Here is a 140444-nt window from a genome sequence, read left to right on the forward strand (position 1 = left end):
TGTAAGTAAAGAAAGAGAATTTTATTATCATTTTATAAATAAAAGATTAAAAAATTTTATGTAGTTCTGTATTATGTTATAATTTGAATGACAGAAGTTATTTAATTTAATATACAATTCTTATTTTTCCGAAATCAAAGAAATTATTAAATATTATGTACAAATATATGTACAAATTTATATGTACAAACCACCCTTGATGAAACAAAAATATCGGGAGGTATATAAAATTATTTGATCTTGAGTCTTATTAAATACTGTCCAAAAAACATAAAATCGAAAATGAAATGAAATGCTGCTCCAAGTCACAAACAATTGTATTTTATAAAACTTACCATTTTTTTTTAATGTTTGCATTGCCTAACTAGATTTGAGGCACGTATTTTTAGCAATTGTTGTTTCCAAATTAATTGAAGTCGACTTTCGACTCTGCAATCGATTCCGTAATATTCGATAAGGTTTACATCTTGGATTAGCTTGGTTCCTTTTATAAGTGTCATCACCAACAATCACATTTTTACAAAGTTTTGAATACCTGAAAATTAATGTAATTATATTAATTCAATTAGTATGAATCCTTTTCTTGTATGAATCACTTAAGCAGAAACAAGCAATCCTTACTTTATACTGTCAATCTGAGTACCAACACATAAAGGCCATCTTTCCACTGATTATGACTACTTGAAATACGCTTAATGAATTAATTTTTTCAATGATTGTTAAAAAAAAATAGATGTATCTGCTCGGACATTCATTGATACATACAGTAATAGATGTATCCTTGTTTAAGCGTAACCGAATTTTGATCTGCTGAGTTGTTGGATCCATTCGCATAAATACAAATCCATTGGGCTCGGGTATATACAACCAAAACGGTGGCAATTTTGGAGCTTCGATTTCTTGTAGATTCTTTGAATCCTTACAGGCGTGTTGACTGAAAGGTGGTTCTATCAAGTCTTGCTCCCTTTGAACACCATCATCTATTAGATTATCAGGAACATCATTTACTAATATTGTCTGGGGCTCGATGTTATTTTCTTGCACTAGAAATAGCTCTTCGTCTCCATTGTTATTCGAATGTAAGCTTGGTATTTTCAGTTCATCTACAGTACTTGTTAAAAACTCATGTTCAAATACCGGAATAAACTGATGCTGGATCGTTGGTAAAGCTTCTTCTTTTAGTATTTTTTTTCCTATAGGCATAATTACGAGCTCTTCTTTTATGTACAGTTTCTCGTACATTTTTATTTGCTCCTCTTTAAAATGGAGATGACAGATGTTATCAGTAGCTTTTAATTCAATACCCAGCGAAATTTTCCAATTTTGTAATCTTGCCCGTGTCTGTGAAATTAGATAAATAAATAATTAATATGCGTTCGTTTACCATAATGTAAGTTTTTCACGACACTAAAATTAGCAGACATTTGACAATTTTGATTTACATACTGTTGGTTGGAAATACGAAAGAGGCTGAGGTGAACTATTTTTTTTTGTTTTGGGGTTTACGTCCACTTGGACAACTTTTCACAACACAAATTTTACCCATAACTGTTCTGTTATTCACTCACTTTTTCATAAAATTAAATGTTTATATATCAATAACCGTACTATTTACTGTTTACGAAATAAAATCACTCTAAACGCACGTTTGGTTATAATAAATCTGTAAGGTTATATTTACCACAATATTTTGTACAACGTAAGTTGTTGAAATTCTCAATAATTAACTACTTTATCTACTTTAGTCGATAATGACATTAAATTTTTTAACTCGGCATACTTCAATTCATCTACAATTGCTATAATTGCTACACTCATACCATACCTTATGCATCCACCAGCGCCATTGTGGAGGATTTTTGAACTGTTATTTAGCGCAACAACTGGACACTTTTTCAACTTTTCTCCCATATAAGATGACTCTCCTTACCTCTACACTCCATACCTTAAACTCAACCAAAGAAGTCTAAACCATAGATCTATAAATACATAGCTCTACTGCACTCTACTCTATGGTGCTCAATCTTAATGGTGTAAACATGATACAAACTTACTTGACCAATCGGTGCTCAGAATATAATCGTCAAAGTGACCAATCAAATTAAAACGGAAATGAACGATTCCCGGCGTTGTTTTGAATTTCTGGCGAAAAAGAGAAAGGGAAAAGGAGGTAGTTTTAAATTAATATTTAAGTTAGGTATAGTAGTAACTATTTCAATAACAGGCAAGTAATTAAGTCCTACTAATCAGTTTACTAATACGGTAATAAAAACTAAAATATTTACCTGGATAATTTGGAAAGAATGCTACTCCTAGAAACTCGTCTGTCCTCAGTTTCTTAGCAAAGATTTTAACTAAGGTATATTAAAAAGTTTGTTTTGTTAACATAATTATATTAAATTGAATGAAACACGAATATTTGCTTTCAATATTATAATATTAATTAACACTTTTTAACAGAAGAAACAAAAAATTTACAAGAATTCCTAAATCATGTCTGCAGCCCTTGTAGAGTGCTTATTAAAACAACAATAAAAAATAAACCAAATAGCTTATATATTTAAAGGTAAGTTCCAAGTCCTATGTTTTGCTGAATAATGATAACCATGCCGCGAGCAATTTAATATTTTTTATGCAGGTTAATGTTCAATGCAGTGCAATGTAGATTAAAAATCGTTTAAGTAGTTCGAATTAAAGTTGCGTCATGGTTATTATCATTTTATAAAAATTATATTACTTAGATATGGTTCAATTCTTGATGTAGTTTATGCCTTTATACCCCGTTCCTGTTATCGGATGTCGAGCCCGGCAAAATTTCGAGTGGTCTAGGAACGAAACGTTTGTTAAATCGGTATAAGTGGTTACTATAAGACTAGGTTCTAGTTTTCTCGGCAATATCAGCTTTGATCTGAGGCTGCAGCAGACAAAGACAGGGCCCAAACTTCGAATGTGGGAACGTGCTCATAAAGTTAATAGCATAGGTTCAATAATATGAGTGGGATATACTAATTAGGTTACTATGTAGTATGTATATACATAGCAACAGCCACATGGTCTTTGATATGTAGGCTCAACCATAGTGCACTTACTCCCTTTAAAATACAATAATACATATTTATTATATTATATTATACGAATAAATAATAAATATTTAAAAGCTACGACCGTACCTATTAGAGCCTATTCTGTTGTACATTTCGCCTGTTTGCGACAATGATGACACATCTCACAGATGTAAAATTTTACAGGGGAGCATTTTATCACTTTTTTTTTTTTAAATAAAGCAAGAGAACAAACACTACGCTACAACGTCAATTTTTATCTTACATCTCCGAGAGATCTTCTCATCTTTTTTCTGTACGTAGTACAACAGCAGGTTTATAATTAACTAAAAATGGATTTTCCTTTTTCAGGATAGACAGGTATCACTACTTTTAGTCGTGTTAAACAAAAGAAATAATTACAAAAGAATTGGCGCCATTATCTTTAACGTCAATTCAAATTAGACTTTAAATAGTCGTCGGTGCTAAATTTGATGTACCTTTGAATTTGAATACCTAAATGTCTAACTTAAACTAAATTGCCAGGTCTTAACGTCGGTTCCTTTTGATCTGTTTTATGTAGCACTACGTTACCTACGTTAAAACCTATATATTTAGTGTAATCTTGACATTTATGTACAACAGAGTTTGCACCGATTTCCAGGAAGCTTGCGTCAGAAATTTTAGGTGTAGTTTAACTTGTGTGACAGTATTGACACCAAACGCTAATATTAGATAGGTACATCAAAAGTGCCTTTTAAGCTTCTATATAAATAGGGGAGACTTAGTTTTTATTGACGGAGCTCCTTTTGCTTGGATACCCGAGGCTAATTTGAACATGCGCTTAATTAAGTAAGTATAAATAAATACTTAACTAGTTTTTAATTCAACAATTTAAGTTAATATATGAATATTAAATGTAAGGCGCTTTTATAATTAATGGTAGGTACTTAGATATGTACCTACCCCTACTGGATGAAGTAAAATAATTAATAACTTTTATTAGCTAGGTATGTACTTTTGCAAACTGACTTTCATATACGCATTAACTGATGTAGTACTTATGTAGAAAAGCAATGTAGGCGATATTTATGTATTTAACTTACGTAGGTAAATATTGCACGCATTGCCTTTCTTCCGATTACTGAAAAGTAACTTTTTTTATTATGGAATAATAATAAATTACAAGTATAACTTAGTTTACATAATTTAAAAAGGTACATATAATCATAGAATTAAAAACATACAGAGCCCTTATTCAACCATTATTGCATGCAGTGCACTGTGGAGAACGCCCCACGCACTCTTGTATTTACACCCGCGGAATGTTGCTAGCTCATAAATTTTCCTTATTTTCACATTTTATGGTAAAAGTTTCGCATTTTAGGGGTAAAATGATTACTGTCGATTGCTAAATGGAATGAAGTGACTAACCACCTGTCCGAGAAACACTAACAAAGTAGACTAGTTTTTGATGCTTCAATATTAGTCGTTTACACGGTTTCTGTATGTTCTTAATTCTGTGCATATAATAATAATTTATTACTGAAAATATCTAAGTTCCTACTAGGCCTTTATATTCAACCCTTAACGCACTCATAAACATAGTCGGTCTTAGGATGAAACCTGAAGAAGAATTCACCTATGTTGTAAACTAACATTTTTGACGTCATTTCGACCGACATTAGCAGAGGTCTATTAAATCGAAAATGTTAGCGATATAGATAACCATTGCCAGAGTAGGCACGCCATTTAAAAAAAATGGTCCGTCCTCCCAATCAGCCTAAGTTCTATAGAGTTTATATTGACATTTCTCAGACTTTACTTTTTAAAAAGACTGTATTATGGCAGACGCATAACTTTTTCCCGTTTTAACTTTTCATAAGTAAGCAAAGTCAAAGTACATTCCGTAGATTTCAGCTTCAGGTTCTTGTTTGTGCATGAAGACAAGTTGGATTTTTTTCAAAAATAATGCGTAAACGCCTGTAACTGTTATGCTTATTTTAAAGCTATAGTTAAGTGAGGCCTTTTTTACATAAACGTTGTTTAATTTATTTAAGTAACGAACTAATAATCAATGAATTCAGTACAACACAATTAATAAAACACAAAATATATATATATTGGTTTAAGTTACTTAATAATAGCATTTAAATTATATTATTATTAAGTTAAACACCGATATTCCTAAATCTACGTACATTTAGATTTTAAAACACTGATTTAAGTACTACTTAAATTTGCAAGAGGATAATTTAAATTCTATAACTATTTAAGTAGATAGGTAAGTGAAAGGTAAGTTGGTAACAATACTTATTACTAGATAATACATTTGGGGATTATGTAAGGATACATTTTAGTTCCTATATTAATTAATGTTTTATATTACCCATAAATTAATAAGTATGATTCGATTTTTATTCCACTATTTATTTTGATCCGCTGGGTATTAAAGGAACAATTTTTAAGATAGAATATAAAAATAACCGTTCAATATAATTTCTCAGTAAATATTGTAAATTAGCAATAGGAAACGATTAAAATAGCTCTGTAATTCTGTTTTTTTAACTAAGTAGTTAGATTATTCTCATAATTTCCTCAAATCGTTGCAAAAAGGGTTTTGGTTTGTGCTTAAAAATAGGTAGATAGATATTTAATTTACAAATTAATATATTGATATGCTTTATTATTGAAACGAAAATATTATACTTAAGGTTGGTTTTTTTTTCTTAGTACAAGAAAGTGTCCAAAGTTTACCTACTCATAATTTGCTTCAAAGATAAGACTTTACTTTGCAAATTTGCGCTTATTATATATCTTAACAGATAAGCAAATAACCTAGCTATAACATAAACATGTACTAAGTAGATAGCAAGAGTAAGAACATCTCGAATCAGGGTATTTAGTATTATACCTAAACCTACATGGTGACTTTATTCCTAATTACAACGTCGACCCAATGTTTCCTATAATAAGAAAATTTCAATGAGATATATGATACAAAATAATTACAGCTTCGGTGTCTAAGAGACACCCTATTGGTAGTTGCGGTAGCGGCATCATCACAGTTTCGTCTAAAATAAGAAAAAAGTGCTCAAATATTTTTTTTTGAAATGCAGTCACTAGGGCCGGGGGACTATGATGAAAGACTCAAAGGGCTGGCGATGTAACTATAAAAAAGTCACCTAATAATAAGTGAATAGCATTGTCTTCGAATACATTTATTTATTTAAGTACGTATTTATATTTTTTTTAATATACGTTAAACTCGTATTCTGAGTTATTTGTATATACCTATGTAAACCACGCACGGCCAATTCCTTCTTCATTTTCAAATCATTTCTATTCTAAAAACACCTAGTGTTCTTTGGCACCTACGCTTTGGCATAATAGTAAATCTTAACTTTAATTACCTGATTTTTCTATTTCAACCCCAGAATAGTAAGAAATCTTAATTGTTCAGAATTTTCACATAACTAATGCCAAAAAATGGCCTTTAACAATTAAGAGAGCCTGTTAGGCTTCGATTAGATTTTTCAGCATTCTAGCTATTTCGTGCGCGCTAACGGAGTTAGGCGGTGGCCATTACAATTCGTTGGTGGCCGCAACAATTCGTACAGTTACAATAAACTTCGAGATCTTTTCTTATCTGTGAGTGGCCTTTCTCCGTGAAGTGTCGCGGACACTGACTTGATACTAGACACTGACGCATTGGCCATGGGACGGGTGGAAACCGCAAAGTGAATGGCCGTCATTCATACCACACGCCACACGTCTGTGGCAAGTATGAACATAATATTTTCACTTAATCAGCCGAAGGTGATTGTGGTCAGTAGTTTATTTGCGCATAGCCTTAAGAGCTTACAAAATTACTGGCCAATAAATTAATTGCCTCCAAAACTTTTATATAACAACTACTTCATAATCAAATGGAATGGTACCTAACGCACCACTATATAAAGATAGCTTTTATATTTTAACTGTTTTCAATTACTAACTAACTGTTGTATGTATTACTTACTTTTGCAAATTTTATCAATTTTAGGAAGCAAAGATCTTTTTCAAATATACTTGAATCAAAGAAAATATCTGTAGAACAGTTATGAATAGTTTGGCAATACCCGTTATTGTACCTTCCTGAATACGATAGATATTATTTTGCAAAACTAAGACTAAATAATGATTGAAGTATAAGTAATTAATTACCCACTTAAGTAACTATCAACTATAAGTACGTGAATTTTAGCCTTAAATATTACCTAGGATTAAAACTCGTCCCAAAGGAACCGTGTTAATTTTTACCGTATATTAATTAAAAATTAATAAACGGTCTTTAAAATTAGAATTTATTATTTTAACATAATATTATAAAAATATTAGAAGCTATTAATATTCAACACGTGTTAATAAATAATGTATGTTTTAATACGTAAATACAAATAAAATATTTTTTTTATCAATAAATTAGGTTAATCAATTGAAAACCTTCTGGACTCGTTAAATATTTGATAATTATTTTACCTACTAATAAATGTATACTTAAGACGGGGACGAATTTAATTTCGACGAAATGGCTTCCGCTATGTAGGTTCCGCTATGTGTACCTCTGTACCTACTTAAAAATATATCTGTTTCTGATAGATAGGTACATACGTACTCGTAAAGTGAGATCTATCAGAAGATAGGTAAAAGTTACTGAATATTAATATTAACTTTAAATTATGTAGACAATAGAGATTAATTAAAATATAATCTTTTTAACGTAGGTACATTATTGCGACGTATATTTTTATTTTTGTTCAAAAATAAGTACTTATTAAATTTTCAAAAAGACAGGATGTGATAGACATTAAGTAGGTATATTAAAATAATACTTTTTGTAAAGAAAAAGTCGTCCGTTGTAACTCCGGCCTTCTTATATTATTTAATGCTAATAAATAATTATATTGTTTTTATCACATTCCCACTGATATTGTCACAGCTCTTGTCATTCTTGACATCACATACTTATTTATCTACAATCTACATGGATACGGATCATAAAAACCTGTTAATTTAAGTTGAAAATCATAAAGTTATCAACTTTACCTACTTACTTATAATTTAATTGATTATACAAATTAAGGTATAAGTTATTATGTGGAATCAAATTTTATTAAATAATACAAACATTTAGCTGAATTTATCGTTATTTTTTTAGCAGGTAACCTCAGACGGAATACATCGTAGGTGCCTATACATAAATGTTACAGTAATAACCAGTTTTTTAAGTAAACCCGTTTTCTCTCGGTAAGACTATTTTTATCGAAGCCTTTGTTAAGAATATAATTATCCGCTACTTCAAAATAAATATTAGATAGGTAGGTTATGTTTAAATACTTAGTTTATGTTAGGTTACAGTTCCTGCTTTGAACCTTAGGTTGGGTTCGGACCTATATAACCTATACTAAGGTTCAAAGTTAGGGCTAGTTTTATCTAAAATTTAAACTATACATAGCAATAAATTCTAATTACAAACTAATTTTAACTAGGAAAAACGCATTTTAACTACAGTCGGCTGTTAACTGTAACATTATGCCTTTATTTCGCATATTATATTTGTTTGCTCTTTCGTCGGCTACTTTAAAGAATCAGCACGTACCTACTGTACACCTTCAAATGCCTTATTATTATAATCAATTTAAACAAATGTGATTATAGAAAATATTAGATTGCGTTACTTTCACATCGTTACCAAAATGGCCTGTTACTATTTAAGCAGACGAACTTCAAGTTTTTAGTGTCGATATGGTATAGGTAGTATTGCTCAGATAAAAATGCTACCTAGGTGCATAGTTTACAAATTGAGTGCATCAAAGAATATTCAAACAAACCACATCAATAAACAACTTTTGTTCTGCAATATTTTGAATTCTTTTTTAGTTTTAGCAAAGGGGATGACGGTCCAAAATAAATTGTGGCATCTCATATACCCATTGCGTCACGGTTTTTATTACAGTTTCTGTCTAAATAGAAAAAAAGTTATTAAAAAGCTAACGTACATTACTGCCGGATTTTATGTCGTATTCCATGTTCCTTATAAATTTTAATAATAATAAGGTATTTAATATTAATCGAATAATGCGAAGGCCATTTCGGTCAATGGAAGCCGTTACCTCCGAACATCGGTTCTAGGTAAAGTAGAATACATCTAAGATAAATAAACCTATTTTGCTTATAAATTATTCATTAATACTACTGGTATATTTTATAGAATAGTCAATTAAGAATTACAAAAAGTCAGTTATAGCACTTTAATAATGAAGGAGCTTCGCACGGGTTTTCATAAATTGTATTTGTGTATAAAGTATCGGTGAAAACTTGAATCAAATCAGTTAATTAATTATATATAAATAGAGGTGCGAGACCTTTTTTTTCAGTTTAAATAGACCAAAAAGCATATTGTAAGTATTGCATAAGTATACTTATCTATATTACTTTCGACTTCAACATCGTTTTCTCTTAATACTATAGTTCAATAATACTATAATCCATTAAGAAATATTGGTGCTAATTTGCGTGTGGAAAAATCTCCATACCGAATCGACAGCTCTAAAGTAGGTCCTTGGGAACATCCTTTTTATAATAATAAAATAAATATACTACGACAATACACACACCGCCATCTAGCCCCAAAGTAAGCGTAGCTTGTGTTATGGGTACTAAGACGACTGATGAATATTTTTATGAATAATATACATAAATACATATAAACACGCAGACACTGACAAACATTCATGCTCATCACACAAACATTTTCCAGTTGTGGGAATCGAACCCACGGCCCTGGGCTCAGAAAGCAGAGTTGCTGCAATCTGCGCCAATCGGCCGCACTACCGCTTAATACACCGCTTCATATAACTTGCGAAACGGACCACTTTTTTTACCCGTCAATTTAGTTTTGATCATCATACAAGCAATTTAACACCATAGTACATAACGCAACATATTACAGATTCCTAAAGTATTATATGCCACAGTATGTTAAATGTACAATGAGTACCTATAGTATTTAGTTTTTATTCTTTTTAATATAACTGCAAGAAATATTTTCAAATCCTCCAATTCATTATCCAAGAAATATACGAAACACGTCTACCAGCCGTTTGAAAAACCATTTAGGCAACAGTTTCAGTTAGTTACATGGCACTTTCATTAATTCACCGTTTAAACGTACAGTTCTGTAAGAAGTAGGAGATTTAAATCGTATAAACTCTCGAGGGATACACAGGGAGTTCATAGCGATTAGGTTGATCCTATCAGGGTAGCGGCGCTTCTTCATAGAAATCTGGTTCGTCATCTTTGTCAATGTCTTTTTGGGCACCGTCCAACTGACAAAAAGAAAATATTATAAGCAACTATTGTACACCAAAGTGTGTTCGATTTATTTATAGCACACATTTTATTTTACAACGTTCAGCCGTTGCATAATCAGTCTTCATTATACGCTTCCGTCAATTTGCTAATGTTCTTAGCGAAATACTTATAAATAAATATTACATAAGATAGATCTTCATTCGCTATGTTTAAAATTTGTATTTGAAAATAATGCAAATGTAGCAGATTACATGGTACCTACCCACATTGAAATAGACTTAATTCATTAAATATAAAGGAAGTTTGAAAACTAACTGGGCCCTCTGATTATTTGCGGACCTTCTCAATTTATACTACCTATTGTAAGATATAATATTTATGTATACATACCGCTCGCAATTGCAATGGTGTGAAAACGTACACCAAAACCATTCGTAGGGGCACCATGAGCACCAAAAAGAATGGAAGAGCCAGCGAAAATCGTGAAGATTTGACACCGTAGAGTAGGCAGATTCCAGCAAATTGGATCAATGTGAAGAGATGCATCTTCATAGTTGGAACCTAAAAAGAAAAAATGTACAAAAAAATAAAAAGAATGTAGCAAGAAGAAGAGAAAATGCATTGCCTCAATGAACAGAGTCCAGACACTTTATTTCATTCAAACTAATAATAAGTATTAAAATTTGGTGAAGTTATTAATGAAGCAAGCCGGATGCTTCCAAGCAACCTGCTTGGAAGCAACCGGCTCCACTTTCATCTCTCGCAAGAGAAAAATTTGTGTTAAAAAGTAAATTGTTTATGTTGGAACAAAGCGACTACTGAGTTTCTTGTCGGCTACTTCTTGGTAGAATCTGAATTGCGTTGGAGGCACTAGTAACAGACATTTAATGTTTTAAAAGTGATTATCAATTAAGCCTACTTGAAATAAATGCATTTTAAATCAAATTAATACATAAAATAAGTGATTAACTTACCCTTCGGACATATGGCACCTGCGGGTGATGCTTAACAGGTTTCAGTAGTAATATGAATCGGTCCCAGAATTGTATACCGCCGAGAGCGGAGATACCCATGTAAAGGAAAACACCAAACAGCACGGCCATCGGCACCAACCTCAACCAACCTGATGCCAATACAGAAATTCCCACAAGAAGAGCGACAAGGAGACCAGTCAAGCGTTGTTCTGTAAGATAAAAAAAAATCATTAAAGAATATTATATTGTGTTAATAATATTTCCATAAAACTGGGTGACTTTATTTTGATTTGCAAGACAAAACGTACGTTAATATTTAGCCTCAATCGCGATGTCAGTACGGTTGAAATAGCCGGAATTTTCGTTTAATAACCTTATCAGAAGAGATTTAAATCATCATTTGCCTCATTTATCTCCCACTACCGAACACAGGCCTATTCACATATATGTCAAAAATGTCCCATCAAGTGTCACAGCTCTGCCCATAAGGCTTTGAGGGTTTATTATCGGCTATAATATGAAATATATGCTTGTCCTAATAGAATGGGAGATGTAAAAGACAAATTCGAAACGTACCAACGCAATCGTTTAGTTAACTATAACTTAAATCGACTAGGCCGTCAATGCCTTTTTCTTGTTCTGCCTTACAAAGCATTTAAAATAAGATGACAATAAGATCACCTTTAACTTCGACGATGTGAGGTTTGTCACCAGGCGCGTGATTAGTGGACATGACGGTTAATGCAGAGACATGGCTGACCGATCGTACCGTAGCCACGCATTGCCATGGCGCACCGAACATTCCACACACCGAATTCACTAGCGACATCACCACGATATCCATGTGGAATCCGCTGCCTTTCTTCAACCGTCGTTCAGGCTTGTCAATGATGAGCCTATAAATAAACACATTAGCCTCTATTTTTAAATTTTAGAACTCTTTTTTTATATGTATAACACGAGAACAAATCGCCACCTAGCCCTAAAGTAAGCGTAGCTTGTTCGTAACTTCGCATTATATTTCGCAAAGCAAAAATAAATTCGCTAACCTCGCAACGCTTCTAAGTAAAAACTATTAGAATACCTATTGAAAATGAAACATCATGTTCCAATTATCTATTTTTAAGAATTTAATCTTATTCGAAGAAAGGTTAAAAATAACTGATGGACTTTTAAAATCTCCAAGCTATATTTGTTTTGATTTTTGTCCTAATATATTATTTAACCTTTCGGGAGCACAATTCTGTAAAAAGTCTTACTCTGCGATATGAGTCTCCATAAAGACGATGATGTAAACCATGAATGCTGGCAATGCCATGGCAAAGGCCGCCCACATTGGTATCGTCTCTAAGCCGGGATTCAAGGGCACCAGCCAAGAACGTTCTGATGTCGGGTTTAGACCGTCTGGAACTTGCAAGTTCTCCGTCCAAACTGGCACCAGACTAGACACCCCTACCATGAGGACAATTGCAATGGGTACACCGAAATCACCGAGTGCTCGTCGAGCCTGAAAAAATATTAAGTAAACAATTAAATAGATTATAGGTATACTTTAGAAATTATTTAAAGAGGCTATCTTGCATGATACATAAAAAATTGGATGCGAGATATACAAGGAAATATCGGGAAATAATTAACTTTACCAATAATCGCATTGTGTTTGCATTATGAATATTGCTATTAAAACCACTATACAAGAGCTAATGACGCTCTTTTTTTTATAAATTTGTCGGACTATCCTTTTCGTTATTTATATGGTCCAGGCAGTATAAAATTCCCTATTAATCATCACTTCGCTTTCAACGGATAAACTGGTGCCAATTCTGTTGTTCATAAATTTCAAAACTAAAATAAATTGATAAGTCTAATCAAATTGAAATATATTGTTATCCATTTCAAAGGGTTACAATGTGAAAAGAACAGCACTACATTTAGGTCTGCTAGTTTAGGTACATCTCCATCACATTCATTTTACATCAACACACCAATTTAATTTAGAATAAAATTATAAAATACGTCAATATAAAAGAAGAAACTTACACTTCGCCCAAGAAACTTTCCGTTTCGGAATATACGTAAGTAGTAGGCAAGGATGAAGGTGGATAGCGTCAGCATTGTGGAAAAAAGTGCTGTGTTCGGTTGTGGCATAATGTGAGGTGGTGCGATCGGTGGGACAGGCATTGTAGCGTTACCTAATAATATTATCATATTCAATTATACATACAACTGGTATATAACGATCGATGTCGACGTTACAGTTAAAATTTTAAATTGAGCAAATCTTAAAGAGAAACACTGCTTTGAAATTTAAAAAGAAGTCGTTACCTGTGATTGTCATATTCGATACATCCGTATCATTAATTGTGTTGATACCAGTAGTAATATTCTGGCAATAATCATAGCCCAGTGGATGGGTACGGTAGACGTTGATAATGTTAGTGATAGGTTCCGATATGAAGATCAAAGATATCAGAAATGCGAAGATATCCTCCGTGAATCTAATAAGGAAATAAACATTAAAAATATTTATGGTTTTTAAACTCCAATCATAAATTTACAAAAGTTGATTTTTTAAACTACTAACCTTGTTATTTTCTTAACGGCAACACTGCCTTCAATAGAAGCAACGCATAGAGCAATAACAATCATCCATATTCCGCAATACATCCTGGCAGCCAAAAAGTCGAACCCGTATGATCGACAGAAAACAAATAACGATTCATCAAGAAGAAGTAAAGGTCCGGTGGCACCCGTAATCATCATAGGTTGGCCGGCAACTAGAGCGAAAAATACGTGACCCACGCAAGAGAAGACCTAAAATTAAAATTACGCTTTACTTTTCGGAGCCTATTCGATGATTGTGGAGACTAACATTATACAAACAAATTTAATACTTACCAATGTCTCGGATATTCCAATTTGTTTGTTCGTTTTTTCAGCCAATAAGCCACCAAAGGTAATAGCAGATGAGAGAGCCGCAAAATACATGAAAATGGTTGCTGCTGCGCACTGTCCATTTAAGGCATCTCGGAAATCGGACAAGTAGTAGGGATAACGTCGTTTCATATCCCGGATAACCCCTAAAACAGTAAAGCAACATTTAATTATACACTTAAGTATACACTCAAACTGTGAGTTTTTGAAATAAGTCAAAATAAAGTCCGGACTTGCCTCCAAAAAGACGACCAGTTTTTGATAGAGGATCATCAGGCTCCTTTTCTGGAAATCCTCCAGTCTCTGCGGCCAAAAGAGCCTTTTTTTCATCTGAAGGAGGAGTTATAGTATCGGCTTCTCGCTTACGTTGAAGAGCATCTCGTTTCCGTTTTCTAATCATTTCACTTTTAGCTCTTAATTCTTCGAATGGCAATAAAGCCTGGCGTTCCCAGTCACCAGGAGGCAATACAATAGAGTCATCTAAGAACTCATTGATTGCAGATAATAAATCACGTCGGCCATCCGTTTTGTACGCGATGGAATGGAATGCAGGATTTGACATAAGTGTAGAGATAGAGCGACCAACCTCATGGTAATCGAGGTCTGCCTTCGGGGGTCCGAGAAGAATGAACATGAAACGAACGGGAATGGGAATTTCCGTAATTGAAGGCATTAAAATGCCCTGTGCAAGACGCACGAATGCAATTGTCGGTTGTTCCAGAAAGCCAACAGCTCCAACAAGTACTGTAGTTGCTTCTGCATCTCCGGGAATACGTTTCATAATGGAATCATTGTGACCACGTTTAAGTTCTTCTTGTGATCCTATTGCTGCACTGGTTGCCAAATATTCTACTTCTCGCATATCCAATGCCGCGCCCGATGACTTCTTGCGGGCATCGAGTTTATCAAGTGGTAGCGCATAGGAGCTGCGTCGTCTCTTCTGATCCGAAAGATTCTATACAAGAAAAATAAGTCAATTCTACTCTACAAGATGTATATGTAACTTTAATGTAAACCTCTTTTTTGTGCATACTAATGTGCACTGTGGAACTTTAAATGGGGTCCAAGATTGCATACTGCGGTGGTTTAAATAGATTTTTAAATTTCGAATGGCAATACTAATCTGTGATCAAATATAAAGTTAATAGTTTTCCTAATAATTATAATTCCAATCTCATTAGTATTTAAGGCTTGTGTATGCCAGCACCAACTTAATTTTTTTTAACCAAACATTAATTAAGATTAAGCAACAACATTCGAGGTAAAGCATGTTATTGACATCATGCTTTATTTATTAAAATAACAATGAACTGCTGTGGATATTAATTTAAATTCCAGTACGTGGTTAATGATCGATCATTTATTTTAAAAGGTAGAACCAATTGTGCCGATCTAAGGCACCGAGAAAAATCTTTTCAAACACACTAATGAACGGCAATTCAAATAAATGTCCAAGGAAATTATATTATATAAGTATCTACGCACTAGAACAATGAAAGTGAATAAAAAACTTCTTTAACACCGCAAAAGATGAATGATCGGTGAAATAAATCAGTTGAGTATGTCTTTTGACTAATTGAACGTACCTACAATCTACAAACTCGTAAAAAACCATTGACAATTGGTGACTCTAGATGTGATGTGACCAAATTGCATATAAATAACAAATGACAAAATTAACGCGTATAAAACAAGTTAAACAAAAAGTAACCAATCCACAAATCAATATCGGTTTAACCTTCGGTTAGCAAACCGATCCGACAGATATGACTCATTCCCGGCCCACTTAAGGGCAAGAGTCTACCCTCAGAATGAGAAGGGCTTAGGCCACCACACGCTGTCCAAGTGCGAATTGGAGGAATTCACACGCCTTTGAGAACTTAGTGGTGAACTTGCAAGTTTCCTCACGATCTTTTCCGTCACCGTTACAGTACTTTTGAATTCCTTAGACCGCACATAATTACGAAAAGATAATGATATGTGCCGGGTATCGAACCTCCAATATCGAACCAGTCCCTCCAATAGTGAGGAAGATGTCCTAACCACAAGGCTATGGCCGGTTAAAATATTGAATACGTATAATTAAATAATTCCTTACTAATATTATAAATGCGAAAGTGTTTGTTTGTTTGTTTGTCTTTTCTTTACATCCTATCTAAGCATGCAATCAGCTTTAGTTTTAGCATAGGGATGAAAGGACGGAGAGAGACATAAGCTGCTTTTGATTCCGAAAAAAACATCAAAATCCCAAGGGTGGTTTACAGGAACAATCGTATTTTTACACCAATTAACGTCAGCGTCCTTTGCGTTCTTACAAAGCAACCCAACGACTTATTCACCGCGGATTACACCGTGGGGCACTGCTAGTACTAATATCACCAGTTCCTTTTTTGGATTGAATTAGGCTTGACACGCTGGCGCGTGACTTGAAAAATATCTCGAACTATCTAAGTGTGGATTGGTACTTTTTGCATAACAACGTCCAATAAATGGACGAATATTTTTATTGGATGATGAATGATGTCGATACGTAGGCTACTGCGTGCAAGGATTGATTTTGGTTAGCACGCGCACATGAGTATTCCGTACAAGTATGTGGGCGCTGTGACGGCGGCAGGTGCCGGCGCCGGTGGAGCACACTGAGCAGCGTTGCCGCGAGCTGGGACCCCCCGCCGGTCCTTCGTCCAACCACAGCGACTGCGCAACACAGTATGTCAACCAACCTATACTTGACACTTGTAATACAGCACAAAATAGCAATTCTTAAAGCATATCTCATACATAGGGACGTGACGGGTGGAGACGGCAGATCAGTATACAGTTGTCACCATCCATCCTCTTCCCGCGGGTGACGTACGAGGCGATTAAGGAATCGCAACTTGCGCGGACAGCAGTTTCCTCTACGTTATTACTACCGTCTACTGCGATCGCCAACCCGTCTTACCAGCATGTTGATTATAAAACCTTTCCATTGTGGGAAGAGTTCCGTGTATGCGATGTGCGATACGCAACAAAACGTTCGCCTCTGACAGGGTGTCGTAACTTGGAATCTGATGGGAATTCCATACTTTTAACTATAGACATGACAAGAGTTAAAATGAAGAATAAATAGAGGTTCGTGTTTTTTTTCCGGCTTGCTTGAAATATGTAATGCAGGCCCCTAAGAACTGCCGCATCTACCCATGGCCACCCGCAGTCCGCAATCTTCGCCTCTGATCCTCAAATCAAGTCATACGATTTTAGAACTTATTTTTTACTTCCTTATCATTTTACATTTTCACGCTAGTTAGGTACTCACGTCAATAGGAAAGTTAAAGCATTACAAACTACATCATTCATTCATTCATTCAAAAAGTCATAACGTAATCTCTTAAATTAGCGATTCATTTAAAGGGAAATGGCATCCTTGATTGGCATTCAACTTCTAAAAGAGCTTTACTGAGATATTTTAGCTAGTATCTAGAGACTATTTGAAGAAGTACCTCGGGGCCCTAAAGCTCAAAGTTCGATAGAGTGAAAGTCCTCGTTAAAAAAAATTGCTTTAATTTTATAGAATTGACCATAAAGCTTCAAGCAGCTCGATCTGAAATCACTTGATATAGATTTGCACCTTTAAATTATTTCAACTGCTGCAGCCTAACTAGCATTGCTGGGTATAGATAGGCATTAAGCGTGCTCTCCGGGACACGGGAGTACCTATTTAACCAACCCACATTCCTAACGCGGACAGGTAATAATTTTTTTTTTAATAAAATTCCCTGTCAAATATTTTAGAGTATTTACTCTTAAGTTTACATAGGCCCTTGATTATATAGTTTGGTACGCCACTGGATCTAGCAAATCTAAGTAGGAACTAAATAACAAGGTCGGCGTTGTTTTAACAATTACAGGAAACCATTGTTTTAGATACGAGTATGTTCGATGTACATTTGACAGTTAAGGAAAAGTACCTACCCACCATATTGTGATAAAGTGGCGTCAAAAATTAATCTCTCGATTGATATAATGATAAGTGAAATAAATCTTATTTTTTATTTATTTGGCTAGCCTTGAATATTTTTACACAAATCGTTACGGACATGCCAAACCTTTTATCGTAATCTCTGATAAACGTGACTCTGTCATTGGTTACGATTACGTTGCAAAGTAATATTTCTACAGTTTTAGCAACATTTAAATCTACCTTACATACCTATTCGATCTACCTAATTTTTCCTATACTTTTTATGATAATATAGAATATTTTGTTTTCTAGTAATTCCATGTACCAAGGTATGAGTCTACATAGATTGTAATTTAATCATAATAATAACTATTCGCATAATCCAGATCGATTTGTCTCATTAGTTAATAAGATACAAGCAGAACCCAGCCACGTGTAGCTTATTTTGATATTAGAAGCTAAACAGAAACGCAACGTAGTGTAAATATTACAAGTCAATCCATCGACTAATTAGCTAGTTTTGCGATCACTAAGTTATAGAGCGCGATTTTAATTTCATTTGTACTAAAGTTTTTATTATACAGTGTTATGTTTATTGTATAATCGAGCGTCACATTTTTATAATCAGAGACGATGATAGATGTAAAAAAAATATTTGATTTAAGCATTAAGTTCGTGTGTGAATTTTAATAAAATTGTAGATACTGCACTGTTTCTAAGTGCGTACCTACTTGCGTCCTTAACGTAACAATTATTATCAACGGAAGTAGTTCGATGATCATGTTATTTTTAATTTGGATAGTTAGCTTTACTTACGGGCGTATACCATCCGACATTGCCAAATTAAATAGGAACATAATATTTTAGATAAAAGATAATCGTCAAATATGTTTGTTTAAAAAAAGTCATCAAACAGAAGTCATTTCAGGTGTCTGCTTCATTACATAGTATCTAACATTCAATAATGAGATAGCATGCTGAAAGAATGTTTTCCAAATAAATATTACTTTGTTTATTATTTGAAACAATTTTGAATTGTTGGTCAATCGATTTGTTTAGGCTAATCTTAAGATATGTTAAACCGATTTGTCGGTATTTTTATAGGCAGGTGGAGGACTTACTTTATAGGGAAACGAGCAAACAGAATTTTAGTGCGGACGTAGGCGCGGGTAACTGCTATTAGTAATTAATACATCGTATGCTGAGATAACAGTAATCTTTGCTTTTTGCGCGTTGTATATTATACCTATCTTAGTTTGTTACATGACATTATCAATATCACGTAATATATAAATATTCAACAAACGTCGAAGTCTAAAAAAACTGTCATTTAGAGAACACTTATGATGAGTACATACTTATAATTATTTTTTACCTTTATAATGAGATTTTCTTAATTAAAAACTACAGGTACGAGGATTAGAAAGCATACGAGTCAAATACTTTGTTCTTATGCAAAAATTTACTTATCTCACAAATACACACCGAGGTTGTGAATTAATACATCCGAAGACCTTTATTTAAAAATTTATAAAAAAAAAAATTAAATGCGCGCTTATAAATTACTTTTATCACAACCCAACTCTAACAAGCTACAAAACTTTGTAAAAATCTACAGGGAAAATACATAAGAAAGTATTACTCGCTACCTATGAAAAAAATGTTTAATAATTATAGGTCATATACCCAAGTATATGACCTATAAATTATGTTGACTGCGTAAAAAATATTATTGTTGTTGCTGTGTGTAAAATATGCGTGTTCCTATGTAAAGGATCAAAAGAGAACATTTTAGGATGGGAATTGTGGAATACCTACTTGTAAACTGGTATATGAGGAATGTTTGCGTCCACTGATGGAAAATCGGAATCGTTCGTCGTGGACATGTCGGTGACGCAGCAGAAGTGAACGCATCACCACTGGTTTATCATCTTCCTCGATTAACCCTTCTGTCACCATACTCTCCACTACCCTAATAAAGAAAAAAAAATGAAATAGCCCGGAATGTTGCTCGCGTGTTTTATTTATCTAACACTTTATTTCTTTTAACAAAATCCTCAAGCAGATAAAAATTAAGCCAATTCTGGTGTTTGAACAGAGGATTTCATTTCAAAGAACCTTAATAGCTTTAAAAGTTTTATTTATTTATTAAAACAACTTAATAAAAAAAAATATATATTATAAAGTTACCATAACATAAACGCTAGAAGTATGTAAAAGTAGATATATTTAAAAGAAAAAATACACGGCCTTTTTGAAATGTACCATGAATACCCTCATCGTGTTTAATTTCACCCTAAGGCCAGATAATACTACGCCATGGCCTAAGCTAACTGCGATTTGCGGTCGCAACAACGTGTAATTGACACCACTAAATAAAAGAACTGTCAAGATTGACCTCGCTTTATGTTATGAGTTTGCTAATATTTGAATGTTGCAGAGAATAATCGATAAATAACAGCTAGGTACACTGTTTTGCATGCATGTCATAAGCGTAAACGCTTTACCACTATATATAATTAAAAGAGAAATGCAAGGCCGTCATGAGTAATTTTATTTAATACCTGTATGCCACTCCAGGTAGGTCTTTCTCGTCGAGGTCGAGCAACACCACGCCGTTTTCTAGACATCGACGCAAGTTAAGCAAGGAGTGGAAGGACAGCGAGGCCACGTGTGGGCGGCCCCATCTAGCTGAGCCTTCCTCCACATCCTCCTCATACTTGATCCAACGGGCCGTTTCCTTCCACTCAGCGTCACCATCCTCGGTCGCGAGCAGCTCGTCCAATTGGACGAACACCTGCGTAGTTGACATACTGAGTGAAAATGGTGTATTTTTATAAATTTCTAGTTTATAAGCCTACGCTATATCTTACCGCTGAGATTACTAACAATCATCGCCGATATATGTATCAAAACGAATTCCATTCATATCAGTTATAAAGTAGGAAACCTAGGTACCTAATTAGACAGATAACAATTTAGTTTTACGCAAAATTTGGCTTAAGCAGACTTACTGAATGCGGACTATGGTCGTACATTTTCTTCAAAGTGGCGTCAGAGAAAATTGTTTGGACTTTATCACCGCCATCCTTTCGACTGACATGCACCGTGGAACCCTGTAAGTAATAATTGAAGTAAAAAAACAATAATTTGACATCAAACTAATTTACAATAATTAAAATGAGACATGCATATGTTATATTTTGCAAAATAAAAAAGCCAAAGATAAAATAGTAAACTTTACTCTTCTCTTTAAAAATATTACCGCAGACGAACGGTTAATATTTTAAGAAATTCGGTAGGTACTTTCAGAACCTACAGAAATTGGAACCGTTTTTGTGAATTTTTGTTGTCAAATAGCCCCACGTGCTGAGAGTTAGCCAACGACACAACATTAATTGTTTTTGTCCACAAAACATAAACGTTTAGCATAATACATGTTCTACATATACTGCTGTAATTGGCGTACAAAATTATCATAATTACCGAAATCTAATTGGTACTTTCCGAGTTCTAAAAGAACGCACAAAGATATAAAAAATATATGTAAAAGATTACCTTAGTGGTAATAAGTCGGTTCAGTTTTCAGTATTAGTTCTATAATTTTTGAATGTGAATGAATGAGGCTTTCTATAAATTGATTCTTATTCGATATTATTAATAAATGTATATTGAATACAATTTTATTTTGTTATCAAAATAGAAGTTGAGCACTTGTAAATGAATGTACTTTAAATTATTTCTTACGCCGCGCGAAACGTGTCAGTTTTTGTTGATAATCTTTGTAGTTGCCTAAAGGAGTAAAAAAAATATAAACTACACCTTATAGATCTAAGAGCGTATTTTGGATGATTTTTAGAGACACAGATAAATTAAAAAATACTAGATATAACCGTAGATTACTTATAGCAAACTAAGATTTTGATTTATTGTACAGGCAACAATTTTATCTCGATAGCTAGAAAAGTTGAATTGCATCAAAACACAAAGAAACTATACAATAAAACACGTCTCGCACAACACGCGGTTTAGGGTGCAATCCTAACTCTGTTGATCTATTGAACTAGACAGTTTTTCCTAATCTTGATTCTTCCATTAAGCGTTGTATGGAGTAGATCGCTTAACGTAACAAGATCGCTTATACATCTGCCATTTTTTAATAAAGTTAATTTTTTTACTTTCTTATTTTGTTTATTAGATAAGGAATATATGGGAAAACGGACAACAGCGTCCTCTTAGCTAGTTCTACTACTAAGTAGAACTAGTAGTCTTCTAAGCTAGTACTAGTAGTATAAGTACTGCGAACACCAACCTGTTCAGGGCGGCGATTATAGGCAAACCCTCCCGTTGAGGGAGAACTTTAGTCCAGCAATCTATTAATGATGATTACTGATGTTCATTATTAATTTCTCGGTTGCTGAGTAATGAACAATGTAATATTGATATAGCTGGTGCTGTAACTTGCCCGTGGTTGAACCCTGTGCCGGCGCGGAGTCCTCGGGTCATCGCTTCGGTGGCTGCGTAGCTCATCCTGGTCGACCTCGGGAAGCGGTTCATCTGTAGGTGCCGTTGAAATCCGCCGCTCTATATCCAACCCGCCACCTCTCGCACCCTCTTGCAACGAATACTTTCTGGCCTTGTGAGCATGCAAATGCCGCCTATATAAAATAAAAAATTAGGTATAATACATTGACAACGTATTTCTGTCCGACTCATCCGAGTTGTCGTATAATACGAATAAACATCGCAAAATCCTGGTTTTGATTTTTATGGGCCAAAAAAAAATGGTCTCACTTTCATACTTGAGTAAGGCTATTTCCGCGGTCCACATCGCGCCTTGAAAAGCACGCTATGCCATTGTCGGTCCCTGCTACATTAACTGATAAGTTATAATGGGTATTTACATGTATATTATTCATAAAAATATTCATCAGTTATCTTAGTAGCCATACCACAAGCTACGCTTACTCTGGGACTGCATGGCGGTGTGTGTTTTGTCGTAGTATATTTATTCTTATTATTTATTTATAATAGCCCTTCTCTTTGTGGGAGGAGATCCGTGCCCTGTAGTGGGCCGTTAATGGGTTGATAGGATGAAGGGATAATATCCTGCCAATCTGCATCGGAGCAGCGTGGAGAATTTACAACTAAATGCTCTATCTTCTTTCCTATGAGAGATGACCTTTTTGACAAGCAGTGGTGCGTTAAAGGCTGAGGATGATGTAAGGAATGTTAGGATATCACGAAAACACGGGTCTGCAGGATAAATTAATTTGAGAACTTTTCATCAAATTATTGTATCCTTTAAGCAGACCTCCGCAGATAAAAAAGTCGTATGTAAATAGTTGTAGGAAGTCGCGTTAAGTGGATGTAAGGGATGATATTTTAAAAAAGTAATAAAATATTAAGAAATAATTAATGGCCGCATGGCCATTGACCGGCAATAACCAAAGGTTATTTTGCCATTTGTGTTTAGATTTGATTGCAGGAATACTGGTACCAAATGGAAAGCAAACGGAAGTCCAATTATTATTGTTTACTACTATACCGGACTGAAGATCGGCAATTATTCTATTATTGATTGATTTCCAAGTGTAAGACCACTTTTTTGTTCCTCATTTAAATGGTATTTGGTCAACAAGATGGTGCAACTGGTAAATCTATTATTTTAATAGCCGCGTCCCGCGGTGTTACCCGTTGTGAAAAGGTGTGTTCTCGTATTTTTATTGCCATTAAGTTTACAGACTTGTTTATCGCGGTAAACATCGCGGGGTGCAGCTAGTATATATCTAATTACAACTTTGTTATGGCAAACTAACATCACATCTATAGTTTATTTAGGCCGATTGGCAAATTGGCCAATGTTTTGGGTTTGATTCCCACAACTAGAACGTTCTTGTGATTAGCATGAATATTTTTCATAATATGGGTGTTTGCCTGTATATTATAAGTATTTATGTTAAAAAATCTTAAATTTTAATGTTTAGTGAAACTTGGCTGTCCGATAATGACATAACTACATAATGCGTTATACCTATAATATATAATAACTTTCAATGTATTATTATTCCCTTTTTTCTATTGTTAGTGTCGTTTTTTCTACAAAGGCGAACGCATAGGCGTTTTAGAATAAGGCGAAAGATAAAATTTTGGAAAAGATTGTTGTCATGTTACGCCAAAGAACTGTAACGCGTGTACATAAGTACAAACACTTATTTTTTTTATTCCGTACAAATAAAAGGTTGGTTGCAGCAGATGGCTCACCATGGTTAGTGAAAAGCCATCGCCTATAAATAAAGCAACACTTCGCAGGAAATGCCAGGAACAGTTCCTACAGAGTGCCGATCTGTGACCATCTACCTGAGTCGTGCCAAGCCTCATGTGCCTGCAGTTGACTGCCGATTGGCGCAGCGGTTAGCGACCCTGCTTTCTGAGTCCAAGGCCGTGGGTTCGATTCCCACTACTGGAAAATGTTTGTGTGATGAGCATGAATGTTTTTCAGTATCTGGGTGTTTATATGTATATTATAAGTATTTATGTTTATTATTTCATAAAAAATATTCATCAGTAATCTTAGCTACGCTTACTTTGGGGCTAGATGGCAATGTGTGTATTGTCGTAATATATTTATAAAAAAATAAAAAGTTATTACACCACCAACTACGGCCTTCAGACAGGAACATAGCAATGCTGCTTAGCGGCGGTAATAAGCATGGCAACACCTTCCCAGACGAGCTGTCACAAAAAGCTATACTGTTACTAAAGCCAGTTCTATACGGCCATGGTTTATGGATAAAAATGGTAGAAAATTTAATTTAATATAATTTATTCGAGCTTGCCATGTGACGCCATACAAATTATTTTTCACACAAATGGCATTAAATGAACCTAAAAACATCGCTATTTACTTTGCTCTCATGTATTTTGTTTAATTTTAAAGTTGTATGCCTCTTTAAAACAAGCGCATAATATCATAATGGATGTAGAATAAAAATAAGTTTCTATTACGCTAAAAAACGATCACTCTGTAATTTAAATTCAATATCAAATATACCTAATGCCAAACTGCAATGGATTAAAGGAATAAATGATGAATCCTTTGGAAATAATGATACTGTTGTAAATGATAGGATTATGCATGCATAATGAAATAAATCCGATACCTTTACGCAGCTGCTACCTCCAGGTAGGTAGTATAAATAAAAAAACAACCGAATGAATGTTCATAAAAGTATTAAGTTTCTATCGTGGAGTGCAGTATCTACGTATTAATTTCCTACATCATTAATACAAAGTGCGCTTTTGCACCCGACGATCGATTGATATCCCAGGCCAACGCTGGATATATGGAGTAGACTGAGACGAAATGCCATCGGTACACGTTTTGCAGACCACGTGTAAACTATGTCGTCGGTGGTGCTGCCTTTTCGAGGATTTATGATGCCACCGCATAAATTCGAACTATATATTTTTTGTTACTGGTTCTTAGTGTTTAGCAGTGGCGTGCATAGAGGGTATGCACAGGGTATGCAGATGATATAAAATAAAGAAAATCTCCAGTACAAGTTATAGATACTTAAGGATGGATTTTTATAGCTATGTTTTTTATATACTGGAGATTTTTATTTCATATCATCTGCATACCCTCTATGCACGCTACTGGTGTTTAGTATAATCATTTATCATCTTAGTGGTTGATAATGGTTTTTTTTTAAAGCTACACGACGCTCTGCAACCATAGGGACTATTTACACTTAAAACCGACTAGGCTGAATGAAAACACTAAATTGTGTATTTATGTTATTCGTTTCAACATTTTTGTACCACTTGACTGGACAATGAGTGGACTCATCACACAACATATTTTATATTATATGGCATAAAGCTCACATTTCAATCATTTACTTTGAGTCGAGTGGAACTGGGTCGACTTGATGTGCGAAGGCCATTATTCTGCTTTGTGTACAATACTAGTGTTTTCTATAGAGACGCATTCCATGAACATTTCCGTAGCTTTTCAGCTATACACAACAAAATAAACAATCATAGAATAGGTACATGTGTTTTACCATCGTTATTCGAAGTGTGATGACGACTGAACAACTACAACTTCAACTAATCAGCGCTAAAGCTTATTGCTCAAGCAACCATTGAAACAGCCTTGACTGATTAAGTGCCAGGTGAAAATAGAGCATTAAGTACTTCAAAATCACTTAATCAGCGCTTTAAGCAGCTAATAGAAGAGGACCTAAAGCAAAAGCTAATGGAGCTGAGTAGGTGTTAGTCCCGTCCTATTGGATAGAAGCAGGCGTTACTTTGCGGAAATCCATAATATATTATGAAAATTAAGCTTAATTTGCTATACTCCGCGAACAGCAGCAGAATCTGTATGGTGTAATTTATAATTACTTCAATCCGTATACTCCACACCAAACAGATCCTCGATCCGTCCTATTGGCTACATAATCGGCAAGCGTGAAAAACGTAAGAACGACAAATCGCGTTGTGTGCAGCGTGTCGTTACCGCAAATCGTGTATTGTATGAACACCCTTAGAGCCCAGGTAGTGAAATTAAAAACCGACTGTTACAGTTATTAAATTGAAAACTGGACTCAAATGAATCAAAAACTTTTCTGAACAAACAAATACGTAGAATGGAAAAAGCCGAAATAGTTACCAACAGAATACTCTGCTCGTAACTTTCCAACGTTACACTAAAGTCATATTATAAATACCAAGTTTAATGCTTTACTTATATTTTTCCACTTTTGCTTATAGCAGAACCTATTTTTAAATAAACATCTATTGTGTGAGCTTAGGTTACTACTTTAAAACGATCTCTGTTCATTTTATATTAAAGTCAAGCAATTCTGTGTCTTTAGTCTGTTATTCCCTTACTACGTTCTAGGTTCGAGTTGTTTTTGAAAAGGTATCGAAACGCTAGAATGTAAATTTTTAAACTTGTTTTCATTGTTTTCAAGTTCAAATTTAAACCAAAATCCTAGAGCTACTGGTTTTGGCAGAACATTTGTAAAATGAAAATCTGTAGTACAAAATTTGTAATACAGGTACGAACTAAGCTCTAAACCCCGCTCGCCGTGCCTAGCATTGGAAGATTAATTAGGATAATGATAAATTAGGTGAGTTAATTAATTATACAAACGAGGCACTCGTCTAGTGGTAAGCATGATCAGCTACAATACCTTTAGTACGAGATTAGTATGGACGCTATGGTAAACTCGTTTTAGAATACCGAAACACTGGAACCTGGAGTAAAACATAACTAATCGTTGATGTATTATAGCTCACAATTCTACAGCTAGTAATTTTTGCAGAACGAATGAAATTAGGCTTATTTTGCAGAGAAATTTTAATGTTTCGATGAACTTTCACCCACCCGACAAATAAATGTCGCCAAGCAGTTCTTGTACGATGCCATCTAGAAACCGACAAGGGGTTAATAACTGCTGTACCGCCAACACGTCAGCCTGCAGTATTTTAGACTGCATCGACGTCTACCACCAGATTATATTGCAGTCAAGTGTTAACTTGTAGAAGAATACTCGAGACTCGGAATGCACCCATGTACCCAGTGCCGTGGAGGGTGAATGCTTTAAAGCCATGGCCCAAAAATAGAACTATGGAACGTGGAATGGATGAATGGCAGTGGAACATGTTTAGTCTCCACATTTCCGGATATCCTCGGCAACATGGGCTACCTGCTAGGCTTCTGGAACAAGCTTGACGTGAAGCTAAACGGGAGAAGTTCGAAGTATTACAAACGAAAAGCTTACGTGCCGAAAACGGCACAGTGAAGAAAAAGAAGGCTGAATATGGAGTTGATATTAAATCAAAATATAAAACTAATATGATTATTTTAGCGAAGGCACCAAATTACATATTTAAAAACGACTCTACTACCTCGCACTTTCAAATCACTTACTAAGGGTACTGATATGTAATAATGTATTTGGACTACTTTACAAATTAAATACTAAGCTGTAAAAGGTGATGACAGGAAATACAGTTTTGCACGCCTCATAAGCGAAGCGTTGAGGTGGGTATCACTGTCAGTTTACGCACACCAAGTGATTCTCCAACTTAAAATGTTACTTTTTTTATCCTTTATTGCTTTTACGAGTGAATATAAATAGAAGATAAATACAATTTTAAACACTCATTATATTTTTAAATCTCTTTTTATTATTTAAACTAATTAAAAAATTGTTTAAAAAAGTTCTGTCGAGGACGTCCGGTTGTCTGTATGTGCGGATCCCTTATCTTGTGGTCACGATAAGGAGCGAAAAATTTCACTTAACGAGTTGGTTTTTTTTATAGGCTTAAGTATTTTGAGGAATAGAAGCCTATTAATTTTCACGGTATAATTCAATTTAGTTTAATTATTATTTACAAATAATCTCAATTTTATTGTAATGAATGAGATTATGAGGCGTGCACTTTTGGATTTTCCAACTATTTAAGGATACTTCCTGAGCCTGGCTATTGATCGTGACAATCTATACCGGATTATTTGTAACTTTCGCCAGGTAATTTGATATTGTGCCCTTTGGATATAACTTTGAGTGCACGGTTGGCTTAGCAACGCTAGTCCATCGTATTGACAATTTCCCTCCGCTTCTAAAGTATGGCCTTTCCATTGCCAAACTGCCATAAACTGAGAGCTATATAACTACATAAAGTATAGAACCTCAATAACAAATTAATAAATGTCAAGTATTTATACATATTTCTCGTTATCAACTTTAATGAGTTTTATGGGTTCAAACTCATCAATGGTAAACAAATGCGGGCTCACGAATGAAATAAAACATCCAATGCCAAAACCATTTATTGGTATTTCTTATAGTGCAGTGGTAACGCAAGGACGTGGGGTGCAGATAGCGCGAAGTGTGTCTGTGTGAGGTGGCCGGAACGTTTGGGCCGGTCGGAATACTAATGGAGCGAGACGCTCAATCTGTCTATGCCATTGGATTAAAATACAACGCTGGAGTAATTAAGTTTAGCTAGTCTAGGTTGATTGCGATTCGCACCATTTCTTTGGGTAAATTGTAACAACAAAACCCGACGACATTGACCTTAGTTTTGCCACCGGCGGCTTTATAGGAATATGTAGAAGACTTGCACCCGCGCGTGTTCTCTGTAACTTTTGGCAACACACCGATGGCATGTCCTTGACTTTCGTATTCGCTCAGTCGCGATATCGGCTGAGTTTAAGTTTCTGACTTAGTGCGGCCGTCAAAGTTTTTCAACATGTACCGAGATGCGAAGTCACCGACAATAAAGCCACCGCGCCGGGATGATTTTGACGCAGTGGTGAGCACAGTGAATTTATTAGTGGGAGGTCCCGGGTTTGGTTCTCCGGTGGAGAAAGATTGGGGATATGATTTCTGTATTTTCACTGATCTTTACTGGTGGGAAGCTGGGCCAGGCTACACTACCGTCAAAATGCCGCGTAGAAAACGATTAGCAATGGGTGTAATATAACTGCCATACCCCTAAGAGGTTAGCCCGCTACTATCTTAGGTTGTATCAACACGTACCACCTTGAAATTGGAGTCAACTTATAGAAGAATAAAAAAATAAAAAAAGTGGCGGCGGTCTTAGTGTTCAGACTTATATATACTGTGACATGAATATTTAGCGTAACTATAAATATTAATGTCACAGTCTATATGTTAATAATCTTAATATTTATTATTAACATATTTGTATAGAGAGGAAAAAACTATTCAATGGACAAAATCAAACCACTTGCGCTCCGTCCAACGCTGTAGTAGACAGTAGGACTAGGTATACGTTTAATCATGAATCATTTACTGTCTTTTGTACATTAAACATAATCGACTTACGTTGATTTTGTCTCTTTTAAAATAAAACGCTCATTTAATAAGAACCGGACGGTAAAATAAATGTGATATTGTCATAGGGTGAATTATTCTACGATTTTAAATAAGCTTTCAATACACTTAAGTAAGTAGCTTTCTCAATTAATTAATTCAAGTTTTAATTTCTTTTTATTCCAATACAAGCTAGTCCTTGACTGCAATACCTCCTGGTGGTAAGTGACGATGCTGTCAAAACTTGTATGGCCAACGTGCTACACCAAATCCTTCCCACTACCTCTTCGTTTTGGTTTTTAATGATTATTTTAGTGATGGTGATATTGAGCAACTAGTGAGCAGACGACTCTCTGACTATCATGACAAGAGCTACTCGTATATGAACAGTTTTCAGTAGTCTAGTCCAACCAGTGGATTTCGATAGTCGATTTTAGCATCAAATGGCAAGAGGACTTTGCTTAAATTGATCAAAGCATACCAACAGCGCGGATACCTCTAGTTCTGTAACTTCGATATTAAATATCTATGAAGATGTCTCCAACTGTAACTAAAACGCTTTAATAAATTAAAAATAGTCGTAAAATAGAGCGTGCAATTTCATTCAGTCCCAATGGAGAGCACTTCACTGCACTTACTATTCTACCTCCGGTACGGTACCACTTAATTATTATTCCGTTTTATAATATTTATTGGTAAAAGTGAACTCAGATAGAAAAACGGTCGCATATTTTCCTTAGAAAATGTTTTCACTGGGAACGTTTGTGGGTGATATTGAATTCCTTTATGGAGCATTCTGATAAGGAGGGTATTGAACGAGGTGGGCATTAAAGTAGGCAAATGATTTATAATGTAAAATCTTCTCTAATAGAAACCTTAAGGTAGGCAGTGCTCATTAAAAAATTAAACCGAAAATTATGGTATTCAGAAATGAAGATTTTAATCGAATCGATCTTGGTGAATATGATTTGGCGCAGATCAAATTGCTTAATAGAGAAAAAGTACAGCAAGCTATTTATATATCTACTCAAATAGTCAAATTTAAACAGCTACGCGTGTACAACCATATTAATTAAATAATTATTTCCATGAAAGACATTTGACTGCAGTTGTTGTCTGGAAGTCATCACCTTGTTTATAGCCACTTCTTTCGGTACTAAGTACCTACTTTATTATGTGAAGATTTTAAATTTTATATGATATGCCTGATTAACGCCTACCTTGCGCACGCCACTGTGCTAATATGATGTGACGTGAACGTGTGGTGCATGGCACTCACCGTGTTTCCTGCACATCGGAAGATCGCGCATACGTTACAGGCATTATACCGTGCGGGAAACAAACACAAGGTCAGCGGAATCAAAACAGAACAAAACACGGCCAGTTCACCCAGAGGTTTAACTCGACGCCGCCTACATACGATTGTGAAGTAAGCTCGAGCTTGACTTACTTCAGAATTAGGTACAATGCCAAAGTCACGCGACTACTATTTTTGTCCCATCCAGGTGACACTTCCGCGCTTGTACGTCGAACGTCGCTTTTGCCGGAGCCAGCCAACGTTCGCGTTTAGCTAATCTTTTTCAGATCTCAAACATTATAATAAAATACTCTTTTGTATACTCTTTTACAGGTTAATAGTAGGTAGGTAACTCTGACTTTAAGTAATTTTTATCTGAATGTATTTATAGGTAACTACTTTAAGTATTGACCCTCGTGTTTGTTCGCTTAGATTTGTTTTTAAAGTTTATATCAGAAAGTGGAGTATTATAGGGCAATATGTGTTTTTATGTATCGGTATATCAATGTATTTGTGTGTATGTATGTGGCATCGTAGTTCTCAAATGAATGGAACTATTTTTCAAATTCCCTTTTTTTTCGATTGAAAGCTGGCATTATGTAGATGCATAGTAATAGCTTATTTAGATCTGTTTAAATATCATTCTCTCATTTACTACTTGACAACACGGCCTAGTTTTAAGGCCCAAAATCCGTATGCCCGATTTATTTGGAATTTTGTGGTAGGTATTATAAAAACATGGTAACCTTGAGTTATAAATTTATTATAGACATACAACCCCTCTGAAACTTATTTTATTTATTTATTAAAGGAATACCAACAGCTTGTTCACTATACATATTAAAGGAAATGTTATCTATATTTTTGTTCGTAATCAGTTTGACAAGCCACTTCAGATTTTAACACAACGCACTATAGTAAAGGAAACAAAAAAAAGTTAAACAAAAGTACTAATACTACAATATAAAAAAAAAAAAGTGTCGGAGTGTAACCTTTACGCGATTGAAGTAAAACTTTTATCATTATTTATTGATGTTCCTGGGACTCCGCCATTTTATTTAATATTCACTATTTTATTTTATATTTTATTTAAAATTCATTAATATCACTTCCACTACTTTATAAATATTTTCATTTGTTAAATAGAATAATTGGGAGTAGAAAACCGAAGGTAACATCAGCACATTTCAATATAACCTTGTCATTGAATATTACAGAATGTCGCAACCGTCAGAAATTGTATAAATAATTTAATTAATTAATTTATTAAAACAAGTATATTTCGAGATTTTCAAAAAACTTTGCAATTTAATTTTTTTTTAACATTGAATTTTTATTCACTTTGCTATTCACAATTGATCCGTTTGAAAATATTGGAAATAAATAATCCTAAGTGATTGTGATATATGCCACTTAACTGGCGTATAAGTCAAGTAGCGTGGAGTATATGACATATAGGTACTTACGACCAATCCAATAATTATTTTTAAACAGCGGAAACTACACGGACGTCTGACGTAAGCGTTACTTCCAAGTGAAAAAAATCTGAGTTACTCCCTAGTCGCGCCTAAAGAAGTTTTACTTTAAATAAACTAAAAATTATGATCCAAAAGTGCAGTTGGGATTGCTTGACAAAGCTAAGTAATAGCACGTTGGAAATCATTCGGCTTTTGATAAAATAAATCAATATTCTTATTGCGCGAGCAAGATATAAACTCAATTTAGGTGATTTAGAGCGGCATCCCTACCCATGTTCGTTCTACCGCCGCGCTGTTTTCATAAAATGTTTTACGAGTAACAAATCTAGGTTTTTCTTAGCAGACTAAGATAGGGTATGCAAAAGTTCAGGAGCTTCCAAGTTACCATTTACAAGCTTGTGCAACAAGTCATATCAGCAATGCACCGTGGGTCACCGAGGGAAAGCATGTGGAAGTGTCTCAGTTTTAAAAGCAAGGACGCGATTACAAAAAAAAGATTTTACTTCTTAGACCAGGGTGCGTTTGGAACCCTCGGGCCTCGTAGCTTTAGTTGGTTATTGCCAACATCTCACTAACGTGTTACACATTTCTCATGTAATGTGAACATCATAAGTGCCATCTATGGGCCCATAGATGGCACTTGAATAAGGATATTTTTGACTTTGACTTTTGACTATAGGCTAAGAATTATTTGAAAAACGTGCGCTGGACTCTTATTGCAGACATAGCTCGTTCCGGATAAATAGAAGGGCTCATATCGGGGTGCATTTAATTTTCCTCCTTCAGTGTTTAATTTCTTTAACAAACCTCCTTTTTAATATTAAAAATTCGAAATCGTGTTTGTTTGTTTGCCCTTCCTTCATGTCTTAACTTAGCAACCAATTCGATTCGATTTTTCGCACAGAGCTACTTAATAATATGTAAATTGTACACTAAATTACACTATTCTACAAGTCAACCAACCCATTTCATTTGATACCCCATAATGAGGGTAAGAAGGGTGAAAAATTTATATCGCTATTCTGTGAATCAATCTAGGATTTGGCTTGTCATAGTGTATTCTACTAGTGGCTTTCATTTGATGCCCATATTGAGACAGTTGGGAAATAATATATGTATAATCCTCCATTTTATGGCGGCCATTTGGACCGATTTTCATCAAACATGGCTAAAAACATTCCCGACTAATTATCCTTTCAAGCAAAAGAATAAGATTAAAATCGGTTCATCCGTTCGCGAAATACGATGCCACAGACGAACACACACACCCACATGTGCGTGCGCGCGTATAACTTCTAACTCCCCGTCTTAACTTCTCCTTCTAACTTATGCGACGGGGTTTAAAATGTCAGTTGGCTACTTTTTATCCCAGGAACACAAACGGTTCCTACGGGATTTATAAAAAACCTAATAAAGGCGGACGCAGAATGCGGCCGACAGCTAGTAGGTACAAAATAAATACTCACGCGTGCCTCTGGTTTCGACGCTCGTCACTCGCATCGTCCATGGGATCTATCGGTGCTGCAGCTCTGTCACCGTCGAATTGCACGTGGCGGTCATCTTCACGAAGGCTGCCCGGTGACCCTGATCCAGACCATTGCCCCGACATCTGATGGAAGAAGGAGCTATGTATCGCATTATTCTTCCAAAGAAATTCTTAATCCGAGCCCGGAGTTAAAAATTTAGCGATATTCAACCCGATGTGAAGTCGTCTGTTGAGCTTTTTATCACTAACTCGTGATCGGTATAAAAGATTCATAAAGCACGTCAATCCGCATGAGAACAAATGGTGTGTGTTAAGACTAATGGTAAATATAAACTAAAAATTAAGTAACATTTTAAGTTACATATATCACTACACTACTTACATACAGTAATTGGTTACGTCTTCAACTCTCATAAACATAGTAGACCTAACTTTCCCAAGATAACATGTAAGTTTATAGCGATTTATTTCTAAAGAGAAAATAGCGCTAATGGCCCGTGATTAGCCCGTAATGGCGTATGAATTTTTATAAAAGCTTATGATTTTATTTTATAACTTTTCCAGAGTATGTATGTATTTATAAAAGAACTACCTGACAAACCTTTAGCTTTTATTGAGCAACCATTTTTAGTTTTGTGAGTAATCCTAGAACAATAAACGTTTTACGTTTCATTAATTAAAAGTTCATCTCATTTCCGTAATGAAAGGTACAGATATTTCATTTGGCAGAATCGATTGACATCCCATTTGCAAAACATACATAGTCTGTTAAATGTAGCATTGCGGTGAGTTTATTTCCGTATAGACCTAAGTATTGCAGCGTTTATGTTACTGACAGAATGAAGCCTTTCAATACTTCACAAACAGATATTTGCAAACAAGCAACTATTAGCTTACGGACGCAACAATTAAGTCTACAATTATGAATTTTAGGTAGTATTGAAATAGTTCATGCATTAGCTGTACCTACATAAAATTATTAAATTATTTTCTTTTTCAAAAATATATATTTATACAACGAGATCATAATTATTATTTATCTACTCACTAATACGTACACTATTTACCTACCTAAAAGCGCCCAGTGGGTAGGACTTCTACATCACTTTCGGGGAGCAGAGTTCGAATCCTAGTAAGCACCTTTATTTTTTCTTAGTTATCTGCGTTTTAAACAATTAATATCGCTTGCTTCAACGGTGAAGGAAAACTTCGCGAGGAAACCTGCATGCCTGAGAATTCTCAAAGTGGTTTGGCGACACCTATACGCACTGGGCGAGCGTAGTGGTCTACATCTTCAACCCCTTCTCGTTTTGGGAGGAGACCCGTGCCTTGTAGTGTGCCGGTAATAGGTTGATATGATGATGCATTCGGGGCATAAATGTAGATTTAAGGAGTTCCTATCTAAACGATAGAATTCAAAAGTTGTCGTTAATGGAAAGCGGACTAACGGCTCATTTGTGGGAAAAGGTGTCCCTAAGGGGTCTATATTAGGACCTTTTCTGTTCCGCATTTACATTAATGACCTTCCTTAAGTATGTCAATCACGGGATAGTATCGTTTATTGATGATACATCACTGATGTTTAAAATTAAACGATGCGAAACAAATCTTGACGATGTAAACAAATGTCTCGCTAAAGTAGTAGAATGGTTTGAGGCCAAAACTTGTGTTTTTAGTTACTTTCATAGCATTATGTCCTACGGCATATTATTTAGGGGTAATGCTGGTGATATTGATTCTATTTTGTACTGCAGAAGAGGGCTGTTTGTGCAATATATAAAATTGGCCCAAGTGATTCTATAAGAGGGTCTTTAAGAGATAAATTTAAAGAAGCCAAAATTATGTCAGTGCATAATTAATACATATTTAAATTTAAATTTATGTAAATAAAAATATTTCAAAATTTAAAGGGAAAGTGGACTGTCGCCACATTAATAATAAAATAAAATTTTACTTCAGTTCACTAGGCTGCATAAAATTAGTAATTTAAGTGTAATTGTATATCATTTTATAACAAATTACCAGATGAAGTCCTGGAGATGTCTCTTAATAAGTTCAAAGTTATATAAAACGTAAGCTTATAGAAAAATGCTATTATTATATTAAGGATTACATGAATGTTTAAAAGCTTGGGTATTAATTGCTCTAACTTCATAACTAAATATTAATTCGACTGTGAGATGGTAATAACAAAAAAAAAACTCCTCCTAGATTTAGTTTTAAGTTAACAAATGTAGTTATCACCATCACTTACCATTAGTGGTAGCATGTTATATGTATAAACGCTTCATAAGTGACTGTGAAAAGGTGTACCTACATGAATACATTTATCAGAAATACATATTTGAATTTGATGTTCATGATGATACCAACTTCATGTAACATAAGTATATTTTTAGCAATAGATAAACTATCAAAATTTAAAGAAAAATATCCTATAACATACAAGCAACAGGTCACATTTCTTACGGGAGAAAACCCAAGCAACAGATGGTCCGGGCTCCACAGCGACGAACCTCCTCACTATTTGTAGCGTCTCAAGTAGTTCTTAAACCGATTCTTAATCCAACGGGCGAACGATGTTCTCGAAACTTTATCTATGCTTATATTTTATACAGGAAAAATTTGATATATTGTATATATTTGCGTTTATATTCGCAGCGAGTAACATAGGATTTATTTTAGTTAAGTTTTAATAAGATATCAGCCGGAAAAAATGGTATTTTTGAAAGAAATATACGAGTAGCTACTTATACTAAAAAGCTGCTTTATCTTCGAGCGCTGGCTAATTTAATGAAATATTGAACTTTTAAATACAAATTATAAAACAAAATTAGATTTTATTTTTAGGATTATAAAATATATACAACTGCATTGTATAATTTAAATCATAGCCTGCTTTACAAGAAAATATATAATTATTATTAAAAAAAAATTAAGAATTGAATTATCAAACAGAAACAAAAATAATATCTACCATAAAACGTGAAATAATTTTCCTTACATTGAAAGGTAAACGAACGTAAGTAGGTGAGATTTTAAACAAACCACTGGTAGTTTTCAATTTACACGAGACCTCTCTGTGAAAATCGAATAGCTTGGTAGCCAGCTAGAAGTCGACTAGGGCAAGTATCGTTGTTGTATGGTATTGACCTTGAAACGCAGATTGTTTCCATATTGATCCGAGAAAAATGACGTGTTAGAACACAAAGCACGCAAAGCATTGTCGTGCTTTGTCGACGATATCACCGATGACACCGCCAACCTTCCCCATGCACACAATAACCAAATGAAATATTCAAAGAAATACTAGGTAGTTACATTATTATCTTTTCAATGCGTCTTAGGTTTTTGTACTCTCAGGCATTCAGTCTTGTTTTGTAATATTTGGCTCTTTCTACCGCAACGGAAAGGTTTTTTTTTTCTGTTTTTATTACCCTTACGTCGGTGCAGTAATGTAAGGGTATTACTGCACCGACTTACAGGGGAAAGTGAAACCTCCAAAGTCGTACAATTGTTCATGTCGGTACCAACTAGGAGTACCTAGTGTATCTGATTAATAACAGTATCATATATTTTTTTCATTTCATTATAAGATGAAGTCGGCGCCACACACAACTTGGCAAAACTTCATCAGCGTTGTTTCAGTTTTGTTGACTTTCCCGAGCGAACTGTCGGTTTTCCCGGGATAAAAAGTATTCTTTATCATCTCCAAGATGAGTTACTTCAAATTCATATTTCACCTAGATCACCTTAACTGTGAATCCGCGCCTAGGAATCCAGCACTATCTTTTTAAATCTCTCGAAACCGTTACCTTGTTGATTCTCCACGATAAAAAGTGCCGTCTGTTCGTCTCCAGGATACAAGATATCTCTGCATTTATTCATCAAGAACGGAGCAATGGTACATAAAACCTACGCCCACACTCTCACATTTGTTAGTATGGATGATGAGTACCAAAGGGTTGGAATTGAAATTACGGCAATTAACTAATTGGTAAAATCTACAGTGTGGTTTAGGATGCACTTTAGATAATGGAAATTGTTCTTTTATCCACATAAATCATAACTACAATTTTAAATCAAAACATTTACCTATAAATATGCTTTTAAGGGATTATACTTTTTCACAAAGTATTTAACGTAAATTTATGGAATCGTAATACTATTATGAAAGATTAAAAAAAAATGGGCGCATACATATTCTTTTATTTTAAATATATGTGTTATACTTAAATATATATACAATATGTATTTACACATATTCAGAAGGTAAACTTCTTTATCGGCATCACATTTTTCGGTCATGCGTCACATTTTTCCGTTACGCGCCATCTTTGTCACTTTTTTTAACAACACGATCTAGATTTGATAACATGTATAATTAGGCAAATTAGTAGCTTCAGCATTATGTTTGTAAATTTGAAAACATAAATTAGGGGCACTGAAAAGCTTTTATATATATTTTATGATATATATAAAAGCTTTTATGATATTTGGACAAGAGCTTGGTTGTGATCACATTCTCATGCAGGCAGAGGTGTGCATGTGGTATTTGTCCAAGCCCAATATCCGACTTTATTTACAGTAATACGTTACGGACCAAGCAGATGGCCCACCTGATGGTAAGTGGAAAACCGTCGCCTATATACAGAGGGAACACTTAGCAGAGAATGCAAGGAGCACGCCCGAAATAAGCATGGCGATAGTTGGTTCTTCGCCGGACAAGCTCTGTCACAATAAGATCTACTACCTTCGACGACCGAGTGGCGCAGTGGGCAGCGACCCTGCTTTCTGAGTCCAAGGTTGTGGGTTCGATTCCCACAACTGGAAAATGTTTGTGTGATGAGCATGAATGTTTTTCAGTGTCTGGGTGTTTATCTGTATATTATAAGTATTTATGTGTATTATATTCATAAAAAAATATTCATCAGCTATCTTAGTACCCATAACAGCTACGCTTACTTTGGGGCTAGATGGCGATGTGTGTATTGTCGTAGTATATTTTAATTTTATTTACCACTACTAATACTAGAACTCATAAAGTGCACGACATTGAATACGTGGTATAAACAAAAGCTCGAAAGGTATTTAAATAAGGGAGAAACTACGCATGGAAGCGGATCCTTAAGATGTCTTGCAGTTTAATGTGCGATCAAAGAAATAATTTCATATCAAACTCCATTAGATCAAGTCTAGTCATGAACATGCGCAATACATACAGACAACTCAAAAGCAATATCAGTCAAAATCAAAATCAAAAAATATTTATTTCGTTTCGTTCATTAGTCGAATTTTATACAAGAGAATTGATAAGTAAAATTTAATGAGCAGTAATTATTATGTTTCAGATTTTTGACCAGCGCCAATTACATTGATTGCTTTCAGCGGTTTAGTACAACTCATGTAACAGAATTTTCACCTGCATTTCTTTTTGCCCGACTGATATAGGATATTGATTTTTGCGTATATAATATGTACCACATAGGCCACCGCTTCAAGGTGAATGTTAATGGATTTTAATAAATTAAGTAACGTTCGATTGGTCTTGGCTGCAATCACAAATCGTAGTGTTACGTGATTTTTAACGTCCGACAAAACAAAAAATGAACTAGCAACCAAACATCTACTTAAAACTTCTGACCAGGAACCGTAATGGCAAGCGCACACCGGGGATCGCATTTTTATTTAAAAATATGAATCTCTACCACGTATCAATTTGCGTTGGGAAATTATAAAAATGCCCTTGCCCTGTCGTCCACTCTGGACGCTAGAAGCTGGGCATCATCATCCTCAAACCATTACCGGTCCACTATAGGGCACAGATTTCCTCTTAGAATTAGAAAGGTTTAGGCCATAATCCAACACGCTGGCCCTGTGCTGATTGATATGCTTCACACGCCCCTGAGAACATTATGGGGAACTCTCAGGCATGCAGATTTCCTTACGATGATTACCACCGCTAAAGCAAGTTGTATTTGATCGCTTAAATTGAAAATGCATATAACGCTGACAGGTAAGAGTGTCGGGGACCCATCTCGTTCGCCCCCAATCGCGAAGCTGCTGGTCATACCGCGACTTATTATAGCGACTATGCATGCCAGAATAACATTTATTAAAAAATCTTGCAAAAATATTATACTTCAGGCACTACTATCATCCTCATTAACAAACCTTAGAAGTAAATCTTGCTACTGTATTTCTAATGTCAGTAATAATTTACAAGACAATGTAACAAATAACATAATCGCATCCATTAAATAAGTAGGTTATTTAATGGATGCGATCACGTTATTTGTTATGTTCGCAAATTAATATAATGACAAAATGCCAGGTCCGAGCGAATAATCAGGCATCAACATTGACAAGGTTCAATACTCCATTACCTATAACTTCCAACGACGACCTAATCATATTATGCAGAAATTGCCACCAGCTAGCTATTAGTTTTTCTGTGGCCTAGATATCGCAGGTCATGTAATCTGTTTATTTGAAACTTACCTGTGCATCGGAACTGGATGTGAGATTTGGTGCGCTTATCGGCGAAATCTCTGAACTGCTTGGATGACTTACAGCATCTGTGTAAAAAAAACATAGATTATATAAATATTTCATGGTCTACTGGTGCTTTATTAAGTTTCTTATTCCTTACTATGGTAGGTTTGTCCTTCGATCACGCAGCGAAAGAGCGACGGATTCAAGCAATTTGTATGGATATAGTTTACGGGGCTGAGATTGGCCATGGCCTTTTTGGCGATACTTTTTGACTGATAAAATCAACAGTTCCTGACAACAGCTAGCAGAGCAAATATAATTAAATATATTATTCATCTGGTCATACTGATTTGGCTCAATTCAAGTCTAGGAATACCTAAAGCGCACATTAAATTTAAACATCATAAATGCTCAAAGTGTGACAAAAATGGTACGCCTTCATTCAAATAACAACTTCCTTACAAAATATCTCACGTTCTACCACAGCACAAAGTTGGCAAAGCGTCTAACGACAACAACTAATGTATGGAAATAACGAGCGATTACCGCCGGCACTCTTTTTTTTTTTATTTCACTACAGGTTAGCCCTTCTACAATCTCACCCGGTGGTAAGTGATGATGCAGTCTAAGATGGTAGCGGACTGACCAGGTAGGGAGTATGGTAGTCATACCCTCAATCAGTTTCTACGCGACATCACAACGGAACACTTAATCGCTTTGGGCACGTCTTTGTCGGTAGTGTGGTAACTAGCTACGGCCAAAGCCACCCTAGACCAGACCAGAGAAAATTCAGAAATTATAAATTCTCAAATTGCCCCTGTCCGGAATCGAACCCAGGTTGCGCGAGGGAGACAGGGACACGATGTTTTTTATCAGTCAAATAGTACATAGTAAAATATATTGTGTGTTTTTTCACAGCACGTTGTTATTAGTAATATTTCCGGCGTAGTAGTATTAAAGTGCAGGCTTATCCATTGTTATAAGTATCATATCGGTTGCCCGTGATTTTGTTTGCGTACAATTTTTTGATTTTGTTTGATGACTTACGGATCAGAGACATGGTCGCTAACTATGGGCCTCATAAGAAGGCTCAGAGTCACTCAGCGGGCGATGGAGAGAGCTATGTTAGGAGTATCTCTACGTGATCAAATCAGAAATGAGGAGATCCGTAGAAGAACTAGAGTTACCGACATAGCTCAGCGAGTTGCGAAGCTGAAGTGGCAATGGGCGGGGCACATAGCTCGGAGAACCGATGGACGTTGGGGTCTTAAGGTGCTGGAATGGCGACCCCGCACCGGTAAACGCAGCGTAGGTCGGCCCCAAACGAGGTGGACAGATGACATCAGGCGAGTAGCTGGGAGCCGTTGGAGGCAAGCGGCCCAGGACCGTGCATTGTGGAACTCCCTACAAAAGACCTATGTCCAGCAGTGGACGTCAATTGGTTTAGATGATGATGATGATGACAATTTCACGGAAAAGTTGAGCCCCAAAAATAATTTTTAGATTATAGGTGGCTATCTTTAAAACATTTAAATGACCATATTATGATGCATTTCATTTAAAAATACCGATATGTAAATACTTACTTTAATTTTATTTATTTGTTTCTTATAGGTATAATCCTAATCATCCATAATATAAATATGCGAATTATTATTTAAAATGCGAAAGTGTGTTTGTTTTTTATTTAGTTAAGCTCAACCAATAATTGATGAAATTTTGCACAGATAAATAAAATAAATAAACTACGACAATACACACATCGCCACCTAGTCCCAAAGTAAGCGTAGCTTGTGTTATGGGTACTTAGATGACTGAATACTATACACTAATACATAGAATATACATATAAACACCCAGACACTCAAAAACATTCATGCTTATCACACAAACATTTTCCAGTAGTGGGAATCGAATCCACGGCTTAGAAAGCAGAGTCGCTGCAAACTGCGCCAACCGGCCGTCAAGATAGTAGTAGTAGACCAGCTATAAAATATATGCATCCCGAAGATGTACATCAAATACTCCCCCCCCACCCTTGAAGATGACGGATAGAAACAAAATAACCCTTGCAGGGTTTGTCTACTTATGCTTAGTGCATAGGTAGAATTCCAATTATCCGATTCCCACCATAACCGACGTTGGACAGACAGGTAAAGGGTAGTTTTTAAACGAGAAAAATAAAATACTTGCGAGTTGTAAAAAAAACAATAAAATAGCGGATTTAGTTGGATTACATCTTTTAATATTAACAATGTAAAAGTGTGTTTGTTTCTTCGTTCCTTTGTTTGTTTGTAACGTATGTTCGGCTCAAGCGCATTAGCGGCTAAGTCTTAGCGGCTTCATATTTCTGGTCACATTTTGCGTATAGATTTTTGGTTATTAAAATAAAACGGATTTATATTGTTTTCATCTGTCAAGAGTCTGTTTACGAGTTCTTTAAAGATTTGCTCAGCCGAATAGGTGTCGTAACTTTAGATGGCGCTCAGTGGCGTGCATTTTATACAAGCACAAAAGCACTGCATACCCAAATTATTTTATATCACTCGTATTGGAGAAGAATTTTTCAATTTTATGCCATGTACCTGCTTTATGCATACCCTGTTCAAAATCCATATGCACGCCACTGATGGCGCTCGTTAGTCATCATCTATCTATCTTGAAATGAGGCCCGCTTCAGCGGGTGCACTTCGACCCTCCAGGATCTTTTGTGCTCGCTTCGGCAGTACATATACTAAAATTGGAACGATACAGAGAAGATAGTCATCATCTAAGAGTTGGTGAAACATTTTTTCCTCTACGCATCACCCAAAGGTTTCCTAGTTTTAGTGATAACGGGCTTTAGTACCTAATAAAAAAGTAAATAAATAAATAAATATACTACGACAATACACACATCGCCATCTAGCCCCAAAGTAAGCGTAGCTTGTGTTATGGGTACTGTGAGAGCTGATGAATACTTTTTTATGAAAATAATACACATAGATACTTATTATATACAGATAAACAACCAAACACTGAAAAACATTCATTTTCATCACACAAACATTTTCCAGTTGTGGGAATCGAACCCACGACCTTGGACTTAGAAAGCAGGGTCGCTGCCCACTGCGCCACTCGGCCGTCAAGTGTTCCCAAAGCGTCCTTTTTTTCAAAGTAACTTTGGCAAGGTATCATAAATCATTAAAAAGAAAATGAATTCCACTATAAGTCTTCATATATTCTAGATAATAGTACCACTTTTGCAAAAATAAAATAACTAACAGAACCGTACCTTTACCCGTTTAGAGGATTATGTTTCCATATACTGCCTAACAACCGGTACCTATCAGTCGAAATCCTCTCAAACAACATGTAGGAGTACTGCAACGTAATACATAAGTACGCACACAATAGTTCAGAAACGGTTTTCAATCAAATAGTAGATATCGATTTTATTAATATTATTTGGTTCGCTTAGCAAACATTCGTTTTCTTGCATTGAGTTTTCAATGGTCGTTGGTACCTATCAATGGTAAAAGGTATACCTAATTACTTTTGTGTTCATAGTATTGACTACTAGATGGATCGGCGTACTTCGTAGCTCCTAAAATTTATTTCATTTGAGACCTGTATTCAATAACTTTTCCGAAAGGTTGCCAACCGGTTGTCTACAAAACGCACAATTCGTAAACGCATACTTATCTGGGGATAACAAGTCGTCCCCGGTTCTATCAGTATCGAGTTAGCGATTGCATTGTTTATGCTCTATAATATAACTATTACTGACTGCTTCGACGACAGTAAATAGTAATTATATTATCCTTGTAATAGGATATTACATGCTAACTTACAAAGATGCAAATAAATCAATGCCATTTTAAATTTTTGTAAAGTTTACATTTCTCGTATAAACGTGCTTTAGATAAATTTCAAGCTATATATCTAAAGCACGTTTAACACGAGTTAGCTTTTGCCGCCGGGCTAAATCGCACAGTCTAAAATGGACTAAGCTGCAGAGACTGGCTCTCGACTTCTGCGAGCAGGAAATATCAGCCCGGGGAAACAAGGCTTTACGCCTAATATCGCGTGTCCACTTTTTGTACCTATTACATTCTGTCCAGACAATAATTTTATTTGTAATCATCATTTCCATTTTCCAGTGTATTATAATAGTTTTTGACCGATGACCAACCTCGTTATATAGCCGATATGAAATAGATCGATTCAATTACACCAGTCCTTTAAAGCACCGTTTTTACACCTGAATTGTAACTGCGTTTAAAAATGTCTAGCCAACTTGCCAAGCATGATATTTTTTTGGAGTTAGCCATTGCAATTTGGGAAACTCTCAATAACAATTTCGTTCTTCTTTATTATTTATAGGTACGCTCTCGTCGTCTCAACTATCCCTTCGATATAGGGAACACCCACTGTTCGATATAGGGAACGGATACTGAAGAGCTGTCTTATATCATTGTGGCCTGCATGCGATCACTTGGTGGGAGCTTTACCAATGCTGCTACTTACATGGTTGCCATTCCAGCCCCATGGGAACCCTGTGCCCATTGATCTTCAGAAATCTATACCCTGCTAATTATTCATATAGCCTTTCAGTATTGTAAATCAATCATCCGAGCATCTTAAAGAAATAGCTGTTTGCATTTCCCATATATTATATATTTTACAACTAGCAATGAGTTACCGGTTTCAGGAATTGAAGGAACAGCGTGACAAAAAATAGTACGGATAGAAGACCATTTGGATGTTGAGTATTCTAGACATCCAAATGGTGTGGAAAAATTTTGTTCCAGCGGCGTAAGATCACAGTATAGTGGTGTTAATGCAAGCCACTTATCAGAACTCTCTTTTTTATAAAATCGATGGATCACACAAAGGAGCTGGCAATCCTTCGCTGCTCCAAAACCTCCAAGACGTTGATCAATTTAGGATTGTTGAACTAGCTGATAGGCCCGCTTTTGTTTTTGTTCCAATAAAAGGATTTGGCATAGAAATGCTTCAGCCAAGAGATTGAGCAGTACGTACTCCATACAAGACCAAATCTGATCTGATATGTTTTCTTGTTAAGCGATCGTCGACGCTATGCCATTACTGGTATATTATTCGAAGACTTTACTGCAGTATGAATAGAATCTAAGCGAAACCTTTTTTCCACCTTATCCTTCAAAAATTATAACGATGAAATACTCAACTCAGTTTATTGTTAATACTTCTTGCTTGAAAACATTAAAGTGTTTGAAATAATTGCTATTTCCTGCGCAATACCTAAAGCTGCTTGCAGTCTTACATTACGATCTCAAATAACCTTTCGTGAAACTAATTAGTTTCTGAATTGTATACGCTGAACAATTGTGATCGGATGTCTGATTAAAGATTGTGCTACCTTTGCGCCTCTTGAGCTACGATCTTTTCTTTGATATCACTTTGAAGATACAGTTCATGCAGACCGTTTAAATTACAAATTCAAGATAGCACTCGACTACTATCTTACTTTAAATTAAGTGACGATGCAGTCTAAGGGCAAAAGCGAACTACCTAGTGGCAGGTATTTCATATATTGCATTTCCAAAGTAACTCGAGCGGGGAATCTAGTCCTGGGCATGCTTTCATAGTTGAGAGGACTTTAGAACACAGATCCGTCATGCTACTTCAATAACTGCCTGTGTAAATTACTTTCAGAGGAACGAATTTGGATCATGCGACCTCCTGTCAGTTTTTGCTAACATAAACCAATTTTTGGTGGATGCAACGCATGTTTACGGACAGGCAAAAGGCAAAAGGTGTTTGGTTAAATAAAAACGACAGCATGCAGTTTACATAGCTGCATTCAAGGAAACTTGGGTCTGCACCTTGGTCGTTGGAATCAAGAACAGATTTTGCTTCGGGTAATTAAGACGATTCGAATCCAACAAATATTTTTTACTGTACAGTGCAAAGTGAAAAGTGTGTTGTGTTTAAGTCAATGTCAAAGTCAAAAATATCTTTATTCAAGTGGGACCATAGGTGGCACTTTTAATGCACAAGTACACAGTGGTGAGATGATGGCGATATCCATATTTGGTACTTAAAACTAAAGCTACGAGGGTTTCAAACGCAACCTGGTCTAAGAAGAAGCCCACAACAAACCGGGTTTAGCCGAGTTTGCTCCGCAGTTCAACCAAGTAGACGCTTTCTTGTGCTTCTTGTCTTTAAGCTTCTTGTGTAAACATTATCTACAGAGCAATATATTTAGATAGGTATTAGCAAAAGCTTTGCAGGATCCTACTGATACGATTCTCTATGCAGGAATTGGTATGATTAAAGCGAGCCATAAACCAGTTTCCCTTTGAGAGTATACTGAATAGGATCGTATAATTCTCCATAGTGACAATCCCAGCCAACGCAAGTCGATAATCAAAGTGAATATATATACATGTACTTGACCATCCGTGAATATAAGCTTAAAACATTATTTTAGTATTCGCCAAAAATTAAGGATTAATTGCGTAATAAAGTGAAAATGCGGTCGATCCCTTTTAAATAAAGCCTCTTTTCAACCCTTAACTTTAAAGAGGAAAAAATGTTTACAAAACCAAATTTTAACGTGATGAAAGTTTATTATAAATGAAAACTACTTAAAAACAAATAAAAGTACTTTTATCTCATTTTGACGAAGCAAAAAATCCATTTTCTTCTAAGCATATCGAAAATATACATTACATTGTATATTTTCAATACAACTGGTTAAAATTTCACTACTTATACAAAAGGGCGTTCATATGTGTAACCAGAGAGCTTTAGTAACATATTAAATGAATGTGTGTAACACAATAGTAAACTGTTTGCCTACGCAACATATTTATAGTCCACAACAAGCAAATTACATTTTATATATGTTACACCTAGGTGGAGTGAGTTTACTTCATAAGTAGTTCGTCGACGCCGCACTAAAATATAAAATAAACTGCTATGAAATATATTGCTCTGAAAGGAAACGCCTACATTGGGCATACATATTCTTTTATTAGATATCAATATAACACTTAAAGTGTTATATATTTTACATAACTACAATCTCAGTAGATATGTTTTCAGAGGTGTGTATTTTTATAGTAATAATTATTGACGGAACTTGCAACGATTAACGAGGGCATGCAAGGAACACGTCCTGCAAGTTGCCGACCTATGTCCATCAACCTGACGCGTAGGTGTAAAGCCTAAAAACCAAGCCCTTTTAGACCAGGACTCGGAAATCAGATAAAATTTTCAAACCGGTTTCGAAAAAAAAAAAAAACCCCGGGTTTGGAATAATTTTGGCTAAGGTTTGGTTTTTAACTGGTTAAACTGAGCAACCGGTCATTATTTAATTTCACCCCATCGATTGAAATTAACCGGTTTTACAAACTTTAATTACAGTTCTTTTGTGATTTGCTGCCCGCGCTACTATGTGTCTATGAGTACGAGTGATCTGAAGCGGCAAGACGTTTAAATGGTCATAAGCTATTCCATGCACGACATTTTTTTTAAATTGCTTAGGTTTAATTTGAAAGTAGCGAAATTGTCGTCAGACTATGGGTACCTAAGTAATTTTTATTCTCAAAATTAAGATTTTCGACACAAATCTATTTAAAAAGATGTATAATTTATACTATCATCATCATCATCATCATATCAACCCATTGTCGGCCCACTACAGGGCGCGGGTCTCCTCCCACAATGAGAAGGGGTTAAGGCCGTAGTCCACCACGCTGGCCCAGCGCGGATTGGCGGACTATTTATACTATACATCTGGACTATGTATAAATACATGCGAACATTTAAAAAATGAGTACAAACTCATCTAATACAGCGAGGTTACTATACATTTGATGAATTTCTTAATGACAAGGTAGACTGGAAGCAGCCAGCTTCGCTCTCATGTCATCAATATCAACATTTACAATCATTTGTCAAAATAGAAAAATGATTGTAAATGTTGATGTTGGAAAATAGCAACTACTGAGTTTCTTGCCGGCTCTTCTCGATAGAATCTGCTTTCCGAACCGGTGGTAGAGTAACTACAAACAGACATACCTACTTGACGTTTTAAAAGTGCTTATAAAGTAGGCCTACTTAAAAAAATGAATTTTGAATATTTTTATTCTTTGCAGCCTAGGCATTTGTTTAAAAGACTAGTGCGTCTTGCATAGACCGGTTTATTTAAGTTAAAAAAACGTTATTAAATCGTTCGCTACCAATCAATTCGGTTCGTTCAATTATTTAACCGGTAAAACGCAGAATATTAAAATAAACCGGTTACACACCAAAATTTTCCGGTAAATTGAAACCCCTGCTTCAGACCGAAACACAATGCTTCTTGGCGGCAGAAATGAACTCGGTGGTAGTACTTCAAGGGACAAGCTCTACTTCTAGAATGTGCTGTAGACTCATAGATGACAGCCCCTATCAATTTTAAACTTTATAGCATACTAGCTGACGCCTTTAACTGCGACTAGATTGATCTAACGATTCAACCGGGTGTTGGTACGGTTAGATTTGACTCAACACGCATGGCGTTTTCGGTTCGACTGGCGTGTTATAATTGACAAGTAAAGTTAAAGTTGTAAACAAGTTTTAGTATGGTTGAGATAGATTCCAACGGTTAGCATTTATTTTAACATATAGTCTCTAGGTAAAAAGATACTTGATACCTTGTGCATATGGTGGCGGCGCGGCGACGTCTCTAAGTGGTTCATTAGTGGATTGCAGCCTCGCTGGCAGCGGTACTGTGTCGCTCCACACCACCCGGTCCATCTCCTCATCTAACCTTAACTCGTCCTGCCCTTCGCCCTGGCGGAGAAACCAAAAATTAAATCCTCTTGAATATATTTCGAGCTCTACGAAAAGTTTGTACGGTTAATAAAAAGACTCCGACAGTACTCATTGGTAGCCCCATTGGGCGTTGATCTAGGGGTTAGCATGTTAGACCAAGGATCACTATACCAAGGTTCAATCCTCAAGACGGGTCGCTATTACCAGGTAATGATAATTGGGTTATACCTACTATTGGGAAATATAACTGACAATAGTAAGTAAATAATTTAAAAACATTTGGTGATATTTTTTTTTATTATTTTCCATATTTACGCAATTATTCAGGCGTGAGTGTGATTTATTGGTACTCGATGTGGTTAATTATGTGACACTTAAATATTAGTCTCATTTAAATGACTTGTAAAAACTGTATAATATACTAGCCGATACTATGTAGTTCAAAAAAAATTTAAAGTTTCGCTAAGCCTTAAATGAGGGGTTTTTGTCCGTTGAGAAGTTCTGTCCTCTATCTCCAGCCACATTCATCAGATCTACACAAAGTTTGGGCAAAATTAAACACATTTTATAACCTCTATGATGATGATGATTTTAATAGTTGTAGGGATTTTAATGAAGTTTTGTTTATATGTACTTTTTTTGATATACATATATCACTCGTATAACGGAAACGGCTCATACGATTGGGATGAAAATGTATCTTCAGTAAAAAATTTACTTTTTCCGTAAAAAATGATTTTACAAAAAAAAAGTGCAGATTAAATCTCGGTTGCCTAGATACTATTCAGTTATGAAAGGAGTACTTTATGTTGGGAATTAAAGCCGAGACTGCGTTTTCTGAGTCTTACAACCTAATTATCTTAAAAACAGGAGTGAATAGGCATCTCCTAGGCAAGCGTGTCTCTATAACATTTTCCATTAGAGTTTGTCTGTGTATAATCGAACCAAACGAGTTCGCAAAAGTAAAGCCGTAGACGAGGTTTTAGAGAACCCTTATTTCGAATTTTGTCGTGAACACTAAGTTTCTAAAGTCAATAAATAATATAACTTACAGCCTCACTGACAGCATAGACCGATTAATAAGAAAACCGGTATTTTTACGTTGACCGCGGTAAAATGTTGCACTTTTAGCAAGGTTTTCATTCCAACCTTCTTTTTTTAATTCGAACCTAACCACACTGAAAATCTTGTCCTTGGTTCTATGTCTATTACTACTACTATCTACCTACTTCTTGCAATGTTTTTTATCTGTCAGTGAAAGTCTCTTCAAAACTGATTCAACTGTGCCTGGGCGAACGGAAAAAAATAAAACGTATATATTATGAGGGCAACAAGTTTCGAAATTACTCAAATTTTGTCTATTTGTACCATAGGTACAAATATAAAGTTGGTAACATATTATGACACCCCTCAGTTACAAATTTGACACTAGAACAAAGTGGTTAAATCAGTTTATTTAGTCTAGTTTTTTAACTGATAGCCCGGCAAATCGACGGTGCCCGCGGGATAAAAAAAACCCGATACGAACGCAGACGAAGTCGCACAAAAAAACTAATAATTATATTACAATACCAATCTTAAAAAAATATTGAAAGCATTGGAGATCGATTTCTTAACAGATTTTTACTAACAAAGAATTTTAAAGAAAACGGTTTTTTAGTAAAATACAGAATGACATACCAAATATAAACTAAAGCATCCGCTTCTGCTACGACTCTCCTCCAGGTCTAAATCAGGAGCTCAAATGCTCTACATTTCGCGACACTCGCAAGGAAACTTCGTGCCCAAGTTGGCTTTAAACCGCCCGCTTATTTTGATACTGTATCTACTGCCGGTGCATTCCGTGATTGATGGGAACTAACTGCTAGTTCTCTCAGCGAGATTATGGTGAACAAAATAACGCATGCGCCGTATATTTTCACTCCTTTTTGTTTTATTTAAACGCGACTGTTTGTATTTTTTATTTGACTTTTGCTGGATGGCAACAGGTTGCCTTTGTGATAAAATTATCCGATGGTAAGTGAAACAGATTTTTTCTAAAATGCGAGACGTTTTGCATTATAACAAATGCGAGGAGTTTTGCATTATACCTAACCTTAATTGGTCCGGAAATAGCGAAAAATTGCGAATATGACTGTTTGTTTATTTAATACCCAGAGATTGTTTGTTTATTTTATAGTAGCTAAGCCCGTGGTTAATCCCGCAATAACTGTTCCGGCGCAAACTCAACATACGTTCAATATGAAATTCAAAATATTCAGAATATTTTTTTCATTTAGACCTATTAGTACTCTTGAAGCGTTCATAAATATTAAATGTTACGATTATTGTTAGTCGATGGTGATAACTACATAAACTTAAAACTAAAGCTAGGAGGGTTCCAAACACGCCGTGGTCGAAGATATAATGTATTCCTACTTCTAAAATATCTAATATTATAAATGCGCTTGAATGAAGTAGTATATTATACGAACAAACTGACTCTCGCGTTGGTATTTTTATCTATGCGTATTTGCCTTTAAGAAATAGAGCCGCGAAGAGAATAAGGCTAGTTTCCGCGTAAATATTCTACCAAATCTATTACACTGTCTATTGACTTATATGTTTGTTTTAAACTCAATTTTAACTTCCTAAAACATCCTAAAACATTGTTTGTGTCATGCTATTTTGCACTCTATCAAACTGTAACGACATTATAACCCGGAAAATATATCGCTCCTTTGTCAGGAAACTGAAAATGCACAACAATTTGCACATCGACGTGAGCTGCTAGGTTGATAGTGAAGGCAACGTAGCCCTTCACGAAAATCAATTTCGTGAGTTTTTGAATTGCTGAGTGAGTTTGTTGACACCTCCGGCGAGCGCGAGCGATGTGGTCTTATAAGTAGGAGGTTCTAGACTCGATTCCCGGCAGGCACAATTTAAAATTTCCTAATTTTCTCTGGGCTGGTTAGAGACTCGCCGTAGTTACCAATCTACCGACAAAGACGTGCGGCTGATAGATTTTGCGTTTCAGTACGATGCCGCGTATAAACCGATTAAGCGTAACGGTTTACTGAAATCTACTTACGAGCACGTAACCTTACTGGTTAGCTTGCATGAGCAAAAAAAAAGGGGGTTACACCGACTTCCCAGCTTGCTCCCAGGTTAACTTTAAGTGCCATATTCCGGTCGATCAGATAATGACTCACAATGCATCCTTTGAAAACATAAGGACCTACAATCTCTGCAAACGAATAATAAGCCAATAGTACCAAACAAAAACAGTCAATGAAGAAAAAAAGGAAAGAAGACAAAAAAAGTCTTCGTCGCAACGTTCCCTAGAAGTTATCTGGCCGTGATTGCATAAACTAATCACCTTTATCAAGGTTTCTCATCTCAAAATCGCACAACCCTACAAGCAAAGCTTCTAAAGATTGACTGCATCTTCGGTTATTCTAAAGAGCCTATACAGTTAAACAGAATTTAAAAAAATATATTATTTATTTTTCTAACTACCTATTCAAGCCTTTAAACTAACTTAAAAAAAGATTTAGTTGTTTTTAGTTTATTTGTTTGAACTACTGGTAGTTCAATTTGAAAAATATTTTTTGATAGTTCAATTATTAAGGCATGGTAGGAGGCATCGAACGACCCTACCGACAACATCAAACGTGTCCATCTGTAGGACTTTAATAGACTTTTTATAAATTTAAAATGCATATAAAAAAATTCAGAACCGACAGGATTTGAACCTGCGACTCTCTGGCAAACGCGGAATGAGCGCTTTCTCCAATTAAGCTACGGCTCTCCTACCGTCGCCAAAATTAGTATATGCCTTTCACATCAGTCTTATAGCGACTTTTTAATAGACTTGTGATGATGATTATGGGCGCAGCACTAGTCTCTTGTAGAAGACAGGTATTAGAGCAAAGACGTGGACTTGGAGGCATGGAACTTATTACAGAGTAAGAAATAAGGCAATTTCTAGTAAGAAAAAACCAAACACTATTTTGCCCGACCTTGTGTTCCATAATCTATCCATACTAAATATTATACTTCTAGATAGTTGAGGTGGCTAGTTTGCAGCTTATACATCAGCAGTGGGTAAATACTTAGTTAGAAAGCCTGTCCATAAGGATTTATCACTATCTACTTTTACTGAAATAAAACTTTTGATTCCTGCATCAAGCAATCAATCAACTTCATAATGATTAAGGTTAGAGGTAGTATTACCCGAAGTAGGTATTAACCGTAAAATCAATACTAACTGTAGTTATGACTGTGTAAAAGTTTATGTCACTCAAAACTCTACACGAAGCGGACGAACTTATTTTCAAGTTAGTGGTGATATCTAGCAACTTAACTTAACTTAGTACTTACCTAGTTTCCAAGTTCAGAAGAAACTAATGTCGGTAACTATATATAACTCATTGAAATATCAATACAAACTAAAGGATCTTTAATACGATACCATTCTTTTAATACCAAACAGGTCACAATTAATTTGTGTGTCTGTTTTCATATTCGTTTTAATTAGATTTGTCATGACGTCTAAAACACGCTAAAGCTAACGACACATAGTTTTTCAAAGGCTAAAGAGAACTTCAATAAAAAGAAAAAGGTGAATCAACTCAGTAATGAAAAAAATCAAATGCAAGCGTAAACTGCTAATATGACAACCCTTCTGGCCAGGTATGAATATAATTTAAACTCACTGACTGATAAAAGTTAAAACTTTATCAAAAGGGCTGCATTTTCGTCGCTTTAGTTTAGAAAGCGTCGAAATCCAATAAGATACAAAATAAACAAATAAGGGGAGAACGGTTTTAATTAGCGTTCGTATAGTTCATACGTCGGAGCACTTCCGGTTACTGAAAACACTGTAGACCTTAGAACGAGATTGTACTTTTCGCAAGTGTTGATAGTTTTCGCAGTATAGGTAGTACTTTTCTTAATTATTATCGTACATTCCCTACCATTGATTTTTATTTGCGTAAATGGTTGTCACTTATCCAACTTAGCACAGTAGTGAGCACTCTGGCATTATAAGTTATACCGAGTTCGGTTCCAGGCAAGGGCACTTTTTAAATATACAACGAGTAACGGAATCACGAAATACTGTTGAAGGGTGCATAAGGAATCATCCTGTAAAAATATTCACTCAAAAGAAGCATATTTATTTTTACATACAAACTAATTCAAAAAATTCTAAGTGTTTACTTATGACAACCCTATTAAAGATAAAACACCGACACGCACATAGTACCTATGCTACGCGAGGCGTACCTAATAAAGTGACAGGAGTCCCTTGATTTTACTTTTGCATGTGTGTGGCTGTACCTATCTGATTTCTTTCAGTAAAAGCTGTGGCAATGGTTTACTCAAAACTATTAGCGTTTCGGTTTTACAGATAAGTCTCGGAGACAGTCATAACGTACCTCTAAAGCCTCTGAAGTATTATTTAGGTTTTCATTTACACGTTAAATAAATTTTATATTTACTCGTTCGGCCGAGGCTAGGCTACGACGCGTAAAATAGCGTTCAAGTAAGATGCCGTGTCAAAACCGATTAGGGCATGTAGTGGAGTTAAATAAAACTAAATTTTCTCCTAGCTATCTATCTTCATGAATTTACAAAACATACAAAATAATTTTCGTACTAGCTAAAAATGCATACAGCTCCAATTTTTATTTACCTCTTTGGGTAATAGCCGATAAAACTATTAAATCAAAATTGGTAATTCTTTATAGCAATTTCGGATTATGACATTGAGATTGATAGAATCATTTATGTGTAGTTAGAATCAGATTATTTTCTGTGGTACGAGTTCATCGAGTAGGTAGGTACTGCATAAATTTGGCATCTATATATATTATTCTTCGCAAAACTAGTAAAGTTACTTAAGGGTGGATTTAAAATTTGAAACCTACGTTGCATTTCTTAAAAGAGTTTCATATATTTCTTTTTGAATAACAGACTGACCTGCACCGAAGAGTATCTGGATCCATCCGGGTACAGCTAGTAGAAGTAGGTATAGATAAGTTGGACCTACTGAAGGTTACTTTACTTTGAGTGAAGTTTTATTTTATGCTTTTACGCTACGTCCTCATGAAACTTGTTATAAGTTTTTTTCGCGTACAAACATTCATCAGATATTCTACGTAAACATACGCTGTCCAATCGCGTCACAACCACTATTATTTCGTGTTCTCGGTGCCTAAGGTAGATGTTCAAGCTCTCTCTAGAATTGGACTATCGGAATGTAAAAATGGAACTGAAAATTCGCGCAATAGATCTGTTCAAACAAAGGTAAGAAACACTTCAGCTCAATGTGTAGTTAGAGATGCAGCACGAGTTTACTATTTTTTTGTTATTTTTCGTAAGAACTATAGCTTATAACCACCTTAAAGGTTGCAAAAGTTCACCTGAGGAATGGAGCGAGCGCGAAAGCTCGCTACGAGAAGACTCTCAGGGCTCAACGCCATCGTGGGGTGACGCTGACCCGAGGCCGCGTGCCTCCTGCGAGGATTAGGACCTCGGTGCGGCTCGACTTTTCGGACTTGTTGGTGAGATTTTGGAGTAATAACGGCTTATTCTAAACACCCTGGTGACCGTGTTGGTCCAGGTGACGTCAGAAATCGGGGCCAGAAAATATGTTGTTCTAGCGTTTCGTGGTTTCGATCGCAATTCGCGACTCGAAAACACCGATGCTACTCCTACTAAGGGTGGAATTCGATTGATATTGGTTTGAGAGAGTTATTGGGTGAGACAAGCATAGGGGCTGTTTATATGCATATAGCCAGACTATAGCCACTGAGCGTAGGTGCGCATTAATATACGCGTCGCGTCGCCACGGTCGCTCAAGTTACAGTTCGCGCGTTTCACTGTTATTCATTGCTAAACATTTAATTTGAGTTACGTGTAGTTCGCTATTCGTTTTCGAACAAGTTCATTACGTACGTTTTATATTAACAACTAGATGTGCCCTGTGGCTTCGCTCGCGTGAATTACTAGATGTAGCGTACTGCTACATAGTCTGCACATCTACCTCAATAATATCTGATTTATTGAGGTCGGTGTATAGACGATGTAGTGAGGGGTTTGTTGCTGTCCGCTGAGGAGCTATGTCCTCTATCTCCAACAATGGCGAGCATAGAGGGTATGCACAGGGTATGCGGATGATATAAAATGACGGAAATCCCCAGTACGAGTTATAAATACTTAAGGGTAGGCTTTTTATAAATTCAAATTCAAATTCATTTATTTCAAGTAGGCCTACTTTATAAGCACTTTTAAGTATGTATGTTTGTAGTTGCTCTACCACCGGTTCGTAAATCAGATTCTACCGAGAAGAGCCGGCAAGAAACTCAGTAGTTGCTCTTTTCCAACATCAACATTTACAATCATTTTTCTATTTTGCGGGAGATGAGAGCGAGGCTGGCTGCTTCCAATCTACCTTGTCATTGAGGAATTCATCAAATGTATAGTAACCTCGCTGTACTAGATGCGTTTTTACACATTTTTTTAATGTATGCATTGTTAGGTCAAGAATTTCCTTCGGAGTCATGTAGTAAAAGCGTATACTCAACCCCACAAAGGAGTTCTGCACCTTTCGCCGACGATATGCAGATATCACTAATTTATGTCTGTTTCTGGTAAGTCGATTGTTAATTTAAGCTTTTTGTTTATAAAGAGTATTTTGTCTCACAAAGACTATATTATTATAGATATATTGCGAAGCTACTGTAAGAATACCTATTTGTTATATTTTTCACGAAGCGATTCGCGTGATCCAAGTTTATATATTGATCGTACGGCTCTTTTCTGTAGTATAAATATACTTTCAATGTCTGCAGACATAATACTGTGAAAGTATGCGAAATAAACAAGCCTAGCTGTTTCAAAATCGGTAAGCTGTCTAATTTTCCTGATTGCATATGCAGCTGAGCTGAGTTTACTCGCTAGGCTTTCTATATGGGTACCCCACTGTAGCTTACAATCTAAGGTCACTCCTAGAAAAACAGTGGAGTTTTCTTTTTTAAGTGTTTCTCCATTTATTATGATGTCTTATAAATTTTTTTTACGTTAGGCAAAACAAATTCCAAACACTTGGTTTTTCGTATAACTCTTACAGCGCCAATCCTTAAGTTTTTTTATAACTCGCACTGGATATTTTTTTATTAACATCTGCATACCCTGTGCATACACTCTATGCACGCCACTGATCTCCAATCTTATTCACTAGATCTTCACGGAATTTCAGCAAAACTTAACTGATAGTATAACCTATCTAGTACACAAAGAATTATTGAAGACGGTCAACATTTGATGGAGTTATGGTGTAAAATCGTCAAACACTTTCATCCCCTCTCCCAAAGGAACTGAGCTGGATTTTGGGATAAAAAATTCTATGTCCTACCTCGTAGTAAAATCGTGCTATGTTTTTTTTTAATTCATTTAGTTTCAGCGTGATGCGAGGCCATGATACAAACAGACCGACTAAAATGATAAAAACAACACTTTTGGCTTCAGTATCGATTATAGAGTGCCCTTCAAAAAATTTTTTTTATATATCTTCAATGTACAGAATTCAACCCTTTACAGTTTTATTAAAAGTATATAGATAGACACACTGACGTAATATTTCTTACTACGACAGACATTATAATGTGTATACAAACTAATTTTAGAAGTCTATATTTGATCAAGTTTTTAGGTAGGTTTCTTCAAGGTATATCGCAAGTAGTTGACTACAAAACACGGGCACGGGAACAAAGAGACTTTAGGCTGTAGTCCACCAGGCTGGCCAAGTGCGGATTGGTGGAATTTATACGCACCTAGAACATTATAGATCACTCTCAGCCATGCGGATTTCCTCACGATGTTTTACTTCACCATGAAAGCAAGTGATATTTAACTGCTCGAAACGCACACAACCTAGAAAAGTTAAAGGTGCGTGCCGGAGTTCGAACTCGGAACTAGGAAAGTAATGCCGAAGCCCTTCCTAACCACTAGGCTACCGCCGTTCTCCGTCCTACATTGTATCGTTATCAAAATAAAATGCAATGTAACTTATTATCAAACTTATTTCATCTGACCAAATACGGAAATAAAATAAAGCTTAATTAAATGAACATGCGGGTCAAAAGGCCTAGGGCTAATGTTCACATTAAGCGAACGGGAAGTAGGTTCTGACTACCATATTTAAGAAATGTGTGGTCAATAGCTTGAACTGATGCTCAACCATTCTTGGTTCAGCCGGCAGGCATGTAAAGGCAATAAAAACGTCACAACAAACAAGTCAACAAAGTTATCTTAATTGTAAACTTAACAATGAATAATTGTTAAGTTATTACAATTGTTAAGATTCTCCTTCACCTCCTCATTCACCATAATTCTTCTCTAATACGAGCTAAGAAACGACAAACTCTATAGTACAAGGTTGGTTTTGTTTTATACCCATTAAAATGACTAATTCGCTTTCGCTTGATTTAATTTTAACAAGTCAGTTAACGCTCTAAAATCCTTATTTCTTTAAAAGGCTGAAGGTGTCTAACGAAATTGTCAAAGATGGAGGGGTACCCCCCTCCATCTTTTATATGGAATAGCAGCAAATAAGTCAATCTATGTTATAATTTAGTAAACAATATAATATTAAACTACTAACCGCTAATTAAAGCCAGGACGCTGTGAACTCTACTTGTTCCTAAGTGAACTACTTAACTAAGAAAGCATCAGTGCCAGGTACCAATAAATTAGTAAAACATGACCCTAATTGGCAATGAAGTGCGCCAAAGTTCAAGTTTGCAGCCCTTTCACTTCTGTGTAACATATTAAGCGAATATAATTTAGTTTAGGTCACACGACACGTGGCGGACGACCTTTATCTTACTAAGACGAATTTACACTTGCTTATTTTGTTATATATTTCTAACCCAACAACCATAGGAGGTATTTCTTAACAACTAAGATTATTTTTATCTTATTTAGTATTTTTTTTGGTAGGGACTAAAATAGGACTAAGACGATCTATTCGTTCATCTACTCTAGTAAAATTATTAGGTATTCAACAATTCGATTAAGGCCCAAACAATTATGGGATGCGGATGATCATGAGGACTTTGAGAATGACCTAAGAAGTATTGTTTAAAAAAATGATCCTGTAAAAATTGGATAGTACTTAATGTCAAGACTGGTATGTATGTACCACACATTTTAAGAATACATTTTCGCTACAGTGTGACATGGTTAAAGTTATTATGAAAATCTATTACAGCGTTCTAAAAAATCTAAAACTTAACTAGGTATTTTCCGAATATTCCGATATGAGTTCCGCAAAAAGCTTGGGCCGGGATCCGACCTAGGATAAATCCGAATCCACAAGGACCAAGGCCAAACAAATTAGAACAAACTACAAACTACTGGACCGTAGCCTTACCAAAGTAAACCTATTTTTTAAGCCCTAAACCTGGCATTTAAGTTAAGTATAGATACCTACAATTCATGCATTCAAACGAAAGCAAAACAAAGCAAAACAAAGAAGCTAACCTTATCTCGCGTGTACACACAAAAACAATAAATATTTTACAATCTAACATTAATTTTAATAGTCAATTCGATTGTAAGAAATGTTGTAACAATAGACTTAGAAGCAAACTAAATGGCAGATCTTAAAATAAATAATTGAATTGTATCCATTATTCATATTTATTATGAGTTTAGAGAAATAAATAGGTATTATTGATATTGAAAGATAAAAATCATAACATTTTGTTATTAGAAATTTTATTGATAAAGGATTATCCGTAAGATTTATTAACTAACGTATAAATTATTTATTTGTTGGTATCAGCCCTATTAATTATTTCTAGGCACACGCACAGTAGGGAGGGGTTTTGAGTTGAGTCTTGACCAAAGGCGATCGATCGAAGGTACGAACGAACATAATATCAAAGATATACAATGAAAACACCACTTAATGTTGGTTTTAACTCACTTCTTATAATAAAATGGCAACAGGTTATTTGATTTTCAGGTCAAGACATTATAATATTCTGAGAGGGCGTGGGAAATTACGAGGAGATGCTTGATAAAAGCTGAGTGTTTGTGATATGTTTCTTCTTAAGTATGTTTTTAGCTTATTACCAAACAACTTCAAATATAAAAATAAGTTATTTATCGAACAATTTAAGAAATATAATAAAATAACATTTGATTATTAGCGAATTCTCATGACAGGGTGCAATGGGTATTTTTGATATGAATACTGGTTCATTTGAAATACCCTTCAGTCTTATATTGTGACTAAGGTGGCAAAAAGGTATCTCCTAGTGTTTTATTCATTTTCAGTACTAATAATCACTATTCCCTATTCTGTGGTTGTTTTTTATACCCCAAAAAACTCGGTTACAGTAGAGAAACATCACACAATAAATTAAGCTCTTATCAACCGCACTCTAGAAATTTCCCACGCCTTCTCCTGCCATAACCTCATGATTTTAATAACAGAATAGTGATCGATGAACAGAATATACATTTATTATTTAAAGCAGATATTATTATTTATTAATATAATTTATAGAAATAAATACAATTTAAATGTATGTCTGTAATTTCGAAATTTCTGTCTCCTATTGTAGCTTTATCGAAACTAATGTTGAGAACGGCTGGTCAAGACTTTTACTGGTAGGTAGAGGATTACTCGAGATGTGCTGAGAGGTTATCTAAAACCTTTGCGAACTTAGATATTGAAATTCAGAAGTCAGGAAGGTTTATAATATGCGACTACATGATAAAAATTCCAAAACTGCGACACAAACGTCGCGTCGGGATTAACAGCTAGTATTTATATAGCATTTAAATAGCAATATTATCTTAGTGCCCGCTCATGGATGGCGACTATAGCTTCGCAACTCGTTTTGTCAGTAGCTCTAGGTCTAAAGATCTCCACATTTTTCTGATTTGATACGCCAAGCTTAGGGCATTCTCCGCTGAGTAACCCCAAACATTCATTAGATGCTGACTATTCCAACATGAGGCTCAAACATTATAAACTATTATTATTTAAAATATTTTTTTATTATTATAAAGCTTTGTTATCATTAACGATATTTCTGACAATTGTTTTTCGCTGTACACGATTAAGTAAAAAATTGGTTACTGTCAAAATTACAAATCATTTGCAGAAAGGTATTTTTTTTACATTACTAGGAATTAAATAAAACTTATATTATATTTGTAGGGATTATTGTTTTTGTGTTTAATTTAACTTATCAACTAAATATCTATAGCAAAATATCGTAACGGGAAAGTAAGTACGCGGAGCGTCCATATAGCAATTAAGTGGCTTTTTATCTACTTTAGATACTACTCCAGATTTTCAATGGCTAGACGTTTAAGGACTTGAAGCCGCCTAGGTAAGCTTAATGGCTCGGAATAATAAGCGGAAATTTTTGATACATGTTTATTGAGTTGATTGCTCATGAATGTAACCTTTTAAGGTCGCCACAGACTGCAGTGTATGCAAAAGTTTTCATATGAGCTAATAATTCTCACGTAGATTTATCCCGAGTACATTTTTGCGATGCAGTACCTATAGCCCCATGAAAGCCAAGCCTAATATCATCAAATGTTCAGTGTAACCGATATTCTTTTAAAAATGTAATTGAGCGCATTGACGATTTTAGTTTAGCATTAAGCCAAGGTCATCTGCCCTTATTTAAATATAGCTAATTATTTAGATTTAATAAAAATATGGTATCTAAATAAAAACTTTTACCCATTACCGATGTACTACTTATCTTCTATCTAAGAACGCCGAATACATGGCCCAAATTAATTTCCTAAGGTAAATTATAAGTTTTAGTTACAAGAATACTATTGGAGCCTCAAAATATCTTCACACCGTGTTCCATGAAAGATAATTTTGAATATAATTGCCTCATACATGTTAACACTGCTAATTTGATCACATTTTACAAAACGAAATGTCGAAAATCAAATGTCAATGCCACTGACCAGATAACCATGTTTTTTCACCAACAAAATATAAAAAGAAGCTTAGTAAAAAGCTCAAAAGCGTTTTAATTATGTAAGAATATGTAAAGGACCATTCAATTTATAAGCTCAATAAATACAATTTAGTTATATTAAGTGGCTTTGATCACCAGTAGAGCTAGCATGCACGCCACGAGAGAATAATGTCTACACATTATCTCGTCTATAAAATAAGAGTTACGGGTGGAGATAATTATCTCGTGGCACATGCTAGCGCTACAGATCGCGAAGTGAAAGACGAGACCAAACCCAAATAACGCACGGTAACGGGACCTTAGCAAAAGCGCATAATTAATAAAGGACGGGCCAGTCTTTTTACCAAACTTTTTAATTTTATTGGAAACTTTTACTCCAGTAATTCTTTTAATTAATAATAACATTATGGCAACCTGTATTGTGGCTAAACTTAAAAGAGGTTTTAGGTACCTACACGTTGGCATGTAGAAAGTAAAGATCTTGGAGTAACTTTCATCCATATAAAACGTACTGTTCCCACGTGATAGAAAACGACAACCCTAAATTATCGCCATAATCTATAGCTATACAGGGTTAAATAAAAAGTATCAGAAAGCTCTCGTCCAGTATTTGTGTACGCTAAAATCAACCACTTTTGTTCTACGACTATCTTTGAACTCGATAGTTTGGGAAATAATTAATATTCAATATTTTACATAGATACTCTACTTGTTACTACTCTGTAATGTAACAACTTAGCAGCGCGCGAACCACAACTCTATCGTGTGGTCACTGACCCGACTACGCGACGTTGTCGAATCACATGTATTTAGTTTCACAGTGTAATGCCACTTTACAGAAATAACATGATTTATTAATTTATTTGTATAAAAGAAATTAATACAGAATTTTGAAAAGACTAAGAACAAATTTTGTTAGTTTTAATGATAGGAACTGCAAGACTTAGAAGTATCTGATATTTTTTATTTAACCCAATATTAACGCTAAACGAAGCCTTCTATTTATTAACTATTTTTGACTCAACTGCAGCGGAATCCTAAAACTTTGGAAAACTTTTACCTTCCAATCTGGAGACGGACTTAGGATACTTTTTAGCCTAGAGGAATTGGTTTCTACATACCTCCTGCTTATGAAAAACTACGTATGATGAATAACGACGGCTTTCTCGACTAGACCTAATCTCACTGATACAATAATGCCGAGACTACGGTTGCTCTTGGATCAACAGCTATAGGCGCACCAATGAGGTAAATTATTAATCACATCAACCTCTCTTGAGCGCTGTTACTGCAAGTATTTCTTAGTAACATATAATCGTAAAGTCATACGTCGTACGTCGAAACCTGATGAATTATATCAGTTCTTTCTGAAATACAGCATCAAAACAACAATGTCGAATATAGCTGCTCTTTGAACAACATCGATGCGCACCGATGAAGTAAATTAATTGAAAGGCACTCACTAATGGCTAGACAAGTTGATTGGGTTGCTACCTGTCTCGAAGACCCTTTCAACGTATTTGCACTCCGCCTGTACCTTCCTACCAAAGATATAGTATAATAATTTATTAAACTTTAAGCTATGTTAAACCCTAACTGCTTATCGGTTTCTACGCCGAATGACCAGACCACTAAGTTGCTTGGCACACGGCCGCACGTCTTTGTCGGTATTATATTAACTTGCCACGACTTATTAAGCCTCAAACCCGACAGGATCATTTTTTTCTTCAGTGTAACTAAGTACATATAAAAAGTGATCATTTTCCATCAATTGGACGGTCTATACTTACTAATAAAATAGATAGAAATAGTATTATTACTAATAATTTAGTTACTTAAATATCACAGCAGCATAATTCTCAAAGGCATGTGAATTCCACCAATCCTTATATTGTGTTATTTTTTCATTTTATTTTTTATATACAAGCACGAAAGCCATAATAACGAGTTCAAACCCAGTAGGTAATAAAGAATGTAGAACTTTCATGATCTTTAATTAGGACCATTTTTCGGTGGTGGTAGACGTTTCTCCTACACGTCCAATGTGACTGCCGATAAATTAGCATCACTTCCAACGTTGGTAAAAGAATTGGCAATTTGCTCAGTCTTATTGCAAAACTTGAACATGTGACGGTTAATTTACAGAAGGTACTGTACTCAAAAGCGCTCGGAAGAATTTCGAAAATCTTCTCTTCTCGTCTAATTAACCAACCAAAGTTGGTACCACCATTGGACCACCGGCATTAATCTCTTACGTAATGAGGATAATGTTTATCTCTGCTCTTATTTATTTATACTGTTTATTTGCACACTAAAAATACAGAAGAAGAATAAAAGAAAACAAAGACCGAAGCAGTACACAAAAGCTAGCATTTACTTATAGAAATTTGGTCAAAGTTCGTAGGAGCAAAGCGGTAATATAAAACAACTAACACTAATTTAATTAACCTAATAAAACAAGATTATACATCATCCTTGTCTCATCCTGCTTTGTAGCTTGTAAACAAAAAATGCTGCACCACATTTCTGTACCTATTTTCAAGATTTAATATTACTCTAACAAATTATCGTCTCCTTTGAGCCTCGGTCCGGACATACCTTGTACTCGTGTTGGCTTTATATAAAATGGCATGATAAAGGGTCTCATAATAAAATGCTTGAAATACTCGTAACAGAGCAAAAATGTTTTGTTTGCACAGTTTAGTTATCACTGCTAAAGCAAAATATAAAAATTCTTTTACATAAACCGACCATTTTTTTTTGTTTGTGCGAACGGTTTCAACGGGCAATCGTCTGGATTCAAAATACAAAGGCTTTTGTTGTCGATTTTGTAAAATATTTTACAAAGTATTCCATTGAACACTATTTAATGAAAAAAATAATATACGAGCTTCATAATGTCTGTTCATTGAAGTATTCGAATGTTCCCGCAGTCATATCAATTATTGTTATGCGATAATAATATGTACCTACTAGCTACCAACCAATTTATTTTAAAATATTTATCGGCATTGTGTGTCGGAAATGAGAAATAAATATTTCGCACATATAGCTGCACACATTACTCCGAAACGTTAGAGATGCGTCCCGGGGATCGAACGCGGTTTCCATCAAAAGGAGCTCGAAGCTCAAACCACAAGGCTATCGACGTGTTTATTATTAACATATGCTTATAATCCCATCTCACATTGTAGCAGCGTGGTGGGTCTATGCTCCAAAACACGCTTTCCTATGAGGACGGAGGCATTGGGTCATTAATATGCTGAGAATGCGCTTATAAGGGAAAAGGGAACACAAAACCTAAATTCTGAGACGCACTTGACCTTCTTCTTCATCATAATTATTGTAAGCTCCAAATCAGTTCATAACTATGCAATGCAATTTATTAGAATATGGATTACAATAATTATTATGTTAGTGGTACTCGTCATGGTTTTTGGCGCATTCGTTATAATCACGAACTATACGAACTTTTTAAAGAACCAAATGTCGTCAAGACTATTAAACTGTTAAGAATGTAATGGGCAGGGCGTGTGCAATGCATGGAAGGTACGAGAGCCTCAAAGAGGTTGATGGAGGGCACTTTGGAGCGGCGTAGAGGCCAAGGACAACTTAGGGGTCGGCGAAGTGATGGAGTTGAGAAGGATATGAAGGTTCTGGGAGTTCGGAGCTGGAAAAAAGCAGCTTCTGACCGCCTCAAATGGAGAAATATGCTTGACCGAGCCAAGGCCCACCAGCCCTGCTGTAGAGCTTTGATGATGATGATGATGATGATATAAAATGGCTGCAAAATAGAGGTAGGTACAGAGGAGTACAGACAGAAGTGTCAAGGGAAGATTGAAGTAGTTATCTCTTTGTAGTTAATTAACAGTGTGATATAAGTTCAGATAGATGGTTCAGTTTATAATTTGCCATGTTGTAATTAGAGATACTTAAAAGATTAAATTTGTAAGATATTAATATGGGGTTTCTTTTATATGTAAATTGGATCCTGCCGAATCGATATATCGCACACAATAGCACGAAATGCAACCGCTTAGAATACGCAGAGTAAGTATATTCTACGTACCGACCCGTAGAAAAGCCGTGATGACAGTGTGTTAGCGTGTGATGTGAATGTGGATCCGCGTATCACAGGAAGATGAAATCAAAAATAAAAGCAGTCAACGCAAAATAGCCCTGTATTATTCATTGGGTTTAGACCGCAGTAGAAATCATATGAGTTAAAAGCGACGTATGCGCGTAACGCGATGCAAACCGAGGCGCGCAGTGTGTTTCAGCACTAACCCAATGTCAGGGCCGCGCCTGGCGCCAAACGCAGACAACACGACGCGGCCCTATCGTACTCATATTACATTACAAGCACTTCATACATCCACAAAAGCACTGCCTACCGATTTTTTATATAACTTGTGTAAAAGTAGAATTTTTCCATTTAATGCCATCTTCCTTCTTTATGCCTCCCTGATTGAAAACCGCGTGTTCGCGATTTTGAACCATAATCCTTACTACATAATTATAAAAAATGCGAGAATGTTAATTTGTTTTTTCTTCTTTGACGCGGCGCAGTGGCTACACCTCTGGTGTCCACTGTCTGCAGCGGCACAGGCTTTTTATCTCGTAAAAATAAAAATTACAAATTTTTATGTAACCTACATTATATTTGGTTTATTAGTACAAATTAGTCAAATAAAAATTTTAATAACACATCAAAGCACTCAAAATGATTAGCAATTTAAATTATTCACTGGAACCTAAACTGAACTGTTGGTACCTTATCGGGATTGCGTGTTAGTGTTATTTGTGAATACGTGAAACAAAAACCAATACGCATTAGACGGCGTTCCATCACTCTTTGTTCAAACTGCACAAAATCAAATACGTCTACTCTTTTTTATTGCCGAAAATTGCATATTATTTAACAGAAGGCTCCTAGTCTATCGTATTGTTAATTCATGCTCCATGGATTTACGAGTATATGGATTTACGAGTATGATAGTATCGAAATATATAATTATCATCACAGCCTATGAAAATCACTCTCACATCCGAGCACAGACTTCCTAATAGGAGACAGTAGTTTAGACCTTGAACCACGCTAATCTAACCGGATTGGCGGGCTTTGCCATTATTTAAAACAATAGTGGATGCACCCGACTAGCGTGCCCGACGTGTGCGTAGAATTTCTGATTTCCCGCGAGATTACAAAAGTGCTTTTTGGGAACTGTAAAAAATAAAACATCCTACCATACATAACCTTAGCCTAAATTTAACGGTTAATACAGTGCACGCCAAAGCCTATGTGCAATTTTGAAAAGTCAGCTACATTAATAATGCTGTAATGTTTTTTATAAAACCATAAAAGTAGTTTATGCGTGGAAAAATAAAAGGCATCCATATATTTTTAACTTAAGCAATTTATATATCACTTGCTAAAAAAATTGTTTGAAAAATATTATTTCACAGTATTTTTGCCGTTTTTAATGTATTTCAGTGCCATAAAGTGTACGAGTATCTATCTATCTATCTGTCCATCCACGAGACATACGATCCGACGATGTTTGTCAGAACATAAAAATTATCTTTGACTGTGGATAAACATATAAACGTCATCGTTTATAAGCAGTTAGCAATATTAGAAAGATCGCAAGCTGCATAAGAGCTAATTAAATTTTGACATCTGGACTCTAACAACGTCGTACCTATTTGGTGTTTGCGATCGTCTGAACCAACAATAACGCGAATCTTTGCAAATAAATAGAAGCCTGCACCTTTTTATGCTTGTTTGATTATTATTTAAGTCTCATTATGTCGAACCGTTAGAAACTAACTAGATTTTGCACATCAGTATCAGTAAAATCTTTGAAAAACTCATTTTAAATCAATTACTTTACCATTTTCATAAGTATAATTTACTTCATATTAAGCAATTTGGTTTCACACGGGGTCGCTCAACAATCGAGGCAGGTGTTGAGTTAATACAAAACATATTTGAAGCCTGGGAGGAGTCACGTGATGCACTTGATGTGTTCTGTGACTTACCTAAGGCGTTTGATTGTGTTCAACACGAAAAGTTAGTTAGGAAACTACAACACTATGGAATTCAGGGTGTAGCTCTAGACTTAATGAGAATCTACGCGATAGAATTCAGAAAGTCGACGTGAATGGAAAACGGTCTAATGGATCAGTTATGAAAATAGGTGTCCCACAGGGGTCTATATTAGGACCATTTCTGTTCCTTATTTACATTAATGACCTTGCCAAGGACAAACACGGGATAGTTCTGTTTGCCGGTGATACATCACTGACTTTTAAAATAAATCGACGTGAACTAGCTTATGACGACGTAAACAACTCTCTCGCTAAATTGGTACAGTGGTTTGAAGCTAATAATTTGGTTATTAACGGAAAAAAACCAAGTGTATAAAATTCACTTATGGAATTTTACTTTGGGGTAATGCTGCTGATATTAGCACTATTTTCGTGCTGCAGAAGAGGGCTGTTCGTTTGATCTACAAAATGGGTCCGAGAGAGTCATTGAGAGATAAATTTAAAGATTTTAAAATAATGACAGTGTACAGTCAGTACATATTTGAAAATTTAATGTACGTTCATAAAAACATTTCTAAATTTAAGAAAAAATGTGACTGCAATAATTTAAACATTATAAGTAAGAATAAACTTACAGTGCAATATACTAGGTTACATAAAATTCATGATTCGTTTAAAGGAAATTGTATACAATTCTATAATAAACTACCAATTGACATCTTGGAGATGTCTCTTAAAAAGTTCAAAGTTTGTATTAAACGTAAGCTTATAAAGTCCTATTATAGTATTAAGGACGATGTAATCGATAAAAAAGCTTGGGTGTAAATTATTGCTCTAACCAGGTTGCTCTTCTAATAATTTAAAATGACATTGTGAGATGGTGATAACCAAAAACATAAAACACCCGACTAAGTTTGTTGTGGGCTTCTTCTCAGACCAGGACGCGTTTCGAACCCTCGTAGCTTTAGTTTTAAGTTTACGAATGTGGTTATCGCCATCATCTCACTACCGTGTAATTCTTATGTACGCATCAAAAGTGCCACCTATGGGCCTACTTGAATATAGATATTTTTGACTTTTACTTTGACTTTGACACAAGAAGAAATTAAAACTTTGAGTCAGTACTTTTTATTCCGGAAATTGAAATCCAATAGTTTACAGCTACTTAGATTTATTTTAAGCAATAACAATTTATTAAGAAAGAGTTCATATACAAATGTACAATAATAAATAATAAAATGTGTATAAATGAAATAGAAGTTTTAGTTTTGAAATGTCAAAATAACAGTTTTTTTCTTAAAAAGTAAACTACCGTGACTTTTAAAAATCTATTTTTATAGTTAATGTCTGTCTGTCTGCTTGGTCCACATAAACTAGGAAATAACTTCGCAGGCAGGTAGATTATTACACAGGGAGTAACATAGGCTAGGCAGGGAGTAGCTGCTTATTTCGAAAATCTCCCCTGAAGTAGGGTTGATATAGGGAGAAAAAAATTGCAATAGTTCCATGTGTTAAAATATAGGGGCATTAAAGTCAAGAAGGTAGTACAGTCAAAACCGTTTATGGCGACATCGTTTAGAACAACATACCGGTTAAATTGACCGAAATCGAAGGTCCTGGCTGAATGCTATATATGACCGCCTTATGAAAACATTGGTTTTTACGACATTGTTTACTACAACACATACCGCATTAAGCAACCACATTTGGTTAATGTTTTCAGAAAATTATATCTATAGAACAACTGTTCAGCTGTATTGTAAACAATTTGAATAGGTAACAGTATCCACATCTTGCACAGTATAATGGTCAATGGCTGTTATCGTAAAAGTAAACAAAATTTAGGGTCTTTTATAATTCTTAGAAACAAAGCACATGCATGCAGTAGCCTCAAGGCCCGCTCTGTCATATCTCTTAAGTCAGTTTGTTACTTATCTTTACACAAGACACACCAAAATATATTGTTGAGTTATGTTGTATGTAGTATTGGTGAAAATTGTAACATCTCGCAAAAAAGAAAACAAATCAATATCAAAGAAAAATCGCGTATTACATACATGTATTATCTTTCCTATTAATACCTGTCACCGGTTGTTACAACTATCGGTTTTTACGACTAAATACGAGTAGTCCCTTCGATGTTGTTATAACAGATTTTACTGCCAAAAGATACTGAATAGGGGGAAGACCTCATGAGAGCTGTTGCCTATTATTCGTAACAAAAGGGGGAGATACCAGTATTTCCCGCTAGTTTTGCAAACATCGTCCGTGGCCCTGACCTAATTATCTCCCTTAGTTTTCACCCTCCGTTTATAGAATCCAACTTGGCATTGAACCTTTGTTAATGAACTTCAAAAGGGGTTTTGCATACCTACAGAGTTATTAGACAAACTTTTACAAGGACTAGCCGAATTGGCAGTGTTTTTGAAGAATATATTTTTCTGTATCTTAATATCTACATAAACACGGTGATTTATAAGGTTGCTTTTTTGGTAAAAAAATGTGTGCAAATGTTTCAACTGCGCTGTGATACTGAGATTATTTTTACACTAAATTGAGTGTCTTCAACTTATGATCCAACCCAGAAAAAGTGAACGAAAGAAAATGTTTCTGGGGCTTTCGATCCAAAAACTTTACTAATCAATAGGGCCTTATTATTAAAAGTGGCATAACGTCGGAAAAGTAAGACAGTGTGACACTATACAACTGACAGCTTTACGTTTCAAATGCAGTTATGCCACGTTTATTAATAAGGCCCTAGGTAACGAGACGCACGAAACAGTACTACTGGAGACCACTATAGATATACTATAGACGATTCTGTTAAGTTACGTATGCAAACGAACATGAATGAAAAACCAGTTAGTAGCGCCACTCTTATCTCAATATCGTTTGTTGTTGTTTGCCTTGTGTTTGTAATGTTAAGGGCGCGCTTTCGGTAAATATGCGATTTTGGCTATTTAATTTTTTTGAGACGGTACACTTCCCATGTGGGCCCATTGTCATCAGGTCAAGATCTGTCGTAGGGAACGAGAAATTTACGGAACTCTTGAAGAGTTCCGTAATTAATATTATAATCAATCAATGTACCACTAATTTTCTGCATTTTACCATTAACTTAAAATATTGTAAAATACATTTATTTTTTGCTTTTTAGTTGAAAAACAATGTCGGTTCGTTTTTGAAAAATTCTTTTTTTTACGATTGTTCACCAATTTTTTCTTATGATTTTGGATTAAACTTTTATTTTTTAAAGAATGGAAGATTTCTGTGGGGATTTTCCTAGTGTCAAAAAGTCACATATCGCAATCAAATTGCCCAGCGGTGTAACCTGTACAGTTTAATTTGTGGAACTCTTTTTAATTTTACCCATTAATTATTCTGTGTGTCATTTTAAACTGCATCCCAGTGATTGGAACTAGTGTTGCCCAAATGCAAGAACAAGACGAGACTTAGCCAGTCTTGGTCTTGGTCTTGCGCCAATACACCTGGTCTTGGTCTTGGTCTTGGTCTTGCGCTCCCAGTCTTGGTCTTGGTCTTGGTCTTGCAGCAAGAGTCTTGCAAGTCTTGCAATTACCTATTAGTCTATTACTATTTATTAAAGTTTACTTTAAATCTTAGAAAAACGTATTAGAATTGGAACATTGTGAGCTTGAATTAACATAGCCATAGTAAAGATCAAGCAGATTAATAAATAACTGAAGATTTGATAAGAAATTCGAAAAATCAACTGACCTATATGTCGTTTTCCATGGAAGTAACTGTTTCTTAATAAACATTTATGATTTATAAGCTTACATTTGCTAAAACATGTAAAAAAACAAATTAATTACAATAACTTGACTGTATTTTAAAGAACAATACTTATCTGTCTAGAAAGAGATTGACCCTCAACTTATAAGAAATTTAATAAAAGAGTTTTACGATTTATCATTTATTTGAATAAAGCTGAAGAGTTCGTTTGTATGTTTGATGACAGAAGTTTTAAAATAAATAAATAAATCCTGAACGTCACTATACCTCCAAAGTTACTATTCCTCGTGGACGAAGTCGCGGGCACAGCTAGTAAATACTTACTCTCATCATCTCTCTCAGAGATATTCGAACACTTTTTTGCTATTTTTTCTTGTAAAAACTTAAGAAATATAATGACTAAATGTACAATAATAGTACCTAAGTAATTAGTTTAAAACCATATAAGTAATCAATATTATAATTACTTACTAGAATGAATTATTATGACATCTACTACCTATCCTCACCATTTTATCCTAATCATAATACTACTTGCGTGATCAGTATAATGTATTCATTTTCATTCTAAGCACTCTGAAACTTATTTATTCTTTGGAACACCTGTAGGTACTCTTAAAATTCGAAATTATTTTGCATGAATAGTGTCAAATGTTATGATTTCGGCGCGGCGGCAACGATTGTTTTAGATTTCAAAAGAAGCCGCCGGCGCGTGTATCATAACCATGTACTTCCGAAAAGCGGCAAATTTCTTTGAGAAGTAAGTACAAAACCTTTGATGCCGCATTATCAAAGTGCCGATGGTTAAAACATAACTATGCATGCACTCAGTTTGATTTTAATAGATATTTTTTTATTCGCTATGTTTATGGTATTAGTCGTAATGCGCATAGGTCCAGTTTTTCATATTCTTTGATATAGTTTTTTGCGTCTCATAGAATTCCTAAGCGTACCTACCTACCTATACACCGAACTGTTACACCTAACTACTCCGTGAAATAGCGCTAAGTCCTAGCTGCAAGACGCAAGAGTCTTGCAGGCTATGTCTTGTTCTTGCTCAAGTCTTGCACGGTCAGTCTTGGTCTTGGTCTTGCTAAAAATACGCGGTCTTGTTCTTGGTCTTGGTCTTGCAAAAACGCAAGAACAAGACCAAGACTGCAAGACCAAGACTGAATTTGGGCAACACTAATTGGAACACAATGAAAGTTTTTTCTAGAATTCCTTTCGTGTATTCCAAGCATTAAAAGGTATAATTCATTAAGATGATCATCATCATCACTAGCCTATCAATGTCCCAGTAGTCTCTCCAAATTACGGAGGTAGCCAATCCAAAATTCCTCTCTGAACTGGTACTCAGATTTCTTGACAAATAACTCAATCCCTAAATTATTTTGTGCCTCTGAATCCTCTGAATCCAGAACCTCTGAAACCATAGTAGAACATATGGATCAATAGGTCACCGAGGCAGGTTAACATTTAATAGAACGAAATTTTCATCATGTTATCTTGATCCACCATTAAAGGCCAACTACATGAGTCTCCGCACAGAATGAAAACGCATCAGGCCGGATTTCGGCACGCTGGTCAAAAGCGGATTGGTCGACTTTACTCTCCTTTGAAAACATTATGACGAGCTCTCAGTCATGCAGATTTCCTCACTATGATTTCCTTCACCATTAAAGCAAGTCATATGTGATAGTTTAAAACGCACATAGCTCTGAAAAGTAAAAGTGCGTGCTAGGGATCGAACTAGGTCTAATATACGATTAATAAACGATGAAAGCGTTTGTGTTTTTAAGGCACGTTACCAACTTCAAAGGTCAACTCACGTTGAAACCATAACTTGGCACAAACTTTTGTAACCTTGCAACGTTGGAAAACGTGAATGATCACGTTTCTGAACATTGAAACTTTATGGAAGTTAAAAGTTGAAACATTTAAAAAAAGCCTACGTGAATAATGATATTCTTTTTTTTAAAGAGGCTCTGTAAATTAAATCTCTGGACTTATTTTCTTACCCCTTATCAATTTAATCCCAAATCAAAATTTAAAAAGGTGATCAAATGAAAAAAAAAGCCTCAGGCTAGGCGACAGATGAGGAAACCCTCAACGGCTAAGATCATTTTTCACTAGCGTTTAATTGTGATAGCCCACAATAAGCGCCCTTAAAATACTTGTTATATATAATATACTAGCTGTTGCCCGCGACTTCGTCTGCGTTTGATTTTGTTTTTAAAGTATTCAGTATCGCTTAGCCTTAAGTGAGTATTGTAGTATATATATATATATATATAACATGTGACAAATAATTTGCAATAAAATAAAATTGCGACTATAATTAAAGATCTAAGATATCCTATCTCTTAAGTTGTACCAGACTGCTCACGGTGAGCCAATTTTATTTAAAATCGGTTCAGTAGTTTAGGAGTCCATCGCGGACAAACATCGTGACAGGAGATTTATATATATTAAGATATGCTAGTGGTCGCCTAGTGATCTAAATTCAACCATGATTAATTTAAATTATAAGTTTGAACATATAGTTCTGTTGTCAAAGATTATATATACTTCTTTAATTACGTATTTCGCCAAGGCTACATTGTTAGTTTGTATTATGTCATTACTGAAAAAGAGTACGTAGGCGTGAGTGTAAAACATATGGTAGTGTGTGTAATGTTGTTTTATTGATTGAATTTTGACAAAAAATTATATTCTGCACTGCTCTATATAAACTATAAGTGTGGGAAATTTCATACTCTTTCGTGCGCGCAATTTAAGAAAACTTTTTCCTTTACGTATTAATATATAGATATATATTTATATATATTCATTATTATCTCAAAATTATTATGTTATAAATTCTTGAATAAACTTAGTCCTATATATATATTTTCACATCTACCTGTGGTTCCGTGAGGGTAACTTTTTTTTCTTACTACGATTAGAGGCTTAATTAGTTATTTGCATCTGATGCTATTAACCTTTTTATACTAAAAATGTACAGTTACAAATTATAAAAAAAACTCAACACCACAATTTAATTTACGTATGTTAATTGCAAGCAAGTATAGAAACTAGATTAAGGTAGGCCAGCCTTACAAGTACAGGTGTCATGTGCGTACAAAATAAAGCCCGATACGCACTAGTTTGACGCAACGTTGAGGTGCCGCAGAAGGCTGGCCGATCTTAAAGATTATGTCTATATCATATCGCAGATGTACCTACGTATGTCGTGTTCGCGCTGTAATGATGACGAGCGACGAACGTACACGTCCAGGTATTATTAAAAACCACACCTATGTTCAAATCTGCTTCTAAAACTCACACTCGTTTTTTAAATAAGCGCTATTATTAAAAATCCAAGAATCAAAAATGCATCATAATAAAGAAACAAACACATATACACGTATGTACAGGATTAAATCGGCAAGATCGGCATTACACATTTTGTTTTAGTTACCATGGACTACTGAATACTATGATATATATGTAATATAATATTTTACAATGATTTAATATGTTGCTATCGTATTTTTTAAATTAAAATACTAAATAGTTTTTAAGCTTGTTAAAAAAGAAATAAACATTCAATTTATCCTAATACTCCTGATAATGTATATCCATTGTCAATCTCGGCTCGGAGTTATAGACCGGACGCCAGCATGCTCTATCGGACATCTCGAAACTGTTATATTACAATGAATAATTGTTATGTTTACTTTGTTTGTAAAGTCAACATCTCCTGAGGATACTCCGGTTTCGGAACGAAACGTGCGTAGAGGGTATAGTGCCGAAGATCTGTTTGGTGTGGAGTATAAGGATTGAAGAAATTATAAATTACAACACACAGATTCTCCTGCTTTTCGCGGAGTATAGCAAATTAAGCTTAATTTTGATAACATACCATGGATTTCCGCAAAGTAACGCCTGCTTCTATCCAATATTCGAAACTGTAATATTCTAGCATACTTTATTCTATTATTATACTTTGCTGTCCATACCAAATGACTAATTTACATCCAAAACCTACGATTCCAACGTTAGTTTATAATAGCATTAGTCGCGCTGCATCGTGATCCATCAGTTATAAACTGATGGATCACGTTGCAGCGCGTCAGTCTAATGCGAATCCGGCTTTATGTATTGCATTTACTGCCTTTTTATTTGTTCCACTTTTAAAACGCGTGCTAAGGACCAATGCGGCTATTCCGAGTAGTTGTAAATATAATGTTAGTTAGTAATACCTTATTGGATTTGCAGTTTATTATATACCTAGGTAACAGACAACCTAAGCCAAGTTTAGTCTGCCAGAAAGAATTAATGATTTTAAAACTATTTACAACCAGCATTATATTAATAAGACGTTACAAGGCATAAGAAATGTTTTACAATTTTAATAATTTTTATATGGTAATAACTTCAACTTGTTTTTCCTAAGCCTCTTTCTTCCTTCTATCTCTAAGTCGTTGCTCCTATTGGGATGCATTATTTGGCGGGTACGACAATAATCCGGACGGGACACGATTGCTTAAGGTGCTGAGTGCTACTAAATAAAATAGAAATAAGTTAAACTATTAATAATAATCTATGTAGTTCTTCATGGGGAATGATTTCATGACGTTGTTAATGTGTAATACACGATTCAGTAAAACTTACTCGATAGTAAAAAATTTACAAAGTTATCACAAACTATGAAGTAGGTACGTTATATAAAATAAAAACGAGTATTTTGGTTGTTTTAAACCTTTTGATTACTTACTTTTAATAATATTTCTTCATAAAAATATGAAATGTAATATATATAAATAATAACATCAAATATTTTCATACCACGATTTTAAATGTAAACACGGCTATCTATGGCTAGCTATGTTATGCTATGTATGGCGCATTCTTTAAGACAAATTGTTTTGTTATTGTCTTATACCCGGATTCACTAAACTTAGGGATCGCCTTAATGCCTAGTGATTTGATCGGTTGTTGGTTCCTAGAGAAAAAATACATATCACGAACTCTTATTACTTCTAACGACGCTAGGCGCTATCTAAAGTGACGACATCGGTTAGGCCGATCGTAAACTTTAGGGGAATCGTAAATTGACATTTGACAGTTGGCCTTCGAAATATGAAAAATATTAATCTCAGGCAAAAGTTTAAATACTGACGCCATCGGCTTGGTATCCTAGTTTCAATAAGCATTGTACAGTGAGGTTTAGTAACACATAAACAATGGATAGTATTACAAAAACTAACACAAGGACACTTTTTATATTTAGACCATTCGGAATGAACGGAAACATATCGCGTTAGTCATTAATTAATATTATTTGTCCCACTTTTTGCGTACGGTTGACGAAAATATCATATTTTGGCTGTGATTTAAAGGCGATTTATTTACAGGTCTTGCCCTTTTTCAGAACCCTTATTATAATTATCAGAAACCTAATAATAAATTCCTCATGAACCAGTTTTCTTGACTGAAAATAATTCTATTCCGTCTTTTTTCGTCTAAATTTACGAATTACAAATTCTATACGTCTAATTTCAGGATCGATTTAGCTATCAAGCTGTGCTTGAGTACCTAACAATAGTAGACTGTTTAACGAGCGACTAGAACGAGACATTTTAGCGAGATGTAGAATCTATTAGCCTATACAATAGACTAGAAAGGGTTAAACTACCGAGTTAAACACTTCACTTTTCAATTTGATTGCGAGGAAATAAAATAAAAGGATAAAATATTTTAAAAGATATTAAGTTGTTTTGTTTGATTTCAATGGTCGTTTTTAACATTAAATATGTATGCCAATGACGACTGTAGAAATTATATAGATGATTCTACAAATTAAGTGACAAAAACCATAACATATATAACAAATGACATAAATTTTGCACGTGGTTAAAAGATGTACACCGGCATTGTGCAGGGGTACATTTTTGATTTCACTTCATGACTTTTCCAATTACGTTCACATTAACATCTATTTCTATCACGTACTTAATAATAAAGGTTATTTCTTAAAATATTCATTAAAATTGAAAAATCTAAATTGAAATATCGTTAATCTGAATCTTTAAGTGTGGTATTCGTTTTGTTGACAGATGATAATAAAGAAGAAAAGTTAAAAGATAAACTTTAGTCTTTCCTTACATATACTACGCTTTACTAACACGAAGTGACGAAACACTTTTAGAGCATTAGAAGTGAACATGTTATTATTTAAACCCCGCAAAAACACGGGTTCTTTATGTAAGCAAGATATGTGCCTAATTTAGACAAAATCGGTTTAGCCATGCTCTTATTGGGTAACAAATAAACAAACAAAATGTACCACGGCTACTAGATGAGACAACTTGCATTAAATTTGTTCATTTCCCGGAGCCTAGTATATTCTCCCACATATGATGATAACAATTTACCCAAGTGCAAGGAAGGCCAAACGACTGGCCCAGCAAACTCATTTTAAACTAATAAGTTTGCATATTCCTTTGTATATAAAACTCTAAACCAAACTAGAATGATAAAAATGCAGCAGAGATCGAGCTATCCTTTTCATGGTGGATACAGTAAGAAAAGAGCAGCAGTATTTTTAAACCTATCAATTCAGATTAGTAAAAGATTGCAGTGTAACAGGAACAGCACCAATAACATTACGATGAGATCAGCACGTGCCGTGGTCACGGATTACTAAAGCAAAAAAAACATCTGTGGAATTATTGCAAACAACAGAATAGCTTGTGAAATGGGAACATTTCCATTATGCTGCTCTAATACAGGTTGGCGGGCTTTTTGTTTGTAATAGTACAGAAAAAAAACAAAATAACAGTAGAAAAAAACTTAACACAACAATTTTGCGTGCAAGGGCAGTCAGTTATCTCTCCCAGACTACCTTTGGCGAGAGGAAATCCGACAGAACGGGATAGTGCGGAAATTAACCACTTACAAATAAACTCCTTACTATTAGACAATACTAAAATATATCTACTACATGGAATTAATTCTAACTATAGATCATACATTATATATTCTCTCATTTATAAAATTCTGAGTATTTTGAGTGAATATATAGTAGGTATTTGAGTGAGAGAATTATATCAGCAGTGAGGGAGTTCCAGAGAATAACACAATTTACCGTTACGATAGTATAGTGTGCGACTGTATGGTTACTCGAGTTTGTAATCCGCACGAGCACGAATCTCTGGCTATCCGTACTGTGGAAGGTAAAACGCTCTTCTAGGTAAGGTGGCATTTGTAGATAAAACAAAACTTTATATAAGAGGGATAATGTATATATGTCTCTTCGCTGCCTGATTGGTAACTACTCAAGCCCAGCCTAGAAATGCGATATATAGTCGAACTTTCGTAGGCCAAAGATAAACCCAACGCACACGTTCCGCTGTCTATCGAACTTGTTAAGCAGATCCTGAGAGGGGGCCGGATAATCCCCATAATCCATAATAGGTAACAGAACAGTATTTGCTAATGCGATCATCGTTTTCACTGATAGAAGATTCTTCCAGATAGATAGCCAATAGTGGCAAATATTTTACGCCCTACCTCCGCAACCTGCGATCCCCAGGTCAAGGAACTGTCCAAAACTCGGGTTAAAGGTTGTTTACCGAATGGCAGCTTTTATAATTATTATCGAAATAATGCTAGTAATTAAACCGGCACCGAAAGTTAAGCGTGCTGTCCACGGCACGTGGGTGCATTCTGCTGATTTCCTTACTCTCTGTAAGCACTCGGTTATTAATTGCTTAAAAGATGCAGACAAGTTAAGCCGGAGTCTATACTAGCCATGCCATGCTATGTGCGATACCAAGGACCATTCCCGGCCAAAGGGGTATAATTCACACCGAGCGCTGCACGACAGTTGTCGATTCTAGAAAATTAAACGCTACGTTTTGGTAACAATATTTACTAATAAAACTAAACTGATTGAGTGATTTGCTTTTCATGATAATTTTTAAATTACCATAAACCGTGTCTAACAATAGTTGAATTTGTAATGTGAACGGTCAATGACTACATCATAGTTTATTTCAAACAATGCATGTGCAGTAGAACAATATAGAACTAAACTAACACTTAACCGCCCGTGACTTCGTCCGCATACGATATCTGAGTAGGTACAGTTTCTAAATTGTTTGGCTTATCTAAAATATCTAGGAATAAGGCTGCCCGAACTTTTTAGAATAACTGTTTAAACCAACATTTCTGTAGTATTTGTGACGCACGTCGAATAATTTAATCAGCGCACGCGGATAACTCAATCCGATGTTGACTTTTTTTCTGGCTTGGTTTACAAAAACCATCATTTCAGGCTGAAACTTATTATTGCTAAAATAAAATATAGTCTATTTTACTTCTGGATAAAAAAGCTTTCTAATGATAAAAGAAAAATCGTTTTTTTTTTTGTTTTAGAGTATCTATAACAAGAATAAACAAGCAAATAAATAATTATTCTTTATTATATTAGTATAAAAGAACATTCTCATTCATGTTTTTCTATCTTCAACATCAGATATACCTCTATCTGACTTCCAAACAATAAACTTTTTAACTTTAGATAAAAGTATTAAATAGTTATATTTTACAAAAAAATATTTATTTTAAGACACGGATTACATAACAAACGCTACATGCGTTGCTTAATCAATATTAGTTTAATGTTAACTTAGTTCCCATTAGTTTTATCACATACTTTTGGATCGGAAATAGGTACATCCGAACAAATGAGGTTATAATATTTAGTAACAATGCATGTTCTTACATAAAAAAAGGTAAGTTTCACTCGTAATTGAAGACATATGTGCCATAAGAACAGTCACTGGTTTCTAGCGGCATTAAAGAATAATATTAAAATATTCGAAAAAATTGAGTTTAGGATCAAAAATAGATATGTTATTCAATAATACTTTTTTATGAATATTTAGTTAGATGTGAGCATATTCGCAAAAGATAACAAGTTATAAGTACTATAGCTTATTTTGGTACATTCGTTACTACAAAAAGGTTGCATATTCACATTGTTTTCCTTATCCTAAGGTTGCCTGGAAGAGATCGCTACGATGCGATAAGTCCTGCTTTTGTATGATGCTTTTGTCCGTGTTTTTTTTTTCTTCCGTATTTTGTTTTTGTATGCAAATAAAGAGTATAAATAAATTAATTAATTAATTATTTACAATGTGGTGTGAGGATGCGTAGCGAACGAAGCGTCCGATTTAGAATTATTTCTATATTTAGTTATGTTTCCCCTTTTTCGTCCTCTTTTAGATTTGTGCCTTTACATCATCTTCCTTAGCACTTAAACGGAAGGACGGACTTATGTATAACCTCTTCATTAAAATCATCACCTAAGCTGAAGGCACCCTTTGGCTGAAAAACTCTTTGCTCCTTAGTGCTCTTCAACTTCTAGGCAGACTCACATCATTTTAAGCAGAGCTATTCGAACCTCGCCACCCTACCCAGTTACGTTGTTTGAAGCATTTAAATTAAAAGATAACAGTGTAACTGTTTCTATTTATTTGTTTCTTGCAAAAAGTTTTTTTTTTATCACTGTTTACCTGTAAGAAAAAGTAGATTTCTTATCGTAATTGTCTTGCAGAAAAAAATAAGATTTTCTTACCGCGTTAATGCAAAAATAAGTTGAAGCCAACGTGGCTTATACTTCTCGCATCGCTACGTAGCACATTATCGGTGGAACAGTAGTTTAAAAGCGCTCTTCATACTCAATAGGGACCTATTCCCGTACAAATTGAGAAATTATATAATGTTTACAATTTAGATACTGTATTCGTATTAAAATTACTGCATACTTTAGTTCATGAATACTTTATTTTACGTATTTTGACTAATTGGTAACACTTAGCTTTCGAATAATCTATTTTAGATCTATTTTAGATTATTCGAAACATGCACGATATTAAGACAATACGTCTAGAGCAAAGCACCTAATATCTACATATCTTCATAGTCGTTAAAATGAAATAGCACATTATTTTTAGGGCTCCGTAGTCAAATAGGGACACTCAAAGTTTTATGACCTCTTATTGCCCGCTATAGACAGCTATACGTATGTGCAGAATATTTATAATAATTTGACTAACATAATTTGCCAAAAATCTTCTTACTATTATAAAATAAGTAGAACAACTTTTAGCTAACAAAACTTTGCTATATATAAACATACATATTTTTCTACATTAATACTATTACCCTAAAAGCACACACTAACCCTCCCCTCACCCTTATCAACTTTACAATTAAATAGGATATACCATCCGCAGGAACCTAAAGTGTTAAGTGTAGATATTTTATTTTAGTACTAAACTATTTAATGTTCATTGTTTAATTAGGAACTTAGTTTTTTTTTAGCCCGGGAATCGAGTTCAGGAAATCGTAATCAACTATATAGTCGACGCATAATGAGTAGGTAAGTAGGTGCGGAACCTTAACTTATTCTTATCCGTTTACAAATCAAGCAGCCATACAATTCCTTTCCGCTGTAAAAATTATCATAGATATTATCGGTTTAGTTTGCAAGACGAAAATAAACTACTTATTGTGAATATTTTAGTAACAGCCTTCATGTACCCTATTGTTGTGTCTTGCTGTGAGCTCAATGTGCTGTTTTGAATATGTGTAAGTAATAGAGTTCAAACTGAAGAAGTCTCTTGATATTTATGGATTATGAAGTGTCGTTTCACAAAATTATTATTCGTTATTATCAAACCGAAGCGATGAAGAGGTGATAGCCCAGTGGGACTTCGACTTAACCTTCAGGGGAGCGAGTTCGAATCCCGGCAGGCACCTTTAACTTTTCTAAGTAATGCGCGTTTTAAGCAATAAAAATATCACTTGCTTCAACGGTGAAACACGTAATATTTAGGGAACTCGTAAACTGACACTTGACAGATGAAAAAATATAAATTTTGTTCCTTTAAATCCATTAAAAAAATTATATATTATTTGAATGGATAATGATATATATGTATATATATATTTTTTTTGTTGGTGTTATCATATATTATTATTATTATTTATTTATAAAATAAAATAATAATAATAATATATTATTATTATTATTATTATTTATAAATAATATATGATAAATAATATATAATAATAATATATGATAACACCAACAAAAAATACCACTCCTTGTGGCAAATATCAAAGACAAGTAAAATTATATAGGTTGCTGTGTGAAATCGATTGGTGAAAGGTAAATATATGCCTAGGATCCCTCATTGATTAGGTGTTACTTACCTTAGCATTGCCTTGTTCGTTGTTAATGCAATACAGGCATAAAAGGTTCATGAGGATGATGATGACGAAATGTCTGAGTTTCTTAAGCCAACTAACTTCTACTGGGGTAGCTGTGGGCAGTGGCGTGCATAAAGTTTATGACCCGGGTAAGCATAAAGCATTAAAATGGCATAAAATGGAAAAAAATCCTTCTACTATAAGAGTTATAAAAGGAGGAAAGAAAACTAGAAATTGGGGTAGGCAGTGCTTTTACAAAGTGAAGTGCACGCCACTGGCTGTGGGACATAAATTAGGTTGATGATTATGATGACGTACAAAAGCGCAGCGGGTAAGCTTTAAATAAGAAGCGGGTGGTGACATTCTGTTTATTTAATTAGGCTTTACTAACTATTTTCATATTGTTTTTTTACTTTTTCGTTAAGGTAGGTGAACTCATCTTTTAAACGCAAACACGGACATAAATTCCGCTGCCAAGACTTAATGATTTACATTCTTAGAAGATTCAAGTAAAACATTTGAGTACTGACTCACATTTGCTAAGAATTTTTGTCTGACTAAAATTATTGTTTAACCATTAGCACCGAATAACCACTGACTCCGAAAAAAATGTTTGACTTAACTAACGAAAAAAAAGCTGAATTGCACAGAACCTAGGTCTTTGCCATTGAGTTGTGCAGTCATTAACAGTTCCTGAGTTTTCCCTGCTATCAGAAAGAACTGTGTGTAGAGAACGTATTGGTGACCTATACCTATTACAAGGCTGGACGTGGGCACTGAGCTGATGGGGTATAACATTTCATTTATTAATGAAAAACTTACGTTTCACAAATTTTCTTGAACAATAACTCTATTATTAACTCTACAAAAGTTTTCTCTTTTCTTATGGCTTGCTTTACAAATAGTTACAAATATTTCAAGCTGAAACGTTAACTGAAACTTTATGAAGCCTATCAAACTCCTAGATTGGAAAAAAGGTGAAAGAATTTTAGAAATCTGTTCAAAAAACTGATTTAATAACAACGTTTACAATTATTGCACTGAATACACTTAATAATTGTATTGTTATCAAAAATAACGGTAATTTTTTTTTACACAAAATTACATTTCCACTAGTCAATAGAAAATGGATAAAATGTAGTTACTAGATTTGACCTACACAAGAATGTTACAAGGCAAGCTAAATAAAACCGTTTAAAAATTATAGAATTGTCTGCAATCAATATTTAACTTAACAATTCATGACATAATAAATGATTATTTCGAAGTATTCAGTTGTTGTTTATTATGAATTTGTACACAATGTATAATTTTTCTCTTTGAATGGTCGACTATTGTTAAGATTATCCATGCTTCATATCTTTCCTATATAGTCACTCGTATGTTAACTAGAAGCTTCGAGTCAAGCATTTACTGAAGATTAGAAGATATCTTTACTTGGGTACAATTCCTCCTTTGTACGCGCTTGTAAATTTGTATTGTAGTGTATTTCTTTTGTGTATCCTTTGTATGCAGACGAATTGAAATGCAAATTTGAATATTCAAGCTAGAATGTTCTCGGCTTTTATCACGATCTGCCTAATAAAGTCAAACGCACATTGTCACGAGAGCCGCTCGCAATTAAGCACACTTTACGTTGCTGAGTATGCAATTGTAAACAGAAGCAACAAACGACCACATGGGTGAGTTTTTTTTGACTGCAACCTGATATTAAGTGGTGATGTAGTCTAAGATGGTAGCGGGCTACCCAGAACGACAAATCGCATGGCGGTACCCCTTTGTTGGTAGGGTGGTAACTAGCAAAGTCCAAAGCCTCCAAAAATTAGGAAAATATAAAACGGAACCAACGGGACTGTTGAATATTGAGTCTTTTTGTTAATGGATAATTATTAAATACTAGCTATTTCCCGGGACTTCGTCTGCGTTTGATTTTGTTTTTTGATTTGGCATTCAATTTAGTTGTAGTTCTAAAAAAAATTAAAGTATTCAGTATCGCTAAGCCTTAAATGAGGGATTTTCTGCTGTCCGCTGAGGAGTTCTGTCCTCTATCTCCAACCATATTCATCAGATCTACAGAAAAATTGAGCAAAATTAAACATATATTATAACTTCTTTAGTACTGAAATAATTATTTAAATCGGTTATAATTTGTCAGAGTACTGGTGTAAAATCGTCAAACCATTTCATCCCCTTTCCCAAAGGAATCGAGCTTAATGTCGGGATAAAAAGTATCCTATATTACTTCTATCATTTCCAAGAATATGTGTCCAAAGTTTCATTAGGATCGGTTAAGTAGTTTTTGCGTGAAAGCGTAACATACAAACTTACATTCACATTTATAACATTAGTAGGGATACGGATAGGGAAGTAGGGATATTGAGTAATTTTTTAGTAGGATAATTATTAAAACAAAAACATTTTTTTTTTATCAGAACACTTCACTCACACGTCTATTGTCTTACATATTTACAAGTAAGAGAACCATAGACGGAAGTGTTGCCACACTTTTAACATATTAATGTTGGCACCTTCCAACAGGGACCTCCCACTTATACAACCACAGACCTGACCAAAGCGCTAACGAGGTGAAAACATACAGATGTATTTGACGCGTCCCATTATCGTTTTCGATATCATTCGCATTATGAATTTATGGGACTATCCTGAATGTCTTGCTCTGCTAAGGGATTTCCCATATTTTCTCAAACAAAAGATTATTTCATTGGCAATAAGGTATGAGGGATTCAATAAAATTACCTGTTATTTTTTATACTTTCTTAATCACTATCCGGCCCACTATAGAGATACGAGTTCCCGCACAAAATGAGAAGGATTCGGGCCAGCAATCGTCCACCAAGCTGGATGTGTAATGGTGGGCTTCAGACGCCTTTGAGAAAATTATGGAGAACTTCATTGGTGACAATTTGTACTATTTAATATTATTATCTATGCTAATCTGAATTATCGGAATAGACTGAATACCTACTCAAGATTATCATTATCTTATCCGGATGTCAATTGACAGGATTATACTTTTTCGTATAAACAACCGTATGGAAGATAAAAACAAAAAAAACATACTGTGTCTAGATAACTGTGTCAGAGCTCCCACATAGCATAATATGTAACATTATAATTTGACTCATGTTCCGTGTTCTAATATTTTGTTGTGATGTCTCTAATAAATTAGGAGGTTTGTCGACCTCCCTGGCGCAGCGACGAGCGCTGTGGTTTTAATTTGGAGGTCCCAAGTTCGATTTCCAGCAGGGATAATTTGGGAATTTATTATTTCCGAATTTTCTCTGATCTGATCTGGTGGGAGGCATCAGCCGTGGCCAGTTACCACCCTACCGACAAAGACGTGCCAATAGGCGATTAAGTGTTCAGGTCCGAGTTCGCATAAAATCCGATTAATGGGTTAAATATAACTGTCGAACTCCCTAACAGGTAAGCCCGTTACCTACCTCTAGGTGAGATTGTAGCAAAGGTCTGACTTGTAGTGTAATAAAAAAAAAAGTTAATCATTTCCAAACATGTGTTAGAAGTACTACATGGTAACAATTTATTACTTTAGGTATGTTATTTAGTTATTTTGTACTAACAGTAAAAAATTAGCAAAACTAAATATACTTCGACCATACACACATAATAATAAAAGGTCTGTGATCTAGCCCCAAAATAAGCGTAACTGGTGTTATGGGTACTAAGATGACATACTTATAATATACAGAAAAGCACCCAGACATTGAACAACATCCATCCATGTTCCTCACACAAACATTTTCCAGTTGTGGGAATCGAACCCACAGCCAACTCACTGCGCCAATCGGCCGTCCAAATGAAGTGAATATTATTAACCATTTTGTCTAGTAGGCGACCTCGGCCGTGGCTATTTAGACTAACCTACCAACAAAGACGTGCCGCTGTGCGATTTAACGTTCCGGTACGATGCCGCGTGTAAACCGATTAGGGATACGGGTTTTTATAACTGCCATTCTAAATGTTCAGTTGACTACTCATTTACCATCAGTTAAGAATGCATTCGAGGGGCTCACTTTTAGTTGAATAAAAATAAAAACTATTGTTAGGACTATTAAGTGAAACAAAAAAACGCAGCTTTGTCATTTTAAACGTCCTCGATTCACCATACCTATTGTACCTGGCGAGAAGCTTTAAGCGTTACTATCCAGCAATGACAGGTACCGTACATCGAAAGTTCTGGTATTATGCCGTGTCGAATCCGATTAGGGCGATTCCATCTTAAGACTGCATAGTCATAACAACCAAGCGATATCGCAGCCTAGCGGTAACATGTCGCCAAAAAACTACGTACCTTTAGCAATATCACAATGAATAGTTTTAGTACCTTGTTTATGTTTATTTTTATTATCTATAATATGTTCTTAAGTATTTATGTATGATTGAGTATATATTAGTTTATACTTTTATATTTATTTATTATATTTTTCTTATTTGTGCAATTTTGTATATGTATTTGTATTTAGCTATTTGAATGTAGGTTTATAATAATTTTAAACCACCTGTCCGCTCTCGCTCATCTTGTCCTAATCCAAAGGTTGCCTAAGAGAGATCGCTACTAAGCGATATAGCCGCCTTTTGTATTCTACTTCTGTCTTTGTATTTCTATTGTTTTTTTTATTTTCCTTACTTCATAGTGGTGTACAAATAAAGAGTTAAATAAATAAATAAATAAATAAGAGTTCAAAGATTTGCTGTCATTGGCGCTGTAAGTCAATATCTCCAACATATGAATGAGACGGACTTCGAAAATGTTTTTGGGGAACCTGAGCCGATAGCCAAAGTCGTATGTTTTTAATTTGTTTGTTACATAAGTTAATGATGTTATGTTTTTTTTAAAATCAGTGCACTGATTTAAAAAAAAATACACGTATATTATCGCTTGCCTCCTGTAGATTATACTAAGAATACCGACTTTCATCCCAAAAACCCCCTGGAAACGATCCCACGGGATATAAAAACTTGTTACCTTTACATAGCAGCATAGCTTGCATAGGTCACAAAGATAATTTGATCCTAGACCCGTTCCGACATGGTTTACTTTTTTTAGTCCAGAAAAAACGATACTTGTTACACACCGGTGTTTTTGAAAACACTAACTAAAGAATTAAAAAAAAAAAGAGTTATAAATTGCTCCGAACTGACTATAGCAGATTATTGAAAATTAAACTAGATGTTAATTGTAAAAAAAATATTCAAAGTAGATGAGACGTAAAAAAAATGTGTGCTAATAGTTTATACCTACACAGGAAGCCATACCCAGCTCTCTTTTCACTTGACACGACTTAAGACAAATAAAGATTAGTTTTGTTTGTATCATTGTCAATTTAGGGGATTTTTCGGAATCAGGCAACTTGACTTGCTAATCCACGTCTCACGTGTGTCCGATAACATGACACTACGCAAGTAGGAAACTGGAACATCTCGAAAATTTTGTTATCGAAAAATAAACATTATTAAAACAATGTTTTTGCTAGACAATAAACATTACCTTCATAGTATGTTTTACCTGTTTGTTCTCACTTATGTTGTCCTAATCCTAAGGTTGCCTGGCTAAGCAATAAGGCCGCCTTTTGTATTAAACTTTTGTCTTTTCTATTCCTCTTTTATTTCTTTAACTTGTATGAATGAATATTTGTTAGGTCACTAACAATTATTCATTGTCACGTTAACATCTCCTGAGAATGCTCAGGTTTCAGAGCGAAAAGTGCGTAGGAGGTAAGTACATTGCCGAATATCTGTTTCATGTGGAGTACCTATAAAGATTACATAAATTACTAATTACACCATACAGATTCTCCCGCTTTATACTCTGCGGTACCTATAGCAAATTAAGCTTAATTTCATAATATTCTTTAGCTTGTGTTTGTAGTGGAAGGCAAATATATATAATTGATTATAAAGTAAAGCAATTTAATTTTTTAAACTGCCACATTTGTCTAGTGGCTGAACATGTTTAACTAAGGACCTAGTGGTCCTGGAATTGTTCCCAGGTCATTTCCAAACTAGTCCCGTGCCTCGAAGAGCACGTTATGTCGTCGGTCCCAGGTTTTCATTATATACGCATAATCCACTCACTACCAGAGCACGGATTGGCCGAATTCCACCACGTTGGCCAAGAGCGGATCGGTAGACTTCATATGCCAACGAGAACTTTACGGTGAACTCGCAGGCATGCTTATTTATTGCTTTTATTGCTTAAGTAAAAATCGCACCTAGCCCCTAAAAGTTAGAGGTGCACGCCAAGCCTCGAACTTGGTAGGTACCCCTGAAAATAAAAGCTGTAGTACTCACTACTACGCTATCACCACTTTTTTATCCCCATAGAAAAGTAAAGCCCACCTATCCACATTTGTGGTGCTTCAATAGGCTTAAACCTTCTCTTCTAAGAAAGTTCGCAAAAGTGGGACATTACTAGGCTGGGGATGATAAATTAAATAATAACTACCTATAAATATTAGATAGTTTATCTATCTATTTTTCCACTTCCGTGACTGTTCGCATAACGTTTTCTGTTATGATATCATCCTGTAATGGCACAGAAAAAAGCCATTCGGTTAAACAATGACAAGGAAAATCAATTGCATTTAACTTATTGAGATATAAACTACACAGTTACGTATTACTACGTTACTATAAAATATAAAATATTCCTATAGTATAAAAACCCGCAGTGCGAGTCGGACTCACTCCCCGATGGTTCTGTACCTTTGAAGGAACGTAGGCACGTATATTTAGTATATTATGAAAATTAAGCTTAATTTTCTATATAAGTATACTCCGCGAACAGCAGGAGAATCTGTATGGTGTAATTTATGATTACTTCAATCCGTATACTCCACACCAAACAGATCCTCGGCAATGTACCCTCTACGCACGTTTCGCCCCGAAACCGGAGCATCCTCAGGAGATGTTGACTTTACAATGAATAATTGTTAACAATTATGGATTTCCGCAAAATTCGCCTGCTTCTATCCAATACGTATATTTAGGTATTTAACTTATTCATCAAACGAGTCGCGATCCGTAAGAAAAAGTTATACTTACAATAGCATGTTAACTGTAGCCTAAATGATCTGGCAACCTAGTGGTGAAATCAAAGGAGGTAGTACAAAAGATATACCTAAGAGTATATGTTTTAATGATCTGACACTCTGGTTGTGACTGTGAGAACATTGTATTGTGATACGGGTTGGATAAGTGGGGGTTATCAACAGTAGCGTGCACCGGATATTTTACTAGGATAGGCTTAAAGCAAGAAGATGTCAAATAATTAATAAATTCTCCTCGTATAAGAGGTATATAAAAATTATAGGCAGTGTTTTTGTGCCCGTATAAAGTGCAAGCTTTGGTTATCTAGTTCCGTCGTCAGTTCCATGTTCAACTTGTGATGTTTATAAATACCTTTGCGATTGAATGGATCTTGTCGAGAGCAAAAAATTAGACATACCTACATGTGTGCTACACGTTTAGTAGCGCAAAATCGACATAAAAACGCAACAAAGCATCTCAGGTTGGCATATTTAACTAACGTTTTAACGAGCCACTTTAAAACGTCTAAAAGTTATCTGCGTCTTTTTACTTGCAACATCATTGTAAAAACATACATAGACAAACATAGATACAAGAATTTTGCATTCTAATCGCGTTTAGTATTGATGATGTAAGTTTGATCTAAACTTTATGCGATCCCAAAAATAAAACTAAGTAATTATTATCGAATGCTCGCTTGCCAAAACCAATTTTGTTACTGTTCCGTAGTTATACCAGCGTTTAATTCAAAATACTTAACTAGCCAAAAATATATCGTAGACCGTAATACCTACCTTCTTAAAAAAATATAAAACACTTTATAAAACGCGATAAATAAAGTTTTTTTTTATTTTTTTATAACTTCACGTTCGTACATACTCATACATATATTGGGCCGAAAATTGCCAATCCCATATGAAATAATTTAATATTAAAGTAAATAAGCCAATAATAGTCGAATTATTCACGAGTTATGTCCTGTATAACTGTAACAAACGAAATTCTGCCGATAACTAGACCAACACAAAGTTGGAAACAAGCAAATTCGCAGGCGAAAATTTTAATAACACCGAGTTGACTTACCTCAATCCACACGTACCTACCAATGTACACGATGTTCGAAATTCAAAATTTATTATTTCCCATAAAATAAAAATAAATATTAGACTTCAGTGTAGTCAGGTTAGTCGGTTATGAGTTTTCGCAAGGGCCGTTTCGAAATGGACGCCTGAGATGTCTGTACCTTAGATCCGTGTCTGAAGAACATCCGAGTTGTTCAGAACCAAGAACTTGTACCTAGGCCAAATATTTTTTTTTTATTCCTCTACAAGTTAGCCCTTAAATGCAATATCACCTGATGTGCGTTAATACAGTCTAGGTGTGTGGCAATTTTATATAAAATGAATGTACGATGACAATACACATATCGCCATCTAGCCCTAAAATAAGCGTAGCTTGTGTTATGGTTACTAAGACGACTGATGAATGTTTTTATGAATTATATACATGAATGCTTATAATATACATATAAACACCCAGAAATTGAAAAACATTCATGTTCAACACATAAACATTTTCCAGTTCTGGGAATCGAATCCACAGCCTTGGACTCAGAAAGCAGGGTCGCTGCCGACTGCGCCAGTCAAATATTGGAGTCACACTTCTTATCAATTTCTACGCGACATCGCACCAGAACGGTAAATCGCTTGAGGGCACGTTTATTTCGGTTGGATGGTAACCAACCACGACCGTAGCCTCCCATCAGAATAGACAAAAGAAAATTTAAAAAACATAAATTCCTAGATTGCTCCTTCGGGGATCAAACCCAGGAAATTCACTTATAAAGCAAGAGCTCAGCTCAGCATTCCAGCATCAGAGCGCTCAACACTGATGCTGGAATGGCGTGGAAACCCGAAAAAGCAGTGTTGGTCGGCCCCCGACGAGATGGACTGACGACATCAAACGAGTTGATGGGAACCGTTAAAAATTAGCGGCCCGGGGCCATGGATTTCGGAACTCCATACAAAGACCTATGTCCAGCAGTGGTCGTAGGTTGAACTGATGATGGTGGCGAACCATTGTGGCGGGGATATCGTCAAAGTCATGCGTAACAAGATTATGATCGTGCGGGGTTGGAAGGCAAAAAAGTTATGGGTAACTTATACTGGAAAAAGCTGGACCGATTTTCCAGGACATTGGCATACGCTACCTTTTATTTACAAAAGTTACCGTGGACGTAACGTTACGTTAATGTTGGTGCTTTTTAAGTTTTGATTTCCTTTTTATCAAAAAATCACTTTTATTTACCCCCAAAGGGACCAGTTTTCTCGAATCATACTTAAGGTCGTTTTTGAAGTTAGGCCATATAATGCCTTAAAAAAACAAACAAGATAACATGAATATCAATGGGAATAATATGTAATGGTAGTATTTTACGAACCTACTCCTTATAAATCATTAATGGGCAAAGTCTCAGGTAGCGGCTATAATTTCGGCTATTTTACTTATTAACTAGTATTCCACATATGTATTGAACACGTTACATTATTTATTTTATCACTTTACACTGCTTTTAAGTTCTGACAGGCTTAATGGAGTCGTAAAGCCAGTTAATAAATAAAAAGACTGAAATTTGGACAACAGGAGCAGAGCATAGAACCGGTTTTGAAATAGCCGATATTTAGTAAGATTAAACCAGTGTGAACCGGCTGCCGTCGGCGGTGGGACGCATCAAACATGTGTGGTGGGTCAAAAACTGGCGGGAGCGCGGTGAATACGCAAGGGCATTCCGTTCTCCTGCCGACATATCCATCAAGGAACACATAGATACAGCTTTTAGTGGTCTGTCCATGACTCCGATTGCCTCAAAAGACCGTAAGTCATTTTCTCAGGATAAAAAAAAGAAAAACCAGTATCAATCTCTTGGTTTTTGATAAGAGCAAGATTAGAAGACGAGCGGTCCAGCATCCAGGTTAACATTTAACAAAGTAACCTCTAATTAACCGGTTAATAAAGTGCGTTCCCTCATACCGTTAGTTTATTCACAAAATTCGTCTATTTTATAAAAATATATCCAAAATTCAAAATTAATTTAATTCAAGAACGTAAAGGTAAGTTTTTAACGTCAAATCTGTCTGTTTATAATGACTCTACTACCGGTTCGGAATGCAGATTCAACTGAGAACTATCTTTTTCAACTTTATCATTTTTATATTTTTTCTTAATTACAAGGTGGCGCTTCGAAGCCACCTTGTAATTAAGAAAAAATATACTGTTTTCGAACCGCATACAAAAGAGCTACTATTGAACAAATCCATTGAAAAGTAGGTATATTTATAGACCGAATCAAATGGCAATTAATCGTAGACCAATACGAATACTTTCAAACTCATATCGCGATTGTTCTGCGACAAAAATATGTCACAGTTATTGTATTGATTGTTGTTGATTAGACGCTCGCGGCACGACGCCGATGCTCTCCGCATGCTATAGGAACCTATTTACCTCCATTCCAATTACCTCTATATATCAGCTCTAATTTAACTTGTCTTACTACTTATTAAGTAAAAAATTTTGTAAAATCAAAACGAACATGTTTAAATAAATAAAAACTGATTTATAAAAAAAGATTAAACTCATATTTCTATTATTTACTTTATTTTTTATTATGTTTAGTCTAAACATAGTCATATTATAAAGGTATTTTGCAAAGATATTTTAAAGGAAAGAGTTATGAAAAGATTGATTATATAATGAGATAAATGAGAAAAAATGCTATGCTGCGAGCAAGAGCAATCTAATTCGATGTATCTTTAGCAGAGGTGCCATGCTTAGCCGCTGAAGACAATATATTGTCCTTAATCAATTCCCATCATTCATACAATCTATACAAATTGCGTACAATAATATATACAAACTTTCGGTTTCTTAGTTTCGCTAAAACTCGCCTGAGGACAAAATCCCTAAAATTAGTTTTAAAACTAAATTAGGAAACTAACACAGTTTTATAAGAGGACCATTTTTTATTTTCAATTGTATTTTATTTGTTTTACTTACTTAATCTTGTAAGATGATAGCCTAGTGGTTATAATTTCGACTTCACATGCGTGGGGCCGAGTTCAAATCCCAGCCTCTAACTTCAGTCATTTGCTTACAAAGCACATTCTCACAATATCTCTTTCTAATAACTAGAAACTAATATTACGACGTGCTATATCTATATAATAATACGTGAAGCAAAAACTTACCAATAATTTGATCTACACTCTATTTTAATAATTTCTTGGATTATAATTTGTTTGAAAAAAACAAGCAAATCAACAGTGTGGCCTTGGTAAAGTCTGTGATTTAAGATCCTTTTAGAAGTCTTAGACAACATAACCTTAATAACGTTTAAGCCTATAATTTAAATTAATTATGGTCAAATTTGCGACCACTAGTAACAAAGTAATTTGCAGTTCTTGCCGAACTTGGAATTCTCTTTCACACAATATTCTGTGTGATAACCCATCTCCAGTGTGTTCAAGTCAAGGCTGAAGCAGCACTATCTGGCTTCTCTATATAATTAGTTTATTAGTATATCTTTCATTCTGAATTTCATATATTATTGTGTGTATACAAAATTATAGTTAACATATTGTATACATATACTATATCTGTGCGTGTCTTTGTATTGTATATCTATATTCTATTCATGTCAGTTATTTCTATGAGTACGTACCCTACAGCTCTGTTTTTTAATTTTTCGCACATTCGAGAGAGAACATTTCTGGAAGAAAAAAGTTTTAGAGAAAAGTTGTCCTTGTGCACATCCTAACCTTTTTATGTTAATTTTTAATTATTGGTGCTACATAAATAAATTAATTTATAATAATTTTTCTTTATTTTTTTCTCTTGACTTTGTTTTTCATACAACATAATACTTTTCTTTTGTAATGTACTTGCATATTTAACTATGGTTATTGTTAAATACGTGTAAGGGCGTACTTACACAGATAATTTAATTTTATAATGTTTTCCATTAACCTTATCTGGTATTTTGTTAAGAATCCAAAGCCTTTACTTAGCGTTACTTAGCGGAATTCCATTTATAATAATATAATAGGTAAAATAACATTCGGAAGTGAAAAATTTCAAGGCGCATCTAAAATTGATAACAATATTTATTATTTTATCAGTTATCGATCAAGGGCAGACATGCTATGATTTATGGCAGAGAACAAATACCTGTCAACTTCAACGTATTTTTTTTGCGGTTTTCGTAGTTTTAACAAGTAAACCGTATGTCCGTCTGTAACCTTGTTTAGAAATGAATAGAGCGGTAGGTTCCGTCAACGACTGCATCATCAATCACCATCAGGTGAGATTTTAGTCAAGGACTAACTTGTAGTGGTATAAAAAAAACCACCAGCTACCTAATAGCGTTGTTTTTTGGTAAGTGATAGCAGCCCGCTACAGTCTTAGACGGTAGCGGGCTAACCAGTTAGGGAAAATCGCACTTATATTAACATCAATATCCCTAATCGGTTACTGTACGCGATATCGCACCGGAGCATCTTACCATAACCATCGTAGAGTGGCAACTAGCCACGGCAGAAGCCTGACCAGACGAGAGAAAATTCAAATATCATAAATTCCCTAATTTCCCTTTCTAATTCCGGGATCGAACACGGGATCTCCCATTTAAATCCTCAGCGCTCACCGCTGCACCTAGGAGTTCGTCCAAAACTAAAGGGACCCAGGCCGAAACCTTCGGTTAGTAAAATAAGAATCAGTGAATAATAACAGAAGTGAAATATTTACAGTCGCAAAATAATCAGAGCACAATACTTGAAGCACGCCGAGTAAATAGGTATATGCACGTTTTAGTATTAAAACTAGTTTCTGTTTAGGCAAGTCAAAACTTGAAATTCCGTTCATACAAAAATTTTACTGGCAGGAACATCAAACAGAAGGTAATCAATATGTGTTCAATACCTCTACAATACTAGCATTCACGTAATGTTTCTCATCCGCATGAAAAGTAAACAGATGATTTGAATTCTTGAATGGGATAATAGTACCTACATACAACTACCATGCGCGATAAATTGCATTCAGTTATTGGCATTTTTACAGAAACTTATTTTTAATTTCAGCTCAAAATCTTACCGCCTATATCATCAACATCAAATAAATCAGGTACTTCCCCTCAAATAAATTAAGTGATTGTCAAAACTTACTAGAAATAATTCGATATTATACATAAACACTAGTACCTACTTAGTATTTTATTTACTTCTATGCGCAACAAGATACGAAGAGCACATCACATCAATATATTCGAAATCCAAATATAGTAAATGATCACTTGCTTTTGTTTCACAAGTAGGCTTCATTTGCTATATAGGTAAGGATAGGTTAGAATATAAGTTTTTAAGTGCCCTTAGATTATTGGATAAATAAATAAATATAAATAAATATACTACGACAATACACACATCGCCATCTAGCCCTAAAGTAAGCGTAGCTTATGTTATGGGTACTATCTCAGTACTGTGTGTAGCTGATGAATATTTTTTTATGAATATAATACACATTAATACTTATAATATACAGATAAACACCCAGACACGGAAAAACATTCATGTTCATCACACAAACACTATCCAGTTGTGGGAATCGAACCCACGATAATATCGAAGCGTCATGAACTTATATTTTGAGGCTGTGCAAACAGTATTATAATAAAAGGGAAATAAGCTTTTTTTTTTTTCTCTAAACTAGGTAGGTTGCCGCTATGCATAATTGTTCAGAATTCACATCAACCATTACCGGCCCACTACAGCACGGGTCTCCTCTCACAATGAGAAGAGTTTAACGCCGTAGTCCACCACGCTGGCCCAGTGCGGACTGGTGGACTCCACACACCTTTAAGAACATTATGAAGGACTCTCAGTCATGCAGGTTTCCTCACGATATTTTCCTTCACCGTTGAAGCAAGTGATATTTTAATTACTTAAAACGCACATAACTCAGAGGTGCGTGCTGGGTTTCGAACTCAGCCCCCCAAAAGTTAAGTCGACCTCTTACCCAATGCGCTATCACCCTTCATTATTCGGTATAAATATATATAAATGAAATTTGTTAAAAGTAGATAATAATTACCTGGCAGTTCTTTCCTACCCTTTTTGTATTAAAAAGTGGGTAAAACTACCGAGGTATACACATATTATATGCCTGTAACCACAGGCATATAGTATGTGTATTACGATGAATTAACATGGTAGGTACTTAAAAAAAGGCAAACAATAGATCACTTAATTACATTCGTCAATTTCTATGTTAAAGCTATAGGTAAAATAGGAGCACAAAAGTAAGAGCAAGAGCATAAGGTTTGGTTATTCATGAAATAGCTCAACAGTATCATATCAATATAGAAAATGTCAAGATACTTTAAACATGGAATTTATACTTTAAACATGGAATTTGAATATACCTAAGTACGTAGTCTTCATTCAAATTTACCTGATTTATAGTGGATTCATAACATAAACACTTTATTGTTAAACACCCAATAAGAGGGTGTCGTATCACAATATATTGATGTTAAGGATGTCATCTTGCAGGTGTGGTGACGGATATAAATAGGCATAACTTATGTATTAAGTTGCAACTTACAGTGAGTCACATTCATCTCATGATAATCAGCAGATTATGATATATATATAGATGAATGTGACTCACAGGTAAATAAAGGTTTAAATACTGAAATTGTATCCAAACGTTTGCTAAGATGTTTGTTTCTAAGTTAATTTTGTCATAAAACTCTAGATTAAATAAAATTTGTGTGAAAATTGGACCAAAGTATTTTTACCTTTTATGAAAGGCTCCACTTTGAATAATAAATATATGCTAAAAACTAAGAACGTCGATCATAGATTGCGATCGTAAAAAATAAGCAAAAAAGGTCCAGCTGCTCTCAAGTTTACCAAAGTACATCGTATACAATTATTTTCTACTAGCTGTTGTCCGCGTTCTCCGTCCGCGTTTATTACGTTTTTTCGCAAATCCCGTAGAAATACTTTGTTGTCCTGAGAATAAAAGTAGCCTTTGTTTTGTAGCCTCCGTCTTTTCAATTAGCTCTATGCCAACAATCAAATTGATTGGTTGTTAAGTTAGGGCGTGAAGGAAGGACAAAAAACAAAAAAAAAAACACTTTCGCAATGATAATATTAGTATGGATAAATAATAATAAAAAACCCAAAAGAACAGATGGAAAATAAAAAAAGAACTAAATTGGTTTGTATGGGAATTTGAATAACTTTCAGTAGAGAATTATGTGGTACCTACGAAGTTAACCGTGTCATCTGGTATGCCATAAAATGGTTTTTTAATTTTTTAATTTCCTATTCAGATTGACGCAACTGGCAACCAGGACATGCCATGGGATCTATCTAGAGGAGGGCAAGTCTAGCAAAGAGACAGAGCGACAAAATTGAAGGGTCAGGCGTTAGAACGGAGTCATCAATTTTCAAAAAATCTTTGATAAAGTTTAAGATTGTATAGGAATATTAACTCATTCCTCTATATCGAGTATTTTTTTTGATACTTCGTATGGGCGTTGTCTTAGTCATATCTTTCCAAATAGCCGACGAATAAATCACATTTTAAGTTTACCTCATTGTAATGTAAATAGCGGCGAATATTAATTTTTGCCGCTTGATATATATCGCTAGCTAGATCGGGCCCTGCATTTAGCGGAAGGTGAGAGTCACCGTAAGCATACATAGCGCTTTATCGAAAAGGTTGTCATATAATCACTAAATTGTAATTCATATCAAGCACTAACAGACAGGGGCATTTGAATTCGACAGCAAAATTCCAATGACCTGCAAAATCTCACAACTATTTGTTGTTTCAATCGATTCGTCAATATTCAAGTCAGCGAATATTATAAAGGCCTCTAAAGGATCTGAGGAAAATCAGTAAGCAGCATAGGTGCCCACTTCGCTACGCGTACTTTTACCTTTAGCACCTTCGAAGGTGCACCGGGTTACGTCCTCCAAAACACGTGATTTATTTATATGTTTTAGGGGTCCGTAGTCAAACAATTTCCTACCTAAAGTTACAGTTTGGACATGGTTATGACGGACCGTCCGCCTTTATATTATGCTTTAGGGTAAAACTTACCTCTTTTATAAGTACAATGCATATGCGTATGTGTATATTATCATACTTTTGCCATGGCTGTCTATCTGTTTATTTATTCGTCCGTGTATAGTGTATTAGGGTTTCAAAGCCAAATAATATTATGTACTTAAATTTGTATAGCCTTTTTCAGTCATAGTTATTTATGTTTGTCCGGTCCGCCTAGGGTGCCTACCTATATATGTTAAAGAACTTTTTAATCTAACAAGGTCCTCATGGTATACGAGTGATGAACCGGATTCTTTCAACTTTAAAAAAATAATCAACCTTCACTTTGCAGTGTATTGCTGATTTTTTAATTTTAAGTGCCATTAAACTTATAGTAATGCTCGCGGCACTAGTAAAACCCCTGCCTGCGGCTGGGGCTTAAAATGCGCCTTGACTTTAAATGCCAACTGTATCCACTTGTATCGTAAATAACTAATATGGCCTTGTCCCATGCAGAGTCGATGGCCTTTCTTAATTAATATCGACTATTTAATAAAATTCAAGTGCTAGAAGTTGTTCGGATGTTGATTACATATAGCTTTTGCTTCTATCACTTAAGTGAATTTGAGTGAGTTAATAGCTTTACTTTGAATATGCTGTGACGTTACCCGGGTATCTGCTGAATATCAGCGGCATGTATGCATATGCTGAGCTATACAGTGTCCTTTTCTGTCTGGCGTTACAGACAGACATGATTTTCCCATATTGATATAATAATGCTTGTAAAACTGAGCATAAATAAATGTATTTTATTTCTTTCTTCCATAATTACGTATGTCACTGAACTGCTCCAAAAAGGCTGATCAATTCGATGATATTTTCTGTGGGTACTTGCATGGATTGTTTAGCCTGCTAGTATTATATATATAGATATACCTATAACGGCGACAAGTATAAGCCTCCACAGGCATTGAAGAGGGAAAGCAATACATGAACACTACCAGTGTGATTAATACTGAATTGTTTTAACTCTTGATATCGAAATACCCGTAGTTATAGATACGACTTATTAGATATATATAAGACTTATTATTTTTCTCACTTAAACTTTAAGTAAGACATCCTATTCATATGAATAGGATGTCTTACTTTTGTTTATGTCTACCTACTGCCTAGCGCCTAAGCATGCGAGTGTACTAAAAAAGCCGTGATAGCCTATTGGTGGCATGTGTCAGATTTCTTATTTATGTTCGTTTCTAAAACAATCAATTAATTAAATATCATTTTCTATAACAGTGAAGGTGAGGACACCAGCATGCGGTGCTGTACTCCATAATGTACTCAAAGGCGTGTAAAGTCTACCGAATCGGACTTGGCCAGCGTGATGGACTACTGCCTCAACCCTTTAGGTCTGTAAAAGGCCGGTAATGGATTGATAATGAAGACGTGTATTTCAAGTAAAAAGAAACAAAAAAGGAATCACCATAATCATCATCATCATCATCATCAGCTTACAAGCGTCCACGTAAAGCCCTTTGCGAGAGCACGCCACTACACACGGTCCTCCGCCTTTTTGGTCCAGCTACTTTTAGATACTTTTCTATCTCATGAGAACAGTCTGTTTTCCCGTACTAAATCTATATGGAGCTAAAAAATTTTCGAAATCCGTTCAATAGATTAGGCGTAAAAGGGATCAGACAAACCGTATTTCCAGGGGTATCCCAGGGGCTTACTCCGGACCACTATCTATTCCTGTTTGTTTAGTTGAAACAAAAAGTTATAGTACTATCTGCGTATTATGTTTATTCATATAGGTAAACAACATTTATTTCAATTAACTTAATTAAAATATTTCGCGATGCTCTTGAAATGATTTATCGATAATAAAATATCAAAAATCCGATTACTTACTTTATTGTCACGCAATGCAGTAGATAGGTATCAACTTATCTGTAGATGTCAGTAGGTATATAGTGATTAAATATTAATACAATTGAAGTTATTGGATAAAATCATTATCGACTGGTTTAAATTGTTTGAATGTTTAAATAAGTCAAACATCAACGTTTAGATATCCAATCTTTGAAATTTTTTTAAGGTAAACCAATACTAACTCCGGTATTAGTTCCGCCTGAGAGTTATTTGAAATATTTAGGTAAGTAGATAGGTACCAATTTATTGTATTTTTGATAACACTTATTGTGTGTGGAAATGTAATTTTTTTTGTAAAAATTATGGCTAGGTACCTATCGGATAGGTTGACTTACAACTGAGGGGGTTCAAGCTGTCCTGTTAGCGCGGGAGCCCCAACAATCGGTTGGGGTTGTTGGTAGACGTCCGGGAGGTAAACTAGGCATTCCCTGGGCGTCTAACAAAGCCAACAAGAGGGACATGCCGTGGTGGTTTATAGTTTGGGTATAAACCCCTTTAGACAGGGGAGTCCCACATAATCTCTGTCCTGCCCAAGGATCGGAGGTAGCATAAAGCTTTACCACCAGGACAAAATAAAAATCGACTTACAACAAAAGGATACTGGTAACGGTTAACGCAGACTAGAAGTAGTAATAGACAAGTTAAGTCGCTTCGACCAAAATTTATATTAAAGTGAGATTGCGACTTCAAAGATGGAATTTTTTAAAAGGCTATTTGGATATTGTCTAGGCTTTCTTATTTAAAAACTAAAAAGTATCACTTATTCTCGATGAAGAGAAACGGTTTTCAAAAAACTCTCTTTTCTCAATCTTTTATGATTTTTCATTTGGATAAAAACCTTTTAAAAATATTTTTCAACTCCAGTTTATAATAAAATTGAATGACTATTTATTGAACGACTTGGAATCAAATGGCTTCACTTTAATTCACACACAAGATCGAAAAAATAATATTGTTACACGTTTATTAAGAAGAGCAACTGCTGAGTTTCTTGCCGACTTCTCCTCAGTAGAAACTGCATTTCTAACCGGTGCAGGTGGTAGAGTCACAACAAACAGATAGACTTGTGTTTTCAAAAGAGCTTGTAAGGTAGTCCTGCTTCAAGAAGGTAATAAAGCCTAATTGTTTTTCTAAGTAGGTACTTAGTTATACATACCGTATACAATTACGACGTGAATAATGCCTACTATCGATATCAAAACATGCCGGTTAACATGTTCTCCCAATCTAATTGAACAGCATAACAAATTTAATATCGATGAACCCATAGAAGTTGATCACATATTTTTATCAAACTTTTTTTTTTTTTATTTGATGGTATTCATACGACTGAACTGATGGTATTCAAACGACTGAACAGTATTAACTTGGCTAGGAACACGTAACGATTAACCATCGCTTACACAAAAAACACTCTCATCAAAATCGGTTCATTCTTTTGGAAATTAAGGCGCCACAGACCGATACACAGATAAAACTACTCGTTAAACTTATGTTATAAAATCCAGTTTAAAGAAGGAATTCGCTTGGAAATACAATAGTCAAATTGTATACAAGTGCATAAAGCAAGCCATTTTATCTGAGACTTTAACCACATGTTTTTTTATACAGTGTTTTGTTTAATCTTCTGACTTTTAACCAGTGAGATATTTAAGCTAACAGTACCACCAAATGCGTAGTGTTTTTAACCCCTTGGCATAATCCTACTTACATTTTAAACGAAAAATGTTACTGGCATATGAAAATTGCACAAGCATTTTTTTTCTCTGGCCATAGGATTCTGCATTACCTTCAAACATTTTTATGCTCCAAGGCGTAACAAAATCTTTAATCCATACATAGCATTAACAAGAACTTAATGAGTAGTAAACAACATATTTTGACTGACCTGCGGGGCGAAGCCGAGGAAGGACAGCTTCCTTTTGCCGCTGCTCATGTTTACGTTCGTAACTGTGCGAGTGGACGCACGTTCAACGTGCGGGCAGCCAGTCAGTGGCGCAACGACTAATGGACCGCAATCTGTACGAGGTTCGGCGCAGCGTTACGTCGTCGCCGCGGGCGCCGACTCATACGAGGGTGAGGACTGACCACCGTATATCGCCCGCGCACCTTGCCCTGCACTCACCTACAACGAGACGAACGCGTTGACTCATAAAACGGAGCAAAAAAAGTTATAGAGACTTGAGTGTGTGCGCGTTATGACCCACGACTTCTGCAGCGTGGTTTATAATGTGTGTAGCACGTGTGTTGGTTTCGCGTTTATTTTATCCTAAATTCTCTACAGCTTGTGTAAGTTGTGTTTAAGAACATTGTTTAGGTACTTTAACTTTTTTTTGTTCGCATCAATACTTAGATGGTCTCAGAATAAAAAAAAATTAGGAGCACCCGAAAAGTTAAAAAAAAGAAAAGTTAAAAAAAAGAAAACTTAATTTATATATGGTACGGTTATATATGGTATAATAATTTATGTATAGGAAGTACCGCTTCAGATTTTGTTCTTTAGGTGCGAGTTTTAACAGACCTTCCAGTCATATAAACGCATTAAAATGATTCCAGTATTCTTTTTAGAAAATAGCAACAGTCACACAACAATATATAAGCAAATATCCCGCAACCGCGTTTTCGCAATAGAAACTGTTGGTGGAACTTGATATTTCAATTTAAGCTCTATTTCCTGTAACGTGATAAAATCGAGCTAAGAATATTCAATGTATAAAATAAAATCCGGCCGCTGTGAGAATACATTGTTGATGTCTGTTATTCGGTCAAATAAAACAAAAATTAACAATATGAAATAACCGAGTATGAATTAAAGAAAAACATTGCTTTTTATTTTTCTTTAACATATTTAGAGCAATAATTAAAAAAACAACTGCAAATTGACAATATAGCAATCAATAATCATAAAATAATAGTGTATGGTAAGGCAACCACGCCGTCTAGTCTCCAACTTAGATCATTAGTATTCAGTCTCGGCCGATCAGGAACGCATTCTTTCAACGGTTAAGCGTTTACTAATATAGTAAAATAAAAAATAAAATGCACGCTTTGTAAAAATACTGCAAATCATTATGAATTTAAACACTCCTCATCATTAGGATTAAGACCTGGCATGATTGACATCAAGCGAAAGCTTATCTGCGGGATTAGATACTACAATTGGTTATAGCAGTATTCTTTCAATATTTTTAACGGTACAGACGTTGACGGTTATAATCCTTATTTTATGGGTATGATAGGGATAAGATAGGGATGTCAAGGTATGTTACATAAATATGTCACCTTGATACTCTATGCGATGATTGTAAGCCACCTAAAACTTGTATTGTAAGACTATATGTATTCTATAGGTATAGTTAATTTTAAAAATAATATTATGTTACAGTTAGGTACATGAATTTAAAAAGTTAAAAGCATGGCTTAAAGCCGGATTCTCAATAATCGAGATTAATTTAGATTAATCCGGTTTCGGTATGAGAAATACAGAACGCAAAGACAATGTCTCGCTCCATGCGCGAGCGCATGTCTGCACTGCTAAATACAAAATCGAACACGATCGGTCAATCAACCCATTCAACGCCCGATAATGGGTTTCGGTCCTTTTAGGCGCTCTGTTATTCATTTTGTTGTAAAAATATAACCAAGCGGTACGAAGAACTTCAAATAAACAAGCAGATTTTATCTATTTATAAGTACATTCTCAAGACTCAAATAATACAAATTCCATCCATCCATGCAGGTACTGTCATCATATATATATCATATTATGTAAGCAATAACCTTAGTTTATACCACCTTTGTGGCGCAACGATAAGCGCTGTGATTTTAAGTGGGAGGTCCTGAGTTCGTATCCGACAGGGGCAATTCGGGAGTTTATTTTTTCAGATTTTTTCTGGTCGGGTCTGGTGGAAGGCTTCGGCAGTGCCACCTTACCGAGAAAGACGAGCCGCTTAAGGATTGAGCGTTTCGGTAAGGTCTTGCGTAGAAACCGATTAGGTTTAATATAGCGGTTGCTAACATTATTGCATTATCAACAACCAGCAGGTGAGATTGCAGTCATGGGATAACTTTCATTGAAATAAAACAAAAACTTTCGGTTATTAAGAGTAACTACTAGGTGTCACACTCGACATTCGTAAGAAGGCTCCAAACCGTTAAATTCATACCTTATGACTATGAGATCGTACCCGTTTAATTCTTTTTTTCAAGTTTCTATCTAGCTATAGATCCCTTTTAGGTCGTACTTAAAAGTACTTTTAAAAGTTTATGTTAGGTATGTTTAAACATGCCAATAATATAGATACGGCTTTAGATACTACAACTTTGTATGAGCGGCTAGGTATTACATCAATATTACATAAAAACGGAGACGAAAAAAATTGGCAACATGTGAACAATGTTTTTGCTTCGATGTGTATAAATATTCTGAATAGTTTAATGTCAATGCCAAATTTCTTTTTTTTTAAGTTATTTATAATTATTTTTGATGAATGACCATCGTGGCATGCATTTAGAAGTAGCTGAAAATCACTGCCAGAAGAAGACTATTCTTATTATTCTTTTTTAATCGTGGTCCAAGATAAGTCAGAAGCCATCATATCCGCTTCCAGAGACCGCTTCCATGTTGCTTTTGGCCTTCCACGCCTTCGTTTGCCTCCCCAAGGCTGCCATTGAAATGCTTCTTGTAGGACACCGGATGTTATATCTACCTATCCAGTTGCATTTTCTACGCTGTATTTGGTCAAGGATAGGTTTTTCCTCAGCAAAGGCCTGGAGATGGTTCAGGGCAAAAGATACCAAAAATGTTACGTTGTTATGTTTTAGCTGCTTTAATTAAATATTACAAAAATAGCTTTTCAAAGAAGAGTCTCAAATGCCGTAGCGGCGTTAAGGTAAATAAAAAGAAAGATTTATTTTTATGTGTGTAAAAAGTGGGGTCCATTTTCAAATCTCCATTATTTGTCCTAAATATAATAGAGGTACCTAGGACAATATAAATTAATCACTTGCTCGCAAAATAGTAATTGATGTATGTATATCTTATAATATAAAATTTTGTTTATTATCCTATCGTGAAATTTCACACATACATAGTAACTTGTATTTTAGAGATTGACCTAGGATACCTACACATGTGGCTATTAAAAATATGCCAAGCGCACAACATGTCTTCAAGTTGAAGGAGTACGTTAGAAGATAATATGCTGTAGTTACCGATACCACAAGCAGAGTTTAATAAGGTAAAGAAATATTTTAAGATGTTTCACGCAAGTCCGTTAACTTTTGTGTCCTTTTTTTATTGTAATTCGACGGAAACTGTCTGTTTTCCTGACCTAATGCACTATTTTATGCACTTCGCCAGGACGCAGTTATTTATTTCCTTACCAATTTGATCGAAATCTGTTTCGTGATTTAGGCGTGAAAAGGTAACAGTCAGAGTTACTTTCGAGTTCATAATATAACTATAGTATCTATAGATAAACTATTCTTATTGAGTTATCAAGAATAAGCCGCGTGATTGTAAAAGCATGGATAGACGCTGGTCTTTCGGAAACCCAATTTTTTTGAAGGATAGGAAAGCGCTTGATGTTAATCATGCCTGTAGAAAGCAATGATACCTCATCATCATAGGTTGGAGCAAGTTTGCCAAAAATGCCTATTGGGTACTGCCTTGAAGATGGGAAGAGGAACTAGATTGGGAAGTTCCTGAGCACACTCTTTGACGTATCATCATCAAATCAACCCAGTACCGGCCCACTGCAGAGTACGGGTCTCTTCTCTCTTCCCACAATGAGAAGCGTATATATATATAGGCGCATAGTCGTAGTCCACCACGCTGGCGCAGTTTGGATTGGTAGATTCAACACGTCTTTGAGAACATTATGTAGAACTCTCAGGCATGCAGGTTTCCTCACAATGTACACAACCCCCAAGTATTGGGGAGGCTTACTTGTGCATATTATCGTCATAAGTACACCACGTATATACATCACTGAAGCCGTAATACAAGCAAAAATATCGTTCTATCGGTCAATGTAACTTACACATATAAAATATGAAAATTTCGGGTAAAAAAAAACCCAGTTCCTTATTTGTTTATGGATACATTTTCTTATTTTTTTCAATTAGGTACACCCCTTTCATCATTTTCCGCCCTTGTCATCTCTACAGTTATTCAATAGTTTCAAATTAAACAGAATCATAAAAGATCAGTGGAATAGGCCTACCGAGGAAACCACATAAAAAAAAAACGCGCTAAGTACACTACCTCAAAGGTGGCGTGGAAACGTGTGCATATTACGATTACAACTCTTTCAACTTTTTGAATCGTTAATCGAAATAGACATTTTTTATAGATAATTATCTGGTCTACAATTTTTGTTTGAGCTAATTTTATTAAACTTGCCATTTTGCTGAAAAACGCGAAAAACCCGTTTTTGTGACCCCGAGAAAGTTTTTTGGAACGTGCCGGATCGATGACGACTTTTCACATTTCCTTTATAATAGTGTATTGAACAATCCTACCAATACGCAGCCAAGTCGGAATTTTTGTAACCTTGTCTAAATTGACCGGACTATATCTGTAAACTCTATAAAACAGGTATCTACTAGGTATTAAACTATATATTATTACACGATAAAAGATAAGTTGCAGAAAATAGATACGATTCGTTACACTGATAGAGCGTTATATGACTTTGTTTTTATCTTTCTAGGCCCTTTGGAATTTTGACAAATGCTAAGCACCTAACCGATCAAACGTTTCTTGATGGATTATATTCGCTATAGCTGATAAATATATCAGACATCAGTCATCACGTAACGGCAAGTAGGTACATACCTACCTATACGATAATTTGATGAATTATTTCAGTTAGTCTCATTTCCTTAGACTGTTCGTTTTAACCAGCTTTTTTTTCTTTTTTATGAAATTAAAGAGTTTGCCCTTAACTGCAATTCCACCTTATGATAAGTGATGATTCAGTCTAAGATGTACCGTCAGGACTAACTTATTAAGGGTCTGACAGGATACGTTATAAACCCTCTAATCGGTTTCAAGACAACCTCATACTGCTGATTTTTTTTATGTCATATTTTTATCGGCAGGTAACTAACCCCGGCTAAAGCCTGTCAGCTGACCAGACCGGAGAAAAGACGCGGGGTAACGCTTTTTTATTTTATTTTTTACTCTGGGTATATGTATCCTTACGGTATCCTCACGCCTATCATAGAAGTTCTGTCAGACTCTTTCTTAACAAAACATCGCATCATTCATCATAATTTTTGTATACAATCATAATTTATTACCGTAATCAACGAATTTTAAGTCTATTTGAATTACGTATAAGGCTGGTACCGTACCATAATTAACGCCATACGCTGGACACTGCCCAGCTACTCGTATCTTGGAGTTTTAACGACCTATACAATCGCAGAAAGCGTAAAGATTATGTAGGTTCTGTCGCAGCGTCTACTGAAAACAGTAAGTTTGCAAGGTAAAACGCTCTAGCTAAAAAATTATTATCAGTATCACATTATTTTTTTATATTTAGTAGTTAAGATAAACACACTCCTGGTCAACAAACACTACCAGATATTTCAAAAACCTGAAAAGCAGTCTTCAAACGTTAATTTAAATAGGAAACACCAATAAGTCGGTAGTACCTAAATATGTCGCGCAAAAACCACCTCATTTTGAATTATTCGTAATAGAAGGTAATTACCTACACATAGAAAAGCACGACTTTGATCTCGAACACATAAAGGCACACTGCAGTTACAGCATCTACTCATTAATAGGTACATAATACTTACTTCTTGCTTGTTAAATATATGATAATATGTATATAAAAACATACTTTTAATTAAAAATCATAATATTGTATGCACAGGTGTAGCACGAAATTAAAATAATTCATGATCATATACTTACCATCAGGTCAGGATATTCAGTTTAACACTCACTTACCTAATATGGTAGTTGTAAACCAAGGATAGGTCTGCATACCACTAATAAACAGTTTTTCCGGATAACTTTTAACTGTCTGTCCTATACGAGAGATCCGGAGAACTCATTTCAACAAAACTCTTGAGTTTCTCCATCAAAAAATTCTCAATGGCTACTCCAGTTCACATAGGATTTTAGATCAGAGTAGGCATTGAATAGAAAGCTGACATAAAATGGAAAAATCCTATTCGAGGTATTTAAGAATGTTACGTTAGGCAGGGCTTTTGTGCATGTAAACAGGGCCTGCCACTGCACATATTATGTTAACCCGTTTATTAAATCTTTTTTTATTGAAATTGTTGTATCATCTCTACAGTCCCTGTCTTTAAGAGTGGTGACAGAAAGGACATCACAAAGTACAGGCCGATAAGTATTCTGTCAATATTTTCATAGATTTTTGAATTATTAATATGTGCTGCACTAACGTGGTAGATAATCAGCATGGCTTCACTAAAAAAAGGATGACAATGTCGAATTGGGCATTATTTGTAGATGTTTTATCGGAGACTTTAGATAATGAAGATCAAATAGACTTTATTTATACGGATTTAGCTAAAGCGTCTGATGGTGTTGACCACCACATTTTATTAGAAAAAATGAGACGCTACGGCATTGTTTGAAATATTATTTATTGGTTGGAATCAAATTTAATAAACCATAAAATGAATGTGGGTATGAGTCAGTTACATTTGTTGCAAAGTCAGTAGTACCTCAGGGCTCGAATCTTGGCCCAATCATATTTGGATTTTTTATTAATGTCATAGTTGACTGTTTTAAATTCTGTCAGTTCCAGCTTTATGCAGATGACCTAAAAATGTATTGTAAGAAAAAAATATACTTAGTGTGGACTCCATGAATATGCATTAAGACTTAGATAGACTTTCTACATGGTGTGATGATAATAATTTAAAATTAAATCATTTAAAATGCTACAGTATTACCTTCGGTACAGAGGAACATTATGAGAGATTTGATTACTTCATAAAAGGAAACATACTTATTAAAAAATGTCAAGCACTTAAATGGTTTAATCTTTATTATAATAAAACTATAACTGGAAGATTTCTGTACATTTAATATAGTTTGAAAATCAGGGGAAGCTTTATAATCGATACTGAGTCCAAAACAGATTTTTATTTAATTTTTGTCTATCTGTCTGTCCGTCTGTCTCTCTGTCTGTCCGGGCATCACCTGAAAACTACTGAACGGATTCATTTCATTTCTACGATAAACAAAAAGTTTCCTCCGGGAAATGGGACGAAAAATTACATCAATTTTACTTCATAGCTCCGTAAAATTTGCACCGATTTTAATAATTCTTTTTTTATTTGAAAGTTTATACTGTCAAGCATGTATTGTCTTATTTTAATAAGGATGTGATAAGTATTTTTGGCGATAAAGGACAACGATTAAATGCATGCCGTCCTGCTTATAATATAAATAAGAAAGTTTGTGAGGATGGATGTATATATCAACTAAAATAATGCCAACTCATTATACCACGTAAAATAATAATAGGTACATAGCCACGATGATTATGATGTTGATCTATCCTAGTTTCTCGATTGACTCATACGCGAACGAAGTCGCGAGGGTCCGCTAGTACTCGATAATAAATTAAGTTTTATACCGCATTTAGATAATTTGATTTGCAAGGGTTACTATAACACACAAAACAGTTTAAAAAAGTCTTCGACCAAGCTAGCACTGTACAATTCATTAATACGGGTTCGATTCCCACAACTGGAAAATATTTGTGTGATGAACATGAATGTTTTTCAGTGTCTGTGTGTTTATATGTATATTAAGTATTTATGTATGTTATTCATAAAAATATTCATCAGTCTCAGTACTTTGGGGCTAGATGGCGATATGTGTATTTTAATTTTCGTAGTATATTTATTTATTATTTTTATTTATTTATATCATAGAGAGAGTACAAAAGAAGTTTTCACGACATTTATGCTACAGGGACAAAATATTGAATGAAGATACTAGATATAATGACTTATTAAATATTTATTGCCACTTACTATTATCTAAGTATTTTATTAAATTATTTCTTTAGTATTATTTTCTTGATATTGTTGAAGAAAGTCTAAATTTCATAATGCATGCGGATTTAGCCTTTAAGTGGGGGAATTATAATAGATTTAAGGCTTGTATATAACGTTGACTTCCTATTAAATAAATAAAATAAAATAAAAACAACAGTTAAGACTTGAAACTCATTAAGATCTGGTGAATATCATTGCAGATATATTATACACTTCCTCAGCTGACAGCGCATGGTTTCGACTCGATTAGTAAATACCTACCTAATCGCAGCAATTAGACTACGCCTAAACCCTTCTCATTGTGAGAGGAGAACCATATTGTGAGAAGAGACCCGTGCCGTGTAGTGGGCCGGCAATGGTCTGATATGATGGTGATGGTGATGATGATGAAATAAAACAATACTTACACATTAAAATGTTTTTTCTTTTCTTTACAGGATAATTCGCAATATGATTTATACCATCATCGTCGTTATTAAATAAACACAGAAAGTGTTTTTTTTAAACTATTGTATTGTTACCAAGATAGCAGTCTGCGAACCTACACTTTTAAAAACATTTTAAAATATCTTATACGCATTACAGTCATAAACAATTCATGACCTATTATTGTCCACGTCAATTGTCATTATTCATAAACAGTCTATTACATTGATTTAAAACGTTATAGGCAATTATTTAATCGATTTTAAATTTTACTTAAAATGTTACTAAAAAAATATAACTTACTAGCGGACCCCAGCGCCATCTGTCGGGCTGATTTGTGCATCTAAACCATCCAGGGTGCCACCCAAAGGCATACCAAAAAATTCACTGAAATCGGTCCAGCCGTTTAGGAGGAGTTCAGTGACATACACACGCACACAAGAAATATATATATATAAAGATAAGTAAGAAAAAAGAGTAAAGATGGATCTTCGAACCCTTCTTTCCTCAGTGATAATCTGGTTATAATAGTTATATTTTTAATAATTGAAGGACTAACCAGATGGCCCTCCTGAAGGTAAGTCCAAAACCATCGGATATAGAAACACCACTTTGCAGGGCATGCAAGGAACATTCTAACATTCATACTTCCCGGAACGAGCTTTATCATACTACTAAAAGGTAGGATGAGGGTAGGATATATATATTATATTTAATTAAATAGACTAGCGCTAGTGTACAACAACCACCAACCTGGCGAGAGAATAGCAGATCTGGATCTGGGGTTCAAAACTTTAGTCCAGATCTTCAAGGTGCATGTCAGAAACGGGATAATGGTTGTTCCACCAAAAAGGCTCATGTGGTTTTTTTTAAACTAGAATTAAATCTTCTACATAGTCTACAACCTACCTCAATAAACCATATATCTAACGTAAATATTTTTCTATCAAACTTATTGTATTAAGTTATTACATACATAGTTCAGTGGCGTGCATAGAGGGTATGCACGCCACTGAACCAGTACAAGTTATAAATACTTAAGGGTAGGCTTTTTATAACTCTTACAATGCCTATTCATATTTTTTTATAATTCGTAGTGGAGGTTTTCTTCATTTTATATCTTCTGCATACCCTATGCATACCCTCTATGCAGGCCATTGACATAGTTGTATATAAAAGATAGCGATACAACTTCTTTAAACATATTTAAACAAACGACTGAGGTGTGGACGAATAATATATATCTGTTTATGCTCTTGGAGCTTTAATCACCCTCTATTTTAAATCATCGATCATGTAAACTTTGCAAATGGGAAATAGGTATATAATAACAAATGACTGCAAGTAGTTTAACTATTAGTCGAAAGGGCTGGTATGCCAGCTGTATGTCCTACCTACCAACATTTGCTTTTACCATACGTCACCTAATTCATTGATTTAATATGTTGCTTTTGTAAACTCATTATAATATCTATCAACTAATTGGTATTTTCAAACCAAAAAGATTGTAACGCAACGTATTATGGATAGGTACGCCAGTCGCCATCTATGTTCACTTTACCGAAATAGAATGACGCTAAATCAACCTATACCTACAATTTGACCATCCTCACGCTGACGCGCGCGCCCTCTGCACTCTAGTGGCGCTATATTCGATCAAACGTTGAAATTGTATAGTTATAGGAGTCAATATTATAAAAAAAGCAACTGACTATGGTCCAACTGTCAATCAATTAAAGGAAAACTTATCTGCTGTGCCAAAAACTGTGAAATAATCTGTGGAAACAGCTTATTTCACAATTACGAGTACTATTGGTTTAACACTAACTTTACTTTTACGTGTATAAATAAATATATTCGGGAAAACACACTAAATTTAAAGGCTCAAGTTCTTTTAGATAAAACATCAGTGTAAAGTTTCCGAGACAGAAGCCACCATAATTGTAAGTACTAGTGGCGCCATCAGTGAATAATTTTAAAACTAAATAAACGTATTTAATAAAAAACTAACATACCTTTCCTAAAAATTCCATATATATTGTTTGTCTGTCGTTGATGCAGACTAATAGTACGACCATAAAACCATATTTTAGTCCCCATTCATACGATTTTAGTTTTGTGTTTGTTCAACACAACAAGCAAAACATATCAGTGTCTTGCGGTACCTTTTCAGTAGATTTTATCTCATATATTACTTTCTTGTTTGTATTGGTGCTACTGCATAATGCAAATTAATACAGGTTTCATGCGCCATGCAAAAAAAAATGGTGGACAATAGGCAAGCTAGGTTCCATACAAATATTTGACTAACGTGTTGTTTCTGCGGCAGCATGTACGTTTGTTTCTTTCACAGAAACGCTAGCACGGTGTGCTAGGCAATGACGCCCGGATCATAGCATTCTTTGTTTTATCCACAGAAGCCGCTGAAACGATCTACATCTGTCACTACTCAGAACCAGCCCCAGTGTCCCTAAACCTAAACGTTTTGGGCGCCCTTAAACCCCCTCGCTACACTCAGTATTTTCGTTGCAACACTCTATGATTGGAGGTTAATCTAATAACCCCCATGACGCTTGGGGTTCATCTCAGCGCAAGTAACATAGCAGCGCAGCTTTGCATTACACTATTGTTGAAAAATCTACTAATATTAAAAACTAGACGTCATCGGTGGTACTCTATTTATAAATGAACTTGTTGAAACACGTATTTTATAAGGCTCGATAGGAAATCAAAAAATGTATACATCTGTATTTTTAATTCAAATATAATATTTTACTTCTTAAAGGTTTCATCTTGCCAAAAACTGCTTATGGCATTAAATGGAGACTGCAATTCGGCGACCTCCGAAGACATAGAATTGCTGGGAACCGCCTGTAACAGAAACACGATGCTTATAGTAGATAATACGCTAAGCCGTGACAAAGTCAGTAAAAAACTTCATCATAATCTTATAAATTTGAGAACGTCCACTGCCGGACACAGGTCCGTCCACTGCCCATCTAGTTTTATCATCATCAGTTTAATGTTCACAGTGCAACAATCTTTAAATAAGATATATTTGTAGGTAAATAGTGCAATTAACACGTTGGATAAGTATCGAACTTAGACTCCTAGGTAAGGATTCATCATCATACCAACCGATTTACGTCCACCGCTGGACATAGGTCTTTTTTTAAGGAGTTCCAAATACCGAGGTCTTGTACCACTTGGGTCCAGCGGCTCCCTGCGACTTATTTGATGTCATCCGTCCACCTCGTCGAGGGTTTACCAACGCTGCGTTTACCAGTGCGACGTCACCATTCCAGGACCTTGGGACCCCAGCGTTCAGCTATGTCCGTAACTCTGGTTCTTCTATGGAGCTCCTCATTTATCCTCATTCTATCACGTAGACATACCCCGAACATAGCTGTCTCCATCGCTCGCTTTGTGACTCAGAGCCCTCTTTTAAGGCCCATAGTCAGCGACCACGTCTTGGAGCCATTAGTCATCCCTGGCAACACACACGTTCTACTTTGGTCTTCAGGCACTGAGGTATTTGTATGCAGATTTACTTACATTAATGTGATATCTTACCGACTTCCGAGGAATAATTCCATGTTTGCGAAAGGCAACAAGTGTAACAGGCTTCTGGCGCCTTTCAAACGGTTCGAAATATTGCTGAAAACCACATTTCAATATAAATAAAAATGGTTGTAATATATAGCTAATAATTACTCAATTGCACTCAATATTAAGTACCTATGAAAAAATTTGAATTGAAAATTTAAAACTCCCGACTTTCAATGTAGTGTATATTATTCTACTAGTTAAGCCCTTTCATTTGATACCCATATTAAGGGGGTTTTGAAAAAAAACACCATTTTGTGGTGGTGCACAGATAGAGCGTGCGAGCGATCGCACGGATTATCTATTAAAAGATCAACGTATTATTTTTCGTTTGTCGTTTCACTCACGCAAATTTCCAGCTTCTTTGGAATTTATGCATGGGTGAATCATGGATGTCTATTTGACGGGATGAGTAGGTTAAAGAAATATATGTGTAAGTAAGCACCTTTCGAAAGAAAGGGTCGTACCCATATGAGAGCGGCTTTGCTAGCCTTGTGAGTGAATACGGTGAGTCAGACACGACGCGATGGGTCGGATGCTCGTCATCGTTTTGAGATTGCCGCTAAAAGAAAATGTTTATATACTTAAGTAAAATTAATGGATATGCTATAAAACGTGTAACCGAATTAGGAAATACTGTTGAAGGGTGCATAAATATATTGTATAAGCAATCACCCTATAAAAATATTAAATCAAAAGAATCATATTAATTTTTCCATACAAACTTATTCAACACATTCAAGTGTTTACTTTTGACAACTCTATTGAAGATAAAAGACCAGTTGCTTCTACGCTACGCGACACGTTATTAAGTGTCTTACCTTGTGGTAAGTTAAGATGCAGTCCAAGCCGGCTAACTGCTAGGGAGTGTGGTAGATATACCTCTAATAGGTTTCTAGTGGCACGTCTTTGTCGATAAGGTGGTAACTAGCCACGGCTAAAGCCTCTCACCAGACAAAAAATAATTTATTATGTGACACATCGAAAGATTATGAAGAGAACCGGTATCCGGTAAAATAGATTATATATATAAATCTCCTGTCACGATGTTTGTCCGCGATGGACTCCTAAACTACATAACCGATTTTAAATTAAATTGGCACACCGCGAGCAGTCTGGTCCAACTTAAGAGATAGGATAGCTTAGATCTTTAATTATAGTCGCAATTTTATTTTATTGCAAATTATTTGTCTATAATTAATTGACAGTCAAATGTTATATATATATATATATATATAGTATTCAGTATCGCTAAGCCTTAAATGAGTATAGTAGTATATATATATATATATATACTACTATACTCATTTAAGGCTTAGCGATACTGAATACTTTAAAAACAAAATCAAACGCAGACTAAGTCGCGGACAACAGCTAGTAGATTATATAAACCGACATGTTATCGCAGTGCTACCTACCGGGTCTCATTGTGAAGCAGTATACGGCCTATTTCCAGCAGTAATACTGATGGCAATTAGGCAGACGATTCTTCTTCTTTAGGTGCCTCTCCAAGTGAAGGTTGGCCGTCAGTTTTTGATAATTTTCCTTTTCTCTCGCGAGGCTAAACAGCTGGGCGGAACTCGCGATCCCAGTCCACTCCCTTATATTGCGCAACCAAGACTTCCTCTTGCGACCGATGCGTCTCTTTCCAGCAACTTTGCCCATCATTATCAGTTGCAGTAGCCTGTATCTATCATGCCGAAGCACATGCCCTAGATAAGCAACTTTTTTCTTTTTGACGGTCTTCCAAAGTTCGCGCTGACAAACAACTCGTCGCAAGACTTCCTCATTGGTAACCTTTTGAGTCCAACTAATTTTCAGCATGCATCGATAGGCTCACATCTCGAATGCTTCTAGACGTTTCCTGAGATCCTATTTGATGGTCCAGGATTCGCATCCGTAAAGAAGTATTGGCCATACGTAACAATGAAGAAGGCGTTTTCGTAATGCGATGTTTAGGCGGCAGACGATACTGATAAGCAAACTTACAGTGCAAATTTTTTTACGATTTTAGTTGAACCCCTTTGAGTTCATTGGTCAGGGGTACTTAGAAACATGTCCAAAACTCTTCATTCAGCTAGGATAACAGATATAGACAAAATAAAATGATAAATAAATATACTACGACAATACACACATCGCCATTTAGCTCGAAAGTAACCGTAGTTCGTGCTGTGGGTACTAATATTACTGATGAATATTTTTATGAATAATATACTTACATAACTACTTTTAATATACAGATAAGCACCCAGGCACAGAAAAACATCCATGCTCATCACACAAACATTTTCCAGTTGTAGGTATTGAACCCACAGCCTCAGAAAGCAGGGTCCCTGCCCACTGCGCCAACATGGCTCGAGCAGCGTGATGGGTCTATAATTCTTTTTCTTGTGCAATCCCTCTGGTGTTGTGCCTTGTTCAATAACGGAATGAAACAATCGCTGAAGAACCCTTTGGTACAAAATAATCATTAAAAATTCTTACTATAGACGGCGGCCGATTGAGCCATAGTGACTTTAAATCAGGATTTGTCTCGGAATTGTCCAATGTGGGTGCGTAGTCAAACGCCGTTGTGGCCGAAGGTTTCGGAAGATCTTCTCTGGGTGCTAGAATTATAACATAATTTATAAAATCACGCCGCTCACCGAGGCTAATAGCCAAAAATCAACCCTGACCCAACACGTTGCATTGCCCGCACGTGTTATTAGGCACCTACATCGTTTTTATTTCTGTTCGGCTCCTAAGAATCGTAATGAGATATTTTCTTTTTATATTATTCCTCTTCAAGTTAGGTGGTAAGCAATGATGCAGTTTAAGATTTATAGAAATTATGTTAATCCCATACGTAACATCGTACCGAAACGATAAATCAATTGGCGGTACGTCTCTGTCGGTAGGATAGCAACTTAACCACGACAGAAACCTCCTATTAGACCGAACCAGAGGAAAATACAGAAATTAAGAATATATTCCCAAATTGGTCCGGCCGGGTATCGATCCCGAGACCCCACTTATAAGCGCTTACCACTGCGCCCGGAAGATCGACAGACAAAGGAGCTGTAGACTTGGTAAAAAACAAATATCTACTACTACATTACTACTTAAGTATTTCATAATTAATAAAAATTTATAATGAAGAATAAATAAAAATGTCTAATCTGATGAAAAGTAGGTAGGTACTACTTATATAAAATGTAAACATTTTATTAGGTATGTAGGACGTACAATCAAGTGTGTGATCTTTCTTTTTAGAGCCCAATCAGAGCCATCCATGTTTTTATAACAATAAAAAGTATCCAAATATTTAGGTAATGTAACGTCCATACTTAACTACGTTACCTACTTTCTTATCCCCACTACATACACACTTATCCCTACTAATATTATAAATGTCAATGTAAGTTTGTTACGCGTTCACGCAAAAACTACTTAACCGATCCTCATGAAACTTTGTACATATATTCTTGGAAGTGTTAGAAGTAATATAGGATATTTTTTATACCTACATTAGGCTCGGTTCCTTTGGGAGAGGGGATGAACGTTTTTAACGATTTTACACCATAACTCCAACAAATTATAACCGATTAAAATAATTATTTTTATTAATAGAGGTTATAATATGTATTTAATTTTGCCCAAACTTTGTGTAGATCTGTTGAATGTGTTAGGAGATAGAGGAAAGAACTCCTCAGGACAGCAGCAAACCTCTCATTTAAGGCTTAGCGATACTGACTACTTTAAATTTTTTAAGAACTACAATTAAATCGAATGCCACATCAACAAACAAAATCAAACGCAGACGAAGTCGCGGGCAACAGCTAGCTAATAAATATAGGAAACACTTACGTTGTAATAAAGCAACAAACTCAGATATTACATACAAAAATGCAAACGCTATAAAATATACGTTCATTATAAATCGAGTAAGTACCTTAACTTATGAATGATCGAAAAGAAAATGAGTGGAAAACAAAGGGATTGTTCGACTTTATACTGCCAGTAACTGTTTCCTCGAAAATAAATATTTACCTTCTTATTAAGTACTCGATAATTATTCTGCGGAAAGTTGATGTTATACTTCATTCAAAGAAATTCGAAGAAAAACTTCGATCAATGATATAGATCCATGCATCCATCTATACACTTTTACTTGTCTTTTGAAATTATTGAGCAATCTTTTGTTTACTTTTGGTTCAAAGTATGTTTTATAAATATAGTGGACTGAAGCTGCCCGCGTTCTCCTATCGCGTTTACTACGGTTGCTTACAAACGCCGTGGAACCGTTTGTTTTCCGGGAATAAAAAGCCTAAATCTGAAGTCGATTGGTTGCTTATTTAGGGCGTTAACGAAGGACAGACAAACATACACATTTTCGCATTTATAATATTCGTAAAGATTTGTCCACAGCTCAGGATTTATAATAGTAGTATTCTATACTACATAATATGTGTCTGTTAATCTGCGAACTGCTTCTATTATTTTATATTTTGCGTACAATATAGTGTTTCCTCTTCTTCTAATACACCACGAATAACCCCGACGCGTCGCCCGTCTGCGCTATTACCAACTCTGTTTATTCGGCACCTAATTTGGCCTATCATATACAAAAATAATAAAACGTAGTGGAAGATATTTCCTAAGTTTATTGCATATAAATTTCACCCGAAACTTTCTCTCTCGGTAACTTGAATTTTGTAAATACTGATCCAATATATATTTTACCAGTTAAAGTTAAACGTTTATGTGTTAACCTTAATACTAGCGGATTTTCATTCCAACTTTAACTCCGGTCGGGGTTGTCAAGTTAAGTAATATAGCCTTTATTAAACCTCCTCAAGAACTAGCTGTTACATGCGAGAAATATTTATCAAATGCGATTTTAAATTCCACAGATTACGCGTTATAACAAACGAACAAAAACAAATTTGTCAGCTTTATTATGAGTAGATTTTTATTAGCACATTATACTTACTTTATTATCATCATCAAACCATTACCAGTCTGATATAGGCCACGGGTCTCCTCGCAGAATAAGTGTTAAGCTGTAGTCCACCACGCTGGCAGAGAGCGGATTGATAGTCTTGACACTTCATAAACAGCCTTATGCAGAACTCTCTAACATGCAGGTCTCCTCACGATTAGTTCCTTCAATGTTAAAGTGCTTTTTTAATTGCTTAAATTAAAAACGGGCGTAACTCAGAAAAGTTAAAAGGTTCGTGCTGGGATCGAACTAAGTAACTGCGAAAGCGAAGCCGAAGCCTATCACGGCTGTTTATCGAAAAATACAACAGTTGTAGCAGTGGCAAATTGCTATGAGTAAGCCTAAAACTAAGGCTCGACATCCTTTATTTGTTTAGTAGATCACTTACTTTCCGATCTAGTAGGAATGAGAAGATGTATTAAAAGACACGAGACTAAAAAATAAGTTAATTTTAGTATAAATCTACAAGTACCAAGCCAGAATAACAAAATTAGCACTATTTAACCTTCGAGAGCATGTCGACCTATCAGGCCCATATATTATCAACCAGTAACTCACTATGCTGAGGGTAGGCTCCTCTCTCATAGGAGAGAGGGTTTTAGAGCATAGAACTACAATGCTGGTCCAATGCGGGTTGATAGAATTAACAATTAAATCAAACCTATATACATACATACAAACTAAATAAATCTAATTTTTGGTATGTTTGGACGTTCCATTCTAAAGTACTACAATACTAATGGTCAATTAAACAAAAAAAATACGTAGTTGATTTATTTTGAAAGGTAAGTAAATCACTTAATGACAACATCATATTGTCGAATAACTAACACTGTTCTAAAGATCAGTTTATATTAGAAGTTATACAGATAATACCTAAAGAGCAGCAATATTTCATTTTCTTAGTTAGTAGAAACAACTATCTAATAGCGTACCTACCTACTGCATTTAGTTACTTTATCTCTAATTTACCAATTTACCATTTTACTGAGTTCTGACAAATGTTAGAGGTAATTTAACTTTGAGTTTTTAGCAAATACATAATAAGGGTCCAAAATTATATTTTTCATCACACTTGCTCGTAACGTGGACATTATCACATCTTCATAATAATCATAATCCAAGATATTGAACACGAAAATATCATTTCTTAATTAATTTTCACTAGCATTAGTTCATGAAAATAAGAAAGTAATTATTTGATCTCTTTGCAGGTTGCACTAACGTGTGAGATTAAGTGTATCACAACAAAAGTGAGATTCAACAATATTTTACAATCCACGGTAAGTTTTATGAAATAGCATAAAAACATTAAGCTCTTCTGTCAACAAGGATAAAAACTGCTGCGTTATCAATTCCTCTCACTCGGAAAAGACACAGCTCAACCCATTTGCATCGCCGAATTTTGGGGCCATGCCAAAAGAAATTTGGCAACTAACTTTTTCGATTTGCCCGAGGCTGATTCTTACACCGTCCCCAGTGTTTGAAAAACTTCGGCTTTATTGCTGGCTGATTCACGGCCGATATATTAAACTTAAAGCGTCAAGCGTCATAGCAGCTGGCAATCTGACGCAGTCACTCACGCAGACTCTATTCATAACAAAGCAAAGATCAGTGTAAATAAACAAGTCTAAAGATAACAAAATCCATTAATTTGGAGTCACAGACGAAGAAGTTTTGGCCTGAGCCTCGACATTCTACTTATTACACCCAATAAATTATTACATCAATATAATTCTTTTTTTCCTAGCAAGTGTGATGAAAAACGTCGTAAGAAACGCGTGTGCATTGATCATTTACGGCTTCCTTCTCAATAATAAAATAAAATTTACCACACTTGTTTCATAAAGCACTATTACAACCTATCAACCGTTCTACGAATCTTGCGGAAATTATTTGCCTGTGCATAATTGTGAAAAAACATTTTTTAATCACACTGGAAATCATTAATTATAACAACTCTTTTTCCAGAGATATTGTTCCATTTTATGGATTGATCGAGAGATTGTTTGGACTGGCAGTATAAGTATATATTACCTTTAACACCAGAAGGCTCACACTATCATCAGTTGTCATGTGTTCATGGAATTGATGGTAAACTGAGCCTGAGATCTATATAGGGTGCTTAGCCTTACTGCACACTCGAACACACATTATAAAAAATTGATATATGTGTACAGCAAAACAGTTTTGTTATAGTCTTACCTCAAACTCAAGACAGAAGTAAAACAAGAGAAACATGTCCGACAAATCTTTTTCATTTGACACTAACTCTGGCTGATGAAGTCAAAGTACTCTCTATAGACCTCAGTTGGTAAGCGAAAGCTATAGCTCTAGCTTCAATCAAAATTCTTATCAGTCTGGATCCCGTAGATCATCCCCGGGTTCTGGTGATACAAAACAGGATGCGCGGCTGCATGGACGCCTTTGCTCTTCAAACTCCCCAGGAGCACACCTTCCGGTCACACACAGCCTTCGTCGAGTAATCACACCGTCACCACAAGTAACAGAACAGCGACTCCATTTTCCCCATCGACTCCAAATTTTGCGCAAATTTAGGATCTCTTTATCCTCTACATCTGAAATTAAACCACACCTTAAGTCAGATAAATACTTTACTGCTGTAAGAGTTTTCCTCTATTTTATATATTTATTGGTACCTACCATTAATCTTTACTTATACAGTGAAACCTTCATATAATGTACCTCAATCTATTGACTTCCTCGATTTAACAAATTCTTTTTAATCCCATTGCAATTTCCATAAGATTAAACATAAACTAAATCAAAATCAAAATCTGACCCTAAAAGTTGTTTGATCGAGTGAATAAATAAATATTTAGATTATCAACATACAAATGGTTGAAGATGGCAGAATACTATGTTGTCGTGAATTTTTCAAAAGATTGTAGAGGTTGTAGATGTCCATTGTATGAAATAATAATGATGATATTCACCACTCACCAGTCTTTACAGTTTCTTCTGTAGAACATTCCATAGTTGTCAGAGTTATATGAACGTTTTTATTACGACTTCGCAGTAGTAAACGCCTTCCCATGTTTTCTTGACGTGTATAATTTATCAGTTCTTGGGGATCCATAATAGGTATAGCATCGTTTTCTTCATAGTGATAACAGAAGATGACAGTAAATAATCTACTAGCAACAGCTATGAGAAGGCAAATAAATTTACAAGAGTACATCTTAAGATTCTGTGATTGGTTTATCAAACTTTTGTAATAATAAAAAATGTTTTTAAACAAGACAAAAAGGGTACAAGGAAATAAGAAATCAGTACCTAGGTGCAAAGCAAAATGAAAAGTAAAAAAATAGTTCTTCCAAGATAGTAAATAAACAGTATTAATGAAAACGTCAAAATAAGACAGACGTCAAACCATTCTTTTTGTTGCTTTTAATTAATGTGTCCTCTTCAGGACTGCCAAAGATCATTGACTATACAGCCTATTCATCGTATAAGTTATGCTTGAGTATAATTGTTAATCCTAAAAGCAAAAAAAGCAAAAAAAAAAAAAAGAAGAATATTGTTCATATTAAGGCAAAGCCTATTCAGTTTTGTTTTCTCTTATAAGTTTTATTTTATTTATAATCATTAAGCGATGATAAGGTAAGGTAAAGTAATCAAAATACAGCCATCATATTTTTATTTTATATCTAAAGTCCATACCATAAGCCAATGCATTAAAGGTAAACTATGGAGGGTAGAGGTAAGGAGGATCATCTGTGTATATGAAAAAGTGTCGTCAAAATTATGGAGGGTAGAGGTAAGGAGAGTCATCTTATATGGGAGAAAAGTTGAAAAAGTGTCCAGTTGTATGCGCTAAATAACAGTTCAAAAATCCTCCACAATGGCGCTGGTGGATGCACAGGGTATGGTATGAATGTAGCAATCGTAGATGAATTGAAGAATGCCGAGTTAAAAAATTTAATGTCATTATCGACTAAAGTAGTTAATTATTGAGAGTTTCAACAACTTACGTTGTACAAAATATTGTGGTAAATATAACCTTACTTCCTTGTTTATTTTTCAAGCCTACTCTAACAATATTTGGTTTGGCGCTTCTTTTAAGAGTTACCTTGATGCAAATGTGGCGCCATCCTAATTTGTGACGACACTTTTTCATATACACAGATGATCCTCCTTACCTCTACCCTCCATAGTCAAAATGTATTAAATTAGGATGGCGCCACATTTGCATCAAGGTAACTCTTAAAAGAAGCGCCAAATATAAATATTGTTAGAGTAGGCTTAAAAAATAAACAAGGAAGTAAGGTTATATTTACCACAATATTTTGTACAACGTAAGTTGTTGAAATTCTCAACAATTAACTACTTTAGTCGATAATGACATAATTTTTTTTAACTCGGCATACTTCAATTCATCTACGATTGCTACATTCATACCATACCCTGTGCATCCACGAGCGCCATTGTGGAGGATTTTTGAACTGTTATTTAGCGCATACAACTGGATACTTTTTCAACTTTTCTCCCATATAAGATGACTCTCCTTACCTCTACCCTCCATACTGGTGTACCAGTTTTTTAATTTTTAAATATTGCGAACCTATCGAATTGTTTTTCAATTCGGATGTTTATATGTTTTTTTTTATGATTGCTTTAGGGCATAACTTCGTCATATATTGACGGATATGCATAATTGCTCCCAGTGCTCCCATTTAAATTTCATATCGATCTGATCATAAGTTCTGGAGACGACAACGAAACTTAAAAATGACAGCAAGTTAGACGCAAAAGCCCACATCGCCAGGAAGGTCTTCAAAAATGCCTAAACCCTGGGACTTAATAGACAACTGATGATGTGAATATAGCAATATTTACTATGTTTCATTTTGTACATGTAAATATTAGAATTAATTTTTTTTTATCAATTTTACTTTTCAGCTCCGGTAAATTTGAACCGATTTTAATAATTCTTTTTTTATTTGAAAGTGTATACTATCAAGCATATATTGTGTAACTTTAATGAAGATCGGATAAATATTGTCGGAGATAAAGGACTTAGCCAACTACCTATAACTCTTCACAGATAACGCCACGACAATTAAATCGATTTAGCGGAAATTTGGCAGAGACATACAATACAGTCTGGAATAGCTCTTAGGCATTATTTTTATCCCGGAAAAGCAAACAGCTCCTAAAGGATGGCATCGCTTTTTTCCGCATTTGACTTTCAAAATCAGCGCAACGGAGTTTTAGATTGACGTGGTTTTTTGGATAGGCAAAGTTGAGGATTTGAAAAGTGTTTTCCTATCATAATATTAATCCCAAATAAATAGTTTATAATTAAAATTGATTATTTACCTGCAAATTCCTCTTTAAATTATTCAAATTTGATCTATTGTTTAGAAGTTACGATGAAACAATTGTTTAGAAATGTTAAAAGCAAGAAATATGCCAAGGTGCTGCAATTAGTTTCTTTGTTTTTTTAAGATATTAAAACCGATAATAACCAATTTGATGCAGACGAAGTTGCGCGGGTCAGCTAGTCAATATAATTATAAAATGATAATTTAAACTCGCTTACCCGCTCGCTACTCCAATGAGTAGCGCAGAGAATCTTAGATCTGTATCTCACACTTCTATAAAAAGAAACCCAATCCCGTACAACGTTAATAAGCTCTGAAGAATGACAGTAATAATAAGTAGCTTAGCTGAGTATGAGAGGATGGTTAAATAAAAAGAGAAGTGCAATTTTTTTAAATTAATTTATTAAGATCTTGGATATTGTTTGTCATATATGTAACGGGAGAACAAAATTGCATTGAAAATAATCTTTTTCATCTTTGTTGGTACACATGCCATTAAGCCTCGCTCATATCAGGCAATAATATCAACACAAATTATTTCTATAAATAAGTTAAAAATGAGTGGTGCTGCACAATAATCTGCTGATTTAATCATTTCATTATAATATTACCGAAATAGTTCCTAATACCAAAAGTCAGTAATTAAATTGATGTACCTAATGCACAGTGTGTGAAATATTTACATCAATTTGCCGTACGTAAGGTTCTTGTATTCCTTTTTTTTTACAAATTCCCGTTACACATATTATGTTTACAATGTGTCCTTCATTACAAGAAATATGTTATTACATTAAAAATACCCCGTGTTTAGGTAACAGTCGTGTGGAAACTAGATAATAAAAGTGAGGCGAGTCACATTTGTTTTTATTTTAAATGCATGCGTTTCGTTTTAAGGATAAGATTCGTTCAGTGAGATCAATGGTTTGTTTATACTATTTGGTTTCAGTAGCAATACTGAAGAGAATCATACCACTTAAAACGAAAGAAAACCTTACTAGGCAGTTGGAATATGTGTACTACGTCTTCAACTTATTTTATTATTCCCACACAACAACACGACAAGTTTTACATATTAAATCTACCTAAATAAATTTAAAGACTGTTACATAAATAAAATTAAATGACAATATTTTCTTAAATCCAATGACTAGTAAAAAAAAATATTAAACTTATTTCGAGCCGGATTTTTTTTTTTTGGTTACATAACTCACAATCGAAAGACAATCGGGCTACGAGACTTTAGAACACTAAATCCTTACTTTACTATTACTATCTATTTTTAAAAATGTAAACAAACTTTTCATTTAGTTTTAGTGTAAGAAAGAAATTGGACCTGAAATTAAAAGCTTTCATCGTTTAACACCAGAATGTGCTGAGTTGAATGAGCATATAACAAGTTCAAAGAGGGCTTGCTGCTGAGATGTAATGTCCTGAGCTCTCTGGGATTCACCCATCTATGCAGTGAATGTGGGCGCCAGCTCCCTCACAAAGAAATAAATGATATAATAATCAGTAACAGATCATGTTTCAAAATAAGATATAAAAAAAAAAAACAAAGTTTAAACGATTATTACAGTCAATGCTTGCGGTATTTAAGTATTCACAGGTACATTTTACTATGAATGTTAGTAGTTCTAATACGTCACAACTCTTTTGTGCCTATCCTCCTGTGGCATGTTTAATATAGGCACAACACTTTTGTGCCTATATCAAACATGCCACAGGCATAAAGAAATACTCCTTTTATTGGAGTACACTTCTATTTGGGATGTTATTCCTTAACGCGGCTTTATCGCCAAGAGTTGGCTGCCAAGCCGACGTTTTTCTTATGGTCGCAGAAAAGAACTTAGTTCCTGATGGGAGAATTCCCCGACCGCATACTTTTTTTAAAATACATATTTTACTTAAGTAATGAAAAGATTGTTTACATAGCCAGTTTACTAAAACTAGGGCATGTAACTAATTAGACCTCGGTGGTTACTGTTTCAAATATAAAGCGAAAAATAGCATCAAATGCTAAACTTAAGTGAAATAGGAAAGTAATCACATAATTTTTTTTAAATTCTAATTCTATCTGTTAACTAACAGCCGTTTTAGATCAGACTTTTAAGCAATTACTTTGCTTAGTTTTATATCAATATAATAGTAAATATTTATTCGTCAGCTGCATTTTTAACGCGGTACATTGCCTTTACGTTAAAGGTAGTATACCACGTACTTACAAAATAAATAATTAGAATTAACTGAGAATTATTATCTTTTAGAACAAAGTAATTCAAAAAATCACAATAAATGAGATTTAAAAATTATCTTTAAACATGCTGCAAATTACAAATCATACATAACTGGCAAAAAACCTTTAATCGCTTGAACCACCACTTCTATATAAATATTAAATTAGTTAAGTACTTATCATTAATTATTATGTAAGGTAAGTTAGAAAATATTCCGATAAGAATGTCTGCGTTTGTAAACAAATAACTTAAATCCAGCAAATTATTTTAACTTTACTAGTAATAAGCTGTTAGGTGAAACCCTTTTAGGTGAAAGAGGGGCCGATTGTGAATGATAACGACATTGTGATGATTGCAACGACTGACTGACACTTTTCCATATCTGGCTAAGTGAGACGCGCAATTTAAGCGCGAGGACGTTAAATTCATCCATCACAAAGAACGACAATTGCGAAGGTCACAATGTGATTAACACTATAAATGCCATTGCGCTACACAGATTTGTTCACAAATTAAGAAATTCTTATCGCTTATACTTTAAAAAGTTACGCACTTTTTAGTCTAGTAGACTAATAAATATATATAGTGAATGAATGTGCCCACTGTAAAGATTAAATAACGGCCTTACTTATATTGATTAATTTAAGTAATGGATTACTTGTTGCATTAAAGGAAGGAAGAAATTTTTCTTTGATATTAATTGTTTTTAAGTTTGTTTGTTTGCAGTTGTTTCACTGCTGCGTGAGGTATTAAATATAAGGGCTTTGTTCATGAGCTCCCTTGTGACTTAATTACTCTATTTTAGCACGAAATATGCGTGCAGAGTGGGAATGTGTAAGAGTACGTCAAGATAGTTTAGGTGACATTAAATCATAGCTCCCGTCAATCATCTCAAAGCGGCCAAAGCAACCAAATCTATCCTCCTTGTCTAAGCTATATAACATGTAAACCTTCCTTGTCAATCTTTTTTTCCAGCTAAGTAACAAGTAGGATCGTAATGAAAAATGAGAAACACGACTGCCATATTAATTTACTCATTTAAAAAAGGGGCCTATGAAGGCCCCTTTTACGCCAATTAATGTAACGCCATTAGTTTACAAAAATTATAGTCACTCAGGAAGATGTAAGAATTTTAAGAAATATGAGTGTATATATTATTATATACATGTATCATAATATTTTCTGGCATTTAGAAGTTAAGGTGGAATAAAGGAACTCATATACATAAGTATGTGAACCCTGAAAACATAACCCACCTTTTTAAGGCAGTCGCGTAAAACAGCCAGTGCAATGAAAACAGGTAATAGATTAATCAACGTTTATAAGCATTAAGTAAGGCCTAAGATATATTAAAAGTTTCAAATATTAAGATATTATCAGAATGAATAATATATTATAATATGATATACCCATACAATTACAGTTATTTAAAATTACGTTACATCCGCTTATTAAATGTTAAATGACCTATGCTAACTATGTAGGTACAATCAATGAAAGTATAATAATGAAAGTATAATATCGTAAGTAATGTAGTTATAAGAATAATAATAAAAAAACTTTAAACTCTCCTAAGAAGTCTACACACAGACATGTTTGCGACCGTCACGGCGATAGTCACCGACAAGAGTCTCTCAAATTGAAGCCACCGACACCAAGTCGCCAGGCTATATCGGCGGGTCGGCAGCTTTGGTGTATGGACTACTTTAGAGAACAAAATTAAAGGACTGTACCTACACAGATGAAAATATCGTGATTAATGTAAAAATTCATGTAAGATTACATAATAAATGCATAGACACAGCCTCAGGCAGAACGTGGATCGAGGCAAACTGAGGCTGATCAATCCGAGGCAGATGCATTGTGTGGCTGCAAACCTAGACGGCACAAAACGTACGTGACGTATATCCTCACAATATTAAAAATGCGAAAGTGTTTGTTGGTATGCTCTCCGATCACGCACCAACAGAGCAACAAGTTGGCGCGTATTTTTGCATACAACTAGTTATTAGGTTGGGGAGTTAAATACTGGAAAAGTTCACGATTTCTATGAGTTCAGTGCATTCATGGAAAACGTCATACAAACTGCAGTACTGTGTCCATCAACATAAGGCGTCGGTGCTAAGCCTATGGTCCTGTTATTACACCATGCCCGGAACGCGGTAGTACTTGTTCGGGCGAGCTTTTAAACAATTTCCTACTATTTAATCGTCCTTCTTTCAGGCAGCAACGTTCGCATTTATGACATTATTGGACACGTGTACACTAGCCTAACGAGACGTAGTAATAACGTATACGCAGACAAGTGTTAATTAGCATAATTTAACAGAGACAAGGTAACACTGATAAAATGTTATGTATTTTAGTCAATCTCTGTTTGTGTATTGCTCGTCGCGAACTGAGGCCATCCATCCATCTGCCTCAAAGACACAGCTCTCGTACTAAATTGCCTCTGAGCGTGTAAAAATGTAAAGCCCGAACGGAAATAACGAAATTTTCAGTATCGCACGAAGTGCCTGGGGTTGAAATCTATAGCAGCGTCTCTGAAACACGCAGCTTTCGATACCGGTCAATTTATGTGCAAGACCAAATGTAATAACCTGTTATTAGTTCGATATCGGTTTATTGATACGGGCATTAAAGAAGCTTAAGTGTATACAAAAAGTTAAATATATATTAAATTTATTTAAATATAAGATTAAATTTGGGAATATACTTTTGTCTGAAAAATATTTTTGAATGAATAAATTAATACAACCAATGCAAATTTATTTTAATCAATCAATTTCAATTTCTGATTTAAGTATTATTTTTTTAAAGGTATTCTGGGCTGTACATATTACATAATTCTATAATTTGACAGCCCTAAGAGTAGGAATTTCTATTCCACACTTTCGATAATCAGCGTATAATGACATGCTGGTTTAGTTAACTTTAGATATCTGTGTTCAAACAAATTATACAAATCTAAAATAACTTTTAACAACAAACGTCATCTGATCAGCATTTTTTTCTTCTCATCTAAAAATGACTTTGCGTATACTCAAAACTATTTTAAACTACTCCGTAACGTCAATGTATTGACGTAATGATTGTAACCTAAAATTTATATACTGAATACAGAACCAACATTATAACATATCATGCTACTATAATCATTCGCGGCACAAAGAGTTTTTAAATGCATAAACATACACTATAATAAATACATTGCTCCCCAAGGCAGAAAGTGACCGCTTACAAACGACGGTGTAAATTGAGCACCACAGTAGACACGAGTTTAAATCACACTTTCTACCGAGGGAAACATATACTACACCAATGAGGAAAACAAGGCAAATATTTGAATAACAATTTTGATTTACACAGATTCGATTCCCGGTTCCGGTTTTGAAAATTTAGGGTGCTAAGAACTTCTAAAAAAAAAAATTAGCGATGTCCACCTCATCACAGCCTCGAGTGCACCTTAAATCGGTGGTAACGGGTACTAACATTGATATAATATGATAATAAATATTAAAGCTCCAATCTTAATTGGAGTAGCATGGTGAGCCAATGCTATAAAACTTAATTTTCTAAGAGAGTGGAGATCTGTGTATATAGTTTGCAAGTAGGGTGGTAGTTTCCTACTAGGTGTAGTATAAAATTATATAATTGCAATATAATGAACTTAACGAATACGAATATAAACTTACTTTCCTTATATAATAGTACTTAGATAACTATAACGTAGTTTTAACACTTGCTGCAGGTTTTAGATTAAGAATAATAAGTAAATAATGAACCATTAAGTTTTGGGCCTAAGCCTATAAAAACTCCATACGATACATGATGGCGCTTAATACAGCCTGCTCGTAAATAAACAGATTACTTTTAACTTATTTTCATTGATCATAGACAGCAAGAAGATAAAGAATAGATGAAAGATATTGCAGTATGTATCCACATTCCACTAATAATATAAATGCAGAAGTGTGTTTTTTTTTCCTAAAGTAGGTGTTAATTGACGGGCCAATAGCCGCCCTGATGTCGAAAGGAAAACCATCGCCTATAAAGAGAGACACACTCTGCAGGTCATGCCAGGAGCACATCCGGGAACGTGTCGCTCTGTTCCCATCTACCTTACGCATAGGTGGTCAGCCTCATATGCCTGTCATTCGCCGGCAACCACACCCTTCATACCGGATCACAGCATTGCAACAATGTTGCTTTGGGCTGAAATACGGCTGGTGTTAATACTTCCCCGTGTTATTACTTCCGGACGAGCTGTATCCAAAAAAGCCCTGCTACTACTAAAAATATATAGTACGTTTGTTTGGTATTTATGTTCAGCGCAATCCATTCATCGATCTTGCACGCATAATAGATGGATATAGGTCACTTTGATCTCGGGAAAGCACCCCAGTAACGTTCTCGCGGCGTTTTATAAATCTCAAATTCTGAAACTATTTTGGCTATGATATCAAGAAAGCCAACGCCTGCCGATAGTCGCTTTTCATATCTTCTATATTTTTTTTTGATCCCTATACGAAACTGAATCAATTTATGAAATAATAAACAAATTTCACTCGATAATGAATCTGGTTAAAAAGAAATAAACACTCTTAGATTCTAACTTATTTTAGTGAACCACATTTGAACAAAGTATTTTTTAACATTGTACAAGACCGTACAAGACAGTCCTGTACAATGTTAAACATGACTTTTTAAGTAATTAATTATCCTTAACAACTAAGATTCACATCATATTTTTTTTACATAATAAGGCAATAGAATAACTTTCCTTTTCACTCGGAGTTGGAGTGCTTATACTACTATACTATATCTCTGAGGCCACTGTGGGAGTACTTATATTACTATACTACATCTCTGAGGTCACTGTGCGAAGACTATGGATTTTAATACTTATTATTTTTTTATTAATTAAATAACTCGGAACGAATATGGTAAAAACTATAATATATAAAAATTAATTAAATAAATCGGAACGAATATGGTAAAAACTATAATATATAAAAATTAATTAAATAAATCGGAACGAATATGGTAGAAACTAAAATATATAAAAACAAGTACTACAACAACTATGCAAAAAAACATATTCAAATATTATTTTTGCAATAGATTTGTTTTATATTTGGCATTTGTGTAGATTCAAACAATCATGGTGTTCATGGTCTTTTAATTGTATACGTATGGATGTTTTGTTTATGTGTCATTCTTTAATATTATAAGATAGTTTTGTAATATTTTTCTTGTAATTGTATCTGTTCGCTTATGACCCTCCAGGCACATATCATATTTTCTGCAGTTTGTTTGCCAGGGCAGAGTTTTTTTGTGATATAGCCGTGATTCAATGATGTGAATGGTTTATATTATTATGAAGTATACATATTAAAAATAATTCAGGCAGATCCGAAAAGATTTTCATAAAAAAAGCAATAAAATACTAATGTAATTTCCTTACCTACATCTATATATTTCATTGCCTTACCTACATCTTTTATATTTCAGCACGATATTTTTTGTTGTAGATTTCCGAAGAATCATGTTTAAAATTGACAATGTTTGACAGTTTCAAACATGAATTCTCCGTTCTTATCCTAGCATCTAACTAATATTTACAGCTACGATTCATATATAATTCTGGAAGTCATTTGTTCACATTTCAATTTTTTTACCGATATAAAATCTTTAAATAAACTAACTAGCGTCTCTAAGTATCTATACTAACGGTTTTTTGTTTTTTTTTTTTACTTTTTTTCCTAACGTAATTTCTTAATTACACCTTACATTTACACAAATGAGGGCCAACGCAGATTATTTTTATAGTTAACAATATTTTAACCCTAATTATAAATTTATTACAATTAGTAAGGCATGTTACCGGTTCTATAAACCAAAATGTATATTTGAAGAAAAGAAAAAAATGTTTTTAATAAAAATTATTCGGTGATACTTGGTAAATTAAATGGAAACTTTAGTCGCTAAATGATTAATAAATATAACATCTGCAGTACCAGAGAAGCCACCGATGAGTTGCTGGCTTGGCTAACGATAAATCAACGCGATATGTAAATTATACTAATGATAACTTGGTCACTACACAGGAGGCCGCACTATGCGATAAGAGCGTTATTACCCAATGGACACGTCGATTTCAACACACAAGGAAAGAACAGACTCAACTTTCGTTAATAAAATACGTACGTTCTCAAATAAAAACACCGATAATAATAAATAATAATCTTGGATTATGAGCCTCGATTTGACGTTTTAAAAGTGCTTGCAGAATAAGCCTACTTGAAATGAATTTATTTGAATTTTGTTTTATACAAAAGGAATGGAAATGTATGTTTTTATCCTATAGCATTATATATTGATACTGACTGAGAATAACAGACAGTCAAGTCGAGCAATAGATACAAAATAAAATCGAAGTAAGGTATTGTTTAAGCCAAACCGTATTTCTATATACTAAAAAAAACTAAGGACAATATTAATTAATATAATTGCAGTATTGATAATAATTATTCTACCATAAAAATTATATTTACAGATACATATTATATAATATTATGGAAGTCCTCTGTTAACCGGTGTTGCCGGCATAAAATCTTAAAGTAAATAATCTGCGGTGGCGCCCCTTATTTTTTATCTTTTTCGATTTTTCATAACATAACATCTTAAATATATCACTAAATTTATATTAACTTAATATTCTACCTTAACTAACTAAGCCAATAAGTTAAGGCAACATTGCGGGCAGCATTTCCATTATTTGTTTTATACTATTCTATAGAACGTTAACGCGATCAATATTTTTAATCATACCTATAAGATCAGTATTTTTAATAATATCATACCATACATAGAATTAACTAAAGGCATTATTAAAAGTGTGCAATTTACTTATGTGGTTCACTACCAATTAGTAAAGAAGTCATTTGGACAAGGAGTATTCTGCTTCTGTTAAGGGAATAGTACATTATGCATCAAGTACGGCTACATTGCATTTTATAGTCGAGCCGTTCGCGGTATTAGGCAATTAATTTAATTTTGGAAACAGGTAATTTACTCTCTATTCGTGCCTTGATTATTATTTCCGGCGGTTGTGTTTTGTGTTTTTAATTGAACTTTTACTTTTATTGCTCTGCTTCCGAAGTTTAACTGGACATTTTAAAATTAATAATAATCAACCACAATACGAAAATATTAACAAAATATCAATCTGGGAAATGTCGCGGCCGTTTTATTTTCGCGCGCCAGGGTAAACCGATATACAGCCACCATTTGAAGCAAATTGGGATCGAGACATGTGTATGTTTGTTAAGCGGCATCCACAATACTTTCAGCGAAATAGTGATGTAAACATAAATAGATTGAGTCCGTATCCCAATAATCTTGTAATGGCAAAACGATGTACAAGTATATTTATGCAAAGTGCGTTTGGTATGTCTGTAAAAATTGACAACAATTTAATTTGAAAATCTGACTCAAAATATGTTTAAGAGTAAACTCAATAAATGGCTCTCAGAAAATTTGTAATACGATTTAAATGAATATTTAATGTGATATGTGTATGCCTCTTTCAAATTTCGACTGATTATATAATTGTTTTAATATGTCTTTATCTTTGACAAATTTCTTGTGACATATTTTGTATTTTTGAATTTGCACACTTTTAATTTAGTTGAATGTTATGGTCTATTTAAGAATTTAAATATGCCTAGTTAAAATAAAATTTCAAAGATTCTGGCAAATAAATGATCATTTATGGGTTATTAATCGATAATCCATTAAAAATACAAATATATAATTAAAAAAAAAGTACTAATTCTCTATAATAGAACTCACCTAAATAATATGTTTCAGTAACCGATTTAAACTCAAAGCCGAAAACAGAAGTATTTATAAACTGATTTTATTAAATAACCTAATACATTACTAGTATTTACAGCTACTCGTTTTCGCATTCTTAGAATTATTCTTAGCTTAAATTTCAAATAATCCACTACCATTTTTTTTCCTTTATTTTTTTTTTATTTTTTTATTTTTTTTTATTTTTCTTTCTTCAGTAATCTTATAAACTAGATCTCACGGAGAGAGAGTACAGAGAAAAGAGAGTAGTAATATTTATACGATCTGTAATACTCGCATTACTCGTATTTTTTTTTGTTTTAATTGGATCTATCTGACTGGGCCGTATGTCTAGTAGAGTCTAAAATTTGAATTTCAAACCTCTGGAAGTTCATTGTATGGGGCGCAACAAGAGCATGTTCATTCTTAGACCCACCTGTTGAGAACATTGAACATTATGCTGAGGTCACTGAACATTGTATAAATGTCTATAAAAGTCTCTCCATGGCATGTAATGACATTATCAGTAAATCCTAGAATAGTGATAACCTTGGCGTTGATGATGGTGCCAAGACTAACCCAATCCAGAAAATAAAACAGATTGTTATCGCAGCAATAAACAGCATCTTTGCAGTGGCATTAAAACAGTTTAATATTCCGCAAGGCTTGCGCATTATCCAAAAATGTAAACAATGTAGTCAGTTTTTTTACTACGAACATACAAAGGAACGATCATGTATTATGACTATCATGGTATATTCGGGAATAGATTAGTGACCTACAGGAAAATCTTTATAAATTATACACTAAGCAACTGTGATTTTGAAAAAAAAAAAAAATCTAAATTTCGGCTGGTCACAGGTTACGTCTATGACATATGAAAAACCTTCGAAGCCTTGCAAGCTGCTTTTTGAATCTGAATTGAAATTTCTTACAACGCGCTGCATTTTTGGAAATTATTTTTGTTTTTTGGACTAATAGACGGTCTTCCTCCCTAGACCCTCCCCGTCCCATAATAAATGCATGTTATTTTATAAATGAATAACTATTCTAACTCGTAACTAATATTTACAACGGCTGTTTGTATGGAGCTGTAAGTCATCTTTTGGTGATATTGGCATCAACCTAATTTTTTTTTGGTTTTTTTTTTTCCTAAAATATATTAATCTTCTTATTTAACTAGGGCTAAGCTAAATAATTCATTTTGAATATAGCTGCTATATATATAATATACAAAGAAAGGCAATCGGGTCAGTTATATTTTTTACTATATTTACACTTATCACCTATGAAATAAAATATTTATGAGTATTGTATCAAATCAAGATTGTTAAGTCATAATATGAATGGTAATACAAAAACAGTGTTCATGAAATCATTATAATAAAAAACAAAATAGAACCTAATTATAAAGTACTAAAGTAGGATATCTAAGTTTTATTAAACAAGGTATGTGACAAATAAAGGGAAGCGATGAGCCCAATGACCGATAACTATAAGGTAGCCTAAATTGTTATGGAAGGGTTTGTCCGTAGTTACCACGCTTGGCAGACGGGTTGGTGTTCACAGTAGATGGTAGTAGAGCACAGAGAACGCTGCTTGCTGCTCTCTGTTATATTCCCTTAGTCGCCTCGTACGACACCCGCGGGAAGAGAAGGGGTGGTGACAACTGTATTCTTATCTGCCGTCACCACGCGGCATGATATTTCAAACCTCATGTGCCTGTAACTCCTCTGGCAAGCACGCTCTACAGACCGGAACACAGCAATGCTATTTGGCAGCAGAATTAATTAAACATGGAGGTAGTAGTGCCCAAGACGAGCCTTGACACATGAAGCTCTACTACTACTACCACTTCTAAAATAACATGGTGACGAAATGTTAGTAGCAGGGTGATATATTCAAAGTTTACATCGCTCACACCCATATATCTTATTATATGTTAGTGTCTTATTTAGTTTGGTTACTTTGTTGTATTGTTAATACCTTAAGTGGGCTCCTCCAACCCTATCCTATTCTAAACTAAAATAACTAGAAATTATTAAGAAATTACCACAAAAATACTTAAAAATTAATAAAAATATTTTTTTTATTTAAGTATCTAATCGTTTCCTATTATTTCACATAAAGTAAAAAGAAGATTACAATATAGAAAATTCAAACGTACCGGAAATAATTATGGAATACATCTTGAAGTAGACAAATTCAACCATTATCATCTTGATTTAATACAAACTTAAAACAAAAACTACTGAATTAACTATTGAATTATTTGGATTCTCAATAATTATCCTAACACGTAACTAATATTTACAGCTATGGTTTAGTTTGTAATCGTCCGATCCTGAATTTCAAGTAGATTTAACTACTGTTTTATATTTTTTGGTTTTTGTGTTTTTTACAAAAAATACGTCTTCTATCTTAGATTTAAATAATAAGTTACTAAGAGATTTATTCGCGCAGCTGAACTACTTCAATTAAGGCAACCGTAGGGTTTTTTTCTGTTTTATTTATATGTATATTTATTACTAAATATATGTATATATAAAGTATATATATATATATATATGTGTATATATATATATATATATATATATATATATATATATATATATATATTAATCTTGCATCAAAGAAATAATTATAATAGTAAGAATTTAATTCGTAATAAATTATGCAATTTGCATCCACTTAATTTATTAAACTCTAATGCGTTGAAATTATTTTATTACCAAACTTGTTAGAAGAAAGTATTGAAATTATTCTTAATTAAAATGTCTTTGGTGCCGAGGACAAATATGTTAACTCCACAGCAGTAATTTTTTGAGCCTGGAGAAAATAAATTGAAGAAGTTAATCAAGAAAACAATCATAGAAGTCATATTTTTTTGAGATACTTAAATTGAATAAATAAGACCTATGTTTAAATACAAAAAATTGGACTTAGAATGCTTTGACATATTTGTTTCGTTTGTATCACAATTTTCGTGACTATACTTCTTGTGGTTTTTGGGATGAGATCCAAAAAACTTGTGATAAATTGGATTGATATACTGAATGATGTCTTAGTTTACTTTTATCTACAGGGAAGGGCTTTATGGAAAGAGATACTGTGTTAAAACGATCTGTTTTTCCCTTTTTTTAAAACAGAGAAAGCTGTAACTCATTCAAAGAGTATTAAGATATCACCACAATAGTTTCATACATAGGCCAAAGGATGACAAAGAATTTAAAATTCGAAAGTCAACATGTTTTTGTCAGTATCAAAAAGAAAACGCAATAAAATGGAGTTAACATATTTCTATCGCCGGATTCATATCGTATCGATCACGTCATGACTTTAAATAACTAAACCTTAATAAATTCTCTTTGAATACTAGTATGTTGCTAAATTCAAGAACTTAAAAATAAGTATTTATAAATGGGAAAATAAAATCATAAATTAGAAATTAATACTGAAAATAAAATGACGTAGTCATTATGCGAAAAAATTTAAATAAAAAATTTAATAAATTAAAATGTTCACTTATTACTAAAACATATTTGTAAAATATTACAAGATGTACTTACTGCCGTGTTTCAAATAATATAAGTTCGTACTTTACATAAGTAGTCTAATAAGTTACATAAGTTTTTACTATTAGCACTCATACTTAAAATTTACAGCTACGAATCTATTTTTTTTTTTATTCCACTACATCTTAGCCTTTGACTGCAATCTCACCTGGTGGTAAGTGGTGATGCAGACTAAGATGGTAGCGGGCTAACCTGTTAGGAAGTATATCGTACGAGAACACTAAATCGGGTGGTAACTAGCCACAGCCAAAGCCCAGACCAGAGAAAATTCAGAAATTATAAATTCCCAAATTCACCCTGCCGGGAATCGAACCCGGGACCTCCTGCTTAAATTCACAGACAGCGCTCACTGTTGCGTTAGGGAGGTCGTTAAAAACGTTTTGTAGAGAAATAAATAACTAGCGATATCTAAAAACAAATCAAACATTTTTTTTTACTTTTTATACTTTTTTGGCTACTCTTCTTACACCTATTTTAATTTATAATGCA

At 34.7% G+C, this 140444-nt stretch overlaps 3 protein-coding genes and 1 long non-coding RNA gene across 11 annotated transcripts; all 4 read right to left on the bottom strand.

Moving 5' to 3' along the window:
- Window positions 1-342: 342 nt before the first annotated feature.
- Window positions 343-1623, bottom strand: LOC120636290. Its single transcript, XR_005659363.1, has 3 exons — window positions 1447-1623; window positions 622-1341; window positions 343-535 (listed from the first exon to the last, which is right to left on the bottom strand). It is a non-coding gene; the product is annotated as an uncharacterized LOC120636290 (long non-coding RNA).
- An 8255-nt stretch (window positions 1624-9878) lies between these two features.
- Window positions 9879-103852, bottom strand: LOC120636522 (anion exchange protein 3). Of its 3 annotated transcripts, XM_039908034.1 has the most exons (19): window positions 103746-103852; window positions 49532-49670; window positions 40869-40945; window positions 34348-34490; window positions 22714-22906; window positions 21263-21364; window positions 20813-21045; window positions 20067-20220; window positions 16895-17002; window positions 14543-15260; window positions 14270-14451; window positions 13956-14185; window positions 13697-13869; window positions 13412-13563; window positions 12631-12878; window positions 12053-12267; window positions 11372-11580; window positions 10788-10958; window positions 9879-10411 (listed from the first exon to the last, which is right to left on the bottom strand). In XM_039908034.1, exons 1-19 carry the CDS (start codon window positions 103791-103793, stop codon window positions 10340-10342), a joined length of 3567 nt encoding a protein of 1188 aa, XP_039763968.1. In that variant the 5' UTR covers window positions 103794-103852; the 3' UTR covers window positions 9879-10339. The 3 variants fall into 3 exon arrangements, with proteins under 3 accessions (XP_039763968.1, XP_039763969.1, XP_039763970.1); XM_039908035.1 differs by lacking the exon at window positions 16895-17002; XM_039908036.1 differs by lacking the exons at window positions 34348-34490; window positions 40869-40945; window positions 49532-49670; window positions 103746-103852 and adding an exon at window positions 31386-31517.
- An 11253-nt stretch (window positions 103853-115105) lies between these two features.
- Window positions 115106-120917, bottom strand: LOC120636472. 6 transcript variants are annotated; one of them, XR_005659378.1, is made up of 6 exons: window positions 119804-120917; window positions 118442-118563; window positions 116400-116516; window positions 115922-116005; window positions 115744-115855; window positions 115145-115219 (listed from the first exon to the last, which is right to left on the bottom strand). XR_005659378.1 is itself a non-coding variant. In XM_039907966.1 (5 exons), the coding sequence occupies exons 1-5, from the start codon at window positions 119868-119870 to the stop codon at window positions 115121-115123; spliced, it is 489 nt and encodes a 162-aa protein (XP_039763900.1). In that variant the 5' UTR covers window positions 119871-120917; the 3' UTR covers window positions 115106-115120. The 6 variants fall into 6 exon arrangements, 4 of the variants coding, with proteins under 4 accessions (XP_039763900.1, XP_039763903.1, XP_039763902.1 ...); XM_039907966.1 differs by lacking the exon at window positions 115744-115855 and having other exon boundaries at window positions 115106-115219; XM_039907969.1 differs by lacking the exon at window positions 115145-115219 and having other exon boundaries at window positions 115596-115838; window positions 116422-116516.
- A 799-nt stretch (window positions 120918-121716) lies between these two features.
- On the bottom strand, window positions 121717-124224 carry LOC120636473 (zinc metalloproteinase nas-36-like). Its single transcript, XM_039907971.1, has 2 exons — window positions 123903-124224; window positions 121717-123517 (listed from the first exon to the last, which is right to left on the bottom strand). Exons 1-2 carry the CDS (start codon window positions 124138-124140, stop codon window positions 123294-123296), a joined length of 462 nt encoding a protein of 153 aa, XP_039763905.1. The 5' UTR covers window positions 124141-124224; the 3' UTR covers window positions 121717-123293.
- Between the last annotated feature and the right edge of the window lie 16220 nt (window positions 124225-140444).

This window comes from Pararge aegeria, chromosome Z, assembly GCF_905163445.1.
Source record: "Pararge aegeria chromosome Z, ilParAegt1.1, whole genome shotgun sequence".
NCBI lineage: Eukaryota > Metazoa > Arthropoda > Insecta > Lepidoptera > Nymphalidae > Pararge > Pararge aegeria.

Bases quoted from the DNA above. Each gene is read 5' to 3' on its own strand.
- LOC120636522 (XM_039908034.1), bottom strand. From the start codon at position 103,793: ATGAGCAGCGGCAAAAGGAAGCTGTCCTTCCTCGGCTTCGCCCCGCAG. The intron at 49,671-103,745 runs GTCAGTCAAAAT...TTTCTCCGCCAG, and splicing joins TCCTCGGCTTCGCCCCGCAG to GGCGAAGGGCAGGACGAGTT. The intron at 13,870-13,955 runs GTTAGTAGTTTA...TTTCCTTATTAG, and splicing joins GCCGTTAAGAAAATAACAAG to ATTCACGGAGGATATCTTCG.
- LOC120636472 (XM_039907966.1), bottom strand. From the start codon at position 119,870: ATGAACGTATATTTTATAGCGTTTGCATTTTTGTATGTAATATCTGAG. The intron at 118,564-119,803 runs GTAAGTGTTTCC...TTATAATTCTAG, and splicing joins GTTTGTTGCTTTATTACAAC to CACCCAGAGAAGATCTTCCG. The intron at 116,006-116,399 runs GTGCTTACTTAC...TGTGGTTTTCAG, and splicing joins ACGACCCTTTCTTTCGAAAG to CAATATTTCGAACCGTTTGA.
- LOC120636473 (XM_039907971.1), bottom strand. From the start codon at position 124,140: ATGTACTCTTGTAAATTTATTTGCCTTCTCATAGCTGTTGCTAGTAGA. The intron at 123,518-123,902 runs GTGAGTGGTGAA...GTTTAATTTCAG, and splicing joins AGAAGAAACTGTAAAGACTG to ATGTAGAGGATAAAGAGATC.